At 40.1% G+C, this 139195-nt stretch overlaps 1 protein-coding gene across 1 annotated transcript; it reads right to left on the reverse strand.

Annotated features, from left to right (window-relative positions):
• Positions 1–1038: 1038 nt before the first annotated feature.
• LOC126173832 (armadillo repeat-containing protein 3) lies at positions 1039–61626 on the reverse strand. The gene is made up of 4 exons (XM_049920988.1): positions 61477–61626; positions 54584–54749; positions 24725–24863; positions 1039–1886 (listed from the first exon to the last, which is right to left on the reverse strand). Exons 1-4 carry the CDS (start codon positions 61598–61600, stop codon positions 1572–1574), a joined length of 744 nt encoding a protein of 247 aa, XP_049776945.1. The 5' UTR covers positions 61601–61626; the 3' UTR covers positions 1039–1571.
• Between the last annotated feature and the right edge of the window lie 77569 nt (positions 61627–139195).

Genomic DNA, 139195 nt, shown 5'->3' on the forward strand with positions numbered 1-139195 from the left:
GGCTACCGTGCTGGATTTCTGGTGCCATGGAAAGTCCATCATGATCGCTGGTGCAAATGGAGACGCACTATGGGCGTAACTGGGACAACCCAAAAGGCGTTTAGGCCCAATTTGAGTAATAGTGGGTATGGTTACAACGCCGGTGCAATGCTGAGTGCCAAGGTCTGAGTGCACTTAGGACCAGTGGTACACCACGTAAGGTGTCCTTCCCCAAAAGGCTCGTACTTCTGTAGAAATTTAGAAAAATGGAGGTCAAACCCCAAGGGGGACCATCACATGGAAGGCCGAAACAGTTGAAACTCCTTTTAGTCGCCTCGTACGACAGGCAGGAATACCTCGGGCCTATTCTTACCCCGGACCCGCAGGGGGGGGGAAGGGGAGTAAAGACCCTAGATCTCAAGTGCTTCAGCCACATCTGCAGGACTGGACAGAAGTAGAGTAGTAAGAGAATGTAAGTGACTAATCATGGGGTGTAGAATTTGTGTATATTCCAAAGCAACAATCCCTACAGGCTGATATGGATGTACCCCATATCACTTCCTGTTTTCTATTCAGTGTTTTCTGTTACTATCTCATGATTAGATTTCTTCAATTTTCTATATAGCTCATTTATATAAGATTAAGTAGCAATGAGCTGTGTAAACAACTACCACAACTGTTATTTTTTGCACTATTATTGCACTTTCAAATTACACTGTGTTTACAAACTTAGTTGTATGCTTATTTCTACATGATTTAATTATTGGAACTATGGTTGTTCACTGCTCATTAATGGAATTTGCAGTCTCAGTCTGTCATACTATCTAGATGATATACCACAAATTCTTGCAGCAACTGAATAAATGTTTAGCAAATAGACATTGAGAAAATGGAGAAATTTTACATTATTTTATAACCATCATTTATTTTAACCTAAATAGCTGATTAAAATAAGTTATTCAACAAAAGATGACATTAATGCTGTCCAATTGCTCAGTCAGATATTGAGGATGTTTTACTCATGTCCACTACTTTTTTTTTCATGCAGTACACCACAGCAATAAATTTATTGACAGTTAACAATATTGTTTCCATCAAACATGTTACCTTATCTATAACATTTTATTCATTGTGTAAACACAACTCGCCAGTTTGAGGCCAATAGAACATTTTCAAATGCTGATAAGTACATGACTGAGCATCAGTGTCAAAACACTTTCAAAATGTTACTTTCTGAAACAAGGGATTGACACAATATATGACATATTACAGTGCATCAAAATACAATAACATATGTATTATAATAACAGAGTAGTTACCAAACACACTAGATGTCCCAATCATTATTTTAGCTTCAGAGAGCTAATATTTTTGGATTAGAACTGGCTAGAGTACACATAATTTTACAGATGATATAACAGGTTTGTTGGAAACCACATTGTTAACTCTCTATTACATATAAGAAGAAGCAATATCACACTTCATCACCCCCAGCATCAGGAACACACACAAGCTATCAACATATGAAATTATAAAACTTTAAAGCAACTCTGGGTTTTATAGTACATAAGTAAATCATTGCAGTTTTTATTTTATTGTATTTTTCCACAATAAATGTTTGCTTCAGAACTTCCCAGAACCCATATTTGACCTATATTGTTCATTAGATCAACAACACAGTTTGGTTTACATATTCTTGATGGGACCTTACATATTTCATTTGTATCATCTTGAGAAACAGAGTACTCTACCATTGCAATTTCTACCCAAGAATGACCAAAATTCCCACGAACAAGGGTGCAAGGCAAACTGATGCGATCAGCAAGCACTTTGAATAACATTGCTCTTTCCAGGTAGTAGCCACTACGAATATAGCCTAGTGGGATGATGTTACTTCCTAGATAATGCTGTAAAAATAAATAAATAAATAAATTTACTAAAGACTGTAATAAAATTAATTCAAATTATTTCACTCTAAATTAGAACAACTTAAAGTATAAATTAGCACAAAAAGGTTTATGGTGTAACACAATATTTAATTTTAGACTGTTAATTAACAGACATATACTAAGAATGTAAAATACAAATATTAAAATTTAGTAGTTGTTTTGAAAGAAACATAGTGTCATGTAAATTGTTTCCTGTCCATTGTGATCCTTATACTCACACCGAATTTGATCAGAAACATATATTCATTGTACAGCTAAGGGTAATCTCTTCATTTTTCAGTGCAATCACTTTTTGCAGTCTTTGATCAACAAACCGAGTTGCAGACAGGCACAACAAGACTGCTAAACACACACACACACACACACACACACACACACACACACACACACACACATATTCATTACTGCAAATGCAACTCTCACACACATGACTACTGTCTCCGGCTGCTGAGACAAGACTGTGAGCAACTGTGCATGGTGGCAGAAGCAATCTGGGTGGTGGGTGTAAGGAGAAGACTCAAAGGAGGGGAGAGGGAGCAAAGTAGAGATGTGGGATAGTAAAGTGATGCTTGTGGATGTATATAGGGACAAGGTATAGAGAGGGTAGGGCACCTAGGTGCACTCAGGAGGTTAAACGGTGGCCAGAGGTGGGGGTTGGGGGAATGGAAAAGGAGAGAGGTAAAAATGCTGTGGGCTGGTTGGTGAAATAGAAGTCCACGTGACTGTGAGGTGTCTGTATTTGTGTGGATGGATATGTGTGTGTGTGCGAGTGTATACCCGTCCCTTTTTCCCCCCTAAGGTAAGTCTTTCTGCTCCCGGGACTGGAATGACTCCTTACCCTCTCCCTTAAAACCCACATCCTTTCGTCTTTCCCTCTCCTTCCCTCTTTCCTGATGAGGCAACAGTTTGTTGCGAAAGCTTGAATTTTTTGTGTATGTTTGTGTTTGTTTGTGTGTCTGTTGACTTTCATTTGGTAAGTCACATCATCTTTGTTTTTAGGTATATTTTTCCTACGTGGAATGTTTCCTTCTATTATATATATATAAAAAAACAAAGATGCTGTAACTTACCAAACGAGAAAAAGCTGGTATGTTGATAGACACAATAAAAAAACACACAAGCACACACACAAATATTCAAGCTTTCGCAACCCTGTGTCTGCATATGTGTGGCTGGAAATGTGTGTGTGTGCGAGTGTGTAACTGTCCTTTTTTCCCCATAAGGTAAGTCTTTCTGCTCCCGGGATTGGAATGACTCCTTACCCTCTCCCTTAAAACCCACATCCTTTCGTTTTTCCCTCTCCTTCCCTCTCTCCTGATAAAGCAAACTTGGGTTGTGAAAGCTTGAATATTTGTGTGTGTGTTTTTTATTGTGTCTATCATCATACCAGTGCTTTCTCGTTTGGTAAGTTACAGCATCTTTGTTTTTTATATATATTTTTCCCAAGTGGAATGTTTCCCTATATATATATACATACATATAATAGAGGGAAACATTCCACGTGGGAAAAATATATTTAAAAAGAAAGATGATGAGACTTACCAAACAAAAGCGCTGGCAGGTCGATAGACACACAAACAAACACAAACATACACACAAAAATCTAGCTTTCGCAACCAACGGTTGCCTCGTCAGGAAAGAGGGAAGGAGAAGGAAAGACAAAAGGATATGGGTTTTAAGGGAGAGGGTAAGGAGTCATTCCAATCCCGGGAGCGGAAAGACTTACCTTAGGGGGAAAAAAGGACAGGTATACACTCGCACACACACACATATCCATCCGCATATACACAGACACAAGCAGACATTTGTAAAGGCAAAGAGTTTGGGCAGAGATGTCAGTCGGGGCGGAAGTACAGAGGCAAAGATGATGTTGAAAGACAGGTGAGGTCTGAGCGGCGGCAGATTGAAATTAGAAATTAGCGGAGATTGAGGCCTGGCGGATAGCGAGAAGAGAGGATATGCTGAAGGGCAAGTTCCCATCTCCGGAGTTCAGACAGGTTGGTGTTAGTGGGAAGTATCCAGATAACCCGGACGGTGTAACACTGTGCCAAGATGTGCTGGCCGTGCACCAAGGCATGTTTAGCCACAGGGTGATCCTCATTACCAACAAACACTGTCTGCCTGTGTCCATTCATGCGAATGGACAGTTTGTTGCTGGTCATTCCCACATAGAACGCTTCACAGTGTAGGCAGGTCAGTTGGTAAATCACGTGGGTGCTTTCACACGTGGCTCTGCCTTTGATCGTGTACACCTTCCGGGTTACAGGACTGGAATAGGTGGTGGTGGGAGGGTGCATGGGACAGGTTTTACACCGGGGGCGGTTACAGGGGTAGGAGCCAGAGGGTAGGAAAGGTTTGGGGATTTCATGGGGATGAACTAAGAGGTTACGAAGGTTAGGTGGATGGCGGAAAGACACTCTTGGTGGAGTGGGGAGGATTTCATGAAGGATGGATCTCATTTCAGGGCAGGATTTGAGGAAGTCGTATCCCTGCTGGAGAGTCACATTCAGAATCTGATCCAGTCCCGGAAAGTATCCTGTCACAAGTGGGGCACTTTTGGGGTTCTTCTGTGGAAGGTTCCGGGTTTGAGGAGATGAGGAAGTGGCTCTGGTTATTTGCTTCTGTACCAGGTCGGGAGGGTAGTTACGGGATGCAAAAGCTGTTTTCAGGTTGTTGGTGTAATGATTCAAGGATTCCGGACTGGAGCAGATTCGTTTGCCACGAAGACCTAGGCTGTAGGGAAGGGACCGTTTGATGTGGAATGGGTGGCAGCTGTCATAATGGAGGTACTGTTGCTTGTTGGTGGGTTTGATGTGGACGGACGTGTGAAGCTGGCCATTGGACAGGTGGAGGTCAATGTCAAGGAAAGTGGCATGGGATTTAGAGTAGGACCAGGTGAATCTGATGGAACCAAAGGAGTTGAGGTTGGAGAGGAAATTCTGGAGTTCTTCTTCACTGTGAGTCCAGATCATGAAAATGTCATCAATAAATCTGTACCAAACTTTGGGTTGGCAGGCCTGGGTAACCAAGAAGGCTTCCTCTAAGCGACCCATGAATAGGTTGGCGTACGAGGGGGCCATCCTGGTACCCATGGCTGTTCCCTTTAATTGTTGGTATGTCTGGCCTTCAAAAGTGAAGAAATTGTGGGTCAGGATGAAGCTGGCTAAGGTAATGAGGAAAGAGGTTTTAGGTAGGGCGGCAGGTGATCGGCGTGAAAGGAAGTGCTCCACCGCAGCGAGGCCCTGGACATGCGGAATATTTGTGTATAAGGAAGTGGCATCAATGGTTACAAGGATGGTTTCCGGGGGTAAGAGACTGGGTAGGGATTCCAGGCGTTCGAGAAAGTGGTTGGTGTCTTTGATGAAGGATGGGAGACTGCATGTAATGGGTTGAAGGTGTTGATCTACACATCTACACATTGTTGGTGATGTCTTGATTGGGCCCCATGTTCTTCCACCTATGTTCAATGGAGCACGTTATCATGATTTCATACGGGATACTCTACCTGTGCTGCTGGAACATGTGCCTCTACAAGTACGACACAACATGTGGTTCATGCACGATGGAGCTCCTGCACATTTCAGTCAAAGTGTTTGTACGCTTCTCAACAACAGATTCGGTGACCGTTGGATTGGTAGAGGCGGACCAATTCCATGGCCTCCACGCTCTTCTGACCTCAACCCTCTTGACTTTCATTTATGGGGGCATTTGAAAGCTCTTGTCTATGCAATCCTGGTACCAAATGTAGAGACTCTTCGTGCTCGTATTGTGGACGGCTGTGGTACAATACTCCATTCTCCAGGGCTGCATCAGCGCATCAGGGATTCCATGCGATGGAGGGTGGATGCGTGTATCCTCACTAACGGAGAACATTTTGAACATCTGCTGTAACAAAGTGTTTGAAGTCACGCTGGTATGTTCTGTTGCTGTGTGTTTCCATTCCATGATTAATGTGATTTGAAGAGAAGTAATAAAATGTGCTCTAACATGGAAAGTAAGCGGACACATGTCCACATAACATATTTTCTTTCTTTGTGTGTGAGGAATGTTTCCTGAAAGTATGGCCGTACCTTTTATATATATATAAAAAGAAAGATGATGAGACTTACCAAACAAAAGCGCTGGCAGGTCGATAGACACACAAACAAACACAAACATACACACAAAAATCTAGCTTTCGCAACCAACGGTTGCCTCGTCAGGAAAGAGGGAAGGAGAAGGAAAGACAAAAGGATATGGGTTTTAAGGGAGAGGGTAAGGAGTCATTCCAATCCCGGGAGCGGAAAGACTTACCTTAGGGGAAAAAAGGACAGGTATACACTCGCACACACACACATATCCATCCGCATATACACAGACACAAGCAGACATTTGTAAAGGCAAAGAGTTTGGGCAGAGATGTCAGTCGGGACGGAAGTACAGAGGCAAAGATGATGTTGAAAGACAGGTGATGTCTGAGCGGCAGCAGATTGAAATTAGAAATTAGCGGAGATTGAGGCCTGGCGGATAGCGAGAAGAGAGGATATGCTGAAGGGCAAGTTCCCTTCTCAGGAGTTCAGACAGGTTGGTGTTAGTGGGAAGTATCCAGATAACCCGGACGGTGTAACACTGTGCCAAGATGTGCTGGCCGTGCACCAAGGCATGTTTAGCCACAGGGTGATCCTCATTACCAACAAACACTGTCTGCCTGTGTCCATTCATGCGAATGGACAGTTTGTTGCTGGTCATTCCCACATAGAATGCATCACAGTGTAGGCAGGTCAGTTGGTAGATCACGTGGGTGCTTTCACACGTGGCTCTGCCTTTGATCGTGTACACCTTCCGGGTTACAGGACTGGAATAGGTGGTGGTGGGAGGGTGCATGGGACAGGTTTTACACCGGGGGCGGTTACAGGGGTAGGAGCCAGAGGGTAGGGAAGGTTTGGGGATTTCATGGGGATGAACTAAGAGGTTACGAAGGTTAGGTGGATGGCGGAAAGACACTCTTGGTGGAGTGGGGAGGATTTCATGAAGGATGGATCTCATTTCAGGGCAGGATTTGAGGAAGTCGTATCCCTGCTGGAGAGTCACATTCAGAATCTGATCCAGTCCCGGAAAGTATCCTGTCACAAGTGAGGCACTTTTGGGGTTCTTCTGTGGAAGGTTCCGGGTTTGAGGAGATGAGGAAGTGGCTCTGGTTATTTGCTTCTGTACCAGGTCGGGAGGGTAGTTACGGGATGCAAAAGCTGTTTTCAGGTTGTTGGTGTAATGATTCAAGGATTCCGGACTGGAGCAGATTCGTTTGCCACGAAGACCTAGGCTGTAGGGAAGGGACCGTTTGATGTGGAATGGGTGGCAGCTGTCATAATGGAGGTACTGTTGCTTGTTGGTGGGTTTGATGTGGACGGACGTGTGAAGCTGGCCATTGGACAGGTGGAGGTCAACGTCAAGGAAAGTGGCATGGGATTTAGAGTAGGACCAGGTGAATCTGATGGAACCAAAGGAGTTGAGGTTGGAGAGGAAATTCTGGAGTTCTTCTTCACTGTGGGTCCAGATCATGAAAATGTCATCAATAAATCTGTACCAAACTTTGGGTTGGCAGGCCTGGGTAACCAAGAAGTCTTCCTCTAAGCGACCCATAAATAGGTTGGCATACGAGGGGGCCATCCTGGTACCCATGGCTGTTCCCTTTAATTACTGGTATGTCTGGCCTTCAAAAGTGAAGAACTTGTGGGCTAGGATGAAGCTGGCTAAGGTAATGAGGAAAGAGGTTTTAGGTAGGGTAGCAGGTGATCGGCATGAAAAGTAGTGCTCCATTGCTACAAGGCCCTGGATGTGTGGGATATTTGTGCACAAGGAAGTGGCATCAATGGTTACAAGGATGGTTTCCAGGGGTAACAGACTGGGTAAGGATTCCAGGTGTTCGAGAAAGTGGTTGGTGTCTTTGATGAAGGATGGGAGACTGCATGTAATGGGTTGGAGGTGTTGATCTACGTAGGCAGAGATACATTCTGTGGGGGCTTGGTAACCAGCTACAATGGGGCGGCCGGGATGATTGGGTTTGTGAATTTTAGGAAGTAGGTAGAAGGTAGGGGTGCGGGGTGTCGGTGGGGTCAGGAGGATGATGGAATCAGGTGAAAGTTTTTGTAGGGGGCCCAAGGTTCTGAGGATTCCTTGAAGCTCTGCCTGGACATCAGGAATGGGATTACCTTGGCAAACCTTGTATGTAGTGTTGTCTGAAAGCTGACGCAGTCCCTCAGCCACATACTCCCAACGATCAAGTACCACGATCGTGGAACCCTTGTCAGCCTTCAGATCACGGATAGCCTGGGCTTCAGCTGTGGTGATGTTGGGTGTAGGATTAAGGTTTTTCAAGAAGGACTGAGAGGCAAGGCTGGATGTGAGAAATTCCTGGAAGGTTTGGAGAGGGTGATTTTGAGGAAGAGGAGGTGATTCCTGCTGCAGTGGAGGATGGTACTGTTCCAGGCAGCGTTCAATTTGGAACATGTCTTGGGGAGTTGGATCATTAGGAGTAGGATTAGGATTATTTTTCTTCGTGGCAAAGTGATATTTCCAGCAGAGAGTACGAGTGTAGGACAGTAAATCTTTACCCAGTCTGTTACCCCCAGAAACCATCCTTGTAACCATTGATGCCACTTCCTTATGTACAAATATCCTGCACGTCCAGGGCCTTGTAGTGATGGAGCACTTCAATTCACGCCGATCACCTGCTACCCTACCTAAAACCTCTTTCCTCATTACCTTAGCCAGCTTCATCCTAGCCCACAACTTCTTCACTTTTGAAGGCCAGACATACCAACAATTAAAGGGAACAGCCATGGGTACCAGGATGGCCCCCTCGAATGCCAACCAATTTATGGGTCGCCTTACCCTCTCCCTTAAAACCCACATCCTTTCGTCTTTCCCTCTACTTCCCTCTTTCCTGATGAAGCAACCGCTGGTTGTGAAAGGTTGAATTTTGTGTGTATGTTTATGTTTGTTTGTGTGTCTATCGACCTGCCAGCACAGAAACAAACACAAACATACACACAAAATTCAATCTTTCGCAACCAGCGGTTGCTTCATCAGGAAAGAGGGAAGGAGAGGGAAAGACAAAAGCATGTGGGTTTTAAGGGGGTGAGGAGTCATTCCAATCCCGGGAGCGGAAAGACTTACCTTAGGGGGAAAAAAGGACAGGTATACACTCGTACACACACCCATATCCAACCGCACATACACAGACACAAGCAGACATTTGTAAAGGCAAAGAGTTTCGGCAGAGATGTCAGTCGAGGCAGATGTACAGATGCAAAGATGTTGTTGAAAGAGAGGTGAGGTATGAGCGGCGGCAACTTGAAATTAGCGGAGGTTGAGGCCTGGCGGATAACGAGAAGAGAGGTTATACTGAAGGGCAAGTTCCCATCTCTGGAGTTCTGACAGGTTGGTGTTAGTGGGAAGTATCCAGATAACCCGGACCGTGTAAAACTGTGCCAAGATGTACTGGCCATGCACCAAGGCATGTTTAGCCACAGGGTGATCCTCATTACCAACAAACACTGTCTGCCTCTGTCCATTCATGCGAATGGACAGTTTGTTGCTGGTCATTCCCACTTAGAAAGCTTCACAGTGTAGGCAGGTCAGTTGGTATATCACGTGGGTGCCTTCACATGTGGCTCTGCCTTTGATTGTGTGCACCTGCCGGGTTACAGGACTGGAGTAGGTGGTGGTGGGAGGGTGCATGGGACAGGTTTTACACCGGGGGCGGTTACAAGGGTAGGAGTCAGAGGGTAGGGAAGGTGGTTTGGGGATTTCATAGGGATGAACTAAGAGGTTACGAAGGTTAGGTGGACGGCGGAAAGACACTCTTGGTGGAGTGGGGAGGATTTCATGAAGCATGGATTTCATTTCAGGGCAGGATTTGAGGAAGTCGTATCCCTGCTGGAGAGCCACATTCAGAGTCTGATCCAGTCCGGCAAAGTATCCTGTCACAAGTGGGGCACTTTTGTGGTTCTTCTGTGGGAGGTTCTGGGCTTGAGGGAATGAGGAAGTGGCTCTGGTTATTTGCTTCTGTACCGGGTCGGGAGGGTAGTTGTGGGATGTGAAAGCTGTTTTTTATGAAACTTCCTGGCAGATTAAAACTGTGTGCTCGACCGAGACTCGAACTCGGGACCTTTGCCTTTCGCGGGCAAGTGCTCTACCATCTGAGCTACCGAAGCACGACTCACGTCCGGTACTCACAGCTTTACTTCTGCCAGTACCTCGTCTCCTACCTTCCAAACTTTACAGAAGCTCCCCTACGAAACTTGCAGAACTAGCACTCCTGAAAGAAAGGATATTGCGAAAGCATGGCTTAGCCACAGCCTGGGGGATGTTTCCAGAATGAGATTTCCACTCTGCAGCGGAGTGTGTGCTGATTGTTTTCAGATTGTTGGTGTAATGGTTCAGGGATTCCGGACTGGAGCAGATCCATTTGCCATGAAGACCTAGGCTGTAGGGAAGGAACCGTTTGATGTGGAATGGGTGGCAGCTGTCATAATGGAGGTACTGTTGCTTGTTGGTGGGTTTCATGTGGACGGACGTGTGAAGCTGGCCATTGGACAGATGGAGGTCAACATCAAGGAAAGTGGCATGCGATTTGGAGTAGGACCAGCTGAATCTGATGGAACCAAAGGAGTTGAGGTTGGAGAGGAAATTCTGGAGTTCTTCTTCACTGTGAGACCAGATCATGAAGATGTCATCAATAAATCTGTACCAAACTTTGGGTTGGCAGGCCTGGGTAACCAAGAAGGCTTCCTCTAAGCGACCCATGAATAGGTTGGCATACGAGGGGGCCATCCTGGTACCCATGGCTGTTCCCTTTAATTATTGGTATGTCTGGCCTTCAAAAGTGAAGAAATTGTGGGTCAGGATGAAGCTGGCTAAGGTAATGAGGAAAGATGTTTTAGGTAGGGTGGCAGATGATCGGCGTGAAAGGAAGTGCTCCATCACAGCAAGGCCCTGGACGTGAGGAATATTTGTTTATAACGAAGCGGCATCAATGGTTACAAGGATGGTTCCCGGGGGTAACAGATTGGGTAAGGATTCCAGGCGTTCGAGAAAGTGGTTGGTGTCTTTGATGAAGGATGGGAGACTGCATGTAATGGGTTGAAGGTATCTCTGCCTATGTATCTCTACCTACGTAGATCAACACCGTCAACCCATTACATGCAGTCTACAATACTTCATCAAAGACACCAACCACTTTCTCGAATGCCTGGAATCCTTAACCAATCTGTTACCCCTGGAAACCATCCATGTAACCATTGATGCCACTTCGTTATACACATACATTCCGCACATCCAGGGCCTCGCTCTGATGGACCACTTCCTTTCACGCCGATCACCTGCCACCCTACCTAAAACCTCTTTCCTCATTACCTTAGCCTTCATCCTGACCCACAAGTTCTTCACTTTTGAAGGCCAGACATACCAATAATTAAAGGGAACAGCCATGGGTACCAGGATGGCCTCCTCGTACGCCAACCTATTCATGGGTCGCTTAGAGGAAGCCTTCTTGGTTACCCAGGCCTGCCAACCCAAAGTTTGGTACAGATTTATTGATGACATCTTCATGATCTGGACTTACAGTGAAGAACTCCAGAATTTCCTCTCCAACCTCAACTCCTTTGGTTCCATCAGATTCACCTGGTCCTACTCCAAATCCCATGCCACTTTCCTTGACGTTGACCTCCATCTGTCCAGTGGCCAGCTTCACACGTCCGTCCACATCAAACCCAGCAACAAGCAACAGTACCTCCATGATGACAGCTGCCACCCATTCCACATCAAACGGTCCCTTCCCTACAGCCTAGGTCTCCGTGGCAAACAAATCTGCTCCAGTCCGGAATCCCTGAACCATTACACCAACAATCTGAAAACAGCTTTTGCATCCCGCAATTCCCCTCCCGACCTGGTACAGAAGCAAATAACCAGAGCCACTTCCTCATCCCCTCAAGCACAGAACCTCCCACAGAAGAACCGCAAAAGTGCCCCACTTGTGACAGGATACTTTCCGGGACTGGATCACATTCTGAATATGGCACTCCAGCAGGGATACGACTTCCTCAAATCCTGCCCTGAAATGAGATCCATCCTTCATGAAATCCTCCCCACTCCACCAAGAGTGTCTTTCCGCCGTCCACCTAACCTTCGTAACCTCTTAGTTCATCCCTATGAAATCCCCAAACCACCTTCCCTACCCTCTGGCTCCTACCCTTGTAACCACCCCCGGTGTAAAACCTGTCCCATGCACCCTCCCACCACCACCTACTCCAGTCCTGTAGCCCGGCAGATGTACACATTCAAAGGCAGAGCCACATGTGAAAGCACCCATGTGATTTACCAATTGACCTGCCTACATTGTGAAGCCTTCTATGTGGGAATGACCAGCAACAAACTGTCCATTCGCATGAATGGACAGAGGCAGACAGTGCTTGTTGGTAATGAGGATCACCCTGTGGCTAAACATGCCTTGGTGCATGGCCAGTACATCTTGGCACAGTGTTACACCGTCCGGGTTATCTGGATACTTCCCACTAACACCAACCTGTCAGAAATCCGGAGATGGGAACTTGCCCTTCAGTATATCCTCTCTTCTCGTTATCCGCCAGGCCTTATCCTCTGCTAATTTCAAGTTGCCGCCGCTCATACCTGACTTATCTTTCAACAACATCTTTGCATCTGTACTTCTGCCTTGACTGACATCTCTGCCGAAACTCTTTGCCTTTACAAATGTCTGCTTGTGTCTGTGTATGTGCGGTTGGATATGGGTGTGTGTGCGTGTGTATACCTGTCCTTTTTTTCCCCCTAAGGTAAGTCTTTCCGCTCCCGGGATTGGAATGACTCCTTTTCCTCTCCCTTAAAACCCACATCCTTTCGTCTTTCCCTCTCCTTCCCTCTTTCCTGATGTAGCAACCACTGGTTGCAAAAGCTTGAATTTTGTATGTATGTTTGTGTTTGTTTGTGTGTCTATCGACCTGCCAGCACTTATATATATATATATATATATATATATATATATATATAAAAGGGCTGGCAGGTCGATAGACACACAAACTGTGGTGTCACCGTCAGACACCACACTTGCTAGGTGGTAGCTTTTAAATCGGCCGCGGTCCGCTAGTATACGACGGACCCGCGTGTCGCCACTGTCAGTGATGGCAGTCCGAGCCGCCGCCACACGGCAGGTCTAGAGAGACGTACTAGCACTCGCCCCAGTTGTACAGCTGACTTTGCAAGGGACGGTTCACTGAGAATTACGCTCTCATTTGCCGAGACGATAGTTAGCATAGCCTTCAGCTACATTTGCTACGACCTAGCAAGGCGCCGTATTCAATTGATAATGAGATTCTATTAATGTATCATCAAGAGTGATGTTCTACAAATGTGGATTAAAGTTAAGTATTCCAGAAGCTACGCACTTTTCTTTATAACATTCATTACGTATCCTGTTTCAGACCTCACGCCAGCCTGCGTGAGTTTAAGCGTGTGCCTTTCGGCTTCCTCTCATTGTGTCTAGGCTGTCTTGTCTAGACACAACACAAACAAACACAAACATACACAGAAAATTCAAGCTTTTGCAACCAATGGTTGCTTCATCTTTCCTAGCTAGAGTAGCTCTCCATGCTACTCTATACTGTGCAAGCTGCTTCATCTCCCAGTACTTACTGCAACCTACATCCTTCTGAATCTACTTAGGGTATTCATCTCTTGGTCTCCCTCTATGATTTTTACCCTCCACACTGCCCTCCAATGCTAAATATGGGATCCCTTGGGGTCTCAGAACATGTCCTACCAACTGGTCCCATCTTCTTGTCAAGTTGTGCCACAAACTCATCTTCTCCCCAATTCTATTCAATACCTCCTCATTAGTTATGTGATTTACCCATCTAATCTTCAGCATTCTTCTGTAGCACCACATTTCAAAAGCTTCTATTCTCTTCTTGTCCAAAATATTTATTATCCATGTTTCACTTCCATACATGGCTACACTCCATACAAATACTTTCAGAAATGACTTCCTGACACTTAAATCTATACTCGATGTTAACAAATTTCTCTTCTTCAGAAACGCTTTGCTTGCCATTGCCAGTCGACATATGATATCCTCTCTACTTCAACCATTATCAGTTATTTTGCTCCCCAAATAGCAAAACTCCTTTACTACTTTAAGTGTCTCATTTCGTAATCTAATTCCCTCAGCATCACCCAACGTAATTCGACTACATTCCATTATCCTCGTTTTGCTTTTGTTGATGTTCATCTTATACCTTCCTTTCAAGACACTGTCCACTCCATTCAATTGCTCTTCCAAGTCCTTTGCTGTCTCTGACAGAATTACAATGTCATCAGTGAACCTCAAAGTTTTTATTTCTTCTCCATAGATTTTAATACCTACTCCAAATTTTTCTTTTGTTTCCTTTACTGCTTGCTCAATATTCAGGCTCAGTATACAGATTGAATAATGTCAGGGAGAGGCTACAACCCTGCCTCAATCCCTTCCCATACACTGCTTCCCTTTCATGCCCCTCAACTCTTATAAATGCCATCTGGTTTCTGTACAAATTCTAAATAGCCTTTCGCTCCCTGTATTTTACCCCTGCCACCTTTAGAATTTGAAAGAGTGTATTCCAGTCAACATTGTCAAAAGCTTTCTTTAAGTCTACAAATGTTAGAAACGTAGGTTTGCCTTTCCTTAATCTTTCTTCTAAGATAAGTCGTAAGGTCAGTATTGCCTCACGTGTTCCAATATTTCTACGGAATCCAAACTGATCTTCCCCAAGGTCAGCTTCTACCAGTTTTTCCATTCATCTGTAAAGAATTCACATTAGTATTTTGCAGCTGTAACTTATTAAACTGATAGTTCGGTAATTTTCACATCTGCCAACACCTGCTTTCTTTGGGATTGGAACTATTATATTCTTCTTGAAGTCTGAGGGAATTTCACCTGTCTCATACATCTTGCTCACCAGATGGTAGAGTTTTATCAGGATTGGCTCTCCCAAGGCTACCAGTAGTTCTAATGGAATGTTATCTACTCTAGGGGCCTTGTTTCAACTCAGGTCTTTCAGTGCTCTGTCAAACTCTTCACGCAGTATTGTATCTCTCATTTCATCTTCATCTACATCCTCTTCCATTTACATAATATTGTCATCAAGTACATCACCCTTGTATAGACCCACTATATACTCCTTCCACCTTTCTGCTTTCCTTTCTTTGCTTAGAACTGGGTTTCCGTCTGAGCTCTTGATATTCATGCAAGTGGTTCTCTTTTCTCCAAAGGTCTCTTTAATTTTCCTGTAGACAGTATCTATCTTACTCCTAGTGATATGCGCCTCTAGATCATTACATTTGTACTCTAGCCATCCGTGCTTAGCCATTTTGCTCTTCCTGTCGATCTCATTTTTGAGATGTTTCTATTCCTTTTTGCCTGCTTTATTCACTGCATTTTTATAATTTCTCCTTTCATCAATTAAATTCCATATTTCTTCTGTTACCCAAGGTTTTCTACTAGCCCTCATCTTTTTACCTACTTGATGCTCTGCTGCCTTGACTACTTCATCCCTCAGAGCTATCCATTCTTCTTCTACTGTATTTCGTTACCCCATTCCTGTCAATTGTTCCCTTATGCTCTCCCTGAAACTCTGTACAACGTCTGGTTCTTTCAGTTTATCCAGGTCCCATCTCCTTAAATTCCCACCTTTTTGCAGTTTCTTCAGTTTTAATCTACAGTTCATAACCAATAGATTGTGGTCAGAGTCCACATCTGCCTCTGAAAAGGTCTTACAATTTAAAACCTGGTTCCTAAATCTCTGTCTTACCATTATATAATCTATCTGAAACCTTCTAGTATCTCAAGGCCCCTTCCATGTAAACAACCTTCTTGTATGATTCTTGAACCAAGCGATAACTATGATTAAGTTATGCTCTGTGCAAAATTCTAACAGACGGCTTTGTCTTTCATTTCTTACCCCCAATCCATATTCACCTACTACGTTTACTTCTCTCCGTTTTCCTACTCTCAAATTCCAGTCACCCATGACTATTAAATTTTCATCTCCCTTCACTACCTGAATAATTTCTTTTATCTTATAATACATTTCATCAATTTCTTCATCATCTGCAGAGCTAGTTGGTATATAAACTTGTACTACTGTAGTAGGCGTGGGCTTCATGTCTATCTTGGCCACAATAATGCATTCACTATGCTGTTTGTAGTAGCTTACCCGTACTTCTATTTTTTTTATTCATTATTAAACCTACTCCTGCATTACCCCTATTTGATTTTGTATTTATAACCCTGTATTCACCTGATCACCAAATGTCTTGTTCCTCCTGCCACCGAACTTCACTAATTTCCACTATATCTAACTTCAACCTATCCATTTCCCTTTATAAATTTTCTAACCCACCTGCCCGATTAAGGGATCTGACATTCCACGCTCCGATCCATAGAACACCAGTTTTCTTTCTCCTGATAATGATGTCCTATTGAGTAGTCCCCACCCGAATATCCGAATGGGGGACTATTTTACCTCCGGAATATTTTACCCAAGAGGGCGCCATTATCATTTAACCATACAGTAAAGCTGCATGCCCTTGGGAAAAATTATGGCTGTAGTTTCCCCTTGCTTTCAGCCGTTCACAGTACCAGCACAGAAAGGTCATTTTGGTTAGTGTTGCAAGGCCAGATCAGTCCATCATCCCGACTGTTACCCCTGACTGTTACTGAAAGGGCTGCTGCCCCTCTTCAGGAACCACATGTTTGTCTGGCCACTCAACAGATACCCCTCTGTTGTGGTTGCACCTACGGTACAGCCATCTGTATCGCTGAGGCACGCAAGACTCCCACCTCCCCACCAATGGCAGGGTCCATGGTTCATTACCTCATATTCTTATCATGAATGCTACTTTTAGTTTTGAGGGCCTTGTAAGTTTTATTTTCTTTAACGTGCATGCTTACTTTGACAAAGCGTAATTTTTGCAAATGTTAATATATCTGATAATATACCAAAAGGCACTGGAATTTGCAAGCTTTTGGAGCCAGTGCCTCCTCATTATGGCATAATGCTTGAAGGGAAAGCAAGAGAGGTGAAGGAAAAAGACAAATGAGGTTAAAAAATGGGGAGGGTTCAGAAAAGTCACACAGAACTACTGATCAGAGGAGACCTACTCGACAGGAAGAAAAGGTCACATGGATTGTTGGGGCTGCCCAATTGAGATTTGAAAATCTTCACTGTAAAGAAACAAAATGACAGATTTATATGAGAAAAACTGCCATTTTATATGTGAAAAACATCAAAAAGTTTGATGAGACAAAAAATGCGTGTGTGTACACATAGTGTGAAAACAATAACATATCTGTGGTTTCTGATGATGCAGCACTAAACACAATAAGATAAATATCTGCAAGTACAGGAAAATGATGATGATGATGATGATGTTTGGTTTGTGGGGCACTCAACTGCACGGTTATCAGTGCCCATACAAATTCACAAGCTTTGCTCAGTCCAAACTTGCCACTTTCATGAATGATGATGAAATGATGAGAACAACACAAACACCCAGTCATCTCAAGGCAGGTAAAAATCCCTGACACTGCTGGGAATCGAACTCGGGACCCATTGCTCGGGAAGCAAGAAAAGACAATGTGCAACATTTGAAAATGAATTTCTGCTCATAGTCTACACTTAGTAGAAAATGCCACTGCCTAAACTGCAAATTTTACTTGCACCCTGGAGTTAGATGAAAGAGCTCGACAAGATTTTAAAAAATATCAGAAATTCAAAACAATCTTTGCAGGACCTGGTTCTGGATCCAAAGGTAACTGTAGAGGTGCCTTTATACAAGTTGTGACAAATTCAGTAAGAAGCGGCAGTGAAGAAGAAATTATTAACTAGACAAGAAATCTTTTTTCTGGATTAGAATGTGCCATATCTTCCACCAGGCTAACTCACATTTTTTCAGATTGCTTAATAGATAAATTCCTTATTTAAAACTATGGAATGTGGTACACATGATTTTTACAATCCTAAAGTCTGCCAGATGATCACCTATTGTCAATACTATTTACAGTACAACAAAGACATCAACTTTGTGGTGGTATACACGAAAATGTCTTTTGTAAAAGCTGTGTAGCACAGCCAAAATAATGTTTCAGAAAAGTATCTATTTGTGCAGAAGTGTCTATATGAGATCCAGGCTAATGACCAGCAGCATCATAAAAAGGAGGCCAGTGAGTGATAAATATAACTGTAAGATAAAACAGTAGCATCATAGAATAATGTGATTAGCCTTTAGCAGTGTTCATAGATTCAAACAAATTTCTGACTGAAACTGCCTAGCAATGAATGATCTGCACTGAAGTTGACTGGGTTCTGCAACATTGAGGAATATCAAGAATGGAACTTCCAGGTAGGAATATCAACAATGTAGGAAAAGACAAATTGCAGCTTACTGTAAAGAAGATATGTCAAGTTGCAGACAGGCACAATTAAAAGACACCACACACCTCATGCACACACGGCTGCCAGCTCCAGCATCTCGGGCCAGAATGTAACATCATGTGGGATGCAAGCAGCAGTCTGGAGTGGGAAGAGAAGGGTAAGGGATAGTAATGTACGGGTGGGGAAAGAGGCTAATGCTGCATGGTGGAGTGTGTAGGGAATGGACTGCCAACAGGTACAGCTTCAGGAGGTCATGGAGCAGGGAGGTGGGGAAAAAGGAGCAAAAAAGGAGAGATGTGGGGGAGGACAGGTGGATACATTGGCAGAGTGTTTCAAATAAACAGGGTGGTAGATGATAATGGGGAGGAGATGATAGGACAGAGGGGGGTGGAAACTGTTGGGTGAAGGGTGTGGCGACAGTGTGTTCTCATAGGTTGGGGCCTGGATAATTACGGGAGCTGAGAATGTGTTGTAAGAATAGCTCCCATCTGTGCAGTTCAGAAAAGGTGGTGTTGGAATGGAAGGATCCAGATGGTTTGATTAGTGAAGCAGCCATTGAAATCAAGTATGTTATGTTGAGCTGCATCCTGTGCCACAGGCTGATCCACTTCGTTCTTGGCCACAGTTTGGCAATGGCTGTACATCCTGGTGGACAGCTGGTTGGTAACATACCAATATAAAAAGCTTTGCAATGATTGCAGCAGAGCTAAAAAATGACATGGCTGCTTTCACAGACGACCCAGCACTTGATGGGGATGAAACTATGATAGGACTGGAATAGCAAGTGGTGGGTGAGTGGATTGGGCAGGTTTTGCACCTGGGTCTTCCACAGGGATGTGATCCTTCTGTCAAAGGGTTTGGATTTGGAGTGGATAGGTCTGAACTAGGATGTTCTGGAGGTTGGGTGGGTGATGGAACACAACTTTAGGAGGGGTGGGAAGTATCTCTGGTGGGATGTCCCTCATTTCAGGCCATGATGATAGGTAATAAAAACCCTGGTGAAGGATATGGCTCAATTGCTCCAGTCCAGTGTGGTACTGGGTGATGAAGGGGATACTCTTTGTGGCTGATTCTTGGGGGCAGTGGGAGGATTGGGGGTGTGAGGGGAAATGGTACAGGAGATCTGTTTGCCGACTAGTTTTGGGGGTAGTGCCTATCTGTTAAGTCCCTGGTGAGACCCTCAGCATATTGAGCAAAGAAGATTTTGTCACTGCAGATATGCTGTTTCTGGGTATCCAGGCTAAATGGGAGGGATTTTTTGATGTGAAAGGGATGACAGCTGTCAAAATGAGGTCCTGTTGGCAGTTGGTCAGTTCAGCGTGGGCAGAGGTGCAAATGGAGTCACCAGAGAGGAGGAGGTCAACATTTAGGAAGGTGGGACGCTGGGTGGAGGAGGACCATGTGAAGTGGATGGGAGAGAAGGTGTTGAGGTTGTGGTGTCTCGGCCTGAGTGTAGATTATGAAGATATTATCAGTGAACCTGAACCAGACTAGGGGTTTGGTGTTTTGGGAGGCTATAAAGGTCTCTTCTAGACAGCTCATAAAAAGATTGGCACAGGAGGGTGCTGTGTGGGTGCCCATTGCTGTGCCATGGATTTGTTTATATACCTTCCCATCAAACAAGAAGTAGTTGTGGGTTAGGTTAAAGTTAGTAAGGTGTATGAGGAATGAGGTAGTGGGTTTGGAGTCTGAAGGACATTATTAAAGGTAGTGTTAAATAGTAGTAAGACCATGGGCATGAGGGATGTTAGTGTATAGGAAGGTGGCATCAATAGTAGGTGAAGGGATGGGGATGATGGAGAGTTGGTGTAGGAAGTGGTCACTGTCATTGACATGGGAGGTTAGATTATGGGCAATTGGTTGGAAGTGTTGGTCAATAAGGGCCAAAATTCTTCCAGTGGGGCCATAATAACCAGTAACAATTGGGCATCAAGGATTGTTGGGTTTGTGAATTTTGGGGAGCATGTAGAAGGTGGGTGTACAGGGTGTCGTAGGGGTGAGGCGGGAAATGGATTCAGAGGAGATGTTCTGGCAAGGGCCTACAGCTTTAAGCAGAGACTGGAGTTTGTTTTGGACTTCTGGGATGGACAGAGTCTATAGGTGGAGTAGTAAGATAATTGGCAGAGACCTACTGCCAGGTAGTCACTGCAATTCATAACAACAATGGTGGAACCTTTGTCTGCAGGTAGGATGATTAGGTCAAGATTTATTTTTGGTGGTTTTTTGGTGTTCTGAGGAAGGGATGTGGGAAGATGGTGAAGCTAAGCAGGAAGTAAGGAAGTCCTCGAAGGTGACCAGCAAGTGATTAGGTGGGAGGAGGAGAGGATCTCGTTTGGATGATGGTATGAACTGGAAGAGGCAGGATTGAGTGTTGGAAGTAGGGTGGTTTTGGTTGGAGGGATCAAAAGTAAAGAAGTGCTTCCACTGCAAGGATCGAGAGAAGGAGAACAGGTCTTTGACAAGTCCAGTATGGTTAAATTTGGGTGTAGGGCTAAAGGAGAGACCTTTGAATAGGACTGAAACTTCTGTGGAGCTGAAGTTTCTGGTGGAAATTTTAACAGTAGTGTTATGAGTATGTTTTGGCTCTGGATTTGCATTTGTTTGAGGGCTGGTAGAGAGTTTTGGGGGTTGTGGCAAATTGAAAAGGTCAGCTATCCAGGATTTAGATACTATGATGGGTGGATGAGGAGGAACACTGTGGGTATGATAGAGGTGTTAGTGGTGCCCCACTGTGGCAGTAAGATGTCAGCAGGTTGAATAACTTATGGAGATGGTGTCTGGAACGCTCCTCCAGGTGCTAGAGAGCAAGGGATTCAATTTCAGAGATGTTATGTATGGAGTAGTGATTGCAGAGAAGTAGTATCTTGCAGAGGGTGCAGTTGTGGTTCTGGGATGCATGTGCCATGGATATGTATAGTAGAAGTAGTAGTAGTAGTAGTAGTAGTAGTAGTAGTATATTCATCCAGAGACAATTTACATTGCATGGATTTCATCAGAAAATACATAGTATATAGAAATAAATTACACTTATGAGGATGTACTGTATCTTACAAATACGAGGTTCCACAGTACCCTACACAATCTAACATTAAAACAGTACATACATCTTTGATTAATTGCACAAAAGTTATTTTTGCATATTATCATTAAGATTTAAATAAAAACACCCAGTAGTTATAAAACTTCCATTGAAAATACTAATTCAGATCATAGAAAACACCTGACTGAAAATACTGTTGACATTGACTATTACATATAGTATCAATAGAGTACATGCATATAATTACTTACCACTAAGTTGTTGAAGGTGCATGTTTGCACTGTAATAGCAGTTGGTGATTAAAAACTTGAATATTGCTTCCTTAACTCTGGCCATCCTGGAAGTCCAAAACAAACTCAAATCCCTGCTTAAAGCCTTAGGCCCTTCCCACAACATCTCCTCTGAATCCATTTCCCTCCTCATCCCTATGACACTCTGCACATCCACCTTCTACGTGCTCCCCAAAATCTACAAACCCAACAATCCTTGACGCCCAATTGTGACTGGTTATTATGGCCCCACTGGAAGAATTTTAGCCCTCATTGACCAACACTTCCAACCAATTGCCAATAATCTAGCCTCCCATGTCAATGACAGTGACCACTTTCTGCACCAACTCTCCATTATCCCCATCCCTTCACCTACTGTTGATGCCACCTTCCTATACACCAATATCCCTTATGCCCATGGTCTGACTGCTATTTAATACTACCTTTCCCAACATCCTTCAGACTCCAAACCCACTACCTTATTCTTCACACACCTTACTAACTTTATCCCAACCCACAACTAGTTCTGATTTGAAGGGAAGGTATATAAATCAATCTGCAGCACAGCCATGGGCTCCCACAGGGCACCCTCCTATGCCAACCTTTTTATGGAACTTCTAGAAGAGCCTCCCAAAACACCATGTCTGCAACTTGATGTGTCTTCTTTCCAGTAAGTAGCTATCTGTCTTTTCCTACATTCATGAATATGTTTACTGATATATGTAAAATCGTGAGAGAGAAACAAAACTAGTATGGCTTGATGAAATAAAAAATGCCCCAGCTGAAAAAGTCAAATGTAAGCACTAAAACTACAGTGAGTAAAGTAAGAAGACAAGAAAAAGATTGTCAATCCCAACACACAGTAATGGTAATGGCTCAGTCATGGAATTCTAAAAATTTGTTCACATACTTCACACTATTTCATCAGAATGTCCAAGCAAATTATATGATGCAAGAAGTGAGGTAATTAATCAATGATATGCTCGTATAAAGATGGTGGTAGTATAAGGTACACAAGGTATATAAGGGCAGTGCATTGGTGAAGCTGTCATTTGTATTCAGATGATTCATGTGAGAAGGTTTCCAACATGATTATGGCTATATGACAGCAATCAACAGACTCTGAATGCAGAATGGTAGCTGGAACTAGATGCACGGCACATTCTATTGTGGAAACAATTATAGGAATTCAATATTCCGAGATCTGCAATGTCATCAGTGTGCTGAAAATACTAAGTTTCCAGCAGTACCTATCACAACAGACAATTCAGTGGCCCATGGCTTCCACTTAATAACTGAGAGCATCAGTGTTTGCATAGAGTTGTCAGTGCTAATGTATAAGCAAGACTACATAAAATAACTGCTGAAATCAATGTGGGAAATATGAGAAGTGTATCCTTCAGGACAGAGTGGCAAAATTTGGTATTAATGGCCTATGGCAGCATATAGTCAACCCAGGTGCCTTTGCTAACAGCACAACACTGGTCGCAGAGCCTCTCCTGGGATCATGACCATATTGGTTGGATCCTAGATGACTGGAAAACAATGACCTGGATAGATGAATCCCAATTCCTGTTGGTATGAGCTGATTGCAGGGTTTGAGTGTGGCATATCCCTTGTCAAGCCACGCATCCAGGTTGTCAAAAAAGACACCTTTAAAAAATGGAATGGGCTGGGCCCTCAGTTACGTTCAGCTCCTCGGAGACCATTTGGAGCCATTTGTCAACTTCATGTTCCCAAACAATGATTGCATTTTTATGGATGACAATGTGCCATGCTACCAGGCCACAGTTGTCCACAATTGGTTTGAAGAACATTCTCTACAATTTGACTGAATGATCTGGCCATCGATGTCACCAACATGTATCCCATTAATCATTTATGGGACGTAATTGAGAGGTCAGTTCTTGCCAAAATCTTGTACCAGCAACATCTTCACAATTAAGGACAGTTATAGAGACAGCATGGTTAAATATTTCTGCAGGAGTCTTCCAATGACTTGTCACATCCATGTCACATTGAGTTACTGCACTATGCCAAGCAAAAGAAGGACTGACATGATATTAGAAGATATCTCATAATCTTTGTATCCACAATGTATATGGAAAATCAATTGTCTAAATAAAGAGGATTTCATTTCCAGGTGCTTCCATTCTCTGAAGGAATATCTTGAAAAGTCCACCCCCATAGCTGAGAAGGTTTCTCTGTCATATGGACAACCCAGTTCAATTTCTGGTCCTGCCAGGGAATCTACCTGGCTGAGAATACTATAATGCTATGAATTCAGCCTTGCAAAACCAGTTGAAGAGCTACTTAAATAAAAAGTAATGGCTCCATTGTCTGGAAAGCCGAGAATGGCAAAGAGACTGGCATGCTGAACCCATGCTCTTCCATACCACATCCAAATGATGTCACTTGGCAGAGGGTTTGGTGGAACTCTGGGCCTAATTGCAGAATTATTTATTTACTTAGCAGATTAATACCATACTAACCTTCAGTGTTATATTTGTGAAGTAGCCTGATACAATGATATGCAATATTAGTATTTGTTGGGAAAAATGTGTTTAGTTTAAAAATGAGTGTTACTTAGGACTGGTGAATGTCTATTGTGCACAGTATAATACCAGATTTACAGCATCATTAGATAAAAAAATGCACCCGTCTGGCCATTTTAATTGTCTGTCAAAGCTTGTATCACATACTTGCGTGCAGAATTATATACCATGATCACAAATATAAATAAACTTCTGGAGACAAGCAGCAGTCAGGTAGCTTTCACAGTCATGCTGTACTGGCGTATAATCTGAAATAGCAATCAATGCGCATTTTTTTGACATAACTGTTCTGTATGTTATCTTGTGTTTCACTAGTGTGAAAAGAAGTTAATCAACTGAGTAAGAACACATATCTGTGTTACTGTAATAGTTACTGGAACTTACAGCGGAGATTGTAATATACACATTAATGATATCACATGAAGAAATTAAACAAAATTCAGTTTCAGTCTTAAAGTTATATACATACTTTAATTTCAGTGATATGAAGATCATGTGAGTGGTATGTGCATTCTAGTCCTGGATCTTTTCCAGCCATCTGTTTGGCTACAAATGTTGCCAATATTTTAACACGTTGCCTCAGTATTTGATTGACATCTCTGTCTTTCCTGAAACAAATAAGTCATTGTAATTTACAATCTTATCCATTACACAATAGAAGAAATTTTCAAGCTCATACTTTGATTAACTAACTAAATTAATATCTCCCTTTTCATTGCTGTATGCTGAAAGTATTAACTCTGTGATGACATCCACTGTGATACATATCATGTATATTATTGGGACATTCCCTGTTCTCCATGAAGGGACATCATCCACAGTGGTGACCTGCACAATTCACAGTAACCTTGTGCAAGGTAAGTTTCATGCCAATGTGTTTACTACACAGGGACAGTGCAGCACTTCTCACCTGAATCTTGAAGCACCTGTAATGATCAATTGTGCAAGTGAAGTGCTTCAGTACTGTGGTTTGGCTTCCAACTTTAGTGCTGAACAATTGAAAGAAACAAAAGATGTACTGTTGGAGCTCATCACCATTACCATCTTGCAGAAACATCAGGCAATGGCTGGCTGGCATCATTTCCAAATCCTCCAAAACTAAATGAAAAATATCCCTATTCAAGAAAGCAGACAAGAATTTGCTTGAAGTTTTCCTGAGAGACAATCCCCACTCTTTCCAAATTAACAATAAAACTGTAGACCAGATGTGACTTGAATTCAAAGAAATAGTATCAACAGCAATCAAGAGATGTATACTAAATAAATTAACAAATGACAGACCTGATCCTTCTTGGTGCCCAAAAGGGTCAGAGCACTGTTGGAGAAACAATGAAAAATGCATGCCAAATTTAAATGGATTCAAAATCTCCTAGACTGGTGATCTTTCACAGAAGCATGAAATTTAGTGTGGACTTCAATACAAGATGCTCATAATAGTTGCCACAATGAAACTTTGTCTCAAAACCTGGCAGAAAATCCAAAGAGATTCTGGTTGTATGTGAAATATGCTAGCGGCAAGACACAGCCAATGTCTTCTCTGCATGATAGCAGTGAAAGTACTATCAATGACAATGTTGCTAAAGCAGAGTTACTAAACACAGCCTTCCAAAATTCCTTCACTAAAGAAGACATAGTAAATATTCCAGAATTTGAATTGAGAACAGCTGCCAACATGAGTAACTTAGAAGTAGATGTCCTCAGAGTAGTGAAGCAATTTAAATCACTTAACCCTCCTTTACACACACCGCAGACTGTGAGTCCGCAGTTTTATCTTTCCACCAACAATCACTTATAAATTCAAGATTTCCATTAGTGACTTTTTATACCTTCCCCTCCTTCCATAGCGAATTATTGGCAACAATTGAAGTTAGTCATTATTGTCAGAAGCAGCAGTCTCGTGAGGTGCGGCGGAGTGTCAGTCCGCGTGTGTGCATTCGTGTGGTGTGGTTCTATCATCAGTTCTTTTACAATGTATTGCAGGTAAGGAGGTTTCTTCCTTTATAATATTACAAAACATACACAGTTACGTTTAGAAACTTTTCTATTTATTTATTATCCAAACTGTCATACAATTATGAGCCTTTCCATTGACCAACACTGATTAGTGAAATAAGTTATACACTTTTTTTCAGAAGAACGGTGGATGACGATCAGGTTTTGCAGTGGTTCTACAAAGAGCTTGGTAATGAAGAATGTAGTGATCTGGAGTCAATATTCGAAAGCGATCACTATACAGATAGTGAACAGTTGCTGGACGAAAGTGATTCTATCGAAATATTTGACTTGTATTTTGGGAAAGAAGGTATGCAATGGAGTCATCGACCTCTAATCCAAAACAGAAGAGTAAGAAGACCTCAAAATAATATTGTCAAGCATTTACTGGGAGTCATAGGCAAAGCAAAAAATGCCAAGCATCCAACTGATTGTTTACAACTTTTCTTCACAGATGACACTTTAGAAGAAATTGTTCACTGCACTAATAATTACATTGCTACCATCCGTTCTAAATATTCCAGAGAAAGAGATGCTGCAGACACTAACATTACAGAAATCAAAGCTTGTTTAGGACTCCTTTTCTTGGCGGGAGTGCTATGAACATCACACACAAATTTACTAGATCTTTGGGCTGCATATGGTACTGGAGTGGAGTAGTTCAGACTTTCAATGAGCATAAACCATTTTCGTTTCTTGCTGACATGTCTGAGATTTGATGACATCAGAAACAGAGGTCATCTGAAGGAAACAGACTAATTAGTTGCTGTCCAATTCTTGATAGATCAGTTCAATGAAAACTGCAAGAAACATTATAGTTTATCAGAACTAATTACAGTAGATGAAATGCTGGATGCATTCAGGGGCAGATGTGGGTTTATACAATACATTCCATCAAAACCAGCAAAATATGGTATAAAAATTTTTGCACTTACAGATGCAAGAATGTTCTATACCAGCCATTTAGAAATATACTGTGGAAAGCAAGTGGATGGGCCTTACCTCTGTGATAACACACCTCATGCTATTGTCAAAAGAATGGTGAAATGCATATCCAAATCTGGCAGAAATGTAACATGTGATAATTGGTTCACATGAATTCCACTCGACTTGTAGGAAAATGACAAGCTCACAATGGTTGGAACAATTCGAAAAATAAACGTGAAATTCCTTCATTTACGACAGTAGCAAAAGATCGTCCTGTGGAATCCAGCATTTTTGCATTTAGGAAGAATATGAAACTGGTTTCATATAAACCTAAGAAAGACAAGGTTGTTCTGGTACTGTCTACTTTACATGATGATGACACTATTGACAGTGATTCGGAAACGTGCAAGCCGGAAATAATAACATTTTACAGCGAGACTAAATCTGGTGTGGATAAAGTTGATGAGATGAAATGTACATACTCTGTGACAAGAATTACCAGAAGATGGCCATTTATAATTTTTTCCTCTCTTCTAAATAGTGCTGGAATCAATGGATACATAATTTACAAGAGCAATTTGGATTCAACAATTCCCAGAAAAGACTATCTAAAAGTTCTTGCCAAAGAACTGTTACATGATTATAGGACAATGAAGGTCAATCATCTAAGTGGACCAGTGAACATCAAGAATCGTATCAAGGAAATTTTGGGATTACCAACAGCTGAAGCTCTTCCTAGACTTCCACAAACAACAGCTCGAGGAAGATGCAACTTCTTTGATAGGAAAAAAAACCAGACCGACGAGATTTTCCTGCAATGTGTGCAATAAATTTGTATGCCTGGAACATGTCGGTGCATATCTGTGCAGTGAGTGCAGTGAAAATGGCAACCACCACGAGTGATTTACTTGAATTGTCAGTGAGGCTGTAAACTATAGTTTTCTGAAAAAGTTTCTGAACTAATTTACTTAAGATAAGTGTTGGTTAAAATTCATTTGGAAAAACAGTGAAAAAACAGGATGAACTTAAATTTCAGCGAGTACAATAAATGTTCTTATTGGTTTACGGGTAAATTACGAGTTAAAATATTTTATGCACACTACTGATGCTGAAATACATTGTGTTTGTGAATTCATTGTTTTATTTATGTTATCCAGACTCGAATATATTATATTTGCCAACTGTAATGTCAGAATTGTTCATGAAAATGGTATGCAATGCGGACTATCAGTCCATGCGCGTGTAGTGGAGGTAAAAAAATCATGCGTGTAGCGTAGGGTTAAAGAAAGCAAGTCTTTCATTCCAGACTGTATACCAATTAGGTTCCTTTCAGAGTGTGCTGATGCAATAGCTCCATCCTTAACAATCATATACGACCACTCGCTTGATGAAAGATCTGTGTCCAAAGACTGGAAAGTTACACAAGTTACACCAATATTCAAGAAAGGTAGTCGAAGTAATCCACTAAATTATAGGCTCATATCATTAATGTCATTATGCAACAAGATTTTGGAATATATGTAGTGTTTGAACATAATGAATTATCTCAAAGAGAATGGGCTATTGACATTGATTCAGAAATCATCATTTTGTAAAATACAACTAGTTCTTTACTCACACACAGTGCTGAGTGCTACTGACAAGAGAATTCAAGTTGATTCTGTATTTATATCTTTCCAGAAGGCTGTTAACACTGTACCTCACAAGCAACTTGTAATGAAATTGTATACTTATTGAATATTGCCTCAGTTATGTGACTGGATTCATGATTTCCTGTCAGAGAGGTCACAGTTTATAGTAATTGATGAAGTCATAGAGTAAAATTTCTGGCACCCCTAAGGTAGTGTTACAGGACCTCAGCTGTTCCTTATCTATATAAATGATTTAGGAGACAATCTGAGAAGCCGTATTAGATTTTTTGCAGATGATGCTGTCATTTATCATCTGTTAAAGCCATCAGAAGATCAAAACAAATTGCAAAATGATTCTGAAAAATACCTATATGGTGAGAAAATTGAAAATTAACCCTAAATAATGAAAAGTGTGAGGTCACCCATATGCGAGCTAAAAGGAATCCATTGAACTTCATTTACACAATAAATCAACCAAATCTAAAGGCCAAAATTCAACTGAATACCTATGAATTACAATTACAAACAACTTAAATTGGAAAGACAACATCAGAACACTTAGAAGATGCAACAGATCTGCTAAAGAGACTGCCTACACTACACTCGTTCATCCTCTTTTAGAGTACCGCCACATGGTGTGGAATCCTTACTGGATAGGATTAATGGAGTACATTGAGAAAGTTTAAACAAGAGCAGCATGTTTTGTATTATTGAGAAATAAGGGAGAGAGTGTCACTGAAATGATGCCAGATTTGGGGTGGACATAATTAAAACAAAGGATTTTCTCACTGCGACGGGATCTTCTCTTCCCACAAAATTTCACTTACCAACTTTCTCCTCCAAATGCAAAAATATTTTGTTGATGCCAACCTGCACATGGAGAAATAATCATCATAATAAAAGAAGGGAAATCAGAGCTCACACAAAAAGATGTATGTGTTCGTTTTTTCCACTTGTTGTTTGAGAGTGCAATAATAGTGAATTTTTGTGAAGGTGGTTCATTGAACCCTCTGCCAGGTACTTAAGTGTGATTTGCAGAGTATCAGTGTAGATGAATGTACAAGTAGATGCACTGCAGTGATGTGGCCATCTGAGTCTGAGGGAACCAGCCATGCGAACTGGACACCGTCCCGCCGCCGCACCATGGGCCTGCGGCTGCGTACCGGCTGAACCAATGTCGCCCGCCGCCAATGCATCCGCTGCCACTCGAGGGTCCAGTAGCTGCCCGCCCGCCCACATCTGTAATGGCCACCGACAATAATGTCGACTGCCACACCACCATGCTGCCGCCACTGCCAACACGTTGCACTGACTCAAGCTTCACGTAAGTTGCAGTATCACTTCAAACTTTAACATCACAAGCCATCCACCACTGTATTAGGTTATTTTGTGACCTCTCTTTTTGTAACATTCATTTCTGGGTTACTAGCACCCACTGATTTTGTAAGTATGCCAATGGGAACTAAGCAATGTAATGGGATACTCCCAAAGAGGTAGCTGCCTCGCAAGACCTGCTCGAAGCTATCAATATTAGAATGAACCAATTGTTCATCCAAAATCGAGAGTTAATCAAGCAAAACGGCGTCTTGAAACAGACACAGGAAGCTAGTGTGTGAACTTCTGTAACTGTGGCTAGCTCCACACTTGTAAGAAATGTACAACTTGTGACAGCTAATACTAATTCTGTCACTAATACAGCTGCCACAATCTCAGCTAACATGGCAACTGTAAGTAATTTTCCTGCGGCTTCTTTCATTTCCACCTTTTCTGGAAAGTCCCATGAAAATGTGGTTATGTTCATACAGAATATTCATGATGCAGGTCACACTTGTGCCTGGCTGGATGATCTATTGGTCAACGTAGCCAGATTGAACTTGACAGGAAAAGCAAGAATGTTTATAGAGACAGTGGATGAATTGCGTGATATGCAAGACTTTGAAGTTTTAGCCCACGGATTAACTACACGGTATTCTGACACCAGAGGTACCGGATATTACTGAGATCAATTATCTTCTCTTAGGCAGAAGCCTAATGAGGATTTTGAGCTTTTGCAGATCGTCTACAAGCCGTATCTTGTACCTACATGCTCGATGAAAACGCCAGAAAGAATAGGATTTTGCACTTGGAAGCAGAAGCTCGAGCTATTGATGTGTTTGTTTGTGATATTGACCCCTGAAATGGTGGAGAAGTTAAAGTGGACTCCCCTGCCTCTCTGTTTGAAGCTGTTCATTTGGCAATAGTATGCAAAGATGTATTGCACTTCTGTGCTGCTGCACCACGTCCACCGTATCCATTACCAGTATTTGCAAAGGAAGCATTTTGTCAGTGTTGTGGGAGATCCAACCACATGGCCATGCACTGTCACACACCATTCTGCACTAATTGCCAGACTATAGGCCAGCTCAGTAATGGTTGTCCAACAGCCACCGCCACAACGTGTGGTCGAATCAGGATCACGAGTGGAGGGCAGGCTCCGCCACCCGCCCGTGCTTCCGACTAGAATAATACACCCAGTGAGGATTGGAGAGAATAAAGAGGTGGAACATGTTAGCGTAAGTGGCATACTTGGGAACAAATTAGTTAGGATTTTAATTGATACTGGTGCACAAGTTAGTGTGATATTTGTAGATAAAAATGGTTGAAGGGTGCTGCAGCCAACCTGATTTCATATTAGTGGCCTTGGAGAAGAAATAATTGTCCCTGCAGATTCGTGTGTGGTGAATCTGCAAATAGATGAGAATAAATACAGTCAGGAGATGGAAGTAGTGAGGCTAAAGAAATGCGATTTTGACATCATATTATGGAAAGACTTGTTGCACCATTATCAGGGGATAGTGAATTATTGAATGTGAACTGCACAGTTTGGTGAAGCAATTCATCATTTCAGCAGTGCACCAACCCATCAGATGCAAGGAAGCTGTGAAAGGTGCTGTTCATAGTCTCCCATGAAACTGCAGATGTGGGCGATAAAAATCACCAACCCTGTAAGGATAAGAGGCAGAAGTGGAAAAATTCTTTGGATAGACGTCAAGAATCAGAAGCAGCCAAAGACAGACATTCTGGTGGATCTGCTCACCCAGAATGATGTGTTAGATCATTGATCTGTGCATATTAAGAGAAGTGTTTGCTGACTTGAATGAAAACATAAAGGTTTTACAATACTGGTGAGTATAGATAACTTTGGTGTGAAAGATGTTGTAATATCGAAAGGTACTATTGTAGCTAGTGGACAGGAGATTTTGGAAGAAGTAGGAGGAGCCAGGATTCAATGAACTAAGGATGAGAAGGGTGAGTGGAGTAAGAATTTTCCGGTTAGAGAAGTGCTTATGTAGTGTCACCATTATGGAATCAGTTGACAGAGAAGTTAAGTCATTTAAGCATTTAGGAGAAAAAGATGTTACAGCCAGTATTAGAGGAGTTTTCTTGGTTGTTTGAAGAGAGGCAGTTTCTACCGGCCACTGATTTGGTTCAGCATGAAATTCCAACCGGTGAAGCTCGGCTGATCACGCAAAAGTCATATTGTATACTGTATCATTTGCAATCAGTAGTCGAAGATACAATTCAGCAGCAGCTGGCAGCAGGAATCATTCAGCCCTCCTCAAGCTCATGGGCATCTCCCATGGTCGTCGTGCTGAAGAGGACAGTAAATGGTGAGAAAGCCTATTGTCTATGTGTCGATATGATGGCAGTGGACTGAGTAACTACTCCAGACACATACCCCCTACCGCTTAGTGACGAAACCTTAGATGGACTAGGCAACTGTAAGTTTTTCACCACCATTGATTTGCGCTCTGGATATCATCAGATCTCTGTGGCACCCCAGGATTGCCATAAAACTGCTTTTGTTGTACCTACAGGACTATATGAATTTGCAAGAATGCCATTTGGTTTGAGGAATGCACCAGCCACTTTTCAAAGATTTGCAGATTTGTTGTTGTATGGACTGAAACCCACAACATGGTTAGTATATTTAGACAATATTATCATTTTTTCCAAGACAATAAAGGAACATGCAGAGAGACTGAGGGATGTATTGGAAATGCTGAAAAGAGCTCACCTGAGTGTGAAACTGGAGAACTGTGCCTTTGCCCAATCATAGGTGCAATATTTCGGACATATAATAAGTGAGGTAGGTGTCAAACTGGATCCCCGTTTGGCCACAGCAGTGAAGGACTTTCCAACACCAACAGATATCAAAGAACTACAGTCATTTTTAGGCCTTGCAAATTATTACAGACGTTTTGTGAACAACTATGCTACCATTGTTAAGCCCCTGGCTAAGCTATTGAACAAAGGAGTTAGTTTCACCCGGACCAAGGAATGTGATGAGACAATGCAACAAATTCAACATGTTTTGACTAGAGCCCCTGTACTAGCCCACCCAGATTTTGAAAAACCATTTATTCTGTCAGTAGATGCCTTGGATTATGCCATAGGAGCCATTTTGTCACAAGAAATTGATAGAGAAGAGTGAAAAATTGGTTATGCATCTCAACAGCTTAACAAAGCAGAAATTGGATTACAGTACAACTGAGAAGGAACTTTCAGCGTTCATGTTTGGTGTAACCTACTTTTGATGCTATTTGTATGGGAGGAAGTTTACTGTCATTATGGATCACACCGCATTACAGTGGATGTTGAGCCTGGAAGATCCTAGTAGCAGGTTAACTCGTTGGGCTTTAAAATTGAGCGAATTTGAATATGAGGTAAAATATTAACCGGGCAAGTTGCTTCAAAATTCCAATGCATTAAGCCAGAAAGTTAGAGTGATTGTTACCAATGATGTTTCTATTGAAGAATTGAGGGAAGTACAGCAAAGAGATGTTGAATGTCAGAAGTGTGAGACTTTGCCTGAATTTTCTGTCAAAGATGGGATTTTGTATCAAAAAACCCCACTGAGTAAACGAGTAGTAATTCTGAAAGAATTACATCCGTCCGAGGATAATAGCACAATGTCATGATAGCCTGCAAGCGTGTCATAATGGTCTTCACACCACCGCCTGTTATTTCTGGGAAGGCAGATGGTGAGATGTACAAAAGTATATAAAAAATTGCTTGCCCTGCGTTGGGAGGTCATTGCCGCGTCGAACAAAGGTACCTTCGCAACAGGTGCCAGAAGCCACTTGTCCCTGGGCCTTAGTAGCTGTAGATATTGTTGGCCCTTTCCCTTTTTAGTCCACAGAATAACAGGTATATATTGTCAATAATATATCATTTTTCCAGATTCTTAATTCTCATCCACATACCACATATGTCAGCAGAAACTGTAGCTCGAGCATTTGTCACTCACCTAGTGTTGCCAATGGAAGTCCTGAAGCTGTACTTACAAATCAAAGCACAAATTTTATGTCAGCATTATTTACAGAAGTCTGTCGATTGTTACGAATCAAAAAGCGGAGAACGACATTGTTTCACCCTAAATCGAATGGACACTTAGAGCAAGTCCACTGCACCGTTACTGGCATGCTTTCTTACTATGTCAACAAAAATCACTCAGACTGGGACGGGCATGTCCAATACGTCATGTCAGCATATAATATCCATGTCCATGAAGCCACAGGATACTCCCCTTATGAAGTGGTACATGGCCGACCTATGAGTACGCTTTTTTGAGCTTGACAAACTGCCCCCAGTAATTAAATCCAATGACGTGAAAGGTTTGGCACAAAATTTAAAAGCCATCTGGATGAAGGTAAACAGGAACAACGCAAAAGCTATGGCTCAGCAGTTAAAAAGGAATAATCAGAAAGCAGAAATGCCTGAGTACAAGGTAGGAGACTTAGTGATGTTGCGTAACCCAGTAGTAAAGAAGGGAAGGACGAAGAAGTTTACTCCTACATATGAAGGACCATACCATATCATGTGGTTTACTTCACTGGTAAATGCAGAAATTCAGTTAGTAGAACACACAGTGATTATTCATTTCGACAGGTTACAGTTGTATAAGGATTCCGAGCCACCTCCACTTGACAGCAAAGCAGATCTGGTTACACCAGTAGCCCCAGCCAGGAAGGCAAGAAGGAAAGTAGTACAACCACCTAGAGTGCAACCTAGGTATGCTCTAAGGTCAAAACATCCCTATGGGTTATGGTCCAGGGACTAGGTCCAGCATGCCATGTATTCAATTTGAAAAGTCTTTAGTGAAGTAAGAGAATTAATTGATGGGAAACCGCCATCATTGCTATGTATTCATTTAAGTTGTGCATTTCATTTGTAAGTACTCATAAGTGTTGGCAACCATCTGTAATAGAATTTAGGATGTCATATGTTAATGGAAGGGATTGGAGTTTTAGTAATCACTCTGTCTTACATCATTACGTCTTCAGTAATGTTGTCGTAGCGCTAGAGAACTGTAAACACAAACACTCATTAGTAATTGAATTAAGAGGAAAAGTTGTCCTTGTCAATGGAACACACAGAGTTAAGAATCAATTAATTTTTTATATGTCAAATGGAATGACACTTCACCTGTTGATTTAGTGAACAATGAGCAGAAAGAGCTGTTAAAGCTTTACCAAGAAAACATGTTAGTAACACGTATTTGTAACTGCCATTAGCAAAGAATCAGTGACAACATGCTGCCCTCTACCTACCATTTGAAATTTACTACACTACATGTATGTTTAGGCTAAACGTTCACACACCGATAATAACACTGTTACAAGGGAATGAACAATTCGAACACCGGGCTAGAGAGACAGTAGTTTCGGTTAACAAGAATACATTCGTCTAAGCTAAACAGCCAATATGTTACTTTGAAAGTAAAAGGAGCTCTCCCTAAGTGCTATTTTATTGCTTTCTTAATATGCCACTGGAGAAACAACAAGGTAAATTTTCATGATACTATGTGTTTCTGTATACCAAATGTGCAATGGAATGTTATTTCCTGTACACAAATGCACACTCAGCAATCAAAATATATCACCAAATACCCTTCAGCTTGGTGTATGAACAATGGTAACTTTCTGCCAAAGAGGAAATACCAAATGAAAAGAGAAAGTCGTGTGGTTAATGCCAGGCAAGACTGCTGCCCACAGTTTGTTTACAAATCGCAAGCCTCGCCCCTCCCTGCCATCTGGTGACGCGACAACCCGACAACCCTCCCTGCCCTCCCTCCTCCCCAGAGGCCTCTCCACCAAGTGAGCGGCCATTAGAGTTTCAGCCCCCCCCCCCCCCCTCCCACTGACACGCTGCCTTGTGACGTGTACCCAGCTCCCACCTCTACCACTGGTGCAAGAGCAGCATCTGCAACTCTCCCAACCACCCCATCTTAACTGATCGGACCAACCTCTCGTCTTCCTCCTGCACAGAAACACTCCAGCCCCCACCCCATCACTCCCCCTCTTCCTCCCCGTGGATCACACATCTCTGTCACGTAAATCAAGCTCCCATGTTATGCTTTCGTACATTCATACGGCTGCAGCATAACCAGCAAATCCAAGAAGATAGTTATGAAAATAAATCCACCAGCCTAATATTGCCCTACAGATTGCACTAGTTTTACCCAGGGATAGAAATCTATTCATGTCATCTGTTTAAATTCTCACTGCCTAATCCACCAAGATAGGACACGTTGGGATCTCAGATTGGTCTTCAACTACATTGTATTGCCACCCTTGCGGTTAATGAACAGATCTATATGGTGTCAAGGTATGATATTTATTCTGTAAGTGACCACTGTGTGGGAAACAGGTCAGCCAAAAGGATTGAGTTTGAAATGCCGTCGTAAAATAAATTAGAGTACAAACCGAGTTAATACCAATCCAGAATAACAGTTCTAACTGAATACCCCATTGTCAATCTCAGAAGTTATTAGCCCCGAGTTTCAATTAAACGATATTTGAGAGAGATAAGCCATCATCACAACTCATATAGAAGTGTAAAAATTTGTAAATTACATACATTTTAGAAGAACAGAGTATCTAAGTGAATAAAGGAATCATGATAGTTCCACAAACTTTAATGATTGAGTTATCTGAGTCCCTTGAAAAGAAGACCCTTCATGAATAACTGTAGTGAACAACATAAGCTAAGTCTGGGAGAAATTTAATGACTGCCAAGAGGAACTTGACTCGGCACACAGGAAGGAAGGCTGCCCAGCCCCCACATACAAAGGCCCTATTCTACTCTCCACCACCGTCCTTCCCCCCGTCAGGATCAGGCACAGCCATCTGTTTTGTATCCAGCCCCAGGAAAAAGAAATAACTGCTGAGAAAGTCCACATATCTGCACCCCTGAAGCATCCAAGCTGTGTCGCCTAGTGCAGTATACGACTTAAGCAAAAGCAAGAAGTACCCGAAACATTTACACCTTATATGTAACCATTTTTACCTTTGCTAATTCTACTACTACTGAAATTAATTTTTAATCTGTTGCCACAGTATCACTGAGAGCATTTTATGTATGTACCAACTGGGAGTTGTAAAGAAGGGAAAGATAAAAGCCCGAATTGAACACCATGCAAGTAACCTTCAACAGAGTAATAATCAGAGTAAAATATAGAACTACCATATACTTCAGCTTGGAAAGAGACAGCTCCTACTAGCATCGAACCCATGACCTGCAAAGAGTTACTTGAGAAGTCATCTATGCCTCTATCTGTGACATTAGGTATATGAGTTTCATTGACCATTACCTTTAGTACTATAAAATAATCACTGAACCCCCCTTTCGCAGAGAATTATTCTAGAGTTATTTAGTGCTCGACACACTGCCAGTAGAACAGATCCTGTGGTCATGGCTACCAGCACTATCCTCACACCAGTTGGAGCTGGTCATATCTGTAATGTCAGTACTCTGCAATCGTACGAACGCGTCACTTGCTGCATCTCTAGTGCTGCAAGTAACACTGATTCTCAACACGGAACTCGTAACCACTATATGATGAATATTTTAAATAACTTTACACACATTTTCAACACTAAGGGAATTACCTTCCTTCCTATACACTCTACACATGGCTAATGGACCCTAATTTTATTAAAAAACCAAAACGCCGACAGGTAAGTTTTGTCGACGTCATTGAGAGGCAACCAGTATCGTCAAACCAGCATTAATGAGAATTAGAAAGCAGGTAGGTGAGAGAGTTAATAAAAGGAACAACAACAATAACTCAGCACAATTGGTTAGGAGGCTTCCAACACCCACATTACATAGTTACAGGACAAGGAGTACAAAATAATGCAGGAAATATCATACAAAATGTTTAATAACATCAAGGAAGGTAATGGCAATTATTGATCTAAAGACTAAAGGAGACATGAAACAAACCTTAAACTGAAATCTTGCTAGAGGGAATAATAACATGATACTGTACTATTACACTGCATTACTCATAACATTGGCGCAACTTAACGACAGCACACCTGTAGGTAGACATACCAAAGACATGTCAATCAATATGGAGATACAAACAAGAGCATAACAAGGATAACAGAGAATACTTAAACTTATTTTGCTACGAAAGGTAACTGGAGAATAAGTGGTTCAAATGGCTCTGAGCACTATGGGACTTAACATCTATGGTCATCAGTCCCCTATAACTTAGAACTACTTAAACCTAACTAACCTAAGGACAGCACACAACACCCAGCCATCACAAGGTAGAGAAAATCCCTGACCCTGCCGGGAATCGAACCCGGGAACCCGGGCGTGGGAAGCGAGAACGCTACCGCACGACCACAAGATGTGGGCGGAGAATAAGTGAGTTTTGTGTAAGGGAGATGGCATTTTGTACTTTCACTTGTATTGCAGTTTTGCCACTGCTTGTGTCACTGCCATGGGTTGCCAGTTACTTATGTCTATGTACTATTTTAATTATTCATTTTGTCTATGTTTTATTATCAATTATTTAGAGAGTTTTTCTAGAGTTTTGCCAGCACCAGTAATTTAGTATTTGTGCCTATAAACCTAGTGTCTCCACATGTTAACTTGTTGCCAGAGTAAGTTCTCGAGTATCACCCATTATTTAAGTGTTGACTAATAATGTTCTAGGTAAGAAGCTATTTTGGAAGGGTAACTTAAGATTTATTCATGCTTTATTTCATTTGTGTCTGAATGCTTATTTGGAGGGACATGCCACATGCCTTCCCACTGTACATAATGTAAACGGAGTGACTAACTCCCAAAGGGCAGGAGACTGGCCATATGTCTTGTCTGTTAGGCAAACCAGAGAACAATACCCACAAGGGCACACACCTTGGGTGACATCACCAGCAATCACGTGGATCCCTAGCTGTCTATGTCATTCCTTAACTTTCCAATTTTGTGGCATAGCCTGTCTTACCCACTTTCATCTCTTAACTTTCAACAGAACAATACCCACAAGGGCATGCAACTTGCGTGACATGACCTGTAATCACGGGATCCCTAGCTCTCTATGTCATTCCTTAACTTTTCAATTGCACGGCATAATCTGTGCCACCCACCTTCATCTTTTAACTTTCCATGAAATAACGTCTTTTAGAGTTTATTATCCGGGTGTATTCTATCAAAAGATTATTCAGTCCATGTGGACTAATGCAGCTAGACTTCAATCTTTCATGTTGAAGAAGGATCCAGGAGTACAGTGTTCCATCCCCTCTGACAATAGCTGTTCGAGCACTATCAGACATGAACAGTGTCTTGCCCACAGCTTAACTGTCAGTAAGCGGAAATCTCAGTTCAAAACCTGTGCTTTCTTTGACATTGTTCTTCCATTGTATTTTCCAAAGGATCACTGACTACTGAAGCAGTAGTATTTAACTGTATGATGTGTCTCAGGACACTGTGATGTACCCAAGGATAGATGTGAGTTTTAAGCAACTAGCTGGGTCTGATGAGACCAGCACCAAGGAGTTATAGAGATGGCGAATTTAGTTGCAAAATGGTGAGAGGATGAAGATGGTAAATTTGGTCTCACAGCAAAGTTTTCCTTTGCGTGAGATGTGAAGTTTTAAGAAGAAGTACGTAGCAGCTATCTTGGAATCACGGTATTGTCGTATACACGGTCAAGTAGGCGATCAGAAACTACTCTCAACTTAGTCTTTTCTAACTCAATCCCTTACACTTTCTGTTTCCACTGTGGAAGTTTCTAGATTCTCACCAAGTTTTGTCTTTCTCTTCTCATTCTCAACAATGTTAACATTTAACGGAACAATTTTTGTGTCCGAGAACAGGAACCTGAACCTAGCAGATGAACTTATCTATTCAATGGGTGTATGAACCTATAATTACATGCCTTATAATTATTGTTTTGTTGGTCATCATTGAATAAACCATATTGATTGTGCTCATCTGTCATTCTTATTCAGGAACATGATATCTATTTTGTGACATTTATATTTGTCACTTCTCACTCTGAATCACATAAATACGTTCACTGGGTGCAAGAGCACAAAAACATGTGGAGTTTCTGTTCTCCAAGTAATTGAGAGTTCAAAGTACAATCAGCACAGTAAACAGCATCAGTATGCTTTATTTCCCTCTCATTCTTAGACCCATTGCTTACTTCCTGTGTAGCGCAGTGATGTAGCGTGAGAAGCGGCCTTGAAGTCATCTGCCACGTGTTGCTCTGACGTAGCTGTCATGCTGACCCTGAAGTCATCTGCCAAGTGCCGCTCTGATGTAGGTGCTGCACTGGCCCCCACCCGCATTACTAGTGCTACCATGATATTAACACTTCGTTGCTATGAACATAATTTCCAGTCACAGACATATGAGATAGAAATCTCAAACAGCAGAATTCTAGCAAACAGTTCTTATTGAGATGTTATCACGCCACTTATAATATTCCATGACAGCATGCCTTACTCCGCCAGTATTCACACCCATTTACCTATGTTTTTTCTACCTGAAAGTTCATTCGTGATTCCTTTGTCAACTGGATTACCTGCTTTATCTAATATATCAAATGATAATCTTTTAATGTCAATCGATGGCCTCTTAAAACATGAGAAACGACAAATTTCTTACGATTGCCTGTTAGCACACTTAAGTGAATGGCAGACAGCAACTTAACTACATACAACCATTATACCCAGTGCCACGGTAATGCCGGTCACTGCTATTCTTATTATTGTACTGATATGGATCTTGTATAAAAAGGGGTTTTGCAAACAGTTATGACCATCCCAGCCAATATTCCCAGAACCACAGCCCCATGGCAAATATCGCCCATGATTTTAAAGAGAAAACCTATCAAGGCATGTGCCCTCCTTTAGTTTTAAGAGTTGAACTGTGTTACTTACAAATGTGAAAATGTGTGCAGCATAGTGAAATGCTCCCCCAGTGTTAACCCCCTTTTTTAAATGTGTGTGAAATGTCTGAACATCCCCTCATGCTGCACTGCGCTGAGTTCCAGTGAACAGACCTGGCCACTGCCATGCCCCCTTCCAGCCAGCAGCTTGTGTGCTGCCCACTGATGACAACACAATGCACCACATCGCACCGCTCAGTCCTGCATGTAATTTTAGTGGTGATACATTTACTTATTTAGAAAACAAAGACACTTGACGTGTATGCCTGATTCACATTATTACTTTCTAAGATGTTTTATTCACACTTGTTAACCCATGTAATTTTGTTTTGATGTTTTATACTTTTTATTCCTTGTTCTTGTGTAAACATAATATTGTTGAAGTGTGTAAACCCCTTTGTGACCCCTAGGAGGTCTTCAAAGTCTCTACACCCACCCCTAGTTGGAGGCCCCTGCCGTCTTCTGTGGGAACCTTTCACAGTCAACTAATGTCCATTTTATTTTGCAAACTAAAATTGTCTACATTTAAATAAGAATTACATTGAGCGAATTCACATACATTTTCCACTCCCATGGAAGGGGGAGGAGTGTAAGGTTGAGCCAGATAGTAGGGGATTCTATCATTTATTTATTTCGAAAAGTTAATTTCATTCTCTTATTATGGTCAAGCATTAGCCGGCAGCTTTGACTGCCTGTAATTTTCTCATCCAATGGTCTGGCAACAGCAAGCCAGCACCGGAGTGGGCCTCTCAATCATGAGCCTCCCTTGTGTACTGATGAGGTAACACCACCTAGGTGATGCTGATCAGGCCACGCTTCGAAACTTTCCATGCCGTCCCCACAGGTTTCTCAGCTTCTGACCAATTAGGGTGGAGGAAGCCACGTGGCAATGCTGGATGTAACCTGCCACCCGTCGGTAAGATGCTCTCTCTGCCACGTGGCCTGTAGCTGTGAACACCACCTGCCTCTCCCAGTGCTGTGGCGCTGTGGACTTTGTCTCTGTAGCTGCCATGCCATTCGGACTTCACTGATTGGCAGACACCACTATCCATTAGCTTTGCCCAGGTTTGATGCGAACTAAGCATCGCCTACCACTACATTCTGGCTCACCCTCTCTTCCCTAGGCCTGACTCATGTTGCCCATTCGAATGCATTTTCTGCCAATAAATGGCCTCATCACAAAAATTGTCCAAATGATTTATTTCTGCCCACTGCCTTAGCTGCTCCAGCGATCCTGAACAATGCTGTTGGAGGTAAGGAGAAAGGAATCAGATTTTACCAGATCCCATCCATCCTTTTCATGATATTTTGCACATCAGCATTACCTACTGGAGCCCACTCATCTTTCAGTTCTTCTTTGGGAACATCTCTAAGTACTCTACATGATACATCTCTTTTACTATAGTTCAGTTCGTTGTGTACCTCCATTTCAGTGGCATATTCCAAAAGGTATTTAGTTTCCTGAAGGTTCATTGCTTTTTGGTAGCTAAAAATATCAATAAACAGTGTCATATTTTGCAGTCACTTGACAGATTTCAAATTTCCATCAATACCCTCTAAAAGTTTTTGGTGTAGAAAGGTGAAACTTTCTCAAAACTGTCCTTTTTCAGTTAAAGTATTAAAAGCATACTAGCAGCATGCATTCTGATACTATATACACAAGAACGCTGAAATATAACTGTGTCTGGAGGACTGGCTAAATGAGCCTTCTTGTTAGATAAGTTGTTGACTGGACTAGGAGGTGGAGAAAATTTTGAGGGTTCCATCTCAGCCCCACGAGCAGCAAGAGAATAAGGGTTCCACCCAGAGAGAGCCCTATATACTTAGGTAAGCCTTATACAGCTGTGGTGTGGCAGCTTCCCCAGAGGTTGCCCACTAACAACTGCTCAACAGCTATGCCTTTCATCAGTGTGCGGCACACCTTGATACTGGGAGGATTTTATGGAAATTTTCTCCATCTGCGCCATCCAGGCTGTGAAGACAAACTTTCCCTGTGAGACACAACATTCTATGCCACATTGTACATTCCTCACTGAAGCTTTCCCAGAGTTTTTTGACAGAGGAGTGATGGTGCTTACCAGTCCCCTGCTCAGGAAATCCAGTGCCACGAAGTCCATATCCAGAAAACAAATGCTGAGTCTCTGAGGGCACAAAGAAGAATTCTGTAATGGAGCACTGGGAAAAATGCATCAGTTGCCATTAAAGAATCAAACGAATCAACCAATGGTTAATGGTGAACAAATCCATGCCAGCATAAATGTCTATAGAGTCTCTCAGAAAAGCTCGCTACTACACACGTTTCAAAGGTGGTTTTAGCATGTTTCACAAAAATTTCTTACTGGAACAGAAGAGTGAAGTCAGCACCATTCTGGAACAGTTCTTGAATGAAGCTAAGTCAGATGGTCATGTTATCTGACAGTTGAGGTGTGACCAAGGAAAAGCATTCAGTATGAAGAAATTGCTGACAGACAGAGGCTTAGAGCATTACATTACTTTACGCTACACAACACAGCAAAATGATGTTGCAGAATGACAAAACAGCATTTTTATGGAGTATGCATGTTCTATATTTAACCTTAGTGAACAAGAAGCTCCTTAAGGCCTGGTCACATAGAACACGGTCTGTGACCTTGAGCTGCAGTGGGCAGGCCGCATAATTGAAATGCACGTGGTTGCCATTGTGTCGGTCACATAGGGAGTGGTGACTGGCAAGCCACCACAGCAAGTGCCAGTCTGTCTTAAAGTACAGATTTGCTCTGCGGTTGGTAGCTGTGAGTGCCGGCAGCCACATTTTTATCCGTGTTCTCACACCAATGGTTGAGCCAGCAGTGGCAGCAGCCAGATATGTTGTACTAGGGAGCATGCAGTGCACTCAGTGGAAACCATACAGACAAAAAACTTATTGAATAAATGAGGAAGTACAGCTCCTTGAATGATACAGGCAATGCAGGACATATTGAAAAAGGCCAAAGTATGGAGGGAAACAACTGCTAAACTGGTACAAAATGCTAACTATTCTTGCAAAAGTTTAATTTTCATTCATGCAATAAGTTACATAAAATGAAGTACAGTACATACAGTGTTGAGTACTGGAAATCACTTAGTGTATGTTACATCTTAAAGCAACTGAAAAGTATTACATCATGTGATCAAAATGGAAACAACACATAGAAAACTTAACTTTATTTGACAAATATGTGTCACATTCAAACAAAAATTAGTTGTCTAGCCTCTCATGGTATTTCTAATGTCAAAACGAATTATTTCCAAGTTTTTTTCTAGCATTAACAACTGAAGATGTTATTCCATACCCTTGTTTTATAATATAATTTAAAGCAATGCCTCCTATCTTATGATAAATTGTATGCTTAACATCTGCAATCAGTAAAGAGTTTACCTACTCATTAAAATTGAACAAAATCCCAGGGCCCAATGGAATCCCTATCAAATTTTATATTGCAGCTGAGTTAGCCCCCTGTTAACTATAATCTGTCATACATCCCTCTAACAAAAAACCACACCCAGTAATTGGAAGGAAGCATAGGCCACATACATCTACAACAAGGATAGTAGAAGTGATCCACAAAACTACCATCAATGTCCTTCACATAAATGTATTGTATCTTGGAACACATTCTGAGTTCAAACATAAAGAGGTGTCTGGAAGAGTATAACCTCCTCCATGCCAACCAGCATGGATTTTGAAAACATTGATTCTGTGAAACGTAACTCTCACTTTTCTCACAAGCCATACTGTAAGTCATAAACAAAGTCAGTCAGGTAGAAGTAGTATTTTTCATTTTCCAAAAAGCTTTTGACTCAGTACTACACCTTACTTATTATCTAAAGAATGATCAAGTGAACTTTGTGACTGGATTGAGGAGTTTTTGTTAGCGAAGATCCAGTAAGCTATTTTGGACAGTGAGTCGTCATGAGATGTTGACGTAAATTTGGGTGTACCCCAGGAAGTGTGTTGAGACTTTTGCTGTTCTAGTTGTGTGTTTATCATCTTATGAACAATATTAATAGTACCCTAAGATTTTTGCAGATCATGTAATTATCTGCTTTGAAGTACTGTCAGAAAGAAATGCGTAAATATTCATTGAGTTATTGCTAAAATTTCAATGTGGTGCACACACTGGTAACTTGTTTTAAATGTCCAGAAATTTACAATTTTACCCTTCAAAAAATGGAAAGACAAAGTGTACTATGACTGAAATATCAATGAGCTACAGTTGGAATCAGTCAAGTCATACAAATACATGGCTGTAGTTATTTGTATGGATGTGAAATGGGATGATCACATAGGCCCAGTCATGGGTAGGGCAGGAGATGTATCAGACTATGGTTTATTGGCAAAATCCCGGGGAACTGCAGTCAATCAACAAAGGCAATTGCTTACAAATCACTCATCTGACCAATCCTAGAAAATTGCTGAAGTGTGTGGGGCTCATACCGAACAGAACTAACAGTGAACATTGAATGTATACAGAGAAGGGTAGCATGAATGGTCACATGGTCCTCTGACATGAGGGAGAGTGTCACGGAGATGTTGAAAGAACAGGTAGATACTTGAAGACACACACATAAACTAGTGCATGGAAGCCTGCTTACAAAGTTTCAAGATCTGGCTTTAAATGAAGACTCTGAATATAATACAGTCCACTAAGTATTGCTCACATAGGGAATATGAGGATAAGGTTAGACTAATTACAGCATGCACAGAGGCATTTCAACAGTCATTTTTCCTGTGCTCCATATGTGAATGGAACAGGCACAGCACCTACAACTGGTACAATAAGACATACCCACAGCCATGCACTTCACATTAGTTTGCAGAGTATAGATGTAGATATGGAATTTTGTCTGGATACACAAAAAAAGAAATTAGATCCTGGATACTGTTCCACAAACGTGACGCTTGGTTCTCTTTCCTTTTAGAGGTATTCATTTATTGAAATGTAAAACTGTAGTAATCTACTAAATTGCTCATTGCTCTTTGGTTGACTGTGTTATGGGATACTAGAGAGAATGTCTCTGTGGTTACAACAGGGTCAGTTTGATAACTGTTGTCACACTTCAGATGATTTGTTATATGTTGTTTTTGTTGTTGTGGTCTTCAGTCCAGAGACTGGTTTGATGCAGCTCTGCATGCTACTCTATCCTGTGCGAGCTTCTCCATCTCTTAGTACCTCCTGCAACCTACATCCTTCTGAATCTGCTTAGTGTATTCATCTCTTGGTCTCCCTCTATGATTTTTACCCTCCACGCTGCCCTCCAATATGAAATTGGTGATCTCTTGATGCCTCAGAACATGTCCTACCAACCAATCCCTTCTTCTACTCAAGGCCTTCCACAAATTTCTCTTCTCCCCAATTCTATTCAGTACCTCCTCATTAGTTATATGATCTACCCATCTAATCTTCAACATTCTTCTGTAGCACCGCATTTTGAAAGCATCTATTCTCTTCTTGTCCAAACTACACTCCTGGAAATGGAAAAAAGAACACATTGACACCGGTGTGTCAGACCCACCATACTTGCTCCGGACACTGTGAGAGGGCTGTACAAGCAATGATCACACGCACGGCACAGCGGACACACCAGGAACCGCGGTGTTGGCTGTCGAATGGCGCTAGCTGCGCAGCATTTGTGCACCGCCGCCGTCAGTGTCAGCCAGTTTGCCATGGCATACGGAGCTCCATCGCAGTCTTTAACACTGGTAGCATGCCGCGACAGCATGGACGTGAGCCGTATGTGCAGTTGACGGACTTTGAGCGAGGGCGTATAGTGGGCATGCAGGAGGCCGGGTGGACGTACCGCCGAATTGCTCAACACGTGGGGCGTGAGGTCTCCACAGTACATCGATGTTGTCGCCAGTGGTCGGCGGAAGGTGCACGTGCCCGTCGACCTGGGACCGGACCGCAGCGACGCACGGATGCACGCCAAGACCGTAGGATCCTACGCAGTGCCGTAGGGGACCGCACCGCCACTTCCCAGCAAATTAAGGACACTGTTGCTCCTGGGGTATCGGCGAGGACCATTTGCAACTGTCTCCATGAAGCTGTGCTACGGTCCCGCACACCGTTAGGCCGTCTTCCGCTCACGCCCCAACATCGTACAGCCTGCCTCCAGTGGTGTCGCGACAGGCGTGAATGGAGGGACGAATGGAGACGTGTCGCCTTCATCGATGAGAGTCGCTTCTGCCTTGGTGCCAATGATGGTCGTATGCGTGTTTGGCGCCGTGCAGGTGAGCGCCACAATCAGGACTGCATACGACCGAGGCACACAGGGCCAACACCCGGCATCATGGTGTGGGGAGCGATCTCCTACACTGGCCGTACACCACTGGTGATCGTTGAGGCGACACTGAATAGTGCACGGTACATCCAAACCGTCATCGAACCCATCGTTCTACCATTCCTAGACCGGCAAGGGAACTTGCTGTTCCAACAGGACAATGCACGTCCGCATGTATCCCGTGCCACCCAACGTGCTCTAGAAGGTGTAAGTCAACTACCCTGGCCAGCAAGATCTCCGGATCTGTCCCCCATTGAGCACGTTTGGGACTGGATGAAGCGTCGTCTCACGCGGTCTGCACGTCCAGCACGAACGCTGGTCCAACTGAGGCGCCAGGTGGAAATGGCATGGCAAGCCAGCCATTCCACAGGACTACATCCAGCATCTCTACGATCGTCTCCATGGGAGAATAGCAGCCTGCATTGCTGCGAAAGGTGGATATACACTGTACTAGTGCCGACATTGTGCATGCTCTGTTGCCTGTGTCTATGTGCCTGTGGTTCTGTCAGTGTGATCATGTGATGTATCTGACCCCAGGAATGTGTCAATAAAGTTTCCTCTTCCTGGGACAATGAATTCACGGTGTTCTTATTTCAATTTCCAGGAGTGTATTTAGCATCCACGTTTCACTTCCATACATGGCCACACTACATACAAATACTTTCAGAAATGACTTCCTGACACTTAAATCTATACCCGGTGTTAACAAATTTCTCTTCTTCAGAAACACTTTCCTTTCCATTGCCAGTCTACATTTTACATCCTCTCTACTTCGACCATCATCAGTTATTTTGCTCCCCAAATAGCAAAACTCATTTACTACTTTAAGTGTCTCATTTCCTAATCTAATACCCTCAGCATCACCCGATTTAATTCGACTACATTCCATTATCCTCGTTTTGCTTTTGTTGATGTTCATCTTATATCCTCCTTTCAAGACACTGTCCATTCCATTCAGCTGCTCTTCAAGGTCCTTTGCTGTCTCTGACAGAATTACAATGCCATCGGCAAACCTCAAAGTTTTTATATTTCTTCTCCATGGATTTTAATTCCTTCTCCGAATTTTTCTTTTATTTCCTTTACTGCTTGCTCAATATACAGATTGAATGACATTGGGGAAAGGCTACAACCCTGTTTCACTCCGTTCCCCACCACTGCTTTCCTTTCATGCCTCTCAACTCTTATAGTTGCCATCTGGTTTCTAGACAAATTGTAAATAGCCTTTTGCTCCCTGTATTTTACTCCTGCCACCTTCAGAATTTGAAAGAGAGTATTCAAGTCAACATTGTCAAAAGTTTTCTCTAAGTCTACAAATGCTAGAAACATAGGTTGCCTTTTTGTAATCTATTTTCTAAGATAAGTTGTAGGGTCAGTATTGCCTCAAGTGTTCCAACATTTCTACGGAATCCAAACTGATCTTCCCCGAGGTCGGCTACTACCAATTTTTCCATTCATCTGTAAAGAATTCGTGTTAGTATTTTGTAGCTGTGGCTTATTAAACTGATAGTTCGGTAATTTTCACATCTGTCAACACCTGCTTTCCTTGAGATTGGAATTATTATATTCTTCTTGAAGTCTGAGGGTATTTTGCCTGTCTCATACATCTTGCTCACCAGATGGTAGAGTTTTGTCAGGACTGGCTCTCCCAAGGTTATCAGTAGTTCTAATGGAATGTTGTCTACTCCCAGTGCCTTGTTTTGGCTTAGGTCTTTCAGTGCTCTGTCAAACTCTTCATGCAGTATCATATCTCTCATTTCATCTTCATCTACATCCTCTTCCATTTACATAATATTGTCCTCAAGTACATCACCCTTGTACAGACCTCATATATACTCCTTCCACCTTTGTGTTTTCTCTTCTTTGTTTAGAACTGGGTTTCCATCTGAGCTCTTGATATGCGTACAAGTGGTTCTCTTTTCTCCAAAATCCTCTTTAATTTTCCTGTAGGCAGTATCTATCTTACCCCTAGTGAGATATGCCTCTACATCTTTACATTTGTCCTCTAGCCATCCCTGCTTAGCCATTTTACACTTTCTGTTGATCTCATTTTTGAGATGTTTGTATTCCTTTTTGCCTGCTTCATTTACTTCATTTTTATATTTTCTCCTTTCATCAATTAAATTCAATATATCTTCTGCTACCCAACTGTTTCTACCAGTCCTCATCTTTTTACCTACTTGATCCTCTGCTGCCTTCACTACTTCATGCCTCAAACCTACCCATTCTTCTTCTACTGTATTTCTTTCCCCCATTCCTGTCAATTTTTCCCTTATGCTCTCCCTGAAACTCTGTACAAACTCTGGTTTAGTCAGATTATACAGATCCCACCTCCTTAAATTCCCACCTTTTTGCAGTTTCTTCAGTTTTAATCTACAGTTCATAACCAATAGATTGTGGTCAGAGTCCACATCTGCCTCTGGAAATGTCTTACAATTGAAAACCTAGTTCCTAACTCTCTGTCGTACCATTATATAATCTATCTGAAACCTTCTAGTATCTCCAAGCCCCTTCCATGTATACAACCTTCTTTTATGATTCTTGAACCAAGTGTTAGCTATGATTAAGTTATGCTCTGTGCAAAATTCTACCAGGCGACTTCGTCTTTCATTTCTTATCCCCAATCCATATTCGCCTACTATGTTTCCTTCTCTTCCTTTTCCTACTACTGAATTCCAGTCACCCATGACTATTAAATTTTCGTCTCCCTTCACTATCTGAATAATTTCTTTTATCTCATCATACATTTCATCAATCTCTTCGTCATCTGTGGAGCTAGTTGGCACATAAACTTGCACTATTGTGGTAGGCATGGGCTTCGTGTCTATCTTGGCCACAATAATGCATTCACTATGCTGTTTGTAGTAGCTTACTTCCACTCCTATTTTTTTTATTCATTATTAAACCTACTCCTGCATTACCCCTATCTGATTTTGTATTTATAACCCTGTATTCACCTGACCAAAAGTCTTGTTCCTCCTGCCACTGAGCTTCACTAATTCTCACTATATCTAACTTTAACCTATCCATTTCCCTTTTTAAATTTTCTAACCTACCTGCCCGTTAAGGGATCTGACATTCCACACTCCGATCCATAGAACGCCAGTTTTCTTTCTCCTGATAACGATGTCCTATCGAGTAGTCCCTGCCCGTAGATCTGAATGGGGGACTATTTTACCTCCGGAATATTTTACCCAAGAGGACGCCAATATCATTTAACCATACAGTAAAGCTTCATGCCCTCAGGAAAAATTACGGCTGTAGTTTCCCCTTACTTTCAGCCGTTCGTAATACCAACACAGAAAGGCCATTTTGGTTAGTGTTACAAGGCCAGATCAGTCAATCATCCAGACTGTCCCTGCAAATACTGAGAAGGCTGCTGCCCCTCTTCAGGAACCACACATTTGTCTGGCCTCTCAACAGATATCCCTCCATTGCATTTGTACCTATGGTACGGCTGTCTGTATCGCTGAGGCCCGCAAGCCTCCCCACCAACGGCAAGGTCCGTGGTTCATATAGTTGAAAAAAATTTTCTATATTTTAATGCAGTCTGAGAATCTTCAAAACAGAAGAATTTTGTGTGCATGTAAACAAGAATTTTCAGTCAAAGTTTGATGAGAACACTGTGCATGAACATCTGGTTGGCTATGTAAATGGCAGAGAGGCTTTAGGATCTGGATTACACCTCAGAGGAAAGTCATACCAAGACATGATGTAAAATTTAAGACTGAAGTTGCATGGAATCTATACACTTCAATCTAATCAGACTTTGGATGAGAAATATGAATCATAAAATCAGCCTTGACAAAAGAACAGGAGGTTCAAGATAACAGGAAGAAAATTTGACTACAACATCAAGTTGCAGAGGAAGTTAAGTATTACAAGGGGTACCCAAAAAAACTGGAATAACATTGCCATGACTAGAGCTTGTGTACTACAAATCACTGCAGCTAGGCATGTATGGCGTAACTCATTGCCAGTTCAATCCACTTGTGTTGTCAAACTGGCTTGTTCTTTTCAGCTGCAGTGACTGTTTTTGCTGGTGCCGTTTTGTTTTTGTTTCATTTTTTATTATGGCAAGTTTATGTGAACGACATGCAGCTGTGAAATTTTGTTATCTACTTAGTAAAAATGCTGCTGAAACTGTTTTTATGTTGAAAACAGCTTACGAAAATGACACTATGAGAAGAACTCAAGGATACTAGTGTTTTGACAACATGTTAATTGATGTAAAACCTCATTCTGGATGTCCATCAACTGCCCAAATTGACAAAAATATTGAAAAAATTCGATAGCTTCTTTTCACAGACCATCGACAAACAGTTGATCAGTTATCAAAGATTAGTGGGTTATCTTGGAACTTGGTTCAGCAAATTTTAATGGATGATTTGGGAATGGAAAGTGTTGCTGCCAAGTTTGTTCCTTGGATTATGATTGACAATCATAAGGAACACTGAGGTGAAACATGTCATGCTTTGAAACAACAGCTTGGAACTCATCCAGAGTTTCTGTCAAAGGTCATTACTGGTGATGAGTCATGGTGCTATGGTTACAACCCAGAAACAAAGCAGTAGTCAAGTAAATGGAAGACATCATAGTCATCCCACCCAATAAAATGTTGTGAAGTCAAATCAAACATCAAAACAATGCTGATTTGCTTTCTTGATGCCAAGCACTTAGTTCATTCTGAGTTTCCTCCCCCAAGTCAGACCATCAATCAAACATTTTACTTAGAAGTCGTAAGAGGATTGTGGAACAGTGTTAATCAAAAACGACCTGATTTGTGTCAGACAGGAGACTGGTTCCTCCACCATGATAACACATCTGCACGCACAGCCATATCTGATAGTTTTTGGCTAAAAGTGGCTTGGTTCTGCTGCCCCATGCACCTTACTCACCTGATCTGTCCCTGTAAGACTTTTCTTATTTCCATGCATGAAAAGAGGTATGAAAGGACATCGATTTGACAACATTGAAAATGTCAAGAAAAACAAGAGAGGAGATGTCAGCCATTTCTAAAGATGACTACAAAAATGTTTTGAACAGTGGAAGCACTGGAGAAATAAATGTATTAGTTGTAATGGAGAGTATTTTGAAGGGGATAAGGTTGTTTTGTAAACAATTTGAAAATGTATAGTTTTTAAAAATTAACTCCATTTTTTTGCATACCATCTCATAAGTGAAAATGAAGAAACAAACATGATGAGAAGAAACCTGAGTATGTATGTGGCTGACACTCCTATCATCAGGGACAAGCTAATTTACTGAAGCTTTGTAATCTAACAATCAAAATCAGTGGCAGGAAGCCATTTATGAAGAACTGAAGTCCCTGAAAGAGAATATTATATGGATATTAGTTTATCAGCGAAGTGAAGCACAGTTTTTGCTCAATTGATGGGTCTTATGCAATAAAATTGCAGAAAGCACAGTTTTTGTGCAATTGGTGGGTCTTATGCAATAAAATTTCAGAAAATAGGAAAGTACACTTGAAGGGTTGACCCTTGACCAAAGGCTACTGAATGAACTAATTAGAACTCCCTAACAATTAAAATCTTCTATGCTCTATTCAAATAATTTACGGGTTTGCTGCCAGGTGATGTCATCGACCACTGCTGATATTTCGGCAGGAACACACCTTGCCATTCTCAAATTTGCTGGGAAAAGTTAAGGTCTCATATTCTATGCTCTACATTGATGACAGTTCAACTACAGTGAAGTTGTCTAAAAATCAAATGTATAATTGAAAACTGATGCACAAAGAAGTCTGTTACTTCTATATCACCAACATATTTTCAAATGGGGACCTTGAGTGGACTAATCAGTTAGCTGATCTACAATCCAAGCCATTGGAAAGGGTCCAGTTTGAGATGCTGCCTGAAGAACTGGAGTGAAGAAGATTAAATCCATGTGAAACTCAGTCCTCACTTTTATATTTTTCTTTGGAGGAAGTGTTAACATTGGCAAGAAAAAAATGCAAAGTGTGTTGACATATACATGTGATTTAAGTTTTAATATCTTTATTACGCTAGTGCAATGTAATGTGTTGAGATGTGATTTGATAATACAGACATGGCACATAATTACTGAACTACTTTATTCACATCTCACTGTATGTAGAACAACACAGAGCTGTTACTCGCTTGAAAATGTGCATAGTGGCATCCATAGACACCAATGATATTACATGGTAATAAAATTTGAATCTCTACATGTCCCCTCAATTCTCACAGACAGTTCTGTCAGCTGATATTCCATTTTCAGTGGATATGATGACAGATATACTGATGATGGAGGACTTGGACTTGGATCTAAGACTCAGTTCTTAGCAAATAACTCTCTGTACAAATTAAGGGAGCATATCTTTTGTAGTCTGTTTGAAACAAATAATGTTAACAATTCTTCTGAACAGATGTGTCATTATCAGACATAACAGTTTTTAAGGGTGTGTCAATGCTCCAGAGAAATTATTTATGGAGACCTAGGAGACTACTAGGTCAAATGCTGAACTATACGACAGACCATACTTAATGTTTCCCCATTTTGAATTTAATCTTTTCCCTATTATTTCACTTGATAATGTGTCATATCTTTTTAGTTTCTCTAGCTGAATTTTATGGTTCACACAATCAAAGGTCTTGGCAAGATCACAGAAAATGCCAGCTGAGTAAAATTTCTTGTTTAGTTTTGCTAGAACTGAGATTATGAGATATATATTTTATTCTCAGTAGAGGAGCCTTTACATAAGCCATGAGAAAGATGGTTCAATATTCTACTGTAGGTAGAACCCAGGAAGGAAAGAAATGGATCTATAATCAGAGGTCATTTGCTTTTCTCCACTTTTACAAACTAGTGTTATACATATGTTGTAGACTCCCCACTTTAAAGAGAAAATGCTGTATCTTACCTACCAAGAAACACTTAATCCAATAACAAATTTTATTTGATACCCATATGACTGCTCTTTCACTATAAAAAAATGGTATGGTAGTCAGATGCTTTCCAGAAGTATATAAATACTAAATACTGCATCTACTTGATTTCCTTGGTCCATCACATGCGTCATAGCAATATGTTTGGAATTCATTAATGTGGATTTGTACAAGCTTGTTCAGCTTCTCCATGTTTGATGCGAAAGAATTTGGGATGTTACATATTGGTGTCTTCACGAATTATTACCAAAATCTAGCTTTTTGTGTCTTAAAACACACAAACCTTTACAATTAAATAACTGAATCTAATTACTCACATTATCACTAAACTGTTCATTAGAGTCTTCACTTGCTCTAGGTAATGAGGCAGATAAGGATCATGTGTATATGTGCCAAAACGTGCTAGTAGCTCTTCTGTTTTGTCTGGCTTTTTCACAGAGACTGGTTCAGACCCTCTTCTGCTGCTTGCTGTCTTTTTCTCACCTGTAATTATACACCAGTTCTGAGACAATGTTAGAACAGGTACCTCAGTATGAATTGTAAGAGAATATTGTCAAAACAAACAATGAAAAGTCCAGGATGGAATAACAATATTATGAATAGGATAGATTGCTATTCACCGCATAGGGGAGGTGCTGAGTCATAGACAGACACAGTGGAAGACTGCTAAAATATTTAATCTTTTGGACAAAAAAATACTTCTTTGGAAATAGGAAACACACACACACACACACACACACACACACACACACACACACACACACACACACACAAAAGCACAACTCACAAACACATATGGCCATTGTCTCTAACTAGTGTTAACTTGATAATAGCACCACAGCAGCTAGAAATGACTGAAAAGTCAACATCTGTGTAATATGACAATTAACCAAAAATTATTTATATGTGAAAATTATGTATATGACAATTATTTATATGTGAAAATCAACCAGTAATTATATATACAGGTAAATCAACAATAAAACATATTTTCACCAGGGAGAAAGTAATGGATGGAACAACTGATGTGTGATACATTTTGACAGATAAAAATCAAGCAGATTTGTTAATGAAGTCACTGAATCATAATTCTCATGAGCATCATTGTAAGAAAATGTTACATTGGAAATAACATATGTGATTACTTTTAGATATCATTTTGATGGGGAGAGTATTGAGAGTTGACCAAGTAGACAAAAGATCCTTTATTTATTCAATTTTTGTGATGTGACTAAATTATCTTTGACATCAGTTAAAAAGTCAATGAAAATTGAGAAGCCTTTATTCAGTTAAAACGAAGTTTTACTTTTTCTCTTCTTTGCTGGTGTATGCAATTTTTTCTGTCAATAAATATTAAGTCAACAAAGAATTGAGAAGCCTTTATTCTGTTAAACAGAAGTTTACTTTTTCTCTTCTTTGATAGTGTATGCAATTTTTTCTATCAATGAATATTAATGTATGTGATATGGTTATTTTATTCTACACAAATGTAAAAAAAATTTATGGCATAGCCATGGGGATGTGGGTGGGACACTTCTGTGCCGAGGTAGAGGAAACTTTCCTACTCTCCCAAAACCCCAAATCTTTTGTGTGGTTTAGATTCATTGATGATTTCTTTATGATCTGGTCCCAGCACTAGGATCATTGTTTGTTCACAGCCTCAACAATTTCTCTCCCATTTGCTTTACCTAATCCTCCTCAACCCAATGTGCCTTATTCCTGGACATTGACCTCTATCGATATTTTCCACTGACCATTGACAGTACCTGCATTTTGACAGCTGTCATTTGTGCCTCACCAAAAAATCAGTCACTAACAATCACACACAGGCACCATCTCCCAAATCTAGTCCACAGAGAGATTATTTCAAATGCCATATTCTCACACCTCTAATCCTCTCACCACCATTGAATACTTGCTACATAGGAGCAGCAGCATTGTCACCCAATATCACTCTAGACTGGAACAACTGAACCATATCCTTCACCAGTGCTTTGACTATCTATCTTCATGCCAATGCCCACAACCTGCCCCAAACTTCCTAATGTGGTATTCTTCTGCATGTCCAATATATGCAACACACTGGTTTGACCTTATGCCACAGCCTCTCCCAACTCTTTGTCACATAGCTCATGTCAATCTGGAAGACCCAAATGCAAAACCCATGTAGGATGTTAATCTTGGGATTAAGAAACTTTGGTTTATGGCGTGACATTGAGTTGCATTTTAGAAGATGCTGCTGAGGATGAAGGTGCTATGTCTCTATATTATGGTTATCAGTGATCATTCAGAACTGTTTATTAGTGGATTTAAGTGTTGTGTCAGGATTGGTGTGTTTAGTATGTAGTGGGATTACATTAATATCAGCGTATTTTACTGTATTTTGTCAATGTAGCCAGAATGACTTCCAAAGTCATGTGTACATCATTTCAGTAATTAGAGTGCTACTATCCCTAATTAGGAAAATGGCTTTTACAGCAAAGAAAGATCATCAATAATCACCCCTACAATAAAGGAGGAAATCTAAGATAAGTAGCTTTCTGAAAAGGAAAGATTGTTACTCACCATGTAGAGGAGACATTGAGCTGCAGACAGGCGTAATGGAAAGAATGCTATACATCTGAGATTTTGGTCAAAAGGTCTACCTTTGAAGTAGAAAACACACACAGACTCACACAAGCACAACTCACACACACATGACTACTGTTTCTGGCCACTGAGTTGTCATTATTGCATCCTGGACTTTCCATTGTTTGTTATGTAGCATTCTACTTCATAGAGATCACCCAACCTGCCATACTCATTGATGGCCACTTAAAAACAAAAGATAGAGAATTTGCTGTTTATTTTGTAATGCTTGAAATTGTAGTAGAATGTTATAATGCGTGAAGCAGAACTGAAAGCTTTCAGAGGGAGATTGCAGCACAGTGTACACAAAGGACTTGCAGATGCAGCTTACCATCACCTTTCTGGCTCTGAGGAAGGATAGATTATTGGTGTAAGGGACATGGCAGCATCATACTGCCAGATAGCACAAACAGTTGGCTGCAGTCCAACAACAGCAGAATAAATGGTAATGAGATAGACTCAGAACAACAGTATGGCAAGAAGCATAATCTAATGGAACTGCTCAAAACACCACTTTTTTGTAAAGTATAGAAGAACATGTCACACAACAAATTAAAGTTATGAATCTTGTGATTCAGTATTATAATCACTGTTATTGTTATCCATAATTATTCAAAATGATAAATTTAATACAGAAATGCTTTAGTATATGAAATATTAAGTTACTTTATCTCTTTGTTAAAGAAACATCAATTGTATATGCATATCTTTGTATATTTTTTGTTCTGTGAAAAAGAGTTGGAGTTCATTTGTCTGTTATCAAATAGCTGATGAGGTGCTGGACTGTACATTTGTTTTGTAAATGATTATTAAATTGTGAAGAAGCATTCTGACTGTCACGCAGTATAGGTCTTGATGTCGATTAAAACATTGATGTGTAGAAATTAACCTGCTTGATGATATTATTTCAGTGTACATAATTTTAAGCAACAGCCCATCTATATTGCAGAAAGCAGCATCTGCCATCTAAATGAACAGCCAGACAAGAATTTCAGCTTAAGTAAATAATAATAATTTGTAATTGCTCAACATATAGTTGCTCATACTAATTGTTAATTATCATACAAATGATTACATAATTGGTAGATTGTGAACTATGCAATTTTTTTTAATATTTCAATTACTGAAATTAGCAGAGCAAAGGGGAGGTTAGAGTAGGCACAAGTCCTGCCAGAAGGACTACATGGCAAGAAGATTATAGGATTGTATAACTGTCTCTAATAGCCGATATCTGGACAGAGGCTATGAATAGTGATTACTAGAAGTTGGGTTGAGATCTCAAGTTGCCATGCATCATTTAAAACTGACACCAAACCAAAATCAGCAGAGCGCAAGGTGTACAGCCAGAGTGATGGGACACTGGGTGGCATTCTGTGGTGTTCATCAATGAGTCTCCCTTGTGAGTGTGGTGGTCACATTAATGCCAGTTTTTCTGTAGATGATCTGGTGAAAGGGCACAGGGAGCAGTGATTCTTGAGACACATACTTCTCCAGCTTCTGAAATTATGGTGTGAGGAACTAAGCAAAAACAACTCATTTGATAGTTGTTGGAGAGAGGCTGAATACTCAACAGTACGTGGCAAAAATGGTACACCTTGCTGTCATACCTTCGTGACCGGGCTACCAAATTTCATGATCCAGCTGTGTAATGTAAGACCACTCACTGCAACTGACACTAAAAAATGCCTTGAAGAATATTTGGCTGCTTGACTAGTCAATTGTCACCAATAGAACACATCTGTTTTGCAATGAGAAAATGTATTCTTTCATACCAGCCTCCAGCTGGCAGTTTTTATGGACTTAGGCAGCATGTCTTTCAGGAACACCAAGGTGATATTTGGGACTGCTTGCTTTATTGTCACTATGAATACAAGAATGTATACATGCCCATGGAGGTCACACCTCAGCTAATGTTGATTATGTATATCTATTTTGAGTGGAATGGATATTTTATCTTATAGTGTCCTTTATGTGATGAACACCTCCACAAATTTTGACTTCTATCAGGCTAGTGGCTCATAGAATAATACTTTCCATTTCCATCAGTGTAGGTTCATGACACTGATACTGATAGCTTTTTATTTAATAAGCCTTTACATCAAGGCTTTCAAACAGCAACACAGTCTTCCAATTGATAGTAGTAGTTTTCAATGGTGACATTATAACATTTACAGACAGTGACATAGTCACAAATAAAACCAGTGATCCAGGAAGTATAGAATCTGTTTCTTTATTTACAATGCCCAGGATCACACTGTACATCATCATACTAGCATTTTCCATCTATAGCAACCACTTGAACATCCATTTAAAAGACATTTTAAAACAATAAAGCCCAAACAGTGTTGTCAAAAGACATGAAACAAAATTAGTGCAGGCACTGTTGAACAGAAGTAATTATATGATGTAACTAGGCTAATGGTCAATAGATTGCAGTTCAATAAAGCGGCTGGGGTGGATGAAATTAAGTCAGAACTCATCAAATACAGTGGAATGTCAGGTCTTAAACGGCTACACAGGATAATTGAAATGGCCTGGGAGTCGGGACAGGTTCCATCAGACTGGACAAAAGCAGTAATCACACCAATCTTTAAACATGGAAACAGAAAAGATTGTAACAACTACAGAGGTATCTCTTTAATCAGCATTGTGGGTAAAATCTTCTCAGGTATTGTTGAAAGGAAAGTGCGAGTATTAGTTGAGGACCAATTGGATGAAAATCAGTGTGGGTTTAGGCCTCTTAGAGGTTGTCAGACCAGATCTTTAGCTTACTGCAAATAATGGAGAAGTGTTATGAGTGGAACAGGGAATTGTATCTATGCTTTATAGATCTAGAAAAGGCATATGACCGGGTTCTTAGGAGGAAGTTATTGTCTGTTCTACAAGATTATGGAATAGGAGGCAAACTTTTGCAAGCAATTAAAGGTCTTTACATGGATAGTCAGGCAGCAGTTAGAGTTGATGGTAAATTGAGTTCATGGTTCAGAGTAGTTTCAGGGGTAAGACAAGGCTGCAACCTGTCTCCACTGTTGTTCATATTATTTATGGATCATATGTTGAAAACAATAGACTGGCTGAGTGAGATTAAGATATGTGAACACAAAATAAGCAGTCTTGCATATGCGGTTGACTTAGTTGTGATGGCAGATTCGATTGAAAGTTTGCAAAGTAATATTTCAGAGCTAGATCAGAAATGTAAGGACTATGGTGTGAAGATTAGCATCTCCAAAACGAAAGTAATGTCAGTGGGAAAGAAATATAAACGGATTGAGTGCCAAATAGGAGGAACAAAGTTAGAACAGGTGGACGGTTTCAAGTACTTAGGATGCATATTCTCACAGGATGGCAACATAGTGAAAGAACTGGAAGCGAGGTGTAGCAAAGCTAATGCAGTGAGCGCTCAGCTACGATCTACTCTCTTCTGCAAGAAGGAAGTCAGTACCAAGACTAAGTTATCTGTGCACTGTTCAATCTTTCGACCAACTTTGTTGTATGGGAGCGAAAGCTGGGTGGATTCAGGTTACCTTATCAACAAGGTTGAGGTTACAGATATGAAAGTAGCTAGGATGATTGCAGGTACTAGTAGATGGGAACAATGGCAGGAGGGTGTCCATAATGAGGAAATCAAAGAAAAACTGGGAATGAACTCTATAGATGTAGCAGTCAGGGCGAACAGGCTTAGATGGTGGGGTCATGTTAAACGCATGGGAGAAGCAAGGTTACTCAAGAGACTCATGGATTCAGCAGTAGAGGGTAGGAGGAGTTGGGGCAGACCGAGGAAAAGGTACCTGGATTCGGTTAAGAATGATTTTGAAGTAATAGGTTTAACATCAGAAGAGGCACCAATGTTAGCACTGAATAAGGGATCATGGAGGAACTGTATAAGGGGGGCTATGCTCCAGACTGAACGCTGAAAGGCATAATCAGTCTTAAATGATGATGATGATGATGATGAACTAGGCTAAACTTCTGCAATAGTATTAAAATTGGGGTTGGGGTTGGGTTGTTTGGGGGAGAAGATCAGACAGCGAGATCATCGGTCTCATCGGATTAGGGAAGGATGGAGAAGGAAGTCGGCCATGCCCTTTCAAAGGAACCATCCTGGCATTTGCCTGGAGCAATTTAGGGAAATGTCAAAAAACCTAAATCAGTATGGCTGGACATGGGATTGAACCGTCACCCTCCCAAATGTGAGTCAAGTGTGCTATCCAGTGTGCCATCTCACTCGGTCTAGTCATAACATTTACAGAAAAATTGCTTTGAAGTGAACATCAGTGCTGTTCACACTATGGCTCTTCTGGCAGTGTGGCTTAGTTCACAACATATTATTAGTTGTGCCTGGTGATGCCTTGGTTAATTTTGTTTCATGTCTTTAAACAATGCCACACTGGTTTTATTACACTAGGATATTTTTCAAACATATTTGAATATGGTCGCTAGAGGCTGAAATTGATAGTCTGATGGAAATTTTGTGAATTTTTGCAAGCACCATGTGGATAAGTAAGAAGTAGAGAAATAACTTTTGCTATTGCAGTTTCATCATTGTTTAGGTCACTCTATGAGAAAAACATATAGATTATACCTGGTGATTCTGATAATGGTAGGTTACCAATACTTTGAGGGGGTTCAAAATATGCAAAATAGAATGGACAGATTGGAGAAGCTCTCTGTGATAGTAGTTCATCAAGAAGTACAAAGTTTTGCATCCTGGTTCTGGATATGTAGAATCCATCACATGTTATATCATCCAATTCCAATCGTGCTTTATAAAAAAATTTTGCTGGGAGGTAATTCTTGAAAACAGCATCTATTGCTGTATCCCATGCAGGGCAAATATGATTATGTGATCTGTTGTCAAGCATCCTGGAAAGTTGTAGAATGAGTAGTTAAAACTTGCATTGTAAATAACATGATGCTATAATTTAACACACTAAATTATGAGTAACTACTCAAAATAAATATTGAAAAATTAACACGAAAAACTAAAATTGTATACTAGACAACACAATTTAATGATCACTTCGTAAAGAAATGGGATATACACAATAAAACCTCCCTCAAAATGTAAAGAGGGTTTCTAATATCTCTTCAACTTCAAAATACATGCCATGCTTTTCTCACTGTGACTTTCTATTTTTTAAACAAAAGGCAGCAAGCAGTTAAGCTGTAGCACAGTGGATGTACTATGATGTAAGGACTGCAAACTGGCTGACATGTCTCACTGGAGGAGAAATCAGTTAAATTAGATCAGATGTATTTTTGTTCCAATAGAGCCATAATGAGAGAAACCACCCAAGATGAAGAAAATGCCAGAAAAGCATAACATGCAATAAATACACTCCTGGAAATGGAAAAAAGAACACATTGACACCGGTGTGTCAGACCCACCATACTTGCTCCGGACACTGCGAGATGGCTGTACAAGCAATGATCACACGCACGGCACAGCGGACACACCAGGAACCGCGGTGTTGGCCGTCGAATGGCGCTAGCTGCGCAGCATTTGTGCACCGCCGCCGTCAGTGTCAGCCAGTTTGCCGTGGCATACGGAGCTCCATCGCAGTCTTTAACACTGGTAGCATGCCGCGACAGCGTGGACGTGAACCGTATGTGCAGTTGACGGACTTTGAGCGAGGGCGTATAGTGGGCATGCGGGAGGCCGGGTGGACGTACCGCCGAATTGCTCAACACATGGGGTGTGAGGTCTCCACAGTACATCGATGTTGTCGCCAGTGGTCGGCGGAAGGTGCACGTGCCCGTCGACCTGGGACCGGACCGCAGCGACGCACGGATGCACGCCAAGACCGTAGGATCCTACGCAGTGCCGTAGGGGACCGCACCGCCACTTCCCAGCAAATTAGGGACACTGTTGCTCCTGGGGTATCGGCGAGGACCATTCGCAACCGTCTCCATGAAGCTGGGCTACGGTCCCACACACCGTTAGGCCGTCTTCCGCTCACGCCCCAACATCGTGCAGCCCGCCTCCAGTGGTGTCGCGACAGGCGTGAATGGAGGGACGAATGGAGACGTGTCGTCTTCAGCGATGAGAGTCGCTTCTGCCTTGGTGCCAATGATGGTCGTATGCGTGTTTGGCGCCGTGCAGGTGAGCGCCACAATCAGGACTGCATACGACCGAGGCACACAGGGCCAACACCCGGCATCATGGTGTGGGGAGCGATCTCCTACACTGGCCGTACACCACTGGTGATCGTTGAGGGGACACTGAATAGTGCACGGTACATCCAAACCGTCATCGAACCCATCGTTCTATCATTCCTAGACAACTTGCTGTTCCAACAGGACAATGCACTGCAACAGAACTCGGGCTCGTTTACTACCTATTTTTCGCGTGACTCATCTGTAAAGGGGGTTGGTAGTAAATGGTTGCATTTGCGCCCCTATTATTGAGTCTGATATTGGCTGGCTATTGAAGAGCAGTGAATTGAACTATACACGTTCAGATTGAAACTTATTTATTCAAAAGAAACACTTTAACGTTGTGGCCATGCATTTTTAAGTTCACAGATAATAATCTGTGCAATTCGTACACTGTTTGTCTCACACCCACACACTTTCACTTTGTTCCTTCGCATACCCTGGCGTCCATGCTTGCACTCGCGGCACTTTGCCGCTCCCAACCCGCCACCACAACGGCCAACGACCAAAGACCTCGATTTTCCCGCTCACATCCACGGGAAAGCTTCGTTTCACCCGAACGAGCTAAGGAAGTGACGTCAAAATGACGTAGCCCAGCGTTCGCGAAGTATGTCGATATGTCGATCGCCGAGTACAAATCGAGTTGACGTGAAAGTTTAGGCCAGCCACGGCTGTTCGGGTGCAGTCCCAAATGGAGTGTCCGAGGAGGGGGACTGTGTGTTAACCACGCAATAAAACTATGTAGTTAACATGTGGATAAGAGTGTTTTCTCTTGTATTCTAATAAACTATACTGTGTCTGTTCGTTCATCCGTGGCAAAATATGCGTACAACATGTCTTCCAGTTATATTTGCCAAATTTTACGTGCTTTCCCAAGTTGGTTAATGATGTGCCATAGTAACAGAGTACTCCAGAAAATTGCACATAGAATCGAAAAACGCGTTAATTGGTTTGTTGCAACATATTCACCAAAGTCTGATTAAAAAATGAAAGTTGTCACAGACTCAAAGAGTTCTTTCTCTATATTTGCTGCTGAATATATGAAATGACTCGTGTCAGCACATCATTTAGAACATTCATTCCCACGCCGTATCCGCAATTTCAGAATTGAACGTGGATGTTCAGACGACTATTTTTAAAAAAAGGACTAATTACAAAGAAATGTAAATAAATTATGAAACAATTACCGGTACTCTCATGTGAATGCTATTTTTCTGAAAATGTATGTATTATTCTACTGTTTTCATTAAGAGCAGTGTACTGTCTCCAGCCACACTCAATCATGGCTCCATACATACAGAACTGTACCAATAGTGTGCAATAATGTGTTAATAAAAAGTTAAAATAATATATAGCTACCTGAGTGGTAGTAGGAGATTAAACATAATTCACAAACTAAATATTGAGGTAACTGTGTGATTTGCTTGGCATAATATTTGCAGCTTCTGAACCTTTTTTACCCTGAGGGGCAGGGTGGATTTTGTAAACAGCAACAATTTGTATTGTTTAAAAAAATTACATCACTGAATTTCTTTTTGTGTACTGTATCATTTATAAATTGCTCATCTCTATTTGGAATGTATCCTCATATGCTAATACTGAATGGAAAGTAGTTAGCTTATTTGGAAAATAGCTTGGTAGCCCATACAAGTATGTTTCATTTGTTTGCATCCAGATACTGATATTGGAGACTCTTTTAATAGAGTGACAACATTGTTTTAGTATTGTTTTTTCTGTGCACCCCCACAGAATTTAGTACATGTTGTTCATTGCCATTCCCTCAGTCTTAAAAGGGTTATTTGCAGTCGTTTTAGCCACACTTGTGACAGAGTATTTTGTGCTAGGACACAGAGGACCTTTATTCTTTGATGGCATAAAACCATAGTCAACTTCGTGGCATGAAAGCAAAAGTCGCAGAGCTTGGTCTCCTCTACAAATGTAGTAGAATATCAAATGTTCAATTCAGTCTGGTGTCAATCATTCTCTGTTTTATTTATTGTGATTAAAATTATGTTTGATAACTGTTAGCATGAGACACTGGCAAGCACTGTACTGAGATTAAGGGTAACAGTAAACAGTGGGTGCACAGAATACTCTTTATTCTAAGCCTTTGACCATATTTGTATGTTCATGGAGATGAGGGAACCAAAAGCCCGTATGGACAAAGCTCCTAGCTACACTTTTACAGAATGGCATGGAGGAAGGGATGCAGATCAAGACAGCAATGGCCAGGGTAGGGGAGGACAGACTTTCACGGGGCTGGGCTTCTCTGCTGTTTCCAAAGGAGTTTTCATTATTTTTCAGGCATCAGTTTCCTTTTGAAGTACTAACCATTGCTACAATTTGAAGCAAATAACTGTCATCTTAGATACTGAAATAGTAATATTAAGCTCCTTTTTTGCATTAACGATTGTTTTCCTTAATCCATCATTTATGAAGATTGGCAATTTTTTGGTGATTGTGGAAATACCTCTTGAAATTGTGATGAAAACTCATCTATGCATGTTTAATATTAAACTGTCAGTACTCTATATACAGGAGACTGTCATAAGCTAGAGTTTATGGTTACAGATTTTTCACTGTACCTTTCTAACTGGTTCTAAACTGCAAAGACACTGAACAACTAAGGTCTTTCTTAGCACTTTCAGTTAAATAACATACATTAAAAACCCCCAACAACATTATTTCTCTTTTAGTACTAGGTGTAGCAGGTATGTTTCTTAACCATACATGTACTGTACAGATATATGTGTGATTCATAAACTGCCAGTTCTTACCAGCATACCATCGATTTTCATCTGTGTACAGGCCTAAAATTGCTAGAGTGCCATCATTTGTTAATTTTTTTTTTTTTTTTTTTTTTACATCTATACATGTTTGCACACAATAATTGCACATCCAGGCTACAGTAATGGGCTACATGATTGTGTCCATTTAGCATCCCATGGTGTATTATGAGAAACACAGCAAATGACCGTTGTCTGCACAATCCATTGTGTTGCTGAAGCACCCAATGAATAGGTTTGTGTTGTGCTTTTCGGCAAGGGGATGGCCCAGCTCTATTACTGGACACATTTTTAAATGAGATTTTCCATTATATCTTCAATAAGAAATACTTTTTTATTTCTTGAACACACTGTCTGCCATGTGGCTGCAGGCAGCCACAGTAGAACTAGATGCCTGACACTACGTAGCCACTTGAGGCCACAGCAGAGCCTAGCACCTAGCACCGTGTGCCTGGCAGTGAAATATCCATCGTTAAGTGTGTGCCAGTCTGTGTGTTAAACTTCAGTGTTTTAACCAGTTGCAATTGTGTTACATTGTTTAAAAAATGGAATATATCTTCAGTTTGTGAAATTTCGTACAGTAATTACCTAGTCAATACAGAGAGATAAGTGATAAAGTTTAACTCGGGTTGAATGGGAGCATGTTCCATTACAGTCAGGTAAGCAAACCACTTGTTCCATTGCACATTGTGTGTAGTGGAGGCTTATTAAATCTATGGAGTGCTTTCTGCTTATAATAGTGCTAGAGCAACATTTATATCATCTCTCAGACCAATAACCCACCATAGTACTTCCTGAGGGTGAAATGCAACATTTACAGTGAGAATTCTGTTGACACCGTCTTGTGTTAAATGATTTCCATTTTGGTTCTTTCAGGTAATGAGATACGAAGCCAAGCAGGCCCACTTATATAGATTTTTGTTTATGTTTTGGCTTCAATAGTGAAGGAAAATATTATTTAAAATAATATGAAGTACCACACTCAAAACGTTGCAGACTTTTTTTTATAACCCTTACCACATTGGTGCCAATGTTACACAGGAAAACATTAGTGGCCAATGATGAAACTGAAGTGCTTGTGGTATCTACAATTTGAAATGTAATATATCTCATAACATACAAGACAGATCACGATTTGTTGTAAAAAATGGCAAATTGGATAAAAAAAGATCGTGAACTACAAAAGTAAAATAAATGAATTTTTGAACCATTATTTCTTAAGTTGTAACAGTGATACTCAGGACAGTTTATTTACAACTTGAAACATACCTATCATAGATTTACAACAAACTCAACCATGAATTATTTGATAGAATGGTAGCAATAGTAGCCTTAAGTTATTGTCCCCAAAAAACACCATACTGAATTACTGTCTACCTGGTGAGCAAGAGTCTCCAGAAATACAAAAGGAAAGGGCAGGAGGACAATACCAGGTGTAGAAATTTCCCTGTAGTAGGCACTGTATATGCCATTTTTAAAGTTCTAATCCTCTTGTGAAGTAAATAAACCTAAAAACTGTAAGTTTGTTACTTTGGTTACATTTTTCAGGCACCATAATCAAACTACTTTACTTTCATATCTGTGGATTCTAGTGGGTAATTGCAAATGATTAAGAAAACTTCATAATTATTGATACCACATTGTTTTATTATCTGTAATAGGAAATACATGGAGTTTAGTTTTCACTCAAAAAGGATAATTACACAATGACATTTCTTCATATGTCCAATTCACATACATAGTCCATGTGTGCTTACATAAATGCAAAACATAAAATATGTTGACATGTACAATAGTATAAACATTTTAAAAACACTAACAACTAGTCATTTTGAACAACAGATTGTGTGTAAGCTTAAAGGAACAATGCACACATAAGAGTATGCACTGAAAAATATGATTTGAAAATTGCTATTCCCTCTAATGTACGTTTAGCTCATATGATTCATTGCCAAAGGAAATGATAGTTACATAATTGAATTTATTCATTCCAACATGTGTATTCTGACTACACAACAAATTATGAGCAATGTACGTAAGTTTTTTGAGTTGATACTGTTTTATAACTGAAAAACCTTTTCTCAAATATTGTTTTACCACACAGATTGAACAACTTACACCCATGTGCTCAGAGCTTATTTGTTGTAAGGAAATCAGTGAGTGACCAGGATGCAATACAGAAACACACTTGCTGCAAATAAAACTTAACTAAAGTTTGTTCGTTAACACTTTCGAGGTTTGTGCACTTTAGTGTTGCTGGAACAGACCAAATCGGATGAACATAATGTTTCACCCAACAGATAGTACAATTTATAGCCATATGTATCGGGCCCTGTTTGATTTGAAGAAAACTGTTATTGACCAAGATGCATTAAAGAATCAAATTAATGGGTGGGAAACGGAATCTAAGGCTGAGAGATTTTTTTTCAGACCGTTTACAGATGACAATGGAAAAGTGCAGCCATTGCTTTTTTGTTACCAGCACAAGTGGCAAAGGGAACTTTTGAAAAAGTATGGTAGGGTATGTTTGCTTGATGCAACATACAAGACAACGAAGTATGACATTCCATTATTTTTCTTGGTAGTGAAAGCTAATGTATGCTATTTAGTAGTTAAAATATATTTTTCATTCAAGTAGAAAACACTGCTTCAATTAAAGAGGCTCTAGAAATTTTCAAGGCATGGAACCCAGACTGGAATCCAGTTTCATGGGTTACAGATTTCTCTGAGCCTGAGATACGGGCAATTGAAGGAACATTTCCAATGTCAAGGGTTTATCTTTGTTTATTTCATTGAAAGTAAGCCTGGCAACGGTGGCTTAGCAGAAAGAACAATTTAGACATACCAGGTGATAGTGAGCAAATCATGAAGCAGTGGGAAGGAATTGCTGAATCACCATCTGAAGAACAATTCTTAACTGCAAAACAAAACCTTCAATCTCATGAATTATTAACTAGAAATTCTGGTGCACTTGATTATTTTAATAAGCAATGGCTTTCAGTGTCTGAAAGGTGGGAGAAGGCCTATGAGGACAAGGAGAATTCTTCGCCAATATTACTACTACTAATGGTGTTGAATCACTAAATAAAAGAGTGAAACATTTTTTTCTTAGACATTCAGCAGATAAAACATTGACAGGTGTTGTTAAAGTTTTAATAAATGATTTCCTCCCTATCCTGTTTAAAAAATATTGTCTGAAGAATTCAGATGTGAAATCTTACAGCAGAGAGATTCCTCACTTCTTGCATAACAAGTCACACGAATTTGTGAATCACGTAATGAAAAGATATTCTTCAGCGCAAACTGGACTTACCGAAAGCTCAGTGAAATAAATGGGTGAGGGATTATTTTGTGTAGAATGTGCTGAGGCCAAGGATTGTTACTGTGTGGTGAATTCTGCAAAGCCTAGTTGCACATGTGAATACTTCCATGCAAACATTTCTGCACAATTTTCATTTATTACCCTGGCTGGGACTTTCATAAGTTGAATGACAGTTACAAGAACAGCCCTTTCATTTGTCTCGATGGGACCTTTGGGTTTGGCTCAAGCAGCAGTTGGTCTGAATCTACCAATCCTGTATTACAAAGTTCAGAGGATACCAGCAGTGAGGAGGCAGTAAACCAAGGCAGTGACAATCCCAGAAACTCAACTTCATCAGAGGAGCAAGATGCACGGGAATCAGCAAGGCAGGTCATAAACATGACCTACAACTGTAAAAACAGAGAAGTAATTGCTAGAACGCTGAAGAGGCTTCGAGAATGTGTGGACGATTTAACATCGTCAAACCCACAAGCCGGTGGTCTTCCATTATCAGGATCATAAAAGCGGTGTGTGTGTGTGTGTGTGTGTGTGTGTGTGTGTGTGTGTGTGTGTGTGTGTGTGTGTGTTTGCTTGCTTTGATAATGTTTTGTGAGGGAAATTCAGCTTCTTGGTGTACCACATACTGCCCAAGTCTCGTAATCACACTGTATGAAAATGGATGGAAGGCGTAAGATAACATGCTATGCTTGAACAACTGCAATCTGAAGTATCCTACCTCTCTGCCGAAGCAAATTTAGCTCGAAGAATATGTAAGTCTAAATAAATTTATTGTGCATACATTTTCTAAAACTAATGTACTACAACTATAATCATTGAAAGAACTACTTACTTGCATTGATGCCCATACCAATCACCCTGGACTAAAAGAAGAACATAAATAAAATACAAAATACAGCTCAGCCCCCTGAATCAGTTAGGCATGAACATAGCAAGACAGCCAGTAGTATTTATTTAAATTTAATAAACCAGTTGCTGAAGCCAATTTGATTTTATATAATTGGTGCTAAAATCTAGGTCAGGGCCAGCGATAGTCAAAATGGTGCTTATCCACTGCTCATTGGTTGGCGAGCGACAGTTTTGTGTAGCCAGAAGAATGATTCTTTGACATATTCAATGAGAGACAAGAACAGACACAATATACTTCTAGCGCTGAAATTGTAAAGCATTTTTATGTTTCCTGTTTTTCATTGTATTCATGAGTTTTGAGAAATATTTTGTGATAAGGGGCGCAAGCTATAAATTACTGATTTCAGTGATTGTTCTGCATGATGATGTCATCTGCTTGTGTATATCTCATGGATTAATTGCAGAGACATGAAAATGTCAGATGTGATGGTGAAATGACTCTTAAAGAGTAAGTGGGTGGAATCGTCTGGAAGTGCAGCATAAGCCTCCACTTTGAGTAACAAGATAAATTTTTTTTTTAATTCCATCGTGGAAGAAGGTAGGTGGATCAGTATTCATTGATAGTTGCACGTGTGCTATATTAAAAAGCACCGTTCCACCTACAGTCTTCCATGATTTAAGTAAAAAACATTGATCCACTTACTCATTGTTCTTGTGTACATTGATTGCATACCAACTCAAGAGGAGAAAAATATTTCACTACTTTCTCGAATACACCTTGGGTTGTGACACTGAATTCAGTTTTCAGATGCTAGCACAGTTTAAATAGCTCTGACTCAAACAGAGAGCAGTTAAATATATGATTATTGTTTACAACAATGTTTCATCCTTTCTTTCAAATGTATTACATTGAAACCTGTAGTCTGCCTACTGCTATCTCATTGGCTGTATAACACAGCTGACACACCCTCTTTTGTTCCATTATACTTCACAAGAAGTGCTGAAAACATTCCTGCGCGAAAGGTGTAAGTACGCCACTGGCCCTGTTCTAGATTTTTCACAATAGTTGGTTCAAAACTTGGGCTGCTTCCACATAACACCCATTGTCTAGTCTGCACAAGTGCCAGCTGCCCCTTCCTCCTCTCATAGTTTGTCCTACCTTACCAAAAACTTTTCCTGTTCTAATAATATGTGCCTTATAAATCTTCCTGTAAGCAAATTCTTTCTCTCTCTGCCCCCATTCCCTCCACCTTATCTCTCGTACAGTTTTTTTCCCCCCTTTCACTACATATTACTATAATTACTGAAAGGTAGAGGCACCTGGGATGACTCAATCTACATGGTTCTTGTACTGTACTATGGGGTACAATTTTAGATCTTTTCGCTTAAAAGTTTTATTGTTCCACTGTTGTGGAATTTGCTGTATGCAGTCTGGTGGTGGTCAGATGAAAGGAGCTCTTGTCTTAAGTAGCTAACGCCTCATCACATGCATGAATGGACTAAATGTTGTTGTACAGTTACTCTGACACACAATTGGCTGTTATATACAATTCCCAAAGATTATTCAATTATTCTACCTATATGAGTATACATATATGAATTTGTCTGAGGCTCTGGTCTGTAGATCCATTAATCACTAAAGTATTGCTATTTTCATTGGTAGTATCATTCCAGTAGCTACTTATCCCCCTGCTTGCCAATCTTCTTGAGAGATCAACACACACTCCTTGAGCTACTCCTAATTTGTTATCATGCCCCTTTAATTTCTAACAGTGAGATGGTATAGAGCCTCACCTATTTGGAAAGATTTACCTCAGTAACTCTGACATTTTCATTGACCTATGAAGTGCAGGGATAGGTACGTAAAAAATGGAGACATTAATGTGTTGCATGATACCACTCATTTTATGTGTGCAACTCCTAATATTTTATCAACTCATTGTATAGAGTATAGGGGTGCTTGGTAAAAGCCATGTCACACACAGTGTTCGATTTTTTTCCATACTGAAATTTTAATGACATGTGTTACATCTGCAATTACTTCTGTAAAACAACTTGTTAAGACTACCAACCATGAGGTGAAAGCAACCTTGCAGATAGAGTAAACAATTTAGACAGTGTTGCAAGAGGATCTTTGATGGTTGATAATTAAAGACAATGGGTTAAGCCCTTAGTCACTGCTGATAAACATATCCTGTAAATTGTAATTTACTACAATGAAATTTGTATGTCATGGCAGACAGTGTTCTACACTTTGCTAAAGACGAACTGACATGTTGCTGCTAATTCCAGATTCACACAGTATGTTTGACATTCACTATCTAAAAAGTAGAAATTGTCTGTTGAAGATCAGCTTTAATTGAGGACTTCCCAATTGTGGCAGACTTAATGAAGTAGAATATTAACATTACAAAAAGGATACAAAATGTTCTCACAAATTGGTACAATGAAAAGATTGATAACTCTTAGCTTTCAGCCCAAAGGCCTTCATCTGAAATAGAAAAATACACACCCATGACCAATGTCTCTCACTACTGTGGCCAGAATGTGTGTCTAATTTGTATTTCAGATGAAGGAGCTTTGGCTGAAAGCCAAGATGGATAAGTGTAAAATTGTTATTCCATCCTGGGCTTTGCGTTGTTATAATATTACCGTTCTTAGACATGTTATGTGTACTCTGCATCAAGTAGAATGAATCTGTACTATTTACCACAGTTACTCAGTGTACATACAGATTATTATACTGCAAAGGAAATTTTTCTCAACACCTTGTCAGTCATATATAGATTGCAGTAGTGATAGGTAAGAATTGCAATCTATCTTTTATTTTAAAGCTGTGGGTGGTGTGGGAGTTATCCCCTTTTGCAGTTAAATGTGTTACATATGCTTCATCATTAAATATGTTAAATATGTATTGTTTACCCTTTTTTTGCTTACTACATTATTTCATGGTTCACAGGTACTCTGTGTTCTTGTGCCACATTTAAAAGCAGCATTCAGATCAGCTTATTTGGTTCTTTTGTATTGCATGGGAGCAATGGACAAGCCACAAGCAAAATTTACAAAAGAGTTGCAGTTGCAGATCACCTTGGCAACATCAAGGTATGTCAGTATCTGCATTGATTTTTGATTAAAATCACTTGCAGACCAAGTTATTTTAAAGTTAATCATTGTATTCCCATTCAGGTGAAACAGCTGTCTTCTCCCAGCAGCGAGAGGCAATGTTGTGATCATTCCTCTGAACCACCTTCTCTCGTGGAAAGTGTAATTGACACACAATGCATACCCAAGTGCGGTAGTCCATACCGTTACAAATAAGGTTGCTGTGGCACATTACCTGGTTGTGTATCATCAAGGTGCGTAATGTGATAACATTTATTTACATGAATTCTTATTACAAGGCAATTTTTTTCAATTAATTTTGCTTTCTGCACTTAGTCAAGACCGTATCAGTCCAAGGGAAAATATAATGAACACAAATGAGTGCTCTGCTACAGTTTCAGACAAATGGCTGAATTTTCCAAGTTTTCTGTACAGTGAACAAATTACCACATGGAGACAAAAGTGAGTATAGTATCTGATTCTGAATTATATTTCTAGGAGCATGTTATTTTACCATTTCACTGTACATGATTTGACAATTTTGTATTGTTACAGGTTGCTGGCCTTGGTGTTCAAGAAAGACAGAAAGGCAAATTTCTGATTTTTTTTTTAATCATGATGCTATTACATCATCCTCAGGATAAGATGTAGCTAGAGCACACATTCTCAAAGTCCGTTAATGTTTATAGTGCTGTAGGTCAGGTTTATAACCAGCCTAGCTAACTGCGTTTCATCTTGTTCCTCTGATGAAGTTGAGTTTCTGGGATTGTCATTGCCTTGGTTTACTGCCTCCTCACTGCTGGCATCCTCTGAACTTTGTAATACAGGACTGGCAGATTCAGACCAACTGCTGCTTGAGCCAAACCCAAAGGTCTCATCGAGACAAATGAAAGGGCTGTTCTTGTAACTGTCACTCAACTTATGAAAGTCCCAGCCAGGGTAATAAATGAAAATTGCGCAGAAATGTTTGCATGGATATTTCCACCTTTGAAAGTCTTCACATGTGCAATTAGGCTTTGCAAAATTCACCACATAGTAACAATCCTTGGCCTCGGCACTTTCTACACAAAATAATCCCTCACCCATTCCTCTCACTGAGCTTTCGGTAAGTTCAGTTTGCGCTGAAGAATATCTTTTCATTACGTGATTCACAAATTCGTGTGACTTGTTATGCAAGAAGTGAGGAATCTCTCTGCTGTAAGATTTCACAGCTGAATTCTTCAGACAATATTTTTTAAACAGGATAGGGAGGAAATCATTTATTAAAACTTTAACAACACCTGTCAATGTTTTATCTGCTGAATGTCTAAGAAAAAAATGTTTCACTCTTTTATTTAGTGATTCAACACCATTAGTAGTAGTAATATTGGCGAAGAATTCTCCTTGTCCTCATAGGCCTTCTCCCACCTTTCAGACACTGAAAGCCATTGCTTATTAAAATAATCAAGTGCACCAGAATTTCTAGTTAATAAATCATGAGATTGAAGGTTTTGTTTTGCAGTTAAGAATTGTTCTTCAGATGGTGATTCAGCAATTCCTTCCCACTGCTTCATGATTTGCTCACTATCACCTGGTATGTCTAAATTGTTCTTTCTGCTAAGCCACCGTTGCCAGGCTTACTTTCAATGAAATAAACAAAGATAAACCCTTGACATTGGAAATGTTCCTTCAATTGCCCGTATCTCAGGCTCAGAGAAATCTGTAACCCATGAAACTGGATTCCAGTCTGGGTTCCATGCCTTGAAAATTTCTAGAGCCTCTTTAATTGAAGCAGTGTTTTCTACTTGAATGAAAAATATATTTTAACTACTAAATAGCATACATTAGCTTTCACTACCAAGAAAAATAATGGAATGTCATACTTCGTTGTCTTGTATGTTGCATCAAGCAAACATACCCTACCATACTTTTTCAAAAGTTCCCTTTGCCACTTGTGCTGGTAACAAAAAAGCAATGGCTGCACTTTTCCATTGTCATCTGTAAACGGTCTGAAAAAAAATCTCTCAGCCTTCGATTCCTTTTCCCACCCATTAATTTGATTCCTTAATACATCTTGGTCAATAACAGTTTTCTTCAAATCAAACAGAGCCCGATACATATGGCTATAAATTGTACTATCTGTTGGGTAAAACATTATGTTCATCCGATCTGGTCTGTTTTCCCCAGTGAAATTTTTTTCCACAAATCTCTCCAGTCCTAACTTAATTATCCGAAATGAGTTAGTCCCCTTTATAACTATATCCCTGATCTCTTTTGAAAGCAAAGGGTGTATGTGTCCAATCGTTTTCACACATTCAATGCCATGATTATGGCGGCTTGCTTGGGAGGCAGCCACATAACATCGCAGATAACTTTTTGGTACCTGTGTCGACTCCAAGTCTCGTTTCAGTTTCTCAGTAACCTTTAATACAATACAAATTTATCAATGAATTACAAATATTTATATACAAGAGCTAGCCAAATGACATACATTAAACTTATCAGGCCAATATATCTACACACATTACTCAGTTGGATACTCTCTTTTTTTTGAACTGTCTGTTGCCGAGTTCATCGCATAATCGGGGGATATCCTGACACACTTAACATCCAATGTTGCCGGACAGCCTTTCTTTTGTGTGTCCATGAGAACTTTTCTCTTCTTCTTTGTGTTAACATGGTCCACCTTTATGTATAAAATAAACAAAATTTTATAAGTCCCTGTAACTATTCCTTTTTGATTGAAAATATATGTAATTGCTACTTAGATCTTTATTTTACTTACCAGATGATCTGCAACAGGAGTCTCCTTTTTATGATATAACGGGCCAAGAGTACATTCTCTTTTCACTAAGCTTTCCACACAGAAGACAGGGCCAAAAAACTGTACTGGTATGTTGCCTTTTGTGTGGCTGTAGAAGAAGCCTGTCTCGTCTGGTAAAAACAGAATTTTAATTAAATCTACAATCATGTCACTGCACATATATGGGGTAGGCCACTGATGTACATGGAAACTTATGCAGCAGGCCTATGTAAAATATGTATGATAGCATAATGAAAAACCAACAGAATTTAGTGCAAAAACCAATTACCTTGTCATGAACTAGTACAATCAAGATCAGTTTATTCATACACGAATGGATATAGTTCACTACTGGATACAGGTAGTTGTCTTTGACCACTGAAGCAAACAGCATGGAAGTGATGTCAGTACTTAGTTGCAGTATTTTCACTCATTAATAGGTAGATAGTTTTGTAAATTAAGCTGCTTTAACTGTACAGGAACAATGACCCAAATGATCAATAGATATACAATACAGAGTCGCCTGTGGTCAGTGAGGTTTAGGATACACTGTAAAAAATCTTGCCAGAGTAGAGGCAGGAAGATTTGCATTTCGTGCGTTGATGCTGCTACAAATACTTAATTAAAAAAAAAGTATCAGTACCTACACTTGAGTTACATTTTAATCCCTGCATGTCTTACATGTTTCCAAAATCAATTTCTTTCATTTCTTCTTCCCACATGTCTTTTGTTCGCGACATTTTTTTTTCCACATTTCTCATTTCTGATGTATATGGAGAAAATTAATTGTTTCCTTCACACTACAGTAACAAATTCTATTTGTAGGCTACATTCTATAAACTTTGACAATGGTTGTCCTTTTTGAAATTTCATTCTTAGTTATCCATTCCCATAAGCAAATTTATATTTTAGCTACATAGCCATTAATGTTATTTGTCGATTGTTTCGTGTGTGCTACATGGCTTGCTGTCTTCCCCATCCTACTACGACTGATTTACTCGATTGAACAGTACGTAGTGCGAGAATGAAAAGTGTAATGTGTTCACAGAATGAAAATATGCAAGACATGTTTAACTCGAGAAATGTACAGATCTGATTTACAAACGACGTTATTTACTACAAATAACTATAATTACATTTATTTTTAACGCAGCCAAAGGATATAAATGGAATACATCTATGTAACAACTATGTAATTATGTTACATCTGAACACAAAAACGAATTAGGAACACTTTCAGTTACGTTTAGCAGCACCTGAAGGGGTCTGGCGATAATACGCACTTCTTCTAACTGAGTATGCGTAGCCATGGACGCGCAAGCTGCTCAGAAGATGCACAACATCCTCTTCTGTCTCGCAAAATCCATGAATGTCGCCTTCTCTGTCAATACGTACATCTTTCAGCGATGAACGCATTAACCTCTCGAACACATCTACTTCCCGGTCTTCAACACGGTCAGTAGACATAGTCAAAGAAGTGCCCGAAACAGGAGTTTGCGACATGCCGCAGCAGCAGAACTCTACAGCACTGAGACTGTAAACACACGACTCTCCCGCCACTTTTACGTCAACTCGATTTTCTCCCGCCACTACGTCAGCTCGATTTGTAGTCGCCGATCGATATATCGATATACTTTGCGAACGCTGGGCTACGCCATCTCGACGTCACTTCCTTAGTTCGGGTGAAACGAAGCTCTCCCGTTTGGGACTGGATGAAGCGTCGTCTCACGCGGTCTGCACGTCCAGCACGAACGCTGGTCCAACTGAGGCGCCAGGTGGAAATGGCATGGCAAGCCGTTCCACAGGACTACATCCAGCATCTCTACGATCGTCTCCATGGGAGAATAGCAGCCTGCATTGCTGCGAAAGGTGGATATACACTGTACTAGTGCCGACATTGTGCATGCTCTGTTGCCTGTCCAGGAAGATGGCGGCAAGTAGTATGGTTACAAGCGAGTTAGCTCCCAAGAAAAGTAGAATTTTGATGAGTATAAAGTGCATAAAGTGTAGTAAAGTCGTGAAAAAAGGAATTCTGTGTGATGAGTGCGACGGTTGGTTACATTTTCGATGTGCAAAGTTAGAAGAAGACAATCTTCCAGACGAAAACAGCGAATGGCGATGCAATGTCTGTCTGAAGAGTAAGGACAATATGGCGCCGATGGAGGAAGATAAACATGAGGTAAACGCTGACTATAATACTTTACAAGCTATCTTATCAGTGGTAATTCAAGAGAACCTAGCTCTGGCCAAAGAAAACGAACAACTGAAGAAGGAATACGCAGCAATTAATCAGGAATTCATTAAACAAATTTCCCAAGAAGAGGTTAGTGTCGTGTACACAGAACTAAGCAATCAATGTAGGCCATTAGATCGCCTACAAAGACAATGGCAGGCTGTTCCCTTCACAAAACGCGGTAGAGTCTGTGTAAACTTTCCACCCTTGGAAAACAGATTTAGTGTTCTTGCTACAGAAAAAAACATTAAAGGAGACTCACAAGTCAATGTGCTTAACACAAGTAAGGTTAATGAAAGTGAAGTGAGTAATAGGTGTAGCAACAATATTACATCAACTGTCAATAGAAGTGAAGTGAATAATGGGCGCAGTAAAAATATTAAGTTAACTGTCAATAGAAGTGAAGTGAATAATGGGTGCAGTAAAAATATTACGTCAACTGTCAGTAGAAGCAATGAAACTGAAAACCACAAGAAAGCAAACCGCAATTGCAGACCTAGGCCTGTGAAAATACATTTATATGCAGACAGTCAAGGAAGGAAATTAAGCGATATAGTTGAGAACAATTCAAGCCACCATATCTCAGCCACAATAAAACCTAGTGCAAAATTTAAAGATTTAGCATGTTCTTCACCAGCAGAAGCCATGGAACTGGCAGTTTTTCTGGCGTAGCGAGAAATGAAGGAAAAGACTTCTTGTCCTTATTAAAGAAGAAACTGCAGGAACTACAAAATACAAAAATCCTCATCTTTTCAATATCATTTCGGCATGATCTTCCATCCTGGTCGTGTGTGAATGTTGAAGTGACAAGAGTAAATGAAGAAATGAAGAAAATTTGTAAATACTTTAAAAATGTCTGTTTTGTAAACATAACTAACTTAGGTACAAGATTTCACACTTCATGGTCTCCATCTGAATCAACTCGGAAAGAAGTATGTGAGTAATGAAATCATAAAACTAGCCAATGAGTTAGGCATAACAAAAATCGAGAGCTCTAAGTCAATACCACTTAGATTTAAGGAAAACTCTTTTTTAGAGGTAGCAAAGAAGGGCTGAGACCAACAGCTTTGCCCAGATTCACACTGGATGACCAGATTAAAGATAAGAATAATATAATAAATGTCAGTAACACTAGAGAGAAATATAGCAGTAATGATGAATGCCCCATTAACAAAAACCACTCACCAACTTTGTCTTTCAAGATAGGTTATCTCAATATTGAAAGTATAAGTGGAAAACACATAATTTTAAATGAATTTGCAAATGAGAACTTATTTGATGCATTATGCTTAAGTGAGCACTGGTGTAAAGGAAATGAAATATCTTTTTATGTACTAGATGATTTCCACTTAGCAAACAGTTTTAGTAGAGAGCAACATATTCATGGGGGTGTATCAATTTACATTAAGAAGGGATTAATAAATTGTAGTAATGAACTAGATCTAGGATTTTGTGCAGTGAGATACATTTTGAAGCCACAGGTGTATATCTGGATCATTTAAAATTGCTATTGTATCTATTTATAGATCACCAGATGGAAGTCCATTAATATTTTTAGAAAAACTTGAGACCTTACTAAATTTTTTTCTTAGTCCTCAGTGGAAGAAATATAGTATTGTGATTGGTGGTGACATTAATGCCGCATTTGATGTAAACAAAGATGTGCACACTGTAAATGAATTTAAAAACCTGTTACGACAATTCAACTTCATTTTTACGAACTGCAAACCCCCAAGACAGTCCGCTTGTCTCGACAACATACTTACAAATGTCAATAGAGTGTTACTGTCTTCAGATGTAGCTGTCTTCGATTTCTCGGACCATGACTCAGTTTGGGTAAAAATAGGTACAGATAGGCCTAACATGGAGTATAAGGAGTTTAAAGAGCCTAAAATAGTCATCACAAGACCAATAACACAAGAAAAATTGTCTAATTTTATGGTCTCACTCAGTAATTATGACTGGTCACATCTGTTTAACAATAATGCTCAAGACTCTGCCAATACATTGTTTGATAGATTTTTTCATTATTTCTTAAATATATTCGAGACCAACTGCCCTCAATACAAATGTAAAGTTAACCCTAAAAGTAACAGTAATAGACATAAGGATAAGAGTCCATGGTATACCGCTCAACTAGCCAATATGAAAAGAAGGTTGTTGTTGTATAGAGATTCTTACAGACTTCAGAAAACTGATATGGCTAAACAAAGGTACTCAAGAGCACAAAAGGAATATAAGTATGCTTTAAATGAGGCCAAAAAACAACATAACCTAGTCAGCATTGAGTCATCAAAAAATAAATGCAGAAAACCATGGACTATAATAAATTCAGTGGCCAAAAGCAAGCAGAAAGTTGAGGTAGTAATTTCAGCAGACGAATTTAATAACTACTGTATAAAATCTGTTAACCAAATTAGGGAAAGCATTGTGAGGCCACAAGAGACTGTTGCTGATCTCATTAAATACCATAATGTAGACTACACCCCGAACGATAAATTCCTTTTAACAGAGGTCACACCAGATGTTGTTTTAACTCTTGTAAATAACTTTAGACCCTCTGATAGTGAAGATATATATGGTATTTCTTGTAATATGTTAAAAAAGATAATTGGCTACATAGTATATCCTCTTACTAAATGTATAAATAGATGTCTAATTGAAGGAGTATTCCCAGAAGTATTAAAATTATCCAAGGTAGTGCCCATTTACAAGAAAGGAGACAAAAATTGCCCATCTAGCTATCGCCCAATATCCCTGACACCTATTTTATCTAAAGTTTTGGAATCCATCATCTACTCCCAGTTGTGTGATTATCTGACATGTAATAACATTATTACTCCGGTACAATTTGGATTTAGGAAGGGCAAATCCACAGTCTATGCCATTGACTCCCTGATTAAAAAAGTGCTGGGTCATTCCATGTTAAAGAGACTTTATGACAGAAAAATTAAAATGACAATATTTCAAATATAATCTTCAAAATGCCAAGTTAAAAGTACATTTGTTCATTGCAAAGTAATCATGACTATGAAAAAATTAAATTTCTACCTTCACTAAGTGTTTAAAGTGCACTACTCTGTGGCGCCACAGAGAGGTATGTTTTATGCTATTTCCAGATGAGTATTAGTTGTGTTATCTATGGCTGATTGTTCTATTGTTGCAAAGAATATTGAAGTCAACATTGTTATAGCTCATAATAATTTGTTTTGTTGAGCTAAGCTAATTGCATTTCTTTATTTTGTTAGTTTTATAATATATGTGCAGCTTGTAACACCCGTAACAAAAAAGGGGTCAACAGAAACATCCGATCTCTCACGTCGGCTTTGACCCGTGACGTAAGGGTGTTGTGGTGTGTGACGTCATTACGGCGCGGAGTTTGGTTTGTGAGTGTGGCGTGTTTGTAGATGTCGTGTTGTTGTTTGTTGTGCCCTCTGGTGGTATGTTCATGGTTTTCGTTTGTTTGGTGTGTTGGGCTCAGTTTGCTGTTGGTCAGTGGTGAGTGCTGCGTGCGTCTTTTTGAAGCGGAATTTGTATTAGTGAGTTAACGGTTTTGTGTGATGGTTAATGTAATGATGATTGCTGTACGTCGGCTGAGTTTGTTATTAAGTGTATTCGGTTGTGGTTTTTGTTCAGGAATGGATATGAAAGACCGGATTAATAGTTCTCGGTTGAGGGCTATTTTCGTCTTTATGATACGTATGCGACGTTTTTATATCCGCCATATTTGGTATTCGTACTGGGAGATGTTTTTGAGTTACATAGGTCAAGGGTAGTGGTCGATCCTAAGTTATGGGATTGGTAGCTGCTGTTGAGCTATATAGTTGGAGGGAAGTGTTCAATCTCAATGTTTGGTGGAGTATGTTGATTTTTGTAATGGGAGATGGGATCGGGAGTTGCTGTTGAGCTATATAGGTCAAGGGAAGTGTTCGATCCCAATTTATGGGGTCGGGAGCTGCTGTAGATATATGTAGGTGAAGGGAAGTGTTTGTTCGCAATGTTTTGCGGTTTATTTTGATTTTTGTATTGGGGGATGGGATCGGGAGATGCTGTTGAGCTATATAGGTCAAGGGAAGTGTTCGATCCTAATTTATGGGATCGGGAGCTACTGTAGATCTATATAGGTCAAGGGAAGTGTCCGATTCCGGATAAGAATGTGTTTTGTGGTATTTGGTGAGTTTTGTGATGTCGATTTTTTTCGTCGTCTTGCGTGGTTTTGTATGGCGGTGGGTGGCTAAATTTGTGTATATTTAGTTTCTCCCCACCCAAAAACCCCCAATTTCCCACGCTTGTCCCGTTAGAGTCATTAGGCTTTTTGTGAAACCTGTGTGTGTGTTGTTTTTCTATGTATTTTCGTCTTTATGATACGTATGCGACGTTTTTATATCCGCCATATTGGAATTGTCGTTTATGGTCGTTTCCGCCATATTTGTGACGTCATGGGTCAAAGCCGACGGGTAGGATCGGACAAAAGTTTAATTTGTAATCTAGTAAATTTGTTCTGTACAATACCTTTCTGTAAAAGTGACGTTATGCACATGTTTTACAATATCATACCATTACATGGCATTTTGAAATCTTATTTAACACTCTTAGAGCTGTTACGGGTGTTACTAATTTTTGTTTCGGGTGTTACTTAACACATGTGTAACACCCGTAACTTGAATTGGAAGGTTTAATGCCACCTTCATCTTTAGTAGGCCTAGGCCCTACATTTAAATTATAACCAAAGGGTATTATTAAGAATGAAAAAAGTTTTTTAACTATGTTTATTACATATGAAAACAGTTTTAAGCATGAAAACAAAAATTTTTATTCCTCTGCATACACTTGTTTGAGCACTACACCTACATTATAAAAGTTAATTGGGGCATTAACCTGACTCAATTGACATTCTCCTAAAAAGTTAATTAAGCCCAAAATTCTTTAGATCACATATAGTTTATGTTTTCCATTCTAACTTTTCCAAGAACAACAATATTGCTAACCTCAGTTTTAAATTTTATATAGGCCCAGTAAACTGCTTATTGAGGCAAATTCTAGTCATTCAAAAGAGCCTACAATTTCATTAGCATACTTGAGTCTTTGAGCAAAGCTGTTCCGTCTATTCCAAGCAATCACAAGGAATTATTGAACGAATTAAGTTGTAATTCACAGAACAAAGACTGTGTTTTTGGGTCATGCCAGGAATGTCAAATTAAGTTGAGAAAATTTAGCCCAGAAGGCTTTGACTTACCTAAAAAGATTGTCTGGCAGCAGTGGGAAAATGATACGAAACATCGTCCTTGTCTTAGTGAACATTCAGGGAGCTGTGATGATGCCTTAGCATCACTGGTTGACAAATTGCTTCAGTTTAAAAAACATTGCTACATTAAGATAAAGCAGAGTGATTTCTTCCAAGGAAAGAAAAACAGCCTTGACGTCGAAGAATGTGTTCTTCAAATGGACTTTGCAGAGAATTATGCTCTAATTACACAAGATGAGGTACAGAGTGCACACTGGGCGCATTCACAAATAACTATTTGCACTTTCTGCATTTGGTTTGCAGACCATGAAGTCAGGTCCTATGCAGTCATCAGTAACGACCTTTCACACACAAAATATTTTGTGTGGACTTTTCTTAAAACTGTTATAACTGAGATTAAAAAAGCGTTTCCTAAAGTTAAGAGTTTTTACATTTTCTGACAACTGTGCTGGGCAGTTCAAAAATAAATATACTTTGTCCAATCTATGTTATTTTGAGAGAGACTTTGGATTGACAGTGGAGTGGATTTTTTTTGCCAGTTCACATGGTAAAGGAGCCATGGATGGCATTGGAGGTGCACTGAAGAGGAGCGTGTGGACAGCTGTTAGATCTAGGAAAGTTATTATTAACAATGCAATTGACTTTTATGACTACACTCTGACGAGTTTTTCTAAAATTAAAGTACTATGGGTTGATAAAATAACAGTGGAGCATAACATTCCTATTTTGGATGAAAGGTGGAAAAATTTACAAGCAATTCCTCAAATCCAGGGCTGCCATCACTTTCGGCCTTATAACACAACTGATTTGCTGGTTTCAAAAACATCAGTCATTAATGACAAGGGTGTAAGTATTTATTACTGAGGAGGCCAAAGTTAAAACATTACATGCAAAAGATGCATAAACTTCTATGAAGTGTGCAGTTGTGATGATTCTGATCAGGAGACTGTTTCACTATCTGAATCACAAGACAATATTGGAAGTGCTTGTGAGTTAAGCCTAACTAATAAAATTGAAAAGTCCGATTTAAAATTTGGGTTATTTGTCTTGGTTGACATTCCAAGTGACAAAAAGAAGCCAACCCTATCCAAAACTCAATACCGTTACTTGGGAATCTGCCAGAGTGAGGTTGATGAAGAGGAGGATGTGAAAATAATGTTTCTGAAGTCAGTAGGAAAAAGTAAAACACTTTTTAAACTAGATGAAACTGATGTTTGTTTTGTGAAATTCAGTCAAGTACTATCTAAGATAACAACACCATAAATCAAACAACAAGGTAACCGTTTGTACTAAGAGTTCAATTTTGAGTTGGATGTTGCTGAAAAAGATTATTAAATGAAGTTTTTAAACCAATCAATAATAAGAAAACATTTTTGTCATAAATTTATTAGGCCTACAAAATGAGGTAAATGTTAAGTAAGTTACGATATCTTGGCCTAGCTGTAGTATAAAATTGTAACAAAATTTTTTGTGTAATAAATACCTTTATCCTTCAAATATGTTTTCTTAAGTACATACTTTTATTCCAAATAAACTACAATACTTCTTTTCTTTTTATGCAATTGTAAGAGGTAAATTTATTCCTTCAAGAATCAAATCTGATGCATCTATGTAACACCCGTAACATTTAATGTAACACCCGTAACAGCAAAAAATATATATATACTGAGTTATGATGTCCAAAAAAAATAAACATTTATATTTCAAAATAAAATTTGAGGCAATACCTCTTAACAGTTGTTTTACAAGAATAAAAGCTTCATCAAGTTTGCAGAAATTAGAGAATTCCCTAACTCATATAAGGGGCCAGGTCTACTTTTGGTAACACCCGTAACACTACTTTTTTGATTAATAACCAGGAGAACAATAAAACAATTCCAGTATAAACATTTCTAACATGAAATATAATGCAGCCTTAAAAGTTTTCAATATTAAATTCAATAAATATTTTTACTTACATTATTTTTCCTGATTTTAAGGTGTGCACATGTAACACCCGTAACTGTGGAATTGCCCTGCTTAATGCTTATGAGAACCATGGACCTTGCCGTTGGTGGGGAGGCTTGCGTGCCTCAGCGATACAGATGGCCGTACCGTAGGTGCAACCACAACGGAGGGGTATCTGTTGAGAGGCCAGACAAACATGTGGTTCCTGAAGAGGGGCAGCAGCCTTTTCAGTATGTGCAGGGGCAACAGTCTGGATGATTGACTGATCTGGCCTTGTAACATTAACCAAAACGGCCTTGCTGTGCTGGTACTGCGAACGGCTGAAAGCAAGGGGAAACTACAGCCGTAATTTTTCCCGAGGACATGCAGCTCTACTGTATGATTAAATGATGGCGTTTTCTTGGGTAAAATATTCCGGAGGTAAATAGTCCCCCATTCGGATCTCCGGGCGGGGACTACTCAAGAGGATGTCGTTATCAGGAGAAAGAAAACTGGCGTTCTACGGATCGGAGCGTGGAATGTCAGATCACTTAATCGGGCAGGTAGGTTAGAAAATTTAAAAAGGGAGATGGATAGGTTAAAGTTAGATATAGTGGGAATTAGTGAAGTTCGGTGGCAGGAGGAACAAGACTTTTGGTCAGGTGATTACAGGGTTATAAATACAAAATCAAATAGGGGTAATGCAGGAGTAGGTTTAATAATGAATAAAAAAATAGGAGTGCGGGTTAGCTACTACAAACAGCATAGTGAACGCATTATTGTGGCCAAGATAGACACAAAGCCCATGCCTACTACAGTAGTACAAGTTTATATGCCAACTAGCTCTGCAGATGATGAAGAAATAGATGAAATGTATGACGAGATAAAAGAAATTATTCAGGTAGTGAAGGGAGACGAAAATTTAATAGTGATGGGTGACTGGAATTTGTCAGTAGGAAAAGGGAGAGAAGGAAACATAGTAGGTGAATATGGACTGGGGGGAAGGAATGAAAGAGGAAGCCGCCTTGTAGAATTTTGCACAGAGCATAACTTAATCATAGCTAACACTTGGTTCAAGAATCATGAAAGGAGGCTGTATACATGGAAGAAGCCTGGAGATACTGACAGGTTTCAGATAGATTATATAATGGTAAGACAGAGATTTAGGAACCAGGTTTTAAATTGTAAGACATTTCCTGGGGCAGATGTAGATTCTGACCACAATCTATTGGTTATGAACTGCAGATTGAAACTGAAGAAACTGCGAAAAGGTGGGAATTTAAGGAGATGGGACCTGGATAAACTGAAAGAACCAGAGGTTGTAGAGAGTTTCAGGGAGAGCATTAGGGAACAATTGACAGGAATGGGGGAAAGAAATACAGTAGAAGAAGAATGGGTAGCTCTGAGGGATGAAGTGGTGAAGGCAGCAGACGGTCAAATAGGTAAAAAGACGCGGGCTAATAGAAATCCTTGGGTAACAGAAGAAATATTGAATTTAATTGATGAAAGGAGAAAATATAAAAATGCAGTAAATGAAGCAGGCAAAAAGGAATACAAACGTCTCAAAAATGAAATCGACAGGAAGTGCAGAATGGCTAAGCAGGGATGGCTAGAGGACAAATGTAAGGATGTAGAGGCTTGTCTCACTAGGGGTAAGATAGATACTGCCTACAGGAAAATTAAAGAGACCTTTGGAGAGAAGAGAACCACTTGTATGAATATCAAGAGCTCAGATGGCAACCCAGTTCTAAGCAAAGAAGGGAAAGCAGAAAGGTGGAAGGAGTATATACAGGGTTTATACAAGGGCGATGTACTTGAGGACAATATTATGGAAATTGAAGAGGATGTAGATGAAGATGAAATGGGAGATAAGATACTGCGTGAAGAGTTTGACAGAGCACTGAAAGACCTGAGTCAAAACAAGGCCCCGGGAGTAGACAACATTCCATTAGAACTACTGATGGCCTCGGGAGAGCCAGTCATGACAAAACTCTACCATCTGGTGAGCACGATGTATGAGACAGGCGAAATACCCTCAGACTTTAAGAAGAATATAATAATTCCAATCCCAAAGAAAGCAGGTGTTGACAGATGTGAAAGTAACCGAACTATCAGTTTAATAAGTCACAGCTGCAAAATACTAACGCGAATTCTTTACAGACGAATGGAAAAACTGGTAGAAGCCGACCTCAGGGAAGATCAGTTTGGATTCCGTAGAAATGTTGGAACACGTGAGGCAATACTGACCTTACGACTTATCTTAGAAGAAAGATTAAGAAAAGGCAAACCTACGTTTCTAGCATTTGTAGACTTAGAGAAAGCTTTTGACAATGTTGACTGGAATAATCTCTTTCAAATTCTGAAGGTGGCAGGGGTAAAATACAGGGAGCGAAAGGCTATTTACAATTTGTACAGAAACCAGATGGCAGTTATAAGAGTCGAGGGACATGAAAGGGAAGCAGTGGTTGGGAAAGGAGTAAGACAGGGTTGTAGCCTCTCCCCGATGTTATTCAATCTGTATATTGAGCAAGCAGTAAAGGAAACAAAAGAAAAATTTGGAGTAGGTATTAAAATGCCCCGGAGAAGAAATAAAAACTTTGAGGTTCACCGATGACATTGTAATTCTGTCAGAGACAGCAAAGGACTTGGAAGAGCAGTTGAACGGAATGGACAGTGTCTTGAAAGGAGGATATAAGATGAACATCAACAAAAGCAAAACGAGGATAATGGAATGTAGTCAAATTAAGTCGGGTGATGGTGAGAGAATTAGATTAGGAAATGAGACACTTAAAGTAGTAAAGGAGTTTTGCTATTTAGGGAGTAAAATAACCGATGATGGTCGAAGTAGAGAGGATATAAAATGTAGACTGGCAATGGCAAGGAAAGCGTTTCTCAAGAAGAGAAATTTGTTAACATCGAATATAGATTTAGGTGTCAGGAAGTCGTTTCTGAAAGTATTTGTATGGAGTGTAGCCATGTATGGAAGTGAGACATGGACGATAACTAGTTTGGACAAGAAGAGAATAGAAGCTTTCGAAATGTGGTGCTACAGAAGAATGCTGAAGATAAGGTGGGTAGATCACGTAACTAATGAGGAGGTATTGAATAGGATTGGGAAGAAGAGAAGTTTGGTGGTGGTTGTTGGGATGTTTAAGGGGGACTAAACAGCTAAGGTCATCAGTCCCCCATTCCAAAAACAAGCGAGACAAAGTCGCAGAGCAGATAAAACCCCAAGGGGAAGGAGACTGCCCCCCCCCCCCCCCCCAGGTGCTAAAGAACACAAATTAGGCAACGAACATTACAGAAAAGAAGAGTACAGACGAACACCAGGCAGAAAGAAATAGAAGAAAAGAAGATGGCCGGAGACTGGTTGGCTGACCACGTCAACAAAAAAGGGAAAGAGTCAACCATCCGATGAGACACCAAAACAGCAACAAATATGGAGAGACGCGAGGACAAAAGACACAGAAACGGAAAAGTGCAGGACCCCCCTAAATGGATCCATAAAAAGGACTAGCACGGATAAAATGTAAAACATTGTCAGCCATGGAGGCATCGTCGCATAAAATCAAAGGCAAGGTGCCCGGGAAATTAAAAGTCTGCCGAAGGGTGCTCAGTCGGGGACACTCCAATAAAACGTGGGCGACCGTCAGCCGGGACCCACACCGACACAGGGGGGGATCCTCCTGACGTAAAAGATGGCCGTGCGTCAGGTATGTATGGCCGATGCGGAGCCGACACAGGGTGACAGAATCCCTGCGAGAAGACCGCAGGGAGGAGCGCCACACATCGGTCGTCTCCTTGACAGCCCGCAGTTTATTCTGGGCAGTCATGCCTCTCCACTCAGCAGACCACACCCCAAGCACCTTACGGCGCAACACCAGCTGCAGGTCGCGAGCTGTGAGGCCGATCTCCAAAGCTGGGGCGTCGATCGCCCCTTTGGCCAGCCTGTCATTACGTTCGTTCCCCGGGATGCCAACGTGACCTGGCGTCCAAACCAAGACCACCGAACGCCCAGAGCGGGCAATGGCGGAAACAGACTCCTGAATAGAGGACACCAGAGGAGAAGAGGGATAGCAGCGGTCGATGGCCTGAAGGCTGCTCAGGGAGTCACTGCAGATGACGACGGACCTACCTGAGCAGAAACGCATATGCTCAAGAGCGCGCAAGATGGCCACCAGCTCTGCAGTAAAAATACTGCAGCCAGCCGGCAAGGAGCGTTGCTCAACATGGGCAGCGTGAGCAAAAGCGTAGGCAGTGCGACCATCAACCAGGGAACCATCAGTGTAGACAGGCTCACAGCCTGGAAATGATTCGAGGAGCGCAAGAAAACGGCGACGGAGGGCCACAGGCGGAACCGAGTCCTTAGGTCCCTGTGCCAAATCCAGACGGACGGACGGCCGGGACAAACACCAGGGAGGCGTAGTTGTACGGACCTGGAAGGGAGGCAGAAGAGGGAATGACCCCAGTTCTGACAGCAGGGACTGGACACGGACAGCTACGGAAAGCCCAGACCTAGGTCGCCGTTCGGGAAGATGGAGGACCATGGCAGGGAAAAGCAGGCGACGATTGGGATGGTCTGGCGAGCAATGCACGTGGACAGCATAGTCGGCGAGCAGTCGATGGCGGCGAATCCGCAGCGGGGGAACCCCGGCCTCCACCAGTAGACTATCCACGGGGCTGGTGCGAAAAGCGCCAGTTGCAAGCCGAACCCCACAGTGGTGTATGGGATCTAACAACTTCAACACTGAGGGTGATGCAGACCCATAGGCCAGGCACCCATAATCAAGCCGGGACTGCACAAGGGCTCTGTACAATCGCAGCAGCGTGCAGCGATCTGCACCCCAAGACGTGTGGCTAAGGCAGCGGAGGGCGTTGAGGTGCCGCCAGCATTTTTGCTTCAGCAAGAGAAGTTTGTGGCACAACTTGACTAGAAGAAGGGATCGGTTGGTAGGACATGTTCTGAGGCATCGAGGGATCACAAATTTAGCATTGGAGGGCAGCGTGGAGGGTAAAAATCGTAGAGGGAGACCAAGAGATCAATACACTAAGCAGATTCAGAAGGATGTAGGTTGCAGTAGGTACTGGGAGATGAAGAAGCTTGCACAGGATAGAGTAGCATGGAGAGCTGCATCAAACCAGTCTCAGGACTGAAGACCACAACAACAACAACAATGCTTATGAAAGAAAAAATTTTGCTCAGGCTACCTTTTGTGATCTTAGCAAAGCCTTCGATTCTGTGGAGCATATTTCACTCCTCAACAAACTAGTTTATTATGGAATCACAAACAGTGAAGTCGACAACATTTTTGAATCTTTCCTCAGCAACCGTAGACTAATTGTTTGTATTGGTAAACAGAGATCACAGCTAGCTGAAGTTAAGTGCGGTGTGCCACAAGGCTCAGTATTAGGACCTCTGCTATTTATCCTAATGACAAACGATCTACCATCCTACATAAATACTCACTCCATTCTCTATGCAGATGATACCACTTTTTTCAATATCAGCTCAGACATTGATATGCTCCAAACTGTGGCAAATGACACAATATCACAGGCATCAGTCTGGTTCCGAGCTAATGGGTTCCTGCTTAATGAGAGTAAAACTCAAAAGATCGTATTTAGTTTGAGAGATCCGCCAGCAGAAGACTTCAAGAATAGTGTTAAGTTCTTAGGTGTTGTTATAGATACTAAACTGACTTGGGAGCCACATATTAAATACATTAGTGCAAGGCTGTCTAGAGTGGTCTATTTGTTAAAGAATTTAATAAACCATGTACCTGCGGCCTATGTAAGATCAGCCTACTTTGCCTTTTTTCAAAGTATTATATCTTATGGGCTTTTAATATGGGGCAATAGCTCACACCTTCAGGACATTTTGGTACTTCAGAAGAAAGTAATTCGAATTATCACAAACAGTGATAAACTGGCCCACTGCAAACCATTTTTTATCAACTTAAAAATTTTAACTGTGATAAACATGTATATTTACACTGCCCTACTGCATATAAAGAGCAACTTATCAGAATACCAGCGTAGAAGAGATGTACACTTTCATGGAACCAGGAATAGTAGCAATCTTGACATACCTTACTACAGATTATCCAAGTCATTGAACAGCTACGAAGTGGTGGGTATGAAGATGTTTAATAATTTGCCACTAGAATGGGTAGAAGCTCCATTTGATGTATTTAAAGACAAATTGTTCAGTTGGTTAGCTGCAAATCCATACTACTCACTTCAGGAATTTTACGACTGTAAAATATCATAGTGGTACCGATTTGGAGAGTGCAGCATAATTTCTTTAACTGAATCAGTTATGATGCAATGTTTTCATATTATTTCATTTTAAATATTGTATTTTATGTAAAACCTATGTCACATATTGATCTTTAACCCATGTATATATGCTGTATAACTTGTATATATGTAACTTGACTTTGTCAATTGCTGTAATAGCTAAACGACAATAAAATTTCATTCATCCATTCATTCCTGTGTCTATGTGCCTGTGGCTCTGTCAGTGTGATCATGTGATGTACGAGGGTTATTCCAAAAGTAAGGTCCGATTGATTGCCAAATTGAAACCACAGTGAACATCAGAAATGGTTTACTTGTAACAATTAGCTACACCTTTCAGCTACTTCTCTACGTAGTCGCCGTTCTGACTTAGACTTTTGTCATAGCGTTGTACCAACTTTTCAATAGCCTCATCATAGAAGGCAGCCGCCAGTGCTTTCCGCCAATTCTCCACGCTGGCCTACACCTCGTTGTCTGTGTCAAAATGTTGTCGTCAAAGACTGCGGTTCATGTGACCAGAGATGAAACTCAGGGGGAGACAATTGCAGACTGTATTGTGGGTAATCTAACATTTCCATTTGAAAACGATGCAGGAGCATCTTCATTGCCCCTGCAGAATGCGGCTGAGAATTGTCGTGAAGACGAAACAGCACGACAGTTATGTAATGTTGGCTGCATAGCTTCAGGCGAAATTTCTCACCAGGCCCTCGTACTTGGCGGCAGACACTATTTTCTAGACATCTTTACGCACTCACTGTGAGCTCAGAAATGAGAAGAGCGACGTGAAGCTAACTGGGGTTATACTAGAGACACTACCCAACACATCTGTGCAAAGCTTTATCGGATTTTCATAGTCGTTTCCATTTCGCGACCGATCGGACCTTACTTTTGGAATAACCCTCGTATCTGACCCCAGGAATGTGTCAATAAAGTTTCCCCTTCCTGGGACAATGAATTCACGTTGTTCTTATTTCAATTTCCAAGAGTGTATTTACAAAGAAAATCAAATGTGCTAATGTACTTTCCACAGATCCCATGTGAAATGGCCCTCACGGATGTGGAATAAGTCAAAAACATTTAACATATTTACATTAGCAAGGTAATGCCAAATTTGTCACAAAATACGTAATATTCTAATTCTCTAAGGGGCATATGATAATTCTTGGGCTATTATAGCCATGCATCATCAAACAGAAAAATTATTTTACAACACCTATGTACAATGAATGTTTTACTGCACTGAATTTGCACAGATGTTCGCTTCTGCACAATATTCACATTATTTGTTATTATCAGTAACATACACCAGTCAGTTGCTTCTACTAAGAAATTCATCAATATAGTAGGAGGAGTTGGCCAACAACAAATCTCTTAGGCTCCTCTTAAACTTTGCTATAATAGTAGTTAAGCTTTTTGTAGTTGGTGGCAAGTTGCTGAAAATGTGTTTTCCTGAATAATGGACATCTTTCTTGATCAAAGTCAGTGACATTAAATCTTTGTGAAGATCACCTTTATTTCTAGTACTGGTTCCATGAACTGAGATGTTGGTTTGAAAAAGGAATAAGCAAATTAGCAAGCTGTAGTTATTATCCTTAGTTACATAAACAGGCCTCTGCGTGATATTCTTGAGTTCACACCACAAATAATTTTTACTACAAGTTTTTGGACTCAGAAGACTTTAGCTTGGCTCAAAGAGTTACCCTAAGGAATAATCTGATGTGACATTATGAATTTTTATTTTAGTATCACATATGTCAAATGACATTCATATTGTACATAGTGATTAGTTCAGACCCTTGAGCAGTTTTGTGGTATGCTCCTCCTGGCTGTAGTTATTGCCAAGCTGCAATCCCAAGAATTTAAAACTGTCAACTTTTTCTGTCTGCTAGAAACCACAATTTAGGCATATACTGGTGGGGAGCCTCTTACAAGTTCTAAACTGCTTACAGTGTATTTCTTTAAAGCTTAGCAACAAAGAATTAGCTAGGAACAAATTTATTAATGTCCTTGAAAATTCCATTGCTGATCTTTGTAAGCCTACACTTGATTTACTGCGATATTTGTTATCATCCAAACAAAACAAACTTGGCATCTGTTAATGTTATAGATAAAAGGTCATTGATATACAGAAGAAAAAGTTTGATACGCAAGAGGAAAAATTAAAGCCGTAAGATGAAAACATATGAAACACCACATTTAATTAGTTCCCTTTTGGATGATGCCTGATAGTGTAACAAATTTCTTTCTTATTGGCACCCTCTGTTTCCTGTCAGGGATATAAGATTCAAACCACTTTACAATATTTCCTTTGAAACCATAAGATTCTTGTTTACTTAAAAGGGTATTGTGATTTATACAGCCAAATTCCTTTGATAAATGACAAAATATACTAGTAGCCTTACTTTATTGTCTAATGAATTAAGTACATTCTTGTTGTATGTGTAATAGCTTTCTTGGTATCAGAACTGCTTAGAAATCCAGATAGTGGCTTTGACAATATATAATTTGCTGTCAGGTAGTTAAGAAGTTGATTGTACATTGCCTTTTCTGAAATTTTGAAGAGTGCTGACAAAAGGTACACTGGACAGAAAAAACAGTATTCAAACAAAGTAAGAATTTCATTAATAAAAGTGTTTTATTTTTCAATCACGTCATGAGCACTGAATTCATCACTCGAGTTCAATTCTTCCTAAAAACTGAGTGAGGTGGCACAGTGGTTAACACTCTGGACTCGCATTTGGGAGGACGACAGTTCAATCCCACGTCCAGCCATCCTGATTTAGGTTTTCCATGGTTTCCCTAAATTTCTCCAGGCAAATGCCGGGATGGTTCCTTTGAAAGGGCACGGCTGACTTCCTTCCCTAATCCAATGACACCAATGACCTCGCTGTTTGGTCTCTTCCCCCAAACCTCTTCCTAAAATAATCAATTTTTGGCTTACTGACTACAATCTTGAAGTGAGATTTAGTTGATTTTGTATCCTGTTCAGTATAAACATTTGAGAAAAGGAACTGCATGTTATGGTTTGAGAGACCATTGACTACTGATTCTGTGATACAATTTTTTTCCGATTAGACCCTTCCATAATAGTGTTTTCAGTGACTGTTTGTGAGAAGTTAGCCATACCAGATGGGAAGTTTACAGTAGGAATTAGGTTAAATTATAGTGATAGTGACTGTAACATTTTTTACTGGAAGGATTGGAAGAGTTTCAAAGAAAATCTAATTTTTGCTCCTTAAATAGTCCAACAGAGCTTCAAAGTGATTTATGAAAAGATTAAAATTATCTGCAGATGCTCAGTATATGCTTGCTATTATGAAGGAATTGTTATGAAATTTTGCCTCTATTCCACTTTTCCATATGCTGCTGTAGGAAAAATTAAGAATGTCTCTGTCATTAATATTATAACATTACCATACCTGATGAATGTGGCAAGTCCTCCTTTCTCTAGTTATGATCCACAAAAGTGAGATGCTAACCAATATTGTGTAACACTTAACAGTGGTCAGATGTCCATAGAGGATCTGATGACTCTAGATCATGAATGCAAATAAGTAGTTCATTAATTTTACTTCTTAGTCCTTGAATATTTTGATGCAATAAGGATGGCTGGTATTTCACATTGACCGAGCTAAGCTTGGGTGGAAATAAAATTTCTGCTAGTTGCTGAAAATTTGTAGCTAATGGGTGTTTGTGCTGATGCAATATGCTAAAATTATGTTGTGCAGTTGCAGCTGAATATCTGTTTCAATCCTAACCTCTCTTAAAACTTTATTTCTTTCTGTCCTTCCTATCCTTAAAAAAGTCTTCTTCTGACACGTATAACAACTGGTATTGTACCACTCATGACATGACAATGCCACACAACCTTACATTTTCTGCTATTAGCCCAGCCAGTTTGCCCTCTCCTTTCCTGTAGAGGTGAAGGGCGCGTGCAGTACAATTCCATCTTCAGAGAGTCAGCAGGGACCATGCCCATATGTGACCCTGCACTTGACATATCAGCCATTCCAATCCATAGTTAACTCTCCTGACAGAAGAGTTCAGATGAGGTCAGCCATGGGTCTCAGAACAGATGCAGACTGAACACAAGTATGTCTTAATACTGATGCAATCTTTACCTGATCACATTTCATATTGTACCCAGGATCTCTGTCAATATTATTCCCTGGACCACCAACTATAACAATAGCGTCTTTCTTAGTGATGTCTTTTCAAATTGATCCTAAATCCCCAGGCACCTGCCCCAAAACAGGATCTATGTTTTAAAAAAATGGCTGACTGATTGATTTTTCATTGGTCCACTTTTATCAAACAGCACAAATTGTATAATTAATATTGGACAAGGAATAGAAAAGTTGCAATAATTCATAGTATTAACAAATAGTAAGCAAATTAAAATTAGTGCCTATTCTTATAATTTAATTTTAAAGTAACTTTTTGTTACATACTCAGAAATTTTTTTACAGAATACAAACAGTGCTTTATTAGAAATGCACTTTGCACTTAGTTCAATTTTAAATATTGGTATATTATTGTGTAGTATTAAGCAATCTTAATTATTCTCCTCTGATAGGCTGTTGTTGGGTGATATTTTTGGTGTATATTGGTTTCCCTCTGGTACAACAGTAGTGTACATTTTCGTTCTGTAGTAGTTTGACTGTTATCAAGAGCTAATCTCTAACAAACAAAATAATTTCATAAATGAATATGCTTAAAACATTTAGAACTCCAAGCTCAGTAACATGTTATTTACAGGACTCCACATTTTTAAGGCCACAAATTATTCTTACAGCTCTGTTTTGCAGTCTAAAAGCTTTATGCTGTGAATTGAGTGTCCTCAGAAAGTGATCTCAAATGAAAGCAGTGAGTGGAACTGCAAATAGTATGCCCGCAGTGCTGTTGTTTTGCTTATTGTAGACTTTAGTTTTCTTAGACAATAACACAGTGATGAGAATTTCCTAGGCAAGATATTTATATATGTGCCCCACTTTAAGTCTTTCTGAACACACAGATCCAAAAATTTTGTGCACTTACAATTTTTAGGGGATTATTTTTTAATCATGCTTGAATAGACATCTGATTAGAAGGAGGAAATAAATGAAAGTTGACACACAGTAGTGAAAATGAGTTCATTTTTGGAGAACACCTCAGACAGTCTTTTCATAGAACTTTCTGCTGTTGATAGGAAGGTTTCTGGGCTGATCGAGTAAGCAGTAAGCTGGTGTCATTAGCAAATAGGATAGTCTTTTGGGGACTCATATACTCGATAAAGTTGTCTATATAAATCAAGAAGAGTAGTGTAGCAAAGATTGAGCCATGTGGTATGCCATATTTTATTGGCGGTTTGTTAGAAAGGAAGGAGCTGTTCCTTGTTTTATTCTTGGTGTTGAATTCATACTGAAGTGTGCAAATTTACCCTTCCACACATCACCATTAAAGTTCTCTTTCTTTGCACAATATTTTTAAAAGAAGAGTAATTTTAACTGTTAGTACATATTGATTGTAACACATTAATTTCTGTTTTATACATTTTAGCCTGATATATAATACATTGTATACAAAATCATATGAATTCTTTTAATGAAACAACCGGAATACCACCTGCCTGCAGTTTTTAGGTATGAACGCAAGCAGCTACATCTCTTATTCCTTGTCTATCTAATTTTTTGTGCAGAATGCTATGGTGCAGAACTTCAAAGGTTTTTGAACATCTAGAAAAATATCTGCAATTAATTTATGGGGTTTTAAACCACAGTGTAAGAATCAAACGATAATTGTTTGTGTAGATTTAGGCATTCTAAAACCATGTTATTTTACAGTAAGAGGAGAATATTTACTTATGAAACTTAAATGCCTGTCATAAAAGAGTTTTTCTAGAGTTTTTTTTAAGAAGGAGCTTAACAGTGAGACAGGTTAATAGTTTGATACCTTAGAAGAGGAAACGATTTTCAGCAGCAGTGAAACTTTTGCTATTTGTAGAATATCTGGAAAGACATCAGTTTCTCTAGGCAGGTTGAAAATATTTTGCCAACAATTTTGCTATGCAGTGAGCACATGCTTTTTATATGTGAAATCAGGTACTTTATTGCTTAATTTTGTATTGCTTAATAATACAATTTATAATGGATAACTTCATATTTCATACGACAGCACTGCAGTAATCTGTTTCACTCACTCAGAATTTTTTTGCCTTTAGTTACCCATTGCTTACTGTTGTTAAGTTTTATTGGTTTTACTTCTTTTGGAAATGCTACATTAAAACAGTAAAGAAAGATATGCTGAAAACTCATGTACATGCTGTCATATTTGTTCTGAATTCAGGTACTTTCCCAATTCTTGTTAGCTATTGAGTAATTAAAAGTTCTAATGTCATCTTCAGAAAAACTTCTTTTCTCCAAATACTTTTTCAAACTCCTACTTGATGTTTGCATAACTATACACAGCAGCTCTGCCTCATGCTCACTATAACTACTTGGTGACCTAATGTTCTGATCCTCGTTCATTGTGCAAGAACTGGTCGACACGGCTCCCATTAGATTATTTAATGACATTTCTTTCTTTTGCTAAATTTCCTACATTCTTACTTTTCAGTTTACTGCTGAAAGTTTGTTTTGCACTATCATCATACAACAAAAAAAGTTTTATGTCACTTCAGTTCTGAGAGTTCTGGAACCTGTAGAGTAAAATTGCAATAGAGATCAACATAAACATCATTTCTAACCTTATTGTTGCTCAAGAAAACCACACATTGCATGTTGTACCACCATACAACAAGACCTTCAGAGGTGGTGGTCCAGATTGCTGTACAGATCTGTTCCTCTAATACCCACTAGCACGTCCTCTTGCATTGATGCATGCCTGTATTTGTTGTGGCTTACTATCCACAAGTTCATCATGGCACTGTTGGTCCAGACTGTCCCACACCTCAATGGTGATTCGCCACAGATCCCTCAAAGTAGTTGGTGGGTCACATCGTCCATAAACAGCCCTTTTCAATCCATCACAGGAATGTTTGATAGGGTTCATGTCTGCAGAGGAATGTCATTATCCTGAAGGAAGTCATTCACAAGATATGCACAATGGGTGTGCAAATTTTTGTCCATGAAGATGAATGCCTCACCAGTATGCTGCTGATATGGTTGCACTATCAGTCGAAGAATGGCATTCACGTATTGTACAGTTGTTATGGTGCCTTCCATGAGCACCAGTGGTGTACGTCGGCCCCACATAACGCCACCCCGAAACAGCAGGGAACTTCCACATAGCTGCACTCGCTGGGCAGTGTGTCTAATGCGTTCAGCCTGAACATCAAGTGACCACTGGTATAGATATGTTAGACATTTCAGGATTTAAGCTAGCTTCCTACTTCTGCAGAGTAGATATGGATGGAGGAGGAGTTGCCACATTTATTAAAAAGTGCCATAAATTCAAGAATATTGACATTAATACATTCTGTTTAGAGCAGCATCTAGAAGCATGTGCAACAGAAGTAGAGTTCCATAACAGATCCTATATAATAGTAACTATTTACCAAGCACCTGCACGAAATTATAATCTATTCATAAATCATCTAGAAGCTCTTTTGGATTATTTAATAGGGAGAAACAAAGAAATTTTGATTGCTGGTGACTTTAATACAGATTTTCTAATGCAATCTTCCAGTAAACATTTACTGCAGTTAGTAATGTTGCCTTTCAATCTAACTCACACTGTAAACTTTCCAACTAGGATCACTAAATCCTCAAGGACAGCCATTGATAATATTTTTATAGACAAATCAAAGGAACAAAATCATATCATAAAACCTGTTATAAATGGACTATCAGATCATGACATGCAGCTCCTTGTTTTAGATGTAAACTCTAAGCAGATTATCAAGACTGCTAAATCTGAGTACAGGAGAGTAGTCAATCAACCAAAAATTGAGTGTTTTAGAAAACTGCTCAAAGATATGAACTGGAAAGATGTTTATAGTGCTCATGACATGAATGAAAAATATAACACATTCATGAACAATGTCAGTACCATGTTTGAAAACTGTTTTCCTTTAAAAGTTACTGAAATTAAACAGAAGTCTATAATAAAACCATGGATTACACAAGGAATAAAGATTTCCTGTAAGACAAAAAGGAAAATGTATCTGTCAACCAAGAATAGCTCCAATGCTGGTGATTTAGCTAAATACAAGGAATACTGTAAAATATTAAAAAAAGTAATTGACATCTAAACAAATGCACTATGAGAAGAGGATAGCAATGTCAGGGAACAAAATAAAAACATTATGGGATATAGTGAAAGAGGAGACTGGTAGAACCAGAAAGGAACAGGAGCAAATAGCACTAAGGGTAGATGACACATTAGTAACCGATGGGCATAGTGTAGCAAATCTATTTAACAAGTACTTTATATCCGTTACTGATAGATTGGGACTGTAAGGATCTGTAAATAATGCCCTTGAATATCTGAAACTAGCGTTTACAAATAGCTTCAGGTACATAAATATGTCACTCACTTCACCAAAAGAAATAACTTCCATAATAAAATCTTTAAAAACAAAGCATTCTAGTGGTTATGATGAAATATCAACAAAGTTAATTAAGACATGTTCTTGTGAGTTTAGTACAATTCTGAGTTACTTGTGTAACCAGTCAATTATAACTGGGACATTTCCTGACTGGCTAAAATATGCAGATGTTAAGCCTCTATTCAAGAAAGGGGATAAAGAGATACCATCAAACTACAGACCGATTTCACTTTTGCCAGCATCCTCAAAAATTTTAGAAAAAGTAATGTACAGGCAGCTTCTCAACCATCTGACCACAAATAACATATTATCAAAAACACAGTTTGGATTTCTGAAGGGTTCTGGTATCGAGAAGGCTATTTACACCTACAGTGAAACTGTACTTAATTCATTAAATAACAAGTTACAAGCAGCACGTATTTTCTGTGATTTGTCAAAGGCATTCGATTGTGTGAACCACAACATCCTTTTAAATAAATTAGAATTCTATGGTGTCACGGGCAGTGCTGCAAAATGGTTCAAGTCATACCTCGCCAACAGGAAACAAAGGGTGTCAGTGCTAGGGACTAGTGAATTAAGTCATCAGTCATCATCAGAATGGGAAGAAATTACATGTGGTGTCCCACAAGGATCCATCTTAGGGCCATTTCTTTTTCTTGTTTACATTCATGATCTCTCATCAGTTACACTGCCAGAAGCAGAGTTTGTTTTGTTTGCAGATGACACAAGTATTGCAATAAATAGTATGTCAAGTGTAGTTCTAGAAAGATCTGCTAATGATATTTTCATGGATATTAATAAATGGTTTAAAGCCAACTCACTGACATTAAACTTCGAAAAGACTCACTATATGCAATTCAGAACCTGTAAGAGGTTTCCACCCAGCATATGCATAAAGTATGAAGAAGAGCAGATAGAAGAGGTTGACAGTCTTAAACTCCTTGGATTACAACTTGATAATAAATTCAGTTGGGAAGAGCACATCACAGAACTGCAGAAATGCCTTAACAAGTCTGTATTTGCAATTCAAGTGTTAGCAGACATAGGCGACATAAAAATGAAAAAAGCTTGCATACTTTGCCTACTTTCATTCCATAATGTCATATGGTATAATATTTTGGGGTAACTCTTCAAGTCAAACAAAAGTTTTCAGAGTCCAAAAGCGTGTAATACCTATTATTTGTGGAGTAAATTCACGGACGTCCTGTAGAAACATCTTCAAAGAACTGGTATACTAACTACTGCCTCTCAGTATATATACTCCTTAATGAAATTTGTCCTAAATAATATATCTCTTTTTCCAACAAACAGTTCAGTTCGTACATACAATACCAGGAACAAAAATGATCTGCACAAGGACTTAAAAGCACTTACTTTAGTTCAAAAAGGGGTCCACTACTCAGGAACACTCATCTTCAGTAATTTGCCAGCAAACATAAAAAAATTTAGTTACAAATAAAGATCAGTTTAAAAGGAGCCTGAAAGACTTACTAGTGGCCAACTCCTTCTACTCCATTGACGTATTTTTTAATAGAAACAAATGATGTATTGTATATATATTCATACTATTCTACTCCATTGACGAATTTTTTAATAGAAACAAATGATGTAATGTATATATATTCATACTATTTGTATTGTTATTTCAGCTTTTTATTAAAAAAAAAATTGACATGTTCCACATCCACGAGGATCTCCTCATCACGGATCTATGGAACGGAAAACAAATCTAATCTAATATAATCTAATCAAAGTTGCCTCCAAACATGTCTGCAATGATTGTCTGGTTGAAGGCATATGCAACACTCATCGGTGAAGAGAATGTGATGCCAATCCTGAAGGATCCATTCGGCATGTTGGTTTTGGACCCACTGCAAAGTATAAAATCTGCAGGAAAAGAATGAGATTGGAATATACGTGACAAATAACTAAGGATGTTGGGTGCAAGTGCTAAACTAAATAAATAAATCTGGGCTATATTTTATGGCAGAGGGCTAGTTAGTGACTGTTTTTCTGTATCAGTGTATTGTTTAAAGTTGCAGTAAGAAATGGTCTGGGAGAACTGTTAATGTATTAGCTCTGTAGAATATTGTGTTTCCATAGAATCTCTGGATAGGTTATCAAAATCTTCAGATACTTTCTGGTTCCAGCTGCAATGAGATGTAGGAGAGAGACTTATTGTTGAAGAACAAGAGGCAGCAGCCAATAAAGAAATACTAATTTTGAACAAACCTTTCCTTTTGAGGTTTCTGGGTGACAGTTATAACATAACTATAAAACATAACTATTCTTAGGTTAAACATTTATATTGGAGTTTTTGTGTACTCATCTTTTCTGCAGATCTGTCGCAGCTAAAGTCCTAGAACAGTAACTGTAGGTCTTAACTATAAAGTAAAAACAATATTTAATTTAGTATAGTTTTTCATTTGATATTTATTACAGTTTCAAAATAAAGGCATCTTGACAAACCTGAAATAAGTTGTAACAGACTTATAATAATGAAATAAATTACCACAACAAGCTATTTGCTTTCTGTCCAAAAACACATAAAATACTGACCTACATTGCCACCATGGCTGTAACTATTTATACCTTCTTAACAATCCCGAACAATCCTTGGCATTGTTTAGAACCATTTTTGATTAATTAACAATTAAAACTCTCATCCTAAAACAAATGACACATTTCAATAATTACCTAGATTATTATATGTTAAACACATGAGTGAATTCTAGTCTCTATATCAGTTGTAGCATATATAAATGCTCAGATATCAAATGTTAACAATACACTTGTTACATTTACTAATTACAAAAGATTCATATCATATAAAATGTTCCTACCAATTAACAGGCTCCTACACATTAGTGTAATTAGGATTCCGTAATAATTTTCTTTGTAACTTTTTCACAAGTGCATATTTCCATACTCCTCTATGTCAGAAATTACTGTTTACAGTTAAAATTTACGTGTTTAAATTGGTTCCAATTAGACTCTTACGTTTCAACAACCCCTAAAAGGATCTGTGCAACTGAAAGTTGAACAAAACCTTTTCTGACAGATCTACGTAACAGTCCTCATTTTACAATCAATTGGATGAACAAACAATTTGCGAAAGATATGTACAACCAAATATATAAAATTATCATAAATTATTTTGTATCAGATTCAACTACGCTCCTGGAAATTGAAATAAGAACACCGTGAATTCATTGTCCCAGGAAGGGGAAACTTTATTGACACATTCCTGGGGTCAGATACATCACATGATCACACTGACAGAACCACAGGCACATAGACACAGGCAACAGAGCATGCACAATGTCGGCACTAGTACAGTGTATATCCACCTTTCACAGCAATGCAGGCTGCTATTCTCCCATGGAGACGATCGTAGAGATGCTGGATGTAGTCCTGTGGAACGGCTTGCCATGCCATTTCCACCTGGCGCCTCAGTTGGACCAGCGTTCGTGCTGGACGTGCAGACCGCGTGAGACGACGCTTCATCCAGTCCCAAACATGCTCAATGGGGGACAGATCCGGAGATCTTGCTGGCCAGGGTAGTTGACTTACACCTTCTAGAGCATGTTGGGTGACACGGGATACATGCGGACGTGCATTGTCCTGTTGGAACAGCAAGTTCCCTTGCCGGTCTAGGAATGGTAGAACGATGGGTTCGATGACGGTTTGGATGTATCGTGCACTATTCAGTGTCCCCTCGACGATCACCAGTAGTGTACGGCCAGTGTAGGAGATCGCTCCCCACACCATGATGCCGGGTGTTGGCCCTGTGTGCCTCGGTCGTATGCAGTCCTGATTGTGGCGCTCACCTGCACGGCGCCAAACACGCATACGACCATCATTGGCACCAAGGCAGTGTTAAAGACTGCGATGGAGCTCCGTATGCCATGGCAAACTGGCTGACACTGACGGCGGCGGTGCACAAATGCTGCGCAGCTAGCGCCATTCGACGGCCAACACCGCGGTTCCTGGTGTGTCCGCTGTGCCGTGCGTGTGATCATTGCTTGTACAGCCCTCTCGCAGTGTCCAGAGCAAGTACGGTGGGTCTGACACACCGGTGTCAATGTGTTATTTTTTCCATTTCCAGGAGTGTATAATAAAGATCTGATATTAGAATCCCAGCAGGTGATTCCATTACAAAACGTGGCAGAAAAAAGTCTACCAACAAATGGTTGCAAATTTACCAGCACATAAATTTGCCAATTGAAATGGTGTCCAGATTCATTGCACTGTGGTGATAAAAGAATTTTTCCATACCTATAATTTTATTGTAGAATTAAGAAAAAGACATGTCTCTGATACAGTGATTTAAAGTCTCATATCTTCTAAGATTTTTCCTGTTCATACTTTACTTTTTTATCTTTCTTATTTTGAATGAAACAGATAAATACATACCACTGTAGTCCACCATCCTGTATAAATGCTTTCACAAAGATTTGGTTGTATACCATTTTCTGAATCAGGTTTGCAGCAGCTAATTTCACAGGCACACTAAATGCTTGCAAACATTTCATTATGGCTTTTAAACATCCACAATCTGTAACTTTTTCTCGGACAGATGATTCACAGGCATATTCACTAAGTGCCTGACATGCAATTACCTGAAGCTCTTCATCTTGACCCTAAACAAAGAAATAGAATAAAAAATACTGCACTCTTTCTTGTTCAAAGTATTTAAAGTTTGCTTTAGAATAAAAGAAGATATGTAACTACCACTGGTTCAAACAAATTCACAAACAACCATCAAAAGTTAGATTCACTGTGTACTTATACAGTGCTCAACACTTACTCTACACAGTGACTGGGTGAATTCACTCATATAAATGTTTGCATTCCATCTAGGATTTTACATTGTTATACCTTCACGTGATTAGATCTAATCTAATCTAATCATGTGAAGGTACACTTATAAAAATGTACTGATCCATTCGTTCAATCACACATCACGTTCCATAAATTGCATCAAGTGTGTAACAAGTCAAGCTGTACATAAACAGGTTGAAGCAGCCACTTCAGGTTACTCCTGTAATGTGTATCAACAACAAATTAAGACTAGTGCTGATTTACTTACATTGACAGAGACTGGGGATTACTTACTGATTAATTTGTGTAAGTATATTAGGAGAAAAACAGCTACCAGTTTTGTGTAATACTTCAAGCAAAGCATTTGTGTAACTTTACACAGACCAACCACTATTAGCTATCAATATACTCACAAAATCAAGAGTTTTAGTATTCTGCTAAATTGTAGAAAGTGTGTAATGAGATATTCTTTTACTTTGTTTCTGACTCCAAGAATTTTCTATTTCATGGTTGATATCTACCAAGAAAATGTTCTAAATTTTGCACCAGAATAAGACTCCATGCATTGTTGACATGGAAATCTTTTTTATTTCTAGTATTGTGGCTGTGAATTCAGTCTTATTGTTAGCAACAGATACCATTAGGAAAAGACTGTGGAACTCAAATCCATGAGTGCTGTCAATGATAATCAGAAATAATAAACACAATGGCTGAAATGAAAAACGTGGAAGCAGTAGCTTCAGATATGATACCAGAATGATTTCAGGGTTTAAGTTTGTGTACTTATACAGTGCTCAACACTTACTCTACACAGTGACTGGGTGAATTCACTCTATAAATGTTTGCATTCCATCTAGGATTTTACATTGTTATACCTTCACATGATTAGATTAGATTAGATTAGATCTCATTGAGGAGTGCTTCTATAGCCTACTGTAGAAACTAGAGTCTAAAGTATTATTATGTCAAATAATTTGGACTACATTCTTAAGTTCCTATTATAAAGTAAAATTAGATTGTATACTGTTGTTTTGTACTACCAATTGCTAGTCACGTAATTACATGTTTCAAGCAAATAAATTACAAATTACAAATGTCCCATTTTGGTGTTCTCATTGTCATCCTTATCCTATACTTTTTTAAATGGGATAGTGCCTATTGACATTAACAAACTAAAAGTATCTCAGTGGCATTTGTTGTGGGATTCTAGTGTGACTTATTTACAACGTATCACATTTTGAAAAGTTTCCACACTGACACTTGTACAAAACCTGTGGTGGCACACATTAATGAACAATATAAGTACATGCAATAATTATGCATGTTCTGACCAGTTATGACACAATTGACCATCACAGGTTGTATTCAAAATTACCACTGGCAGACGTAATACATGCTTCCAGTCTGGTATGGAATGACTGCTGCAGATGTACTAGCATTTCATCAGAGATGCCTGAGTAGGCTGTAGTAATATGTCATTGCTTACCATCAGGTGTAATTGGTATATTCTTGTAGATAGCATCTTCCAGGTTTCCCCACACAAAAAAGGTCTGCAGCTGTCAGATCCAGAGAACAGGCCAGCCAAGGTACAGGTCCTGTGTGATCAGTACAATGATTTGTAAACAACTGATGAAGACATGCTGTAGTACCCGATGAACTATGGCGTGAACAGCTGTCATGTTGGTACCATAGGTTCTTCCTAGTCTGGAGAGGAACATCTTCTGTCATTCATTAAGGGCTGTGATACATATGCACACTCGGTGTTCTGTCTATGAAAAACAAGCCTATGAGCTGATAGTTCACTATCCCACACCTCATATTTACACTCCATGGACACTGACATTCCATCTGACAAAGCCAGTGGCAATTGTCAACAGACCACTAGTGCATGTTTTGGTGGTTTACCTGGCCATGATTGGTAAATGTGGCTTCATCACTAAACAAGATGCATGATACATCTGAAGTATCCTGCCATAATTGCCATGTACAGAAGTTAAGATGATTCTCAAAATCGTTTCCATGAGGCGCATGATAGAGAGAAATATGATGGGGAAGAAACTATGTCAATGGAGAATGTGTAGGGCACTTTCCTGACTCATGCCATTTCCTTGTGCAACTGCACAGGAGCTAATGTGCAGATCAACTGTAACAGCAACAAAAACATTAATTTCCCCCTCTTCTATCATCACTTGTTTTCTTCTGTTACATTGTCTAGTTATTACACTACCACATTCATGTAACTGGTTGAAGAAGTTGATAGGTAGGATATCTTTCTACACACTTCGTACAAGGATAAACTGCATGCTTTCTACACTCTCCATACACCATGAGCATGTCAGCTTTTTTTGCATTGATAAATCCCATTGTTCACTCAGTGCCTAATAACTTGGACTGCCTCACACTCACTGACTAACAAGTTGCAATGCACTCAAGTAACAAACAAGCACACTGTAAGCAAACATAACATCATACCTAGCAAATACACAGGTTGAATGGTACAAAAAAGTGTCAGATATCTCATAAATGACTCACACTGGAATCCTTCAACAAATACCACTGACATTCTAATTTATCCTAATTTTAGTTAGTTAATGTCAACAGGTATTGTTCCATTTAAAAAGGTGTATGTTTGAACCAAAAATACACTTTCTAAGCATTATAACAAGCTGTTGATTGGGTAATAATACGAGCCCCTGACTACCAATCCAGTCTGTGAAACCCACACACCAATAGCACTTTCCATTTCCAAAACATTTGCAGTGTCAATTTTAGGTGATTCACCCTGTACATGTATAAATGGTGTAACAAAAATGTATGGCACAAACTGCAAGACACATTCCTCAAATGTAGATGAAGAAATTGTGTTGTGGGACATCAGTCTGGAAACACTTTGTTTCCAAGTTATAACTCATTTTCTCCAAATCATTAACTATGGGAAACACATAAGAAAAGAAAGTTAGAATCATGGGGAACCTGTACTCTTGGCGGTGTCTGGTTATATTGTTGCTTGTTTTCGGGTAACATCAGTTGTTACTGTGATCAGTACAACACTTGCAAGCATACAGATTACTACACATCTACATCTATATCTACATGGTTACTCTGCTATTCACAATAAAGTGCCGGGCACAGGGTTCTATCAACCACCTTCAAGATGTCTATCATTTCACTCTCAAATGGCATGCAGGAAAAATGGGCACTTAATTTTTCTGTACAAGCCTTGATTTCACTTATTTTATGGCGATGATCATATCTCCCTATGTAGGTGGGTGCCAACAGAATTTTTCACAATTTGAGAAGAAAACTGGTGATTGAAATTTCACGAGAAGATCCCATTGCAATGAAAAAAGCCTTTGTATTAATGATTGCCACTCCAATTCATGTATCATGTTTGTGGTACTATCTCCCCTATTTTGTGATAATACAAAACACACTGCCCTTCTTTGAACTTTTTTGATGTCATCCATCAGTCCCACCAGATGCGGATCCCACACCACACAGAAATACTTGAGGACAGAGTGGACAAGTTCTTTAATAGACCTGTTGCAACTTCTAAGTGTTCTGTCAATGAATCACAGTCTTTTTTGCTTTACCCACAACATTAACTATGTGATCGTTCCAATTTAAGTTATTTGTTATTGTAATCCCTAAGTATTTAGTTGAATTTACAGTCTTCAGATTTGTGTGACTTACTGCATAATCAAGATTTAGTGGATTTCTTTTAGTACTCATGTGAATAACTTCACACTTTTCTTTATTCAGGATCAATTGCCACTTTTTGAACCATACAGGTATCTTATCTAAATCATTCTGCAATTCATTTTGGTCATCTGATGACTTTGCAAGACGGTAAATGACAGCATCATCTGCAAACAATCTAAGACGGCTACTCAGATGGTCTCCTATGTCATCAATATAGATCAGGAACATTAGAGGGCCTATAACACTTCCTTGGGGAACGTTGGATATTACTTCTGTTTTACTATATGACTTTCCATCTATTACTGTGAACTGTGACCTTTCAGACAGGAAAAAATGAATCCAGTTGCACAACTGAAGCAATATTCCATAGGCGTGCAGTTTTGTGAGGAACGGTGTCAAAAGCCCTCTGGAAATCTAAATATATGGAATCAATTTGACATCCCTTGCCGATAGCACTCATTCCTTCATGAGTATAAAGACCTAGTTGTGTTTCACAAGAATGATGTTTTCTCAATCAATGCTATGTGTCAAAAAATCATTTTCTTCAAAGTAATACATAATGTTTGAACACAGTATATGTTCCAAAACCCTACTGCAAATCGACGTTAGTGATATAGGCCTGTAATTCAGTGAATTACTGCTATTTACCATTTTGGGTATTGGTGTGACTTGAGCAGTTTTCCATTATTTAAGTACAGAACTTCCTGTGAGTAGCTGTATATAATTACTAAATGTGGAGCTATTGTATCAGCATACTCTGAAAATAACCTGACTGGTATACAATCTGGATGGCAGGCCTTGCCTTTATTAAGTGATTTAAGGTGCTATTCTACACCAAGGATATCATCTACTTCTATTTTTCTCATCTTGTCAGTTGTTCTTGATTGGAATTTGGGAATATTTACTTCATCTTCTTTGGTGAAGGAGTTTCACAAAACCATGTTTAATAACTCTACTATAATGGTGCTCCACTGTTGTTATCACAAGTTAATCATAGACTTGCAGAGGTGGCAGATGCCCATTTAATGGATGGATTAGGTGATGGCAATGATGTTTGCCCTCAGGGTTTGTACTAGGAGAGATTTCCAGGACAAAGGTGACCCAACAGGAAAACATTTGAAGCCATTGATCATCGACTTAACGAGGTATGAAATTCATTTACTAAGATTAACCAAGGAGTAAAAAATTGTGACTACTTCAGTGAGAAATATCAACAGTGCAAACAAGGTTCCCCAGTGCCATCAGAACAACTGTCATGGACAATAATAAATTATATTTTGATTTGGAATCCATGTTTACACACTCCAAACTGGAAATTATGCATGCCTAATTGTGCTGAGGATGAATTGATATGGTTCAAACAGAAGTTACAGACATTTTGGAATATGTAAATGCATACAACACATGAATAAATTTTGTTAATTTAAGAATCTTAGTCGAAAATTAATTAAACTAAAGTAAACATTGACAGTTTTTTGCCTTTTATTCATCATACACATTTTTATAATGTAGGACTTTTTGCACATAGAATGCAAAATAGTGTAAGGGGAAGTAATGGCTTTGGAGAAACGAAAGAAGAAATGCCAAAGCCAATTAACTTGCACTCCCGACGGATGTTATTCTGCTGAATTTGCAAAATGTGCAAATTGTCTTGGGATATCTCTTTCTTAACTGTATCAACCCTGTATAGTCCATTTTCCTGGTCTGAATTGAGATCAGCAAGGAACATTGCTTTAGGATCTTGTAGTCCCACCACCTTAAAAGGTCCACAACACTGTGGAAAGAACTTACTTGTCTCTTTCTTTAAGCTCGAACTACAATGGACATCTTTTACTAAAACTAGGTCATCTACACTAAATATAGGCACATCCACCATATTTTTATACTTATGTAGTCTGCTCTGAGTTGACTCATGTAACTTGCTTCTTGTCTTATTGTCTATTACTACTGCCTCTTCTTCTTTTGGAGAGGGCCATGTAAATAATTTTAATTACAACTCTCTAATAACTTCTTATACATTATTTCTACTGGTGAGAACCCTGTGGACATATGGGGTAACTCATTCGATATGACCTCGAATTTTGGTATCATTTGTGCTCATTTTTAATGTTTGTCAGTGCAATGTGTTCTACATAATTAGCCAATCTCCTTCAGTATTCCCTCACATGGATTGGATTTCAGGCGATATATTGATAAGGTTACATGTTGTACTCCTTCTCACACTAAAAGCTCTTTAAATTTGTGGCTGATAAATTATGGTCCATTGCCAGTTAAAAGCTGCTAACATTTTCCTGTATCTTTAAAATAGTTGTTTAAACAATTAAATAAATTGGATGTATTAGCTTCTAACTTCCTGGCAGATTGCTGTGAGGACAGGGCATGAGTTATGCTTGGATTGCTGAGTTGGTAGAGCACTAGCCCAGGAACGGCAAAGGTCCTGACTTCAAGTCTTGGTCTGGCACACAGTTTTAATCTTCCAGTATGTTCATATCAGTGCACACTCCACTGCAGAGTGAAAATCTCATTCTGGATGTATTAGCTTGCTTGATAGGGTAAAGTGTCACAAGTTTCAACCAACACTCTCCCAGCATAAAAACGTGAGTCACAGTCCCTCCATTCCTAAGTAGTTGTCCAAAAACATCAACTGCCCCCCATGAACCATGGACCTTGGCATTGATGGGGTTGCTTGCTTGCCTCAGTGCTACAAATAGACGTATAGTACATGCAACCACAACAGAGGAGTATCTGTTGAGAGGCCAGGCAAACATGTGGTTCCTGAAGAGGGGCAGCAGCATTTTCAGTATTTGCAGGGGCAACAGTCTGTATGACAAACTGATCTTGCCTTGTAACATCAACCAAAATGGCTGTGCTGTGCTGGCACTGTGAACAGCTAAAAGCATGGGAGCACTACAACCATAATTTTTCCCAAGGGCATGGAGCTCTACTGTATGGCTAAATGATGAAGGAATCCTCTTGGGTAAAATATTCTAAAGGGAAAGTAGTTCCTCACTTGGATAACCACGGAGAGACTACCTGGGAAGACATTGTCATCAAAAGAAACAAAACTGGCATTCTATGGTCTGGAGCATGGAATGTCAGACCACTTAATTGGCTAGGCAGGTTAGAAAATTTAAAAAGAAGATTGGATCGGCTAAAGTTAGATGTAGTGGAAATTAGTGAAGTTTGATGACAGGAGGTACAGGACTTCTAGTCAGGTGAATACGAGGTTATAAACACAAAATCAAATAGGGCTAATGCAGGAGTAGGTTTAATACTGGATAAGAAAGTAGCCACTATGAACAGCACAGTGACTGCATCATCACAGCAAAGAAAGATAAAAAGCTCACACCCACCACAGTAGTGCAAGTTTGTATATCTGTTAGTTCTGCAGATGATAAGGAGACTGAAGAAATGTACAATGAGATAAAGGAAATGATTCAGATAGCTAAGGGAAAGAAAATTTTAATAGTCATGAAGGACTGAAATTCAATAGTAGGAAAAGGAAGAGAAGGAAAACTAGTAGGTGAGTATGAACTGCAGGAAAGGAATGAAAGGGGAAGGCACCTGGTAGAATTTGGCATGGAGCATAATTTAATCATAGTTAACACTTAGTTTAAGAATCATGACACTGGAGGTTTTCAGATAGATTATATCATGGTAAGACAGAGATTTTGGAACCAGGTTTTAAATTATAAGACTTTTCAAGGGCAGATGAGGACTCTCTCCATAAGTGATTGGTTATGAACTGTAGATTAAAGCTAAAGAAACTGCAAAAAGCTTGGAAATTAAGGAGATGGGACCTGGATAAACTGAATGGCCCACAGGTTGTAGTACATTTCACAGGGGGCATTAGGGAACGAGTGACAAGAACAGGAGAAAGGAATACAGTAGAAGAAGTGTGGGTAACTTTGAGAGATGAAATAGTAAAGGCAGCAGAGCATCAAGTAGGTAAAATGATTAAGGCTGGTAGAAAGTCTTGGGTAATGCAAGAGACATTGAATTTAACTGAGTGAAGGAGAAAATATAAATATCCCATATATGAATCAGGTGAAAGGGTATACAAACATCTAAAAAATGGGATTGAGAGAAGTGCAAAATAGCTAAGCAGGAATGTGATAGGACAAATGTAATGATATAAAAGCATATGTCACTAGAGATAAGAAATATGACACCTACAGGAAAATTAAAGAGACCTTTGGAGAAAGGAAAACCACCTGTATGACCATCAATAGCTCAGATTGAAAACCAGTCCTAAGCAAATAAGGAAAAGTAGAAAGGCAGAAGGAGTATGTAGAGGGTCTGTACAAGGGAGAAGTACTTGAGGGCAATGTTGTGGAAATGCCAGAGGACACAGATGAAGATAAAATGGAAGATATGATACTGCATGCGGAATTTGAGTGAGCACTGATACACATAAGTCAAAACAAGGCTCCGGGAGCAGACAACGTTCCGTTATAACTATTGATAGCCTTAGGAGAGGCAGCCTTGACAAAACGCTTCCATTTGGTGAGCAAGATGTATGAGGCATGGGAAATACCCTCAGAGTTCAAGAATACTATAATAATTCCAAATCCAAAGAAAGCAGGTGCAGACACGTGTGAAAATTACTAAACTATCAGTTTAATAAGTCACACTTACAAAATACTAACACAAATTTTTTACAAAATAATGTAAAAACTAGTAGAAGCTGACTTCAGCGAAAATCAAGTTGGATTCTGGAGAAATGTAGGAACACAAAGGCAGTACCAACCCTACAACTTCTCACAGAAGATAGGTTAATGAAAGGTAAACTTTCGTTTACAGCATTTGTAGACTTAGAGAAAGCTTTTGACAATGTGGCCTGGAATACTCTCTTTCAAACTCCAAAGGCAGCTGGGTAAAATACAGGGAGCAGAAAGCTATTTACAACTTGTACAGAAACAAATTGGCAGTTATACAAGTCAAGGGGTATGAAAGGGGAGCAGTGGTTGAGAAGGGAGAGAGTGTTGTAGCCTATCCCTGATGAAAAATTTGGAGTAGGATTTAAAGTCCAAGGGGAAGATTTGCTGACGACGGTGTAATTCTGTGAGAGACAGCAAAGGATGCAGAAGACCATTTGAATGGAATGGACAGTGTCTTGAAAGGAGGATATAAGATGAACATCAACAAAAGCAAAATAAGGATAATGGAATGTAGTTTAATTAAATCAGGTGTTTCTGAGGGAATTAGGTGAAACACTTAAAGTAGTAGATGAGTTTTCCTATTTGGGCAGCAAAATAGCTGATGATAGTCAAAGTGGAGAGGATATAAAATGTAGACTGGCAATGGCAAGAAATGCAATCCTGAAGAAGAGAAATTTGTTGACATTGAACATAGGTGTAAGTGTCAGGAAGTCTTTTTTGAAAGTATTTGTATGAAGTGTAGCCATGTATGGAAGTGAAACATGGAGCCTAAGCACCATGGTATGGTCAGTTACTAAAAACATATTGCATGCTAACTCTTTGAGACCAAATAAATAATCTTGCATGAACATTAAAAGAAATGTTGAATATATTTTTAATGAAAAAGGAAACAAATAACAAATTGTAATATGATATCAAATATGTGACATTTAATTGTAAAAAATGCATTAAAGGGGTTTTACATGACATCTTCCATCTCAGTGGAAGAATCTGTAGTGTAACATGGGTCATTCAAGAGAATGACCTATGTTCCATTGAGGACGCACATGCTGGGAAAAGATGATTGTGTGTTTCAAAAAGATTTTATGTAGTGTGAAAAATATACTGTGCACACCCCAATCTGTGATCTGTGCAGATGGTCCAAATGCAGTGATGTCACAGAAGAGGCAAGGTGCAGTGTGGCGAGTGCAATAGTGCTTGTTGGTTGTAGGCATTTATACCATGGTGATGCCCCTTGAAAATGTCATGAAATCAGACATGTTACTATGTAAATGCTCAAAAAGAATGAAGACTGTAAATTTTAGATCTTAAGTTGAGCTTGGTGGGGTCAAACAAACTGAATGATGTATTTGAAATTACACCTGATGTAAATAGTTGAAAGTAATATAGCAGATAATCATTGAAGATTATAATGGATCATCCTCCTCTACCTTACCTTTTTTTAAATAGAGATAACTGATATCATGTTTACTATTGATTCTTGCATAGGTTAAAACTATCTCAGTAATTTCATTAAAAGAATTCATATTATTTTGTATATGATCTATTATATTTCAGGCTAAAATGTATTAAAAAAGTAATTAATGTGTTAGAATTGATATGTACTAACAGTTAAAATTACTCTTCTTTTAAGAATAATTGAAATTATAAAATTACTGGCATACTTAAAATTCATATCATTAATTGTGCAATCAAATGCTAATTATTAAATTTGTTTCTGGATTTATTTATGAAATAATGACATTATTTGCTAAAGATGATTCTCCCGTCAAGGAAGTTTGTAAACTCTTTTGCTTTGTAAACACTTGGGAAATTGTGAGTGCTGTGGAATGTAAAGGGTAGTGGGCAAGCCTCAGATGAAAGTAGATGTTCTCATAAGTTTGTCACCAACAATGTAATTATTGGTTTTTTGAATGTGGAAATTATAAATTTGGTGTGATTTATAAGAATGGGATAAAATAAAAATATATCTAAAAACAAAGATGATGTGACTTACCAAACTAAAGCGCTGGCACGTCGACAGACACACAAACAAACACAAACATACACACAAAATTCTAGCTTTCGCAACCAACGGTTGCTTTGTCAGGAAAGAGGGAAGGAGAGGGAAAGACGAAAGGATGTGGGTTTTAAGGGAGAGGGTAAGGAGTCATTCCAATCCCGGGAGCGGAAAGACTTACCTTAGGGGGAAAAAAGCACGGGTATACACTCGCACACACACACATATCCATCCACACATATACAGACACAAGCAGACATATACAGAGGCAAAGAGTTTGGGCAGAGATGTCAGTCGAGGCGCTATGTTTCTACTTATTTCAGTTTTGTCAAGATGCTTTGATTTATTTAGAGATCATAATAAATACTCTGTTAAAACATTATACTGGGTTAAATATTCATTTAACTTTATAGTTAAATTTTACAGTAACTGTATGAAACCAGGACTATGGCTGCCACATATCGTCTGGGACAATGAGTACATGATATAAAATCAAACTTATTCACAGGAATGTTTTACATCCAAAAACTAATGGTAGAATGGAGCACATACTTCATAATATTCACAGGATGTTGAGGTACTGTGTCAACGGCCTCCATGATGATCAGAATTCATACTTACCATTTGTCCTCATAGCATATAATTTCAAAGTACACAGCAGCACTGGTCTTTCTCTGTGTGAGATAGTGTGTGGGAGGAGGATGCCTTTGCTGTTCAACAAAGTCAAACCAAAGATCAGGAGGAACAGAGAAACAGTTCATAATTATGTGCTATTGAGTCTGTATGCCCAGAAGGGTATGAACAAGAAGCTTATTGCACAATACAAGGGGCCATACCGGTAAACTGAGATGATGTTAGCAGTAAATTCCAAGGCACAATTTTCAGTTCAGATGACTGTAGCTCATGTAAGGCACTTTTGAATATTTCAAATGGTCCTAGATTCATTGCCACAAGTGCCAGAACCAACTGCTAAGAAAAAGCAAGGAAAGAAAGCGAGAATGAGAACCAAAAGGATCTTGCACCATATACACAAGAAATATTGTGTGGGTTGAGATCTCAGAAGTAAGAAAAATTGATGTGGAGTGCCATGAAGTTCTGTTTAACATAAGTAGTGTGTATGATTATTTTGGGATTGTAATTTGTGGAAGTGGTAAGGACAGCAAGTAATTGCTGTGCATCGTGATTCCATTGCTAGAAAGACTAATGGGGGAAATTCTGTAAATACTGTAGTTTTGTGTCAGGGTTGCAAGCACCTACAAAGGTATATTTTTCTCTCTTGTCTATTTGCTTAAGGAGTTGTGTTTCTCTGTTTTCTGTTTGCTTAAGGAGTTGTGTGGAGGAACCTTGGGTCTTTAAAAAAGGGGGAGGGGGGGGGGGGGAGTAATGATTGCAGCATGACAGAGATAGGGTTCAGGAGCATCTTAATTCTGGTGATGCTACACCTTATTATTGAGGATGGAGCAGGAGCAATGCAGGACCAGCATTTGGAAAGTGGGGTGCTATAACACCAGGAAAGATTATGTTATACGTACCCGTCACCAGTGGACTCTGAGGCTGATGTATAATATGTGACATATGAGAAATGAATAGCAAAAGTTGGTGGAAACAATTTCAAATTTTGACTGGAAGCAGTTATGAGGGAAACTGCAGCAAGTTATAGATGTAGCATCATGAAACTTACAATGGTGTAATAGGGGATGGAAGGATGCTGGTGAGAAGACATTAGAAATGGCATTCTGGACTGCCAATGGCAGTGATATCTGAGAACTGAATGACACCATGGGAAGAATAAAGGAAGTGGCAGACAATATATGCACATAGTGGACATTGACCATAGAGCTAATGGAGTATGCAGCAGGACAACTTGTGGCACAGTGGGTTTACATTCCACCTCCTTGCCACTGCTACAGGAACCATCAGAATATGGATAACTCAGCCACTACTGTATTGGTCATTATGGGTACCCCCAGCACAAAAAATGATCTATATCAATAGTATTGTAGAACATGACCTCATCCTTGCCCTAGTCCAAAACACAGCATCCCAGGAGGGACTATTTCTGCAGAATTGATGCTGTAGAATGTACACAAGGATAACTAATGACATACAGTTGTGACCATGAATATCACAATATCCAGCACCTTAATTTCAAGTTAAAATTGCTTAAAAAGAATTACTTTATAAAATATTTTAGTTCTGATGTTGTAATCCATAAGTACTAGATCTGAACATATAGTTAAAATTATTTTTTAAAGACATTTGAAATTACAAATTATTTGTACACATAAAATTTCTGTTATTAGTTACACAATCCCATACTGTTTACTATGCTTGTTTCTCGATTCATTTATGAAATAATAATTGAAATTAATAACGTAATGAAAGCTAGTAGGAACTTGTTTGTTAAGAAAAATTGTAAACCCTTTGGAATATTGCTTCCATAGAGTGAGCAAGTCATAAGTTTTCCTCTGATGTGATTGGATGTATTTTTGTATAACATGTGTGAACAATGTAATTTTGGCTTTGTTAATATGAAAAACCAAACTACTTTATGATATACTAAAATGTGAGAAAACCAGTGGAAAATATATTTACATAAAAAATTCTGAATCAACAATCTTCCAATTTATTTAGTTTAAACCAACGATGATGACCTGAGGTTAGATTTTCAGCTTCAAGAATCAGACCCCTATACGAGAAGAACTGGTGCCATCTCAATATGGCAAGCTAAGTAAACTTGAAAGTTTATTGTAATCTTCACTCCCCTCAAATCTTGTTAATTACTTGGACTGGGAATTGTTTAATGTTGACAATAGATGGAAGAAGGAGGAGGGGGAAATTACAAGTTGGGTGTCATCCATGATTAATTGACTAATAATGAAGTATTGTCTGTTGCAGAAATAGTTTCATTTCATTGATATTTGAAATTTATGTATGAATAAATTTTCGAGCACATGGAGCAGAACTGAAGGCTGTCCAACAAAGGACATTTATACCAACACTGATGATGCACTACCAACTTAGATGGACTGGATGTAATGAAAGTGAGGATGAATTTTCAACTACAACCATGATCATCAAAAAGGAAAGATGAGCACAAACAATTTGTGAAGTTAATTTGTTTGTGAACTCATGTTAACAAAATGAATAGGCACAAAAGCAAAAGTGAGTTAGAAATGGAAGCTACATGATCCAGTCAGGACATTTTTGAGCCGAGTGAAATTGTGAATAGTAAAGAAACAGTCAAGACTGATGTTTTGCAGTTAGCCTTGGCAAAACTAGAGCAAATGAAGACAGATAACAATTGAAAATTTACTGCAGTTAACTGAAATAGGAGTAGATATTTATAGCAAATATACTCCACTTCAATGTCAATTAAATGAATTGAAAACTGAAAAATAGTAAAATGGACAGGGTACAAGATCAGATATGTCAACTTAGTAATCAAGTTTCAGACTTAAAAAATGAGTTGTCAGAGGGGTTAAAAAGTGTGAATGAAAAAGTTGATATTTTAGAAAATAAATTTATTGTTCTAGAAAATGAGTTTGTAGCTGAGGCACAAAGAATGTTGATGATATCAGACTTGAACAGAAGCCTGTAGCGGAAAAACTGTATTAGTTGGCAGCTACCACCGAACAAAATGTTCCCAATTTAAACCAAAAAACATAAAATGTAGAAAACAATATGCAAACCAATGTAACTGCTTCAGTTAAAAAGTTTCAGTAAAGGTGTATTAACAAAAATCAGTGTGCAAAGAATGGTATTGCGTGGTACAACACTCCTATAAAAAGTTTTCCATCAGATGATTGACATCTAGTGGATTTTCTGCACCACTGCTGAGGTAGCTTTGTGTCAGGTAAGAATGACACTCAAAAAATTAAATTTGTAAGAAGATTTCTTGAAGACAAAGCTCTATCATGGGTAAATTTAAATTTAAGTCAGTGGGAAACAGATCAGACTTTCAAGAAAATTTTTTTGAATAAATATTGGTTGGAAGCAGAACAGGGGAGGACCAAAAGTCCATTTTTTGAATGGTCCTAATTCTAGGAAAGAGACAGTACTTTGAAAGTGTTTTGTAAGAATCAACTTAAAAAATTAGCACATCTTGACAAACCATTGAACGAAATGACCTTAATTGATATGCTTAAAAGAAGGTTACCAGAAAGACTGCAGAGAGATATGGTACACGGACATGACAATTGTCTTGAACAGTATTTACAATATGTTGACAGGCTGGATAGGGCAGTAGAAAGAAGTATGTACCATAATAATGTGAATGATAGAACTCAAATGGGAGTAATCACATAAACAAATGTAACTTCCATCAGGACCAAAGTGACAATAGAGAGAGAAATTCTGAACAGCAGTAGGACAGGAATTATGGGAATAACTATAGGCATTTCAATATAAGAAACAATCACAGAAGTAACTACCCCAGAAATGGTAGTTTGCCTCAATGAAGGTCCACAGTTATGGGGCAAGGAAACATAACAAGCACAGGACCCATAAGTTACACTTGCAATTAGACAGTAATTAAAGTGATAATGATATGGCGCATGTATCTGAAACTGAGCAGAAGGAATATCATATTTCTCATTTACGTTGTGACCAAAAGTTTTGCTAATCACAAACCAGAATGTGAGAGTAGTGAGAATTTTGGTGTAGTATGTAGTAATGATTTCTTCTCTTGGGCAGAAAACAGTGTTGTTGATGTATGTAAATCAGGCGATGACTGTATTGGATCTGAACTAGGTGGTATTTTAAATGTATATGTCATCTTTTTTTGCAGTGCACCACTTCCAAGATGTAAGCAAAAAACCAAAAAATGGGACCTCCAGCTCACCTCCGAGGTGTGGGACTTTCAATATGTTTATGTCCTAACTATTCCTAACAAACTCCTGAAGACTAAAATTCTTGCATATTCCATGCACTCTACAATGCATTCATTAAGTGGACTAATAATTGTTTGTGTCCAAAGATTTTAACATTAACTGTTACACATTTGACAAGCAATCACAGTCTTTACTTTATGAACTTAGTACATGGTGCCACATAAATGATTATTGACAATGAATGCTGTCATAAGTTCATATTCTATACAGGATGTCTCTCCTAAGACTTGGAATTATGTTTAACTATTTTCTTGGGAAAACAATTTTCAAATACCCTTAAAAATGTATTGTGAAATAAGTTATATTTCAAGTTTGCATCAGTTTCCTTATACACTTCATCCCAGTCTAGTTGCTGTAGGCTTTCCCTAAAGTTTGCAATATTTGTATTGTTAATTGAACACACTGCTTTGAAAGTCTGATTTGATATACTGCATGGAGCTATGTCATGTACTGTAACTATCTGTGCACCATGATCTGAAAGACCATTCTCAACAGGATAAGCATTTATGTCCTTAAACTTATCTTGGTCTATAAAAAAGTTATCTATTAATGTACTGCTGTTCTTTGTTATCCGAGTAGGAAAATTAATGATGGAGCTCAAATTGAAAGAACTGAGTAATACTACAAGGTCATTCTTCCTATTACACTCTTTCAGGGAATCAACATTGAAATCCCCACAAATGATAATTGTCTTTCCCTCTCATCCCGTACGATACGTCTCCCCTGACCCGTGGTTCTGGGTGACTTTCCCAATATCTACCCCTTTTCCTAGACCCCTCCAGTCCTTTTTCATCACCGTTCTTCCTTTCCCTTCTACCCTTCTGCCTGAAGAAGGAGCCACCGGCTCCAAAAGCTTGCCTATCTCGACAGCCTTTTATGTGAGTGTTCTGCTACCACTTCGTGAGTAAATATAAATGAAAGCCATTTAAGTTTACTGTAAAACTGTCTCCAAAATAATGTCAAATTCTCAATGGGTGTTGAGATATACAATACTGAAAATTGATAATTTTTGAAAAATCATTTTTACATCACTCTTTTTGTCAAAGTTTGCTTCTAGTGCCTCTCATGATTGTTTCTCAGAAACATGAAGTCATATAGCATTAAATTTGCTTCATTATGGTATACACTTTTCCACTTTGTTTTCAACCAGTCAGAAGTTATAGATTTTCTAACATGTTCATTCAATTTTCATGTTCTTCTAGAAATGAGTATGTTGAGAGTGTGTAGCATTTTGACTGCTATAACTTGCAATTATGATGAATAACAACACATTAACAATGTAAATAAGGTAATTGCCATTCAAACACAACACTTTTTATAATTATAATTTTTATTACATTATTATGAATCATATGTTCAAAGTATATATGTAGACTGATAGTAAATTAAAAAAATGAAGAAAAGCAAGGTATAATACTCCCAGAATGGAATGCGATCATGCATTGTATAACAAGAGGAACACCAAGTGGAAAGACAAGGTTTGCCTCTCCTTTTATAACAATGCATGTAAGTTGTTTGGTGAAATAGATCAAAGGCTTGTATTTGTAACTTTCAATCAACCCCTATATTGGAAAGCCAGGGACATTGTTGAAGCCACCACAAATACATCACATTGTGAAGTGTTGTGCTTTGTTGTATACCTTGGCAGATTTCATTTGCAATTGTCATTTTTGGTGTGTGTAGTGTATCTCATGATGGGAGCTGGTTTGGAAGAAGTTTTATCTACTGTATGCACTCCATTATCAGAGAACAAAATGCTGAATGGGCACACCTTTGCCAGAGCAACATGGGGTCATTTTCTTGTTGAAAATACCTTGTCAAAATTGCTATTGAACAAAGTCAAACTCTCTGAGGAGGAGCAGACATGCATCAGGCCCCTTACATCAGATTTTGTTTCTGAGCCTACCTCTTTGAATTCTCTGAGCCACACCAAATTACTCAAATTAATGGCTATTGAATTTGGAGAAGTGATGGACAGGATAAGTGATGAGAGACCCATTGCAATGTTCTGGCCCTAATACTTCAGCATGATGAATTTGATAAAGGAGTACATCTCTGGTGACTTCCTTGTCGCCTGAACTGCTGTAATTGAATGATTCTCAATTTTAGTGCTGCTGGACACTTCCCATTTGCCATGTGTTGCCACTTATACATACAGGATTTAGAAAATGTCTCTACTCTGTTGACGCCAAAGGAGTATGGGAGTTCATGGACAAAGGCTATTTCACTATGAGAAGGAATAATAAGTTCTGGTCTGGTGTGTTGGCAGACATGATACTTGAGATGACATTGATGCGGTCATTCTCAACCTGAAGTTGCATGACCTGTGACAGAAGAATGGCAGAGAATGCTCTCAGTAAATGAGTAATTGGAATGGCCTCAGCTGAAGACATATGTGCTTCACTTGGATAGTATTGTGGTGTTTTGCTTTCATCATTTTTTCTTGTAAAAGTTCTTACTGGGAATGATTTAGCTCTCTGCTAAATGCACTAAAAGTGTTTATGCCAAGAACTAGCCAATAGGAAGGCACAAGAAAGGGATAACATGATTGCTACTGAGGCTTTAAGAATTGATCACAATGGGCTTTAGTCACTGTCTGTACACAGTTTTGAGTGAATAGCTTTATTAGCAGTTTCTTTTTATATTTTCATGGAACTTAGTAACTATTGTTTGTGCTATGAGGACTGGAATGTTATAATCAGGCTATTGATTATAGTACCTTAAACAAATCATTCACATGATTTTACCTGATAAAAAGAAATTTTTATTGGTATTTTGAAGGGAAAAAACAGAACTTTAGTCATGTTTGGAAACTTTATGTCATGAATGAATGCAGTTTTGCTCATATTAAATTGGAATTGCCTCCATTCTGAGCCTATTCAAATAATGAGTGTAAAATTTACATTTATTTTCATAGACACTTAGGAATAAACAAATATATGTATTCTGGTTGTGTTTTGGCAATTCATGGTAATATAATATAAGATACTCACAAATGGTAGGTTTAGTATCTCTTACAACTTTTGGTGGAAAATTCAGTTACTAATCTTGGTCATAAATTGGACATTTAGTGTTTTCCTTAATTTCATAATTGACAAATTTGATTAACTTGCTTGCACATAAGTTTCATACCACATACACTAAATGTAAACAATTGTAAGAGATCCCTCCCATTGAATTAAGCACCTACAAGGATTGCCACCCACTATTGTGGGCCTTACAGAAGGTGTGGGATCATACAAGGTTCCTAGTCAGTCTGGGTTATTGGATGTAATTTACTGATAATTTATTAAAATGATTAAAGTCTCTCTCATACATCTAGCTGCAACCAAGCTTAAAGCTTGGAACCTAACATGAGTTCATGTAGTGCCTACATGACATCAGCCTGTCCCTTCAAGAAAGAACTGATTCTTCCTCATAGAATCCACTGAGCACACTTTCAGCCCTCTGCCGAATGCACTCAAACTGCTCATATCAAGGACTAGCCAATAGGGAGGCATGAGAAATGAATCACACGGTTGTTACTGGCTGCATTCTGCAAAGAAGAGGACTGGGAAGTCTCTGTCTTTCATTCCAGCCTTTGTAGAGGACTGATGTTCCTGGTTTCTATCCTTCAGGTGGGGCCAACAGACTCATGTCATCTGCCTCCATTTATGCTCTCTCTGGCCAGGCACCAATTAGTTCAAACATGAACTTCATTTCTCTCTCTTCCCTATTTCCATATTTCGCTGATGATCAGATTGGCAGATGATCCTACAGACAAGCCTGGACAAGCCCTTCTGAATCTCATAATTTTGGAATGCATCAGGAATTTCCTTTAATTCTCTCTTTTCACATCTAAGTGCCTCTCCTCCCACCTCTCCAATCCTTGACATAGGTCACCCCAAACCAGGTGTAGTCTGTACAATGGAAAATTAATTTTCAAGATCACAACCACACTCATATGTAGGGTGTTCCTAATGTGGGTGCATAAGATGAGCATGTGTTTTCTCTCTATAGTTTATTAATATTCAGCATATTTCATAAAAAACTTCACTGTCTTAGCATATAGTCCATTCATAATGGAACAATTTAACCTAGCCATTTTTCAAAACATTATGTAGTTTCAAAAACAACAATTTTTTCATATGGCAGTCTATCACCCACTCCTCCCCAAAATTGCTAGTCCTGAGTGAGCCAGTAACAGTATAACATCTCAAGTCAATTTGCAGATTCTTTTTGGTAGCGTGTAGCTGTAATTACCCCAAACAAATACTGTTCATCATGTCTTTCAGGTGCCACACATTTGCTTCCTGTTATGAACAAAATGATTTTTAAACCAGAATTGTTTGTGACCATTTGATAGAGTTGTTTCAAATTAGTCTAGTGTGACATTTGTTTTGTCAGTATGAAGTAAGAGGAGTAGTGAAACACAGAGAATAACCAGTACTGCAGCAGCAAGTGAACAGCATGCTGCTGCATTTTGATAGTAGTCAGCATAGGCCATGACATTGTTTTCACTGCTGGAGTACTGATTATTCTTCATATTTTGTTGTCCCTGTTACTAGATAAGGTAAGATGAATATCACACTAAATTAATTTGGGACCCATTTATTAAATGGGCTTGTAAAATTCCACTTTAAAAATCGTTTTGTTCATAAAAGGTAATAAACTGACACTTGCCATTGATACTGAGTGACACATGAAAGATGTGATGGGCAGTATCTGTCTGAGCTAACTCCAGCTAAACACTGCAAAAATGAAATTGTAAATATCTGCAGAAATTCAGGAGAAAATGTGCGTGACAAGTCTTAGGAGAGACATCCTGTATAGAATATGAACTTATGACAGCATTCATTGTCAATAATCATTTATGTGGCACCATGTACTAAGTTCATAAAGTAAAGACTATGATTGCTTGTCAAATGTGTAACAGTTCATGTTAAAATCTTTGGACACAAACAATTATTAGTCCACTTAATGAATGCATTGTAGAGTGCATGGAATATGCAAGAATTTTAGTCTTCAGGAGTTTGTTAGGAATAGTTAGGACATAAACATATTGAAAGTCCCACACCTCGGAGGTGAGCTGGAGGTCCCATTTTTTGGTTTTTTGCTTACATCTTGGAAGTGGTGCACTGCAAACAACAAATGCTCAAACAAAAACTAATTAAATTTCCTATAAATTGCCTCTATACATATTTGTCAAATTCCCAGTGGTTTTGAGCTATATGTTATTGAATATTGGAAATTTTCTAAAAAATCACCTTTACCTCACTCTTTTTGTCAAAAATTTGCTACTATTCCCTCCATGATTGTTTCTCAGAGACAAAGTTGTGCAACATTAAGTTTCCTTAAATTTGATACATGCATTTTATTTATTTATTTATTTTATTTATATATTTAGTCATCTGTAAACAAATTTCTTTGTATGGATGTTGTCATTATATATATATATATTTAAAAAGAAAGATTATGAGACTTACCAAAGAAAAGCGCTGGCAGGTCGATAGACACACTAACAAACACAAACATACACACAAAAATCTAGCTTTCGCAACCAACGGTTGCCTCGTCAGGAAAGAGGGAAGGAGAAGGAAAGACAAAAGGATATGGGTTTTAAGGGAGAGGGTAAGGAGTCATTCCAATCCCGGTAGCGGAAAGACTTACCTTAGGGGGAAAAAAGGGTCGGTATACACTCGCACACACACACATATCCATCCGCATATACACAGACACAAGCAGACATTTGTATATATATATCCCGGGAGCGGAAATACATACCATAGGGGGAAAAAAGGACAGGTACACACTCGCACACACACACATATCCATCTGCATATACACAGACATCCTTTCGTCTTTCCCTCTCCTTCCCTCTTTCCTGATGAGGCAACCGTTGGTTGTGAAAGCTATAATTTGGTGTGTTTGTTTGTGTGTCTATCGACCTGCCAGCGCTTTTGTTTGGTAAGTCTCATCATCTTTCTTATTAGATATATTTTTTCCACGTGGAATGTTTCCCTCTATATATACACTCCTGGAAATTGAAATAAGAACACCGTGAATTCATTGTCCCAGGAAGGGGAAACTTTATTGACACATTCCTGGGGTCAGATACATCACATGATCACACTGACAGAACCACAGGCACATAGACACAGGCAACAGAGCATGCACAACGTCGGCACTAGTACAGTGTATATCCACCTTTCGCAGCAATGCAGGCTGCTATTCTCCAATGGAGACGATCGTAGAGATGCTGGATGTAGTCCTGTGGAACGGCTTGCCATGCCATTTCCACCTGGCACCTCAGTTGGACCAGCGTTCGTGCTGGACGTGCAGACCGCGTGAGACCACGCTTCATCCAGTCCCAAACATGCTCAATGGGGGTCAGATCCGGAGATCTTGCTGGCCAGGGTAGTTGACTTACACCTTCTAGAGCACGTTGGGTGGCACGGGATACATGCGGACGTGCATTGTCCTGTTGGAACAGCAAGTTCCCTTGCCGGTCTAGGAATGGTAGAACGATGGGTTCGATGACGGTTTGGATGTACCGTGCACTATTCAGTGTCCCCTCGACGATCACCAGTGGTGTACGGCCAGTGTAGGAGATCGCTCCCCACACCATGATGCTGGGTGTTGGCCCTGTGTGCCTCGGTCGTATGCAGTCCTGATTGTGGCGCTCACCTGCACGGCGCCAAACACGCATACGACCATCATTGGCACCAAGGCAGAAGCGACTCTCATCGCTGAAGACGACACGTCTCCATTCGTCCCTCCATTCACGCCTGTCGTGACACCACTGGAGGCGGGCTGCACGATGTTGGGGCGTGAGCGGAAGACGGCCTAACGGTGTGCGGGACCGTAGCCCAGCTTCATGGAGACGGTTGCGAATGGTTCTCGCCGATACCCCAGGAGCAACAGTGTCCCTAACTTGCTGGGAAGTGGCGGTGCGGTCCCCTACGGCACTGCGTAGGATCCTACGGTCTTGGCGTGCATCCGTGCGTCGCTGCGGTCTGGTCCCAGGTCGACGGGCACGTGCACCTTCCGCCGACCACTGGCGACAACATCGATGTACTGTGGAGACCTGACGCCCCACGTGTTGAGCAATTCGGCGGTACGTCCACCCGGCCTCCCGCATGCCCACTATACGCCCTCACTCAAAGTCCGTCAACTGCACATACGGTTCACGTCCACGCTGTCGCGGCATGCTACCAGTGTTAAAGACTGCGATGGAGCTCCGTATGCCACGGCAAACTGGCTGACACTGACGGCGGCGGTGCACAAATGCTGCGCAGCTAGCGCCATTCGACGGCCAACACCGCGGTTCCTGGTGCGTCCGCTGTGCCGTGAGTGTGATCATTGCTTGTACAGCCCTCTCGCAGTGTCCGGAGCAAGTATGGTGGGTCTGACACACCGGTGTCAATGTGTTCTTTTTTCCATTTCCAGGAGTGTATATATGGAATGTTTCCCTCTATATATACACTCCTGGAAATGGAAAAAAGAACACATTGACACCGGTGTGTCAGACCCACCATACTTGCTCCGGACACTGTGAGAGGGCTGTACAAGCAATGATCACACGCACGGCACAGCGGACACACCAGGAACCGCGGTATTGGCCGTCGAATGGCGCTAGCTGCGCAGCATTTGTGCACCGCCGCCGTCAGTGTCAGCCAGTTTGCCGTGGCATACGGAGCTCCATCGCAGTCTTTAACACTGGTAGCATGCCGCGACAGCGTGGACGTGAACCGTATGTGCAGTTGACGGACTTTGAGCGAGGGCGTATAGTGGGCATGCGGGAGGCTGGGTGGACGTACCGCCGAATTGCTCAACACGTGGGGCGTGAGGTCTCCACAGTACATCGATGTTGTCGCCAGTGGTTGGCGGAAGGTGCACGTGCCCGTCGACCTGGGACCAGACCGAAGCGACGCACGGATGCACGCCAAGACCGTAGGATCCTACGCAGTGCCGTAGGGGACCGCACCGCCACTTCCCAGCAAATTAGGGACACTGTTGCTCCTGGGGTATCGGCGAGGACCATTCGCAACCGTCTCCATGAAGCTGGGCTACGATCCCGCACACCGTTAGGCCGTCTTCCGCTCACGCCCCAACATCGTGCAGCCCGCCTCCAGTGGTGTCGCGACAGGCGTGAATGGAGGGACGAATGGAGACGTGTCGTCTTCAGCGATGAGAGTCACTTCTGCCTTGGTGCCAATGATGGTCGTATGCGTGTTTGGCGCCGTGCAGGTGAGCGCCACAATCAGGACTGCATACGACTGAGGCACACAGTGCCAACACCCGGCATCATGGTGTGGGGAGCGATCTCCTACATTGGCCGTACACCACTGGTGATCGTCGAGGGGACACCAAATATTGCACGGTACATCCAAACCATCATCGAACCCATCGTTCTACCATTCCTAGACCGGCAAGGGAACTTGCTGTTCCAACAGGACAATGCACGTCCGCATGTATCCCGTGCCACCCAACGTGCTCTAGAAGGTGTAAGTCAACTACCCTGGCCAGCAAGATCTCCGGATCTGTCCCCCATTGAGCATGTTTGAGACTGGATGAAGCGTCGTCTCACACGGTCTGCACGTCCAGCACGAATGCTGGTCCAACTGAGGCGCCAGGTGGAAATGGCATGGCAAGCCGTTCCACAGGACTACATCCAGCATCTCTACGATTGTCTCCATGGGAGAATAGCAGCCTGCATTGCTGCGAAAGGTGGATATACACTGTACTAGTGCCGACATTGTGCATGCTCTGTTGCCTGTGTCTATGTACCTGTGGTTCTGTCAGTGTGATCATGTGATGTATCTGACCCCAGGAATGTGTCAATAAAGTTTCCCCTTCCTGGGACAATGAATTCACGGTGTTCTTATTTCAATTTCCAGGAGTGTGTGTGTGTGTGTGTGTGTGTGTGTGTGTGTGTGTGTGTGTTTATATATATATATATATATATATATATATATATATATATATATATATATATATATATATTTAAAAAGAAAGATGATGAGACTTACCAAACAAAAGCGCTGGCAGGTCGATAGACACACAAACAAACACAAACATACACACAAAAATCTAGCTTTCGCAACCAACGGTTGCCTCGTCAGGAAAGAGGGAAGGAGAAGGGAAGACAAAAGGATATGGGTTTTAAGGGAGAGGGTAAGGAGTCATTCCAATCCCGGGAGCGGAAAGACTTACCTTAGGGGGAAAAAAGGACATATATATATATAATAGAGGGAAACATTCCACGTGGGAAAAATATATTTAAAAAGAAAGACGATGAGACTTACCAAACAAAAGCGCTGGCAGGTCGATAGACACACAAACAAACACAAACATACACACAAAATTCTAGCTTTCGCAACAAATGGTTGCCTCATCAGGAAAGAGGGAAGGAGAGGGAAAGACAAAAGGATATGGGTTTTAAGGGAGAGTGTAAGGAGTCATTCCAATCCCGGGAGTGGAAAGACTTACCTTAGGGGGAAAAAAGGACGGGTATACACTCGCACACACACACATATCCATCCACACATATACAGACACAAGCAGACATATACAGAGGCAAAGAGTTTGGGCAGAGATGTCAGTCGAGGCAGAAGTGCAGAGGCAAAGATGTTGTTGAATGACAGGTGAGGTATGAGTGGCGGCAACTTGAAATTAGCTGAGATTGAGGCCTGGTGGATAACTGGAAGAGAGGATATATTGAAGAGCAAGTTCCCATCTCCAGAGTTCGGATAGGTTGGTGTTAGTGGGAAGTATCCAGATAACCCGGACGGTGTAACACTGTGCCAAGATGTGCTGGCCGTGCAACAAGGCATGTTTAACCACAGGGCGATCCTCATTACCAACAAACACTGTCTGCCTGTGTCCATTCATGTGAATGGACAGTTTGTTGCTGGTCATTCCCACATAGAAAGCTTCACAATATAGGCAGGTCAGTTGGTAAATCACGTGGGTGCTTTCACACGTGGCTCTGCCTTTGATCGTGTACACCTTCCGGGTTACAGGACTGGAGTAGGTGGTGGTGGGAGGGTGTATGGGACAGGTTTACACTGGGGGCGGTTACAAGGGTAGGAGCCAGAGGGTAGGGAAGGTGGTTTGGGGATTTCATAGGGATGAACTAAGAGGTTACGGAGGTTAGGTGGATGGCGGAAAGACACTCTTGGTGGAGTGGGGAGGATTTCATGAAGGATGGATCTCATTTCAGGGCAGGATTTGAGGAAGTCGTATCCCTGCTGGAGAGCCACATTCAGAGTCTGATCCAGTCCCTGAAAGTATCCTGTCACAAGTGGGGCACTTTTGGGGTTCTTCTGTGGGAGGTTCTGGGTTTGAAGGGATGAGGAATTGGCTCTGGTTATTTGCTTCTGTACCAGATCGGGAGGGTAGTTGCGGGATTCGAAAGCTGTTTTCAGGTTGTTGGTGTAATGGTTCAGGGATTCCGGACTGGAGCAGATTCGTTTGCCACTAAGACCTAGGCTGTAGGGAAGGAACCGGTTGATGTGGAATGGGTGGCAGCTGTCATAATGGAGGTACTGTTGCTTGTTGGTGGGTTTGATGTGGACGGATGTGTGAAGCTGGCCATTGGGCAGGTGGAGGTCAACATCAAGGAAAGTGGCATGCGATTTGGAGTAGGACCAGGTGAATCTGATGGAACCAAAGGAGTTGAGGTTGGAGAGGAAATTCTGGAGTTCTTTTTCACTGTGAGTCCAGATCATGAAGATGTCATCAATAAATCTGTACCCAACTTTGGGTTTGCAGGCCTGGGTAACCAAGAAGGCTTCCTCTAAGCGACCCACAAATAGGTTGGCATACGAGGGGGCCATCCTGGTACCCATGGCTGTTCCCTTTAATTGCTGGTATGTCTGGCCTTCAAAAGTGAAGAAGTTGTGGGTCAGGATGAAGCTGGCTAAGGTAATGAGGAAAGAAGTTTTAGGTAGGGTGACAGGTGATCGGCGTGAAAGGAAGTGCTCCATCGCAGCGAGGCCCTGGACATGCGGAATATTTGTGTGTAAGGAAGTGGCATCAATGGTTACAAGGATGGTTTCCGGGGGTAACAGACTGGGTAAGGATTCCGTGCATTTGAGAAAGTGGTTGGTGTCTTTGATGAAGGATGGGAGACTGCATGTAATGGGTTGAAGGTGTTGATCTACGTAGGCAGAGATACGATCTGTGGGTGCTTGGTAACCAGCTACAATGGGGCGGCTGGGATGATTGGGTTTGTGAATTTTAGGAAGAAGGTAGAAGGTAGGGGTGCGTGGTGTCAGTGGGGTCAGGAGGTTGATGGAGTCAGGTGAAAGGTTTGGTAGGGGGCCTAAGGTTCTGAGGATTCCTTGAAGCTCTGCCTGGACATCAGGAATGGGATTACCTTGGCAAACTTTGTATGTGGTGTTGTCTGAAAGCTGACGCAGTCCCTCAGCCACATACTCCCGATGATCAAGTACCACTGCCGTGGAACCCTTGTCCGCCGGAAGAATGACGATGGAACGGCCAGCCTTCAGATCACGGATAGCTTGGGCTTCAGCAGTGGTGATGTTGGCAGTAGGATTAAGGTTTTTTATGAAGGATTGAGAGGCAAGGCTGGAAGTCAGAAATTCCTGGAAGGTTTGGAGAGGGTGATTTTGAGGAAGAGGAGGTGGGTCCTGCTGTGACAGAGGACGGAACTGTTCCAGGCAGGGTTCAATTTGGATAGTGTCTTGGGGAGTTGGATCATTAGGAGTAGGATTAGGATCATTTTTCTTCGTGGTAAAGTGATATTTCCAGCAGAGAGTACGAGTGTAGGACAGTAAATCTTTGACGAGGGCTGTTAGGTTGAATCTGGGAGTGGGGCTGAAGGTGAGGCCTTTGGATAGGACAGAGGTTTTGGATTGGGAGAGAGGTTTGGAGGAAAGGATAACTACTGAAATGGGGTGTTGTGGTTACAGATTGTGTTGATTGGAATTTTGAGGTTTTGGAGGGAGTGGAGCTGGAAGTGGGAGATTGAGTAGATGGGAGAGACTGGGTTTGTGTGCAATGAGAGGAGGTTGAGGTTTGCTGGAAAGGTTGTGGAGGGTGAGTGAGTTGCTTTTCCGGAGGTGGGAAACCAGGAGATTGGATAGCTTTTTTAAGGTGGAGGGTGGCATGCTGTTCTAATTTGCGGTTGGCCTGTAGGAGGATGCTCTGAACAGTCGGTGTGGATGTGGGAGAGAAAAGATTCAGGACTTTTATTAAGGATAGGAGTGGACAGGTGTGTTCATTGGCTGAGTTGATGTGTAGGTGAAGGATTAGGTGGGTGAGGGCAATGGATTGTTCAGTCTGGAACTGGTATAGGGACTGATGGAAAGAAGGGTTGCAGCCAGAGACGGGAACTTTAGGTGTGAGGCCTTTGGGGGTAATGCCAAATGTCAGACAAGCCTGAGAAAATAAAATATGGGAGTGTAATCTGGCTAGGGCGAAGGCATGTTTGCGGAGGGAATGCAAATAAAACTTAATGGGGTCATTGTGGAGGTGTTGTGAGGGTGACATGGTATTAGAAGGTGAAAGTGTAACATGAGGCTGAAATGAAAATAAAAATATATGGGGAGAGATAAAGGTGAACTAGAAAGCAACTGGAGATCTGGTGTGAAAAAAGGCGAAAAAGTGTTGGTTAGAGCTGGGCTATGTTGATCCTGTGGTGAACTTGTGTGGGTAGACAACGATGTGTATAAAGGTTAGGTGGTTGTGTTGCCGTCAAAACGCGTTAAAGGGTGGAGAAATTCGGGAAAATTTCGAAAAAACTACGAGTAAATGTATTAAAAGGAGTGGTTTTGTGGTGGCAGATTATGAAAATGAGGCTAACAATTGTCTGATGAAGAAATAATGACGTTAAAACCTGTGGGAAGCGGCTAAAAATAATCAGTGATGTGAGAAAAACGGAAATGGAAATAAAGCAAAAGTTATTAGAACTAGCCGAAATGGTTGTTTAATAGGTGAAAGGAACTGTTTGTGAACTAGAAACGGTGGATTTTATAGCAGCGGTAGTGTTGAAAGCGGGGAAAAAATTTTTTTCGTGGTTATGGTTTGGCAGTGGGTTACGTATTATTACGTATTATTGAGTATATATCGGCGGGACAAAATTGTATAGTAGATTACGGTAAAAAGGAGAAGGTGAAGACGAAGTGAAACTACTGGCAAAAACAGAAAGGGAAAATAAGACAACAGAAAAGATTTCGAAATGCAACAGTGACAATAACAAACGTAATTGTTGTGTTCAAATTAATGATATGAATATAGCAGAGGGAAACATTCCACGTGGGAAAAATATATCCAAAAACAAAGATGATGAGACTTACCAAACAAAAGTGCTGGCAGGTCGATAGACACACAAACAAACACAAACATACACACAAAATTCAAGCTTTGGCAACAAACATTTGCTTCGTCAGGAAAGAGGGAAAGAGAGGGAAAGACGAAAGGATGTGGGTTTTAAGGGAGAGGGTAAGGAGTCATTCCAAGACCGGGTGCGGAAAGACTCACCTTAGGGGGAAAAAAGGACAGGTACACACACACACACACACACACACACACACACATATATCCATCCGTACATACACAGACACAAGCAGACATTTGTAAAGGCAAAGACTGGGCAGAGATGTCAGTCGAGGCGGAAGTAAAGAGACAAAGATGTTGTTGAAAGACAGGTGAGGTATGAGTGGCGGCAACTTGAAATTAGCGGAGGTTGAGGCCTGGCGGATAACGAGAAGAGAGGATATACTGAAGGGCAAGTTCCCATCTCCGGAGTTCTGACAGGTTGGTGTTAGTCCAGGAATTTCAGACTTCCAGCCTTGCCTCTCAATTCCTCATAAAAAACCTTAATCCTACTCCCAACATCACCACTGCTGAAGCCCAGGCTATCCGTGATCTGAAGGCTGGCCGTTCCATCGTCATTCTTCCGGCGGACAAGGGTTCCACGGCAGTGGTACTTGATCATCGGGAGTATGTGGCTGAGGGACTGCGTCAGCTTTCAGACAACACCACATACAAAGTTTGCCAAGGTAATCCCATTCCTGATGTCCAGGCAGAGCTTCAAGGAATCCTCAGAACCTTAGGCCCCCTACCAAACCTTTCACCTGACTCCATCAACCTCCTGACCCCATTGACACCCCGCACCCCTACCGTCTACCTTCTTCCTAAAATTCACAAACCCAATCATCCCAGCCGCCCCATTGTAGCTGGTTACACAGATCGTATCTCTGACTACGTAGGTCAACACCTTTAACCCATTACATGCAGTCTCCCATCCTTCATCAAACACACCAACCACTTTCTCGAACGCATGGAATCCTTACCCAGTCTGTTACCCCCGGAAACCACCCTTGTAACCATTGATGCCGCTTCATTATACACAAATATTCTGCATGTCCAGGGCCTCACTCCAATGGAGCACTTCCTTTTACGCCGATCACCTGCCACCCTACCTAAAACTTCTTTCCTCATTACCTTAGCCAGCTTCATCCTGACCCACAACTTCTTCACTTTTGAAGGCCAGACATATTAACAATTAAAGGGAACAGCCATGGGTACCAGGATGGCCCCCTCGTATGCCAACCTATTCGTGGGTCGCTTAGAGGAAGCCTTCTTGGTTACCCAGGCCTGCAAACCCAAAGTTTGGTACAGATTTATTGGTGACATCTTCATGATCTGGACTTGCAGTGAAGAAGAACTCCAGAATTTCCTCTCCAACCTCAACTCCTTTGGTTCCATCAGATTCACCTGGTCCTACTCTAAATCCCATGCCACTTTCCTTGACGTTGACCTCCATCTGTCCAATGGCCAGCTTCACACGTCCGTCTACATCAAACCCACCAACAAGCAACAGTACCTCCATTATGACAGCTGCCACCCATTCCACATCAACCGGTCCCTTCCCTACAGCCTAGGTCTTCATGGCAAATGAATCTGCTCCAGTCCAGAATCCCTGAACCATTACACCTACAACCTGAAAACAGCTTTCGCATCCTGCAACTACCCTCCCGACCTGGTACAGAAGCAAATAACCAGAGCCAATTCCTCATCCCTTCAAACCCAGAACCTCCCACAGCAGAACCCCACAAGTGCCCCACTTGTGACAGGATACTTTCCGGGACTGGATCAGACTCTGAATGTGGCTCTCCAGCAGGGATACTACTTCCTCAAATCCTGTCCTGAAATGAGATCCATGCTTCATGAAATCCTCCCCACTCCACCAAGAGTGTCTTTCCGCCATTCACCTAACCTTCGTAACCTCTTAGTTCACCCCTATGAAATCCCCAAACCACCTTCCCTACCCTCTGGCCCCTACCCTTGTAACCGCCCCCGGTGTAAAACCTGTCCCATGCACCCTCCCACCACCACCTACTCCAGTCCTGTAACCCGGAAGGTGTACACGATCAAAGGCAGAGCCACGTGTGAAAGCACCCACGTGATTTACCAACTGACCTGCCTACATTGTGAAGCTTTCTATGTGGGAATGACCAGCAACAAACTGTCCATTCACATGAATGGACACAGGCAGACAGTGTTTGTTGGTAATGAGGATCACCCTGTGGCTAAACATGCCTTGGTGCACGGCCAGCACATCTTGGCACAGTGTTACACCGTCCGGGTTATCTGGATACTTCCCACTAACACCAACCTGTCAGAACTCTGGAGATGGGAACATGCCCTTCAGTATATCCTCTCTTCTCGTTATCTGCCAGGCCTCAACCTCCGCTAATTTCAAGTTGCCGCCACTCATACCTCACCTGTCTTTCAACAACATCTTTGCCTCTTTACTTCCACCTCAACTGACATCACTGCCAAAACTCTTTGCCTTTACAAATGTCTGCTTGTGTCTGCGTATGTACGGATGGGTATGTGTGTGTGTGTGTGTGTGTGTGTGTGTGTGTGTGTGTGTGTGTGTGAGTGTGTTCAAGTGTATACCTGTCCTTTTTTCCCCCTAAGGTAAGTCTTTCCGCTCCCGGGATTGGAATGACTCCTTACCCTCTCCCTTAAAACCCACATCCTTTCGTCTTTCCCTCTCCTTCCCTCTTTCCTGACAAAGCAACTGTTTGTTGCGAAAACTTGAATTTTGTGTGTATGTTTGTGTGTCTATCGACCTGCCAGTGCTTTTGTTTGGTAAGTCTCATCATCTTTGTTTTTGGATATATTTTTCCCACGTGGAATGTATCCCTCTACTATATATATATATATATATATATATATATATATATATATATATATATATATATATATACCTAAAAACAAAGATGATGTGACTTACCAAATGTTTTGTGTGTATGTTTGTGTTCGTTTGTGTGTCTGTCGACCTGCCAGCACTTTCATTTGGTAAGTCACATCATCTTTGTTTTTAGGTATATTTTTCCTTCGTGGAATGTTTCCTTCTATTATAACCATATCTCATATATATATATATATATATATATATATATATATATATATATATATATATATATATGATGGTGCTGACTTCACACATTTTCAGCATATTGATATTTAAATCTCCACAAATACAAATATGTTCTTTAGGATTACATATTTTGTCCAACACTTGTATCAATTTGGAGAAAAAGGTTTTGACATCACCATTAGGAGACTTATATAAACACAGTATATACAATTTTTAAGGGTATTTTGTTCTTTTAAATCTATTACTGAAAGTTCAAAATGTTTTTCTTCACTCAAAGAAATCATATAACTCCTAACTATGAACTGTAGTCCTTTTTTCACATAAATACATGAGCCCCCACCACTATTTAATGTTCTGCTATAATAACATGCTAATTCATAAGAAGGTAAAACTATGTATTCAATTTCAGATCCTTTGCACCAGTGTTCAGAAATGCAGACTATCAAGTTATCTATGGCTTCTAGTTCAATTTCTAACTCTTGCACTTTGTTCCTTATTGACTGAACATTCTAGTGAAATATTGTTAAATAATTATAATTACTTATCTTGGGCACTTCCTCTTCCTTCCTTCCATTAAAAAATCCTTTAGATGGGAAGGAGGCACAGATCTTTTGTTCACACTGCTACATGATAGATCTTCTACTGTTGCCGCTGCTGTTGCTGTTGTTTCCTGACCTGTTTGTGGTAATGACACTGCTCCCATCACCACTGTCATTCTTATGTGCACTTCACTGCATCCTGGATCTTCTGTTACTACTGGTTTTGCATTCCTTGTTGTTACTGCTGTTGTAGTAGCTGTTGATGCTGACACTGATTCCTCTTCTGCCAATGTTATCAAAGCTGCTCCAATTGCAACTGTTTCTTCTGTGGCATCTGAATCCTCAATATCTTCAATGACCAGTTGCTGTTTGAATGTTTGAGTGGAATGTCTTCTGTCTGGATGTTCTGTTGCCTCCAGTGGGATTGGGTCATGTATTTCAGTGTTTGTCACTTTATCTTCATCCAGTCAAAATTTATAGAATTTTTAAGATTTATGCTCAATTTTGATGTTCCTCTAGAAATGAATATGTGGAGAGCGTGTTGCAACTGTTGTAACTTGCCATCAGGATGAGTAACAACAATTTAACAATGGAAATGAGGTAACTGCAAATGAAGCACATTTTTTAAATAATTTTTGCTTTTATTAAATTTTTGTCAGTCATATAATTATAGTAATCATAGGAACTGATAACAACTCAAAAATGAAGAAAAAATGTTTCTTATGTTTTAGAGGTGGAATGGTCGACGCTCATTCATCTCTATCTCATCCAACTAGCTTGTCATTTTCATAACCTTCCTCCTGAATTAATATTGTGACTCCATTGTTGCAATTGCCCTTGCAATTCAGGCTTGTGACAGCAATTTAGTTATGCTCTTCTGCAACCACACCTGCCACTGTCACATCATTTCAGGCATTGGCCAAAAATCATCTTCAAGATTTTGTCACGGCAGCTTCCCACTTTGACACTTTCACAACTAATTCGTCACTCTGCCTCTTCCAAGCCCAATGCAGCACACCAACAGTAGGTTCTTCCCCTAAACACAGGTGTACTTGGTGGTATGTCTGGAATGCATGCTGCTTAACAGGACTTTCAGTTGGAAGGAATGTTGATAGATCAGTCTTCATGATTCTAGCTTCTTTAATAAATGTTTTGTAGCAGAACTCATTTAGAGATTTTTCTGTGGTTTAAGTGCCATACCATGAGAGAGTGCTCATGACCCCAGATGGGTGAATGGAGGCAGGAACAACTGCTGGCAAATACCTCAGCTGCATGTTATATGATGTTGGACTTGCGGTACATGTTGACAAAACCTACTTTACTCTTGAAATATGCTGTTGGTGTAGTGTCACAGCCTGTGAATGTATGTAAGAATAAAAATGGGCATTTTCCCTCATTTTCAACTTCTACTGCAGCTGTTGTGATGAATAGACACCCATCTTGACCTTTCCTCTTCCATGTTTTACCATCAGAATGGTGTGATCAGTTGGGGTTTTGATTACCAAGAGAGTAGCCAAGTCAGTCTCCTCTACGATAACAGTAACCAAGGAATTTTTCAATTTGTTGAGAGCTGTCAATGTCACCTGAAGCTTGGAGCATATTTATGCCATTTTCTGAAGCTGCATGATCAGCAGGTTTATTAAGTGACTCTTATTACAAAATGTGGAAAGGAAATCCTCTTCTTTGGCTTTAATTTTACTTTGCAAACTGACATTGATGCCCACACATTCCTTGACTCAATATCATCAACTCCATACAGCTGCTTTTGTGCTCTCTGATGTACCCATTAAGAACCACTGTACAACCTCTCAAACAATAATGGGTCTCCAGAAATGTAATGCAAGCATCACAGATGGTTGACAGAAAAATATCAGGAGGGTGGGAGCCAGTCCCTACTGCATATAACTCTTCAACTCTTCATCTGATTTTTCAGTAATGGAGACTTCCTGAAAAAGCAAGAATGTATCCATGACAGCTTTTTGACTGTCAATCTTAATTGTTGAATTCATCAAGGAAAGAGGAAGCATGCAATCTTTCCATGCCAGTCTGATACCAGA

This window comes from Schistocerca cancellata, chromosome 1 (genome assembly GCF_023864275.1).
Source record: "Schistocerca cancellata isolate TAMUIC-IGC-003103 chromosome 1, iqSchCanc2.1, whole genome shotgun sequence".
NCBI classification, from domain to species: domain Eukaryota; kingdom Metazoa; phylum Arthropoda; class Insecta; order Orthoptera; family Acrididae; genus Schistocerca; species Schistocerca cancellata.

What these genes read in the sequence shown, in the direction of transcription:
- LOC126173832 (XM_049920988.1), bottom strand. Translation starts at nt 61,600, where the DNA reads ATGCAAAACTTTGTACTTCTTGATGAACTACTATCACAGAGAGCTTCT. An exon ending in ACCATTATCAGAATCACCAG is followed by an intron (nt 54,750 to 61,476) that starts GTATAATCTATA and finishes GTATAATTACAG; the next exon opens with GTGAGAAAAAGACAGCAAGC. An exon ending in ATGAACAGTTTAGTGATAAT is followed by an intron (nt 24,864 to 54,583) that starts GTGAGTAATTAG and finishes TATTTGTTTCAG; the next exon opens with GAAAGACAGAGATGTCAATC.